The sequence below is a fragment of the Artibeus jamaicensis genome, unplaced genomic scaffold, assembly GCF_021234435.1.
Source record: "Artibeus jamaicensis isolate MK-2021 breed Jamaican fruit bat unplaced genomic scaffold, CSHL_Jam_final scaffold_2172, whole genome shotgun sequence".
NCBI lineage: Eukaryota > Metazoa > Chordata > Mammalia > Chiroptera > Phyllostomidae > Artibeus > Artibeus jamaicensis.
Genome location: NW_026522031.1, coordinates 755 through 117,587, shown reverse-complemented (window position 1 = coordinate 117,587; position 116,833 = coordinate 755). Strand labels below are relative to the sequence as shown.

At 48.6% G+C, this 116,833-nt stretch overlaps 1 protein-coding gene across 1 annotated transcript; it reads left to right on the top strand.

Moving 5' to 3' along the window:
- Nucleotides 1-10,144: 10,144 nt before the first annotated feature.
- CREB3L2 (cAMP responsive element binding protein 3 like 2) lies at nucleotides 10,145-112,903 on the top strand. Its single transcript, XM_053656622.1, has 12 exons — nucleotides 10,145-10,654; nucleotides 72,664-72,880; nucleotides 85,365-85,540; nucleotides 87,186-87,273; nucleotides 91,996-92,180; nucleotides 93,984-94,130; nucleotides 95,002-95,060; nucleotides 98,407-98,475; nucleotides 104,743-104,842; nucleotides 105,093-105,219; nucleotides 106,536-106,752; nucleotides 108,304-112,903. The coding sequence occupies exons 1-12, from the start codon at nucleotides 10,553-10,555 to the stop codon at nucleotides 108,377-108,379; spliced, it is 1,563 nt and encodes a 520-aa protein (XP_053512597.1). The 5' UTR covers nucleotides 10,145-10,552; the 3' UTR covers nucleotides 108,380-112,903.
- Nucleotides 112,904-116,833: the final 3,930 nt, after the last annotated feature.

The following is a 116,833-nucleotide window of genomic DNA, read 5'->3' as shown; positions in this document are numbered from 1 at the left end:
TGCATGGCCCATAGCTGTGCAGACTCCACACACAGACGCCAGGGGAGAGATCCTGAGCTCCGCAGCCGAGTGACGCACTGAAGCTGGAAACACCCGCTGAGCTAGCTGGATGCTGGGCTGGACTGGACTTTAAGATGGAGCAGAAACTCTGGGCACTGGCTTTTATCCTGGCCCTCCAGAAGACAAGATTAGAACTTTTCCATGGAAGGCAGCTAGAGATGGGACATTGGGAAATCAGGAAGGGAACCCCCTTCATTTTACATCATCAGTAAAGTTTGCTGTGGCACCCCATCCTCCCAGGTGAGTCTCGGGAAATTCTTTTCCTTGAGAGCTGGCTGGAATTCCTTCTCTACCAATAAGAACGCTGTTTCAGTTGTTCACCTGTCTCTGTGTTCCGCCCCTGCCCCACCCACCCCTGCTCCTTGGGCACCAGGTGCTCTTGGGCTGTCATATTTGACAACCTGAGCACGACGTCCCCTTATTGGGGCAAGGTCACCTGCAGGGACATTCAGAATAGAAAAGCACATTTCCCGTGTCGTGTGATTGCTCTTTCTGGAAGTAAGATCTGGAAACAGAGTAACTGCTTATCATTTTGGGTAATAAAAAGTGCTTTATCCTGTTAAAAGCAAGATGACAGGCCCAAAATGGCATCACGGGTACTCAGCCCCATGTCACCAAGCTGAGACATGATGAATTTCTGCTGCCCCAGAACTGGAGTCTTAAACCAGTCAGTCAGGAGTCACGTCATCAGTCCTGGCTCTGTCACCTGTCTACTGGACCCCGGATTCCCAAATAGAAAGTAATCTCGCACGGCCAAGTCGAGTTTGTTCTCTAGTATAACACCCACGTGCCTGCTCCCTGCTGCCCACGCAAGTCCTTCCTTGGCAGAGGTCCTCAGAGTCCCTTTCTATCTGCTCCACTGGATACTGCCAGAAGTCCATTGATTTTTGCCCAGAGAAACTGTGCTCCCATTTACATTTTGAACAATTCCCTTTTTGTCAGTCATTAACAAAAAAAAGTGTGAGATTTATATTGTGAAGGGACCGAAATTCTGCACCCCCCGAAGATGCTTTTGGGGGATACTGATTGCAGACTGTTTATTTGGAAGCAAAAGCCTCAGAAAGAACCTTTGACCCTCCTCCCTTTCGTGCTCAAGAGAAACCTGCTTCGTGAAAAAGCTCTTTGGTGTTCTCCTCAGCCAACCTTGAACTCAGCACGGCCACAAGGGGGCTTCGGGCAGCGCCTGCTGGCCTGATCTCCCCACTGTTTCAGAATCTCCCCGGTGGGTCCAGCTTGTCCTAAACCACCTGTAAACCGCCTGTTCTCACTTCTGAAATCTAATACCCCACACCCCCCCCTTTTCCTCCTTTTTCCAAAATGTCTATATCACCAATGCTGCTTCCCTGTCTTGGTAATTTTTGTGGATTTAGCATGTTTAGGTGAATTGTCCCCATGCACGTGTATCAAATGTTGATTTTTCTCCTGTTAACCCAGTTCTGTTATAGTTTGGTTATTAGTCCAACCAGAAGAACATAGAAGGTGGGAGGAAAAGTATTAATATTTTTTAGACCTGCGTTTGGAAGACCCGGGGGAGTGTCAAGATTTTTTATTTAAGTGAGGAAAGCAAAATGCAGGAAAGTGAGCACAAGTTTTTGGTCACTCAAAAGAGTGACCAAACTTCCACAGAAGAGTGTGCGTGTCTGTATAGAATTATACGAACACAAAGAAAAGGGTGGAAGGGCACATCTCAGGCTGTTAAGTAACTTTGCTTACTGGTGTGGGGGGTAAAAATGACTCCAGTTGTTACTGGCGATTGGACCTCAGTTCAGCAACCTCTGTACTTGAGTTCTGCCTACGAGAAGAATTCAGAGCCAAGACTCAAATGATAAGACAAAGCTTATTTAGAAAGTTAGAGAGGTAGGAACAGTGGGCCAGCCAGGCAGACAAGTTTTGCAGGCGGAGGAAGTGCCCTTGAAGCTTGGAAAGAAGAAAGCAAAGTAGACTCAACAGGAAGATTCAAGCAGGCATGCGGGCTTGAGAGAGAGAGAGAGAGCCGCTGGATCCTCAGTCTCGAGGGCTTTTTTAAAAGGTGTATTTATTTTTAGAGAGAGGGGAGGGAGAGAGAGAGGGAGAGAAACATTGATGGTTGCCTCTTGCACAAGTCTCGACCAGAGACCTGGCCCACAACCCAGCCCTGGCAGGGAATGGAACCAGTGACCTTTTGTTTCAACGGACGAAGCCCAACCAACTCGGCTACATGGGTCAGGGTGTCTTGAGGGCATTTATCTGGAGGTCTCAGAAGAACATGCATCAGCTCGCAACGTGTGTCCTTGTGGTCTCTACAGATTGGTCGGTGCCAGGGGAGAGGGTCATCAGTCAGTAGAGTGGACCCTGCTTGTCTGATGTTGCTGCTTTTCTGCGCCTGCAGCTGAAACACAGCTGAGGCCTGTTTGTATTTGATGCGGGTCAGAGCCTCGTTGTCCTGGAGGGTTAATGCTTGAGGGCTACTCTCCGGCTTCCTTGTTCATTCCCCCTCTATGGGGGTCTACACCACATGACTAGCAACACGCTAAGGAGGAAAGGTCAGGGGGATATCCTAACGGTGACCAGAGATATGAAAGGTCAGCAGATCTAAACCGCATGACCAGCGATATGCACGGAGAGGAGAGGCCACTGTGACCAGGCCAGTTTTGCTAAGTACTGGGGCTTTCCATCCTGGTGACCTCTGAACTCAGCCTGGTGTCTTGTTCTGCTTGTGCTGAAGCGCCTATTCCTCCTGGGGTGAAATGGGACTCTGGTGTGTGTGTGTTGAACAATGAAAAAACAAACACTAAAAACAACTGAGGTTAACCACAGCACGTACAATATTTTAATTCTGCTGGGGGCTAAACAATTTAATGGTTTTCCTCCTACCTTCTCAGTTCCTCTAGCTGGGCTAATAATACATTTCAGGGACAGATTAACAGGAGCAAATAACATTTTAATGCATGTGCATAGGAATTCTCATAAGCATAAACAACCCAAAGACAGTGAGACACCATTGGGTACATAAGGCATTATAGACAAAGGAGAAAGCGAGCAGGAGACTGGGCACCGCGTTTCAGAGGTGGGAGTGGGCAATTCGCAGGTAGCTGAGGAAGAGCAGAACACTCTTATCAGGGACAGTCTTGCTGGGCGACCCCAACACTGTGGGACACCGGGGTTATTTAAGGGGCTTGGAGTCTTCCTGACTAATTTTACAGCAACGATTGTTAAGGGGATTAAGCTAAGGCTCCTCTCTTAAAGCCCCCAAAAATTTTGGGGTCTTTTTTCTAAATAAATCTCTTGGGCAGGATAAGGGGGAAGGGTCAAAGTTTCTCTTTGAAACTGCCTACCTTCCTGCCTTCCTGCCTTCCTTCCTCACCTGAGGATATATTTATTGATTTTTTTCAGAGAGAGAGAAAGGAACATCGATGTGAGAGAGACACACAGATTGGTTGCCTCCTGCATGCACCTTGAGCTGACCCCACAACCCAGGTATGTGCCCTGACCGGGACTGAACCCACAACCTTTTGGTGCATGGGACGGGGCTCAGCCACCCAAACCACCTGGCCAAGGCAGTCTTCTTTCTTAAAAAAAAAAAAAAAACAGCTTGAAATCAATATCTCAAGAAGCATTTATATAAGTCCCATTTATATAAGCTACATTATCTAAGTTACATATTCTGTCCCATTTATATAAGTTACATATTCTGTGTGCATGCATATGTGTGTGTGTGCGTGGATGCATAGTGGCCAAAAAGGGGGCCACTCAAAGACCAGGGTCACACAGGGCGGTCTGAACATGAAAAGTCCTAACTGAGAGCAAATCCTGATGGGCAGTCAACAGCTAGGCCCGTAGTCCTTGACAAAGGGCAACCTTTTAGAGAATCCCTCAGAGGTACCTTGTCGCCCACCTGCCATCTCCCTGGGCTGCAGAGTGATGGGTGGCCCTGCGCCCACTGGTGTAGAAGACCTGCGTGTCTCCCTGTTTCAGTCTTTATCCGACCCCAGGGACCTCCCCGTCTTGCTTTCTCCCACCCCCTTAATCTACCACCAGTGGGTTTCATATCACCCCCTCTTTGTCTCCTGTTTTTGATTCCAATGTATAAAATAAACCATGAAATGCATTTTCTCTGTCGAGATCTTGCTTCCTGGCAGCCATCATCTGTGTGGCTCAGGTAAACTCAGGGAGGTTCTCTCCAGGTTTGGACATTTCTTCTGTAACACACGTGCGCATGCATGTGTCTACGTGTGTGTAAACCTAGCTTTTCCTATATGTTGTCTGCCTTTTGTAGCCCACCTAGACCATGCTCACGTGAAAAATGATGAATGCATTTTATCTCTAGTTTCTCTGGAGGGCTTTATTTCATTTCACCCTCATACCCTTAGTCCATCTGAAAGTTATTTCCATAGAATTTGTAAGGCTGGCGTTCAATCAAATGTAATTTTGAAGCATCGGCCAGCTGGCTGGGAAAATGAAATGCCCTCTCAGGTGGTAGAAGGGGCTGCAGCATATCAGCAGGGGGCAGCGTCAGTGGCGCATTCGCCCCAGGAAGGACGGACTGTGACTGAGGAGCACTGAGGCACTCGAAGGGTGCGGTTGAAGACCCCCTGCAGGCGGCCACCGTGGAGGGGGCCCAGGGACAAGTGGGTGCAGCTGCTGAGACCTGGGGCCGTTCCTGTTCTTCACAGTGGCTCTGCTATCTCTGAATTTGCCAAGATGGGGAGTTTACAGACTTTTAAGTTAGATTTTTCAAAGAGTAGCCTGCTCTCTGGGCTTTCACAATCCCCCCTCAGAAACCTAGAGACAGAGAGACTCGCTCCCTCAGGACCTGTATCGGGGGCTGTCCTCCTCCAACAAGCCATCTTTTCTGAGGCCAAGGCGCTTGTGCCTTCCAGCACTTTCCAGCTCACTGTCTCCCCAGAGCGGACTCCTCGGAGACTGGCAGCAGTGCTCCTCACCCCAACTTCTGTTTAATTCTTTATCTCAGTGCTCTGAGTTCTTCTTACCATTTATTGCCAGATCCCTTGGGGCTAACAGGACACTTGAGCTATCCTCTCATCCTGGATTTGCCAGGAAGAGACTAGATTCTCCCAGATATCCTCTCTCCATGCTGTTCTACAGGCAAGAAAGAATAATGTAAAGTCTAAAGACACTATTTCAGGTTAAGTAATGATAATTGAAAGAAAGTCCTCAAAGTTGGAAAATTCCTTTATTGCCTGGAGGTCAGTGAGAACAGGATGAATGAAATGAGTAGTACAAGTCAGCTTCCATTCCCAACTGGAATTAAAGGGGCAGGATATGCTAAAACAGAAAGAAAGCTTCTCCAAGGATGGTAGAAAGCCAAGTTATAGACCAAAACAGATCGCTTTTCAGAATCCGGTAAAACCAATGTTCAGAGAGGAGATGGTGAGGCTGCGTGCGTGGTTTGACAGAATAAGAGGAAAAACTGTTCAAGAGGAATGAGAAGTTCCCCCCAATACAGACCCGATTATATAATCACAGAAGAGAAGGGACGGCTGTTCTTGGAGAACTCCGTGTTTGTTGGAGGAGTACAGGGGTGAGCTCTTGAATGGATATATGATAAGGTCTGTCCAGAAAGTATCTAGCCATATACTATGAAAAATAGAGACATTTACTGAAGAATATACAAGACACAAGAAACAATGTACATAGGACAATGATGCCTCAGCCATCTTCAGAGTAGGCACCTTGGGACCTCACACAGTTCTCCCAGTCACCATCAGCTGCCCCATTGTATTTTCCTGAATCTCATCCATGGTCTGGGTCTGAAATCTCTTCCCTTTCAAAGGTGATTTTAGTTTTGGGAAAAGCCAGAATTCACAGGGCACCAAATCTGGGCTGTTGGGGCGCTGAGTCACCTGGGCGATTTGATGTTTTGCCAAAAACACTCTGTATGAGACGTGATGCATGAGCAGGTGCATTGTCGTGATGAAGCTGCCAATCACCAGGTGCCCACAGCCGTGGCCTTCTGAATCATCTGAATAGTTTTCGCAGAGGAATGTTCAAGCTTAACACAAAAGTTGATGTAGATTCATTGTTCCACTTGCCCAGATATTTTGAATGTGATAATTACACAGTACATATGCTCACTCAGCAGTGTCCACCACCTCCACTGACTGGTACAGTGAAGTCATCACTGTCACGCATGCGCATTCCAGTCCACTCTCCTTGGCTGCCAGGTCACATCAATGTCATGCAAACCCTTCTCATTATATTAACAATGGCTGGACTTTTTCTGGACAGACCTTGTATACACGAGGGGTAGATGGGCATGGCATACACCTTGAGAAGTAATGACAGGGACGCTAAATCCGGTGGGGTGGCTGTTTGCAGGCTGCCTGTCCCTTTCTGCTGGGGCTGCTGTGGGGACGAGGACGCGGTGCTGTCTGTGATAGCTGCAGTTCACGATGCACAGCAAAAGCTTAAACATGGCCCGCAGGGGGATGCGGTTCAGAGTTAGGCAGAATTTCGGGAGAGGATGGGCAGCAGTCTCAATGAAGCACAGCCCTGGCTCGCAACCCGACGCTATTGCAGGACAATGCCTGGTGCAGCGCTATGAGCAATTCCACTTGTGGATATTTGTCTGAAGGGACTGAATATACTAACTTGAAAAGATATTTTCTACCCCCTTGTTCCATGAAGTATTATTTATCATAGACATGGAAGCCATGCAGATGTCCATGGATAGATGAATGGATATAGAAAATGTGGTATATATACACACAATGGAATATTATTCAGTCATCAAAAAGAAAATCCTGCCATTTGCAACAACATTGATGGATTCTGAGTGCATTGTGCTAAGTGAAATAGGTCAGAAGGAGAGAAGACAAATCCTGTAAGATCTCACCCTTATGTGGGATAGAAAAACAAAACAAAAGCAAAAAACCCCAAAATCTGCACTGAGATACAGAGAATAGATTGATAGCTGCCAGAGAGAGGCAGCAAGGGAGGGGTGGGCCCAATGGGTGAAGGGGGTCTCAAGGCAGAAACTTAGTTATAAAATTAGCAAATCCTGGGGGTGCGATCTACAGCATGGTGACTATGATGGACATTGTGATCATGTCACAATATATACAAATATCAAATCCTTCTGTTGTGCACCTGCCACTAACACATGATAGGTCAATTTTATCTCAAAAAAGGAAAGAGCAGACAGGGGAGCAAGTGCTGCTACTTTTTTTTTTAAAGGATGCTGGAGAAGCTGGAACAAGGGTTCATGAAATTGCCAAGTCCTCAAACATGAGAGGGAGCGGGACAAGCTCTCGATTCAGGGTATGGAAGGAAAGCTGGGCTAGTGAGAGAAGCCTCGTACACACTGAATGGCAGAAGCATATACAAAACCAGGGAGGCTGAAAAAAACGCACTGTGAGGGATTGTGACATTAGCAGGGTGCAGAAAAGTTTAATTAATCATTCAGGGTACCAATGATCATATTACTTATTTTATGAAGGAAAGACCCTGTGGCTCAAAATAACATCCATTTGTCCCCTTTCGTTCTCCTGGGTCAGGAATCTGGGTGGGGTCTCTCCCAAGGCTGCAGGGACCCTAAGGCTCCACTGGGGAGGACCTGCTCACATATTCACTCCTGTTTATTAGCAGGAAGCAGGTGCTCCTGGGTTGTTGGACTGGGGACTTCAGTTTCTTGCTGGCTGTTGGCTGGACATCTTTCTCAGTTCCTTGCTATATGGGCCTCCCCACCGGGCGGCTCCCTGCATGGCAGCCTGCTACTCCGGAAGCAAGCCAGCAAGCAATCGAGGAAGACAGAGCAAACAATTTAAGAGTGTAACTGCGCAGAAACCTTATTTTCTTTAATCTGCCCTGTTATTTTGATTTTTTTCCTTTGACTCAAATTGGCCTCCTCTAGTGCCTGACTCAGCACCCTGGCTCTCCCTCACTTAAGCATTAAGCCCTCAGGACAATGAGGCTCTGGTCAGCATCCAGGAGTCATAGGAACAAGCCTCAGGTCTGTTGACCACAGAGAGTTTTAGTCAAATTAGGGGTAACACTTAGGCCTCAGTCCTGTGTCAGCTCCAGAATGACCCCACCAACTGCATCCTTGAGAAAGCCGGGGAAGCCACACCATGGCTGACCTCAGGACCCGAGGCCGTGATCGACCACCTAACTCCTACCCTGGTGCTCACCAATCAGAAGAGACCCCGCCCCCGACCATGACCCTAACTCCTATAGCTGCTCTGACAATGATTTTCCTACTGTATACACCACCCCCTGGAAGCCACCTGGGAGCCAAGCCTTTGAACATGAGCTACCTGTGACTCTGGGCATGGTGCCACCTCCTTAATAAATCCTTATTTTCTTGGCTGTGAGCTCTTGTTTGTGTCTTATTGAGCTTTAATGCGTGCAAGCAAACAGACCCCTTCAGGCCAGTAATGGAGGCAGAATGGTTTTTGACAGCCCATCATTTGTGCTGTTAGGAGGGAGTCACAGGCCCAGCCCACACGCGAGGTGTCACACGGGGCAGGGACACCAGGAGGCAGGCTCTTTGGTGCCGACTCAGAAGCTGCCTGTCACATGTGGCAGATAACGAGGGCTGACTCTCCAAAGCCAAAGTGTTTGGCAGATACGTGTTTGTATGCCAGTACTCAGGAGGGTGTACATGTTTCTTACCTCACTAGCTTGCGTTAAGTGTTATGCTACAAAGACAAAGAGAAAAATAGGGTACAAGGAAAATGCATGAGGATAAAGTAGAATTTCCACTTAGGCATGAAAGACCCAGGAGACGGGACCAGACAAATGAGATAGCTACTATAATACACTATTGCTTAAAAACAACAGGGCTTTTATAGACTTGACTGACCCCAACTACCAAAATATATAAATACTTGCCAAGGTGACAAAGTAATTCCTAATACCTGAATGTGCCATTGTAAGGAACTTCGAGAGGCAATTGGCAAAGGCTCCTTTATATTTCAAATGACTTTGTTTTCTTAAAAGGAGTGTAAAAGGAGGAAGAAAAAAAATCACAGCGTTGGAGGAAAGACTTTAGAATAGGCTCTTTCCTAATCTTGGCAGGACTGGTGGTGGGGCTCCAGCCTGTCTCTCAAACCTCCTCTCCCAACACTCACTGCCCAGCACATCACGCTGCAGGCACACTGGCCCCCCTGTTCGTTCACAGAACACCAGCTCAAGCTCCTCCCCAAACCTCATTTCATTCAGTGCCCCGTTCAAACGGAACTTCTCTGACTGCTATCTAAAATAGCATAAGGCTGCCCCTTGCTCTTACCTTGCTTTTATTTTTCTTCATAGAAGTTACCACTTTCTTAAATTATATTATGCCTTTATTGAAAAATCTGTTTATTATCTGACTCCTCCACTGAATTCGAGGTCTTGAGCTCACTAGAACCTGGAAAAGCAAGACATTGGCTCTTGTCAATAGTATCTTTTGAGTGAGTGAAAGTAAAAATAAGTAAAAGTAAAGTGAAGCCCATAAAATACAGATCAGCAGCAAATGCTGCATAACAAAAAGGGCGAAAATTGTGAAGAAGAGGCAATTAGCACTGTTGCTAGAACTGTGCTAATACGAATTCAAGCGTAATGGAGAATTTTTATATTTTTGTATAATACGTAATTCATATTTTAAAAATCCTGAAAGACTCCAGTGAGCTAATGTGCTGGAAAATAGTTACAATAACATATAAATCTGGTCGCAGAGCGACTCCCTCCTCCTCCAGATGCGCCTGCTAATTTCTGGGGAGTCTCCGAGAGGACACTGAGCTCACCCTCCTCCTTTATAAAAATGTATTCTTGTCGTTATTCGATTGGCTGTCCTTCCGAGGCACCCCATTTTCATTGGCTTCCACGCCAGGCTATCGCTCCAGAGCTCAAGCACTCTATTGGTCCGCTACTGCAGACGGCGGCGGCCGGAGGTCGGGCTGGAGGAGTTCCCCTATGACGTCAAAGGCACCTCCCGCCCACATTCCAAAGCCTGGGCCCAGACATCCCGTGGCCCCTGACTTTGGGGGCGGGACAGGAGGAGAAAAAGACTTGTGATTGGGTGGAGCGGGCGAAGTGAGTATCCGATTGGTCATTTCCCTGGAGGGAGGTGGAGTCATAGGTGGGTCTTGGAGTCGTAGGTGGGTCCTGAAACCAAGCTGAGAGGCTCTCTGGGGAGTCTCAAAGTTTGTGTCTGCAGCAGTAGTGGAAAGTGGGCTTAACGAAAAGGCGTTTTCTTGGGATGAGAGCTGTTCTCTTATCTTCTTTTTGGATACACACTCTGCTTTAACCCTTTCAGCCTTAGCCCGATTCCTCGACAGCTTGTCTCGTCAGGGGATTTTCAGATCTCCGAGGATACCGGACGGGGAGCCTTTGGCAGTTCTCTCTCTGGCAGGGGAGCGAACTTTTTCCTTCCTAAGTGCATAAGCCACACGCACACACGAGCGCGCGCGCGCACACACACACGCGAGGAGCCGGATCTCGCCCTCCGAGGCGGTTCTGCACGCTCCTCTCCTGCGCTCAGCATCCTCGGCCCGTCGCGCCTCGGACCACCATGGAGGTGCCCGAGAGCGGGGAGCAGAGCGTCCTGCAGTGGGACCGCAAGCTGAGCGAGCTGTCAGAGCCCGGGGACACCGAGGCTCTCATGTATCACACGGTGAGGACACGGGCGGTGGGGCGGACAGGGCGGCTTGATAGGGGGATTGCTGTCAGCAGAGGAACAGCTGGGGAAAGGGAACTGGGATGGAAGTGTTTGGGAAGCAGTATGCCCAGAATGAAAAGGTCTGGGAAGAGGCGTGGTTCTTCCGTCTGATTAAAGGTGGGCAGCTGGCCCCTTTTAACTCTCAATACTAGTTATGACAATGTTTTTGCTTTAGACATTTTTACTTTTCCCCCCAAGCTTTTTCACCTCTGCATTATCATTTCCTATTGCTATCAATATGTTAAAATGGGAGAAGGGTAAGGTATTTTGAGAATAATATGCCTCTGTTTTTAGTTAGATTTTTGTGGGAAGGTTTTTAAATCCTTAACAAAATTAAGTGGCATTTTCTTTCCTTCCCTGTCATATTCTTTCTTTTCCTTTACTTCCTTATTAATATTTCAACAAGAACACCCGTGTGTGTGTGTGTGTGTGTGTGTGTGTGTATAAGGCCCCATCGAATGAGGAGGAAAATTGCTTTATTTGGCTCCTTTGACTGTATGGCGGAGAAATCTGCTTCCTCCCTCTTCTGAGGGAAGATCAGCAGAGGAGTCTGGAAAATCTGAGGCAGCTGCATATTTCAGAAAGTCCGTGGAGAAGGTGGGACAGCTCACCAGTTCCTTGTTCAGTCTAATGTCTGAGATCCCTTTGGGGATTAAGCTGGCACAGAGCAAAGACATTTCTTTGAGAGTTTTCAATTCCAATTTTTTTTACATATGCAAAATGAAATTTTATTTTCAGCAGCCAGTACTGTTTAATGACTGTGAAATCTTTGTTTCTTTTTAAAATAAATGCATAGGGGTGTGTGTGTGAGAGAGAGAGAGGTGGGAGGGGGAGAGCGAGAGAGAGGGAGGGAGGGAGAGAAGACAACACTAATGAGAAAACGAGAGGCTTGGCTGTTTCCCCTTCATGATTCTTTTAATGGGGTCAGTGCCAGGATATTTGAAACTTTTGCAAAATGGCCTGCAGGCTCCACCTCTTTGGCCTTTGCCTCTGCCCGACGTTATTTTGGGAAAAGGGATGAGGGCCTCCCTGTGATTCCCACCAAAGCATTTGTGGTGGCTGAGAATGGTTTGTTTAAAAAATGCAGAGTGCAGGGCTGAGAGGGAATGGTAGTTCATGCTGGGGCACAAGCCAGATGTGTAGTGTGAGCTGCCAGGCGTTGCTCCATGGGTCCAGCCCGCAGACCGCGTGGGCCCAATTTGGATGGAGGGCCCAGACGTGCTTCCTGTCGTCAGTGCGGAACTCAGAGCACGCTGGCCCTCAGAGATCTTCTGATAATTGGATGCACCAGATGTTTCTCCTGACATGGACTGCACTTGAACCATTTGGGGAGGACAGCTCTTCTCTTTTGTTCTTAAGGACACTGAGGGTTGTCTCATCTAGCAGCTCCGATGTCACAGTTTGGGGGTTGTCTCTGAACCAGTGGGATGAAGTGTGCACAGGCGTCCACATTTCCTTTCTTGGGCTCTGGGGCTTGTGCGGGTGAGATCACAGGCCAGAGTTTGAGATAGTGCCTGTGACTGTGACATTCATTCCGGGCAGAACAGCTCGGACTGGCTCTCACACCTTCCCACACTGTTGCAGGAACAGGGCTCTAACCTTCCTTTTGGTATGAAGGGCTGGGATTTTCTGTGTCATTGTAGTAAAGCAGTGATGTGTGATTATTTTTCTCCTGATTTTTCTTTAAATGACTTTATGTTCATCACTTAGGGACACATTTCTCTTCTGCAGATTTCACTCGTAGAAAATACCACTCACAATTGTCTCAAGTCATTGCCAGTAAATTGCGTATATGAATTAGTGTTGAAAGAGGTATTGGGTTTAGTAGCATAGACGCTTGGATTATATTCCTTCTAAACTAAAAGGGGTTTGGCAGAGATTTGAAAGTAGATAACTTCCCCATCTGTTTCTTAAACTCTGTCGGGTATCCAGTTGCGGAGCTGGTTATTATTGCCATTTGTCCATAATGTGGAAGGGACTGACCTCCAGGTAGAAAAAAGATAGCCCGATTAGGCATTCACTCAAAGATTTGTTTGTTCTTTTGATTAATAGTTATTGAATGCCCGCTGTGTGCCAACCACTGTTCTACACAATTGTGATACACGAGTGAATGAAAGCAGGCAAAAATTCTTGGCCTTAAGAAGCTTACATTCTAGTGTATGTGTGTGTGTGTGTGTGTGTGTGTGTGTGTGTGTGTGTGTGTGCAGGGGAAGATAAACAAGTGACCCACCTAAAATAGTATGTTGGACAATGCAAGTGCTATTGAAAAATAAAAGTAAAACAAGGTGAGGGAGATGGAGGAAGGGCAAAATAGGCTATTGAGTTGAGTAATCAGAATAAGCCCCAGAGAGGAAGTGGATGTGAACAAAGGCTTGAAGGAGGGGAGGATGTTGGCCGAGCAGGATGAAAAGCCAGAGTGAAGGCCCTACGGTGGGAATGGGTCTGTGACGGTATTTTCTGTTTTAGACTCCCCTCATTTCAATCAGTTATTTTCTTCATAAGTATGGCTAACTTCTGGGGCACAGTGCCTGTGTTCGGAATGACCTGGTAAAACGTTCCCAGTTCAGTGCGTTGGGCATTGTGTAAAGACAGAAGAGTCTGCAGGGAGGGTAAGGCACAGCGGTCAATTAGGAAAGTGGTAAGATACGATAACAGCTACCGTCTATTGAGTACGTATGGTATGAAAGGGAGGGCTGGCCTCATGAGCTGCCCCCTGTGCAGCCCACGGGCCTTGGTCTGATGCTCTCCTGTCGCCATCTTGCCATCCATAAAGGCTTCGGGACAGGGGGCTCCAACTTTCCATTTTGCACGGAGTCCCATGGATCATGTCGTTGGTCCTCCTGAAAGGCATTGTATGTAGTGCTTCTCAAAAGTTATACCATCGAACCCTCTTAATGACCCAATGAAAGAGTCATTTTTATTATTTTTATTCTACAATTAAGAAAATTGAGGCTTCACGAGCTTAAGCGACTTGGTGAAAGGTCCCACAGCTAATTACTGATGGAATTTAAATGCAAGGCTGCCTGCCTTCAAAGCCCAGGCTTTTGCTCATTGAATGAAGCATCCAGAGTTAAACAGCAAGAACAGAGTCTGAGGATGGGAGACGATGACTGGGCCATCCAAACCTGCAGAGCCCCAAGGCAGCTAATGTTTAACTGAGAGTGACAGTCACCAAGCCTTCCTAGCGTGATCACTCTATTTGCTCAACTGGGGACTTAGTTACCGCAGGCAGGATTGCTAATGCCCTTGTCACCTACGTGATTTTAAAAGCGTAGAAGGTTTAAGTAGCCTGAGGCAGGGATTTTAAGGTCTCTCAGGGGCTGTCTGGGGGCCATCAGGAGCAATGATTTTCTCATTTCTTTAGTTTCGAAGAAGACTTCTCGGTCCAGAAGGACATAGGCTCAAAGTATATGAAATAATGAAACACAGAAGAGTATGAGTATGGACTTGCCTGTTAGATCCTGAATTATTAGAGCTTTGGGCTTCCTCTGGAAGCTTAAAAATAGTTTCTATAGAGATGATCAAATACAATTTTAAGTCAGAATTTCTGTTATGAAGTCAGGAGAGGGAGGGAGGAATTATTTACACGTTATCCCTTAGTAGTATTTGGGTTTTAACCTCCTGGATGTATTTAGAAAATGAAAAATGACAATTTACAGACACTGCATAAAACTGGACTAGAGGTAACTTTAGCTTGAGTTTCCTTGAGGGGAGAAGGGAATCCGCTGTGCTATTAACGATCGACACCCCCCTCCAGTGGGTAGAGACCCTGGGTGACCATCAGAGTAGCTGGCATGGTTGGTGGGGCGGGGCCTTCCTGGTGGAGGATTAACGCTGGGTCTGTGTATGATAAACTCTGCAATTTTGGTAATTTTCTTATTTATTTTATTTTACTTTCAGTAACTTCCTTATGTCTCTGTTTAGCAATCTGGAAAATGGGAATTTTGTCCATTATGGCAGTGATTTTATTTCATTTTTTTAAAGCATGCTATAGGAACACCCAAACCCAAGTCTTTGCAAAGATAACAACAATCCTGCTTGTTTTAAGTACAAAATTCCTATCAATCCAGTTCTTTCTAAAATGATTTAGTGGTTCTGCTACTCAACTTTTGCATCCAGTTGGGCCTACAAGCGAAATGACTGATCCCTGATGGTCATAGGTGGGGCGTCGCGGGGATGTCCAACCTGCCCGGTGTCCGGATGTGAAGGCCATCTGGCTTCCGTGTCCGGCACTGATCGCCAGAATGGAGGTGGCCGATCTCCCAGGCTGGCGGTTTCCCGTTCCTCTCACCTGGCCCAGAGACCGACAGGGCTCCGGTGGGCTTCTGGGGGGAAACCTGGGTCCCTGTGGCTTGAGAACACCACTACCTCTGGTCACCTGAGCTCCACAAACTGAGTACAAGGAATGATTTCCAGGAGGAGGCAAAGCTGTGAAGTAAGTGTTGTTTGTCTTCAAGGCCCTCGCTTCGTCTCGTTTCCCCTTCGCCCCTTTCCTGTTTCCCTTGTTTCTTGGGACCACCCCCCTCCTCCCCCAGTGCTCGCTGTAACAATGTTCTCTCCCCAGCTTTTCCTCTGAAATTTTGCTCTCAGGAAAGAGTTGATAAGTTTACACTCTTTGACAATAGTTACTTCAGGTCAAAAGGATGAATCTCCAAAGGGACAGACAGTTGAAGGCACTAGTTGGGTAAAAGGGGAGCCCTTACTGCCCCTCTACCATCCCATGCGTGTGGCCGTTATTCCTAAAGTAACCTTGCACACGTGTTGCTTATTAATCTATGATCTAAAGGATTTTTATGGGCTTGGTAAAAAATCTTTGACCTGTTATACTGTTGTGTCTGAAATTGTTCTCATGGTGTTCACTTGAGTTGGGGGGCAAGGGGGACTTGGGCACAGCCCTGAAAGGTGAGAGTGTTGTGCTTGCCCTCTTTCTTGGAAGATCCCTGAGTGATAATACTCTGTGTGAAGTTGCTCTTGCAGGAGAACCAAGGCAGTGCACCTAGATTAATAATTGAAGTATATTACAATGCTTGCAGCTGCAAGTAACTGAAAACCGATCCAGATTGCCTATTTAATAAATAAATGATTATGCCATGTTGCAAGGGGCCTAGGAGTATAGCTACTTGTTTGGCTGATTCAGCAACTCCTCGGTGTTATCATCATGCACCCAGATTCCAATCTATATGCAGATTTCATCTTTAGGTTGGTGCAACCCGACGGCTACTCATAGGCATATGAGTGACTGGTGTTGAATTCAAAATGACGATACCCAGAGGAAGAGAGAGAGGTTGCATCTTCCTCATGTTCCGTCCTAAAATGGAAGAGACTTTTCAGAAGCCCACCAGCCAATTTCTCATTGAGCTTCATTGGCGAGGATTGGATCACATGACCATTTGTAAATCAATGGCTGGAATGGGATTTACATGATTGGCTTAGATTAGTCACCTGGGGAGGGAGGAGCTATTGGAGGCTCAGAGTGACTGTCCGTCATGACTATTAGTAAAATAGTCTGGGTGGGTAGGCCTTTCCCTAACTAAAAGATGTGTTTGTTCAACCAATGGCTGTTTTCATCACAAAGATGGACCAGCAAATAGAAAATGTTTTAAAATCCACGATCAGCCTTGGGAGCAAAAGATTAAACCAAATACTGTGCCATTTGCAGAGCTCCGAGAATATTACTGTGCTAACAGTGCCCAGTGAAGGAAGGTGGTAGAGATGGCAACAGTCTCTGAAACGCATGCAAGGGTTACCACGGAGAGAGTGCTGCTGTGTCCCAACTCACTAACTAGGAAATCAGGAATTAACGATAGCATCTGAATGCTCAGCATCAGGGTCCACTGTCAGGGCTGAAGGTAACTGACTAGCTGAGCCCACGGTCATGCTCACCGTGCAGGACAAGGATGCCTTGTTCTGTTCGAGCTTCACATGAGCTCACATCAGCACAATGCCATTTTTCAAAGAAGCTGTTTTTCCAGTTGCGTGTAGCTATTCCAATATTGATACGGGTGTGCCTCTTTGCAGCTCGAACCGCCTGCCTCAGGCATGGCTTTGACCTATCTGCTGACCGTCTTGGGAAGCCGGTCTGGGCCTTGGCTGGGCAGTTGGTGGGGCACAGGGCCTATGACTGCAGGGTGCCCGTGAATGGTTTTATGAAGGAAGGAGCAGGGCCCACATTCCCTACCTCTGTAGTTAGAACTGAAAAGAATGGATGAGACCCATGGTCTTTGTGTTGACCTTGAGCCCATTGCTCCATCTCCCTGCTCATCATATGCCCTCAGGCTCTTTCAAGCGAAGTTCCAAGTGACCTCAGGTTTTCCCTGAATGGCATTGTCAGGGTTATCCATGAGGTACATAGAAGGATTATCTGTGGAGGATCTGAAACCCAGAGCAGTAAACAGTTTGCTCAGCAGGAACACAAGCTCTTCAAGGACAGGAGATGTGACTTTGTCTTTTCCGTACCCCACGGTGCTGGACCAAGCGCAGAGATTCGTGGTAACTGCCTGGTGCACTTTAATTAGAGTGAGGCCGTCTTGGAGAATGGCCTTGGATAAGCTCACTGGCCTTTTTTATTAATACAGTTTTTACACTCTGCATTCTTTTTTTTTCAAGATTTAATTCATTTATTTTTAGAGAGAGGGGAAGGGAAGGATAGAGAGAGGGAGAGAGAGAGAGAGAAACATCGATTGGTTGTCTCTCATATGCTCTCTGACTGGGACCGAACCCTCAACCCAGGCGTGTGCCCTGACTGGGTATTGAACCGGCAGCCTTTCACTTTGCGAGACTTTGCCCAACTGAGCCACACCAGACAGGGCTACACTCTGCATTCTTGTGAATGCTTCTTGCAAATCTGAAATCTTAGTATAAAGTGATTTGGGTAATTCCATGTCAGTCTCTTTCCTGGTTTGGTTGGGAGAACAAGATGGGGAAGGAGGCCTGTAGAACAGCCCCAGTTCTCCACCAGAGCAGAGGTGAAGGCAGCATTGTGGAAAGGGTGGGCTTTCGAGCCATGTAGACTTGGTATGCAGGGCCCTGGTTCTCCGGTGGCCTTGCATGAATTACCTCACCTCTTTGGGTCTCAGTATCTTGGCATGTCACTGGTTGGATCATAGCAGACACACTTTTCTACCCTGTCTGCCAAGTCCAATGTCTTCTCTCTGGGTCCACAGGAGCCTGACATCATCAGGAACACAGGGGCTTATAATTATTCTCTCTCGTGTATCCTCATTTCCTTTCCGCCCCAGCTCCTTACCTTCTGCACTAAACACGGGTCTCTGCCTTGAACACGTGTTTGCCTGATGCTATTACTCATCCTTGCTCATTTTTTCTCTCTCGTTGACCGCCAGCTTTGCTCCAACCAGTGGTCAGTAGCTCCCGCCTTCATTTCCTCACTTCCTACCGACTCCTGTGTTTTCTGGTTCCTTCTTCTGCTACAGGTCTTCCAGCTTCTCCCTATCTGCTAAATCCAGTCTTTCCTCTGCCCTTACTTGCTGGGCCTCATGGGAATGTTTGGCGATGCTGACCACCGGGTTCTCTTGCAACTCGTTCTTGTAACTCGCTCTGGTGGGTTTAGTTTCTCCTCCTTACTACCTGTTAAAATGTGAGCATTTGGTACGTGGCCTTACGTCCTCCCTGAACGCTCCCCTGGGCTCCTCTACCAACTTCAGTACAGATGGTTTCAGATCTTTTATATGTGTTACTTGTCACTTGACAGACAGTGGGAGATCTTTGGAGTATGACCCAGGATTCTTCCGGGCCCTCATTAGCTGCAGACCGGCTCCAGCAGGGTAACTCTTGGAACGTCACAATGCGTTTCACAGTCGAGGAAGAGCTATGGTGCACTTCGATCCCCCCAATCACCGCACCCCATTTATCTCAGGGGATGTTTAATGACTCAGCTGTCCTGCAGTGGAGACCTGTGAGAAGCTCCCGGGTCGTGACTGGGACACAGCGGTTTCCAGAATCAATAGCATTCACCAGACACAGGCTGTGTTTTTTTGTCTGGGCTTGTGCTTCTTCTTTGGCTGGGGAAACCCATTGAGCCGTTCTCCAGTGGCACGTCCGATGTTTTTCTAGGATTCTGGAAGGTCACTGCAAAAGTCAGACGTAACTTCTTAGCTCATGTACCATATGTTCTTCTCGTGTGTTTAACTGCTGCCGGCCTCAGTTACAATCACCTCACGTTGAATTGTTTGCCTTTGAATCGCTCTGTTCTGGAGTAATTTATTTATCTAAAGTTTGCTGACATGACTTTTCATTTTTGTTTTTAAGAATTGAGGTGGGTTGCTCTGAGCCACCCACATGTCTGTGCCTGCTTCTTCTTAGTGGCTCCTGGCAGAGAGGTGTTTTTTTTGGAGCCTGAAGCGTCGGGATGGGTGAGCTCTTTCTAGTCCAAGTTAGTTCCCGTCCTTGGTCTCAGAGTGTGCACCTGTAAAATGCCGTGTTTGTTTGTGCTCCACAGTCCCAAAGGTCCCCTTCCACGAGCATCCTGCTGCCACCCTGGAAAGTCGCTTTAAGAAAAAAAAAATAGGTGACTTAAAACAAAATTCAGTGCTTTGCCTCTTTCACTGGGGCAACTCAGTTCATCTGCAGGTGTAGTTTTGCATTTTTTGTAGCTTCTGTTTTCCGACTTGAAACCTTGCTTCAGTAAAACCCAGACAAAATAAAGAATGGAAAAACAGAGAGGTAGGAAACATATTTTTAACATCAGAAAAAAAAAATCTCTCTTCAGACTTCTTGGCACATAAGAGAAGTCTGGGGGGGAAGAAAGGTCCACAAACAGTTTCCTAGTTGTCTGAGTGGAAAATCCTGGTTTTTAACGTTTCATAGCTTGGAAATGTCTGAATAGTTTTTGTTTAAAGGGAAATTCCTTTTGGCTGAGAAAGAGCCGGCAGGATTCAAACTGATAAGGCGATGTTTTCAGAAAACTTGGAGGAAACCGGGCTTTGTGAGGAAGGTGCTTTTCACTGGCCGATTGTGTGCAGCAGAAATTTCAGTCCATGTTTACGGATCACAGAGTTTGAAAGCTTCAGTCTTTAGTGACTCCTTCCTTCTTCTCGCTTCCTCTCGGGGCATCCACAGCTGGTCTTTCCTCCCAATTCGAGACACTCCATGAGCTGCTTTTCTAAACCTGCACATGTTCAAGGCGGGAGGATGTGCGATCTTGACCTTGTGGCTCTCCCAGTGGAGGGGGCAGGAACGTGCGTAAACAGGTCATTCAATGCCAGTCATTAAATACCTGGTGTACATTTTGCATTAGAGCTGTATTCCAAGTATTTCTGGAGCACAGAGAGTGGAGTAACGATTCTGAAGGAGACCGGGGGTTGGGGAATACTTCCCAGAGGAAAGGATATTTGCAGTGGGTTCTGAAGTATCCATAGGAGCTCTCCAGCAGGTGGGAACGGCAGATGCTGAGTAGGAATGTATAAAACATCTTGGTTGATTCTGGAAATCCCAAGGAATTTTATGTAGTTAGAGAGCAGGGTGCTCTGCAGGGAGTGTTGGAAGATAGGACAAGATCGTAAAGGTTTGCTTGTTTTGTTAACCATGTGGACGTCCTTTGGTGGGTAGTAAGGCGGAAGGCTTTTAACCAGAAAGGGGTAGCAAAAGAAATGCATTTTATTTTATTAAGATTTTATTTATTCATTTTTAGAGGGGAAGAGAAGGAGAAAGGCAGAGAAATATCAGTGTGTGGTTGCCTCTCATGTGCCCCCCACTGGGAACCTGGCCCACAACCCAGGCATGTGCCCTGACTGGGAATCCACCGGAGACCCTTTGGTTCGCAGCCTGCACTCAATCCCCTGAGCTATACCAGCCAGGGCTCAGAAATGCCTTTTAGAAAGGAAGCCCCAGTGCTTATAAAGGATGGATTGGAGGGGAGAATTAAGGCGACAAGATAATCTGCTGGCCCTTTCATCTGTGAAGTAGAAGATGAACCACGAAGACCTGAACCAGACAGTGGGGGGCACAAAGCACAAGATAGGGTTACAAGCTAGACTTGGGGACTTGGTGACCCAGCAGGATGTCAGAGGGACATAGGAGACTTCCTGTTCTCTGACTTGGTATCAGCTGATTTGCAGGAGAAATGAGTGTGGTGGGGGAGATCGTGAGTTCTGTTCTGGACGTGGCAATTCTGATGTGTTCATCAGAACCCAGTGGATGTGCAAGCGTGGGTCTGGAGTTCTGGAGGAAGGTCTGGACTGGGGATGTGGATTTGAGCCTAGTGGAGGGTAAGTGAAGCTAACGTCTCACGTCAGAGGGTCCTGAGAGGTCAGGCTGAGAGTGAGCAACGTGACTGAAAGGCTAAGGTTGGAGCCCTGGGGACACTTGAAGGGTTAGCAGGGGAAGAAGAATCTGCGTATGGAACTCCGAAAGGAACGGCAGGGAGATGTGGAGAAAATGCAGGGCAGCCCTACCACAGGATCCAAAAGCCAGAGGTACAGCTGCAGAGCGGTCAAGATCAAGGGCTGGGTGTGCTCTCCGGCTGACCACTAAGCACGCCAAGTCCTGTGTGTGCGCACTGTGCAGTTCGGTACCTGCGTCTCGGCCACAGAGGCCTCCCTGTGGTCAGCGCCCGTGGGCGTGCTATGCGCACTGTGCCTGGGCCGCGGAGACCTCGCTTCCCGACGAGAGTAGGAACTGCAGAAGGGCGGGGGCTAGGAAACAGGCCCGGTGGGTACGCACGCCACGCTGCCTCTCCCGCTCCAGATTAACGTCAGCCCTCCAAATGGCCCGTGGAATGCTGGCGCCTGCCGTTTCAGGAGGGCCCTTTCTTCGTCCTTCTCTCCAGGCTGAGTCCATGTGTCTCTGCTGCCCTTCTGATCTGCAAGGAGGACTTTGTGTGCGTGTCCCTTTGTGCACATGCCCTTTACGGTTCGCAGGCTTCAGGGTGTGCAAAAGAACGGTCTCTGGACTCACACCTGTCAAAGAGTGGTGGGATAGTCCAAATGGCTCTACGGTTTGAGCCTTGTCCTCTCTGTGTGTTCTCACGGCTCTGTCCACTGGGAGAGCATCAGTCACCAAACATGACTTCAGTCACAGAGACATCAACAATATTCAAATGGCAGAAAAACAGGGGAAAAAACTCCCTAATTCCCCCTGTTTTTCTAAGGCATAAGAAGGGCAGGTGAGGACACATAGTTTTGTAATAAGGACGTGAGTCGGAGGGCGTTCCAGTGGAGGGAAGGTTCAAAGGAATGGTGCAGCTTCCAAGAAAGCAGGGCCTGGCTCTGAGGACCTACAAAGGGGCCTCTGTCCAGACGCGGGCAGCCCTCCCTGTGGCGTGCTGGGGGCTGGCTTCACCTTTGCTCTCTGCTGCCTTGGATCTGGGGTGTTGCTTTTATCTCAGGTTTGCTGTCACCCAGGGAGGTCAGGGTCAGGCACAGGAAGAGCAGCTCTGCCACCAGGACCGATGGACACAAGGGTCTAGGAAAGGGGGGCGGGTGGAGAGTAACGGGGATTCTGCTTCCTGATGCCCAGAGGGAAGCAGCTTCGCCCGCCCCCAGTTCGGCTGTCCTGTTGGTTTTATGGATCGCTTGGCTGGCGGGGAATCAGCTTGTATTTTTTATCACATTGTTCGAGTAACAAAATGTCGTGAGGTTGAAGCACCTGTGTTACAAAGTTTTAAAAAACACAGACTTAGTTATTTAGAACAGTGTTAGGTTCGCGGGAGATTGAGCAGCCCGTCAGAGCGTTCCCAGGCACCCCTTGTTCTCTGCCCACCAGGCACAGCCTGCTCCGCCAGCAGTGCCGCCCTCAGGGGCTTTGGGGCTGTGGATCGGGTTTACCTGTGGCAGCTTTTGATTTTAACTTTGCTTTTTAAAATTAGGCACAGGCAAGCTTCCTTTTGGAGTGGACCAGGCAGCCAAATTGGCCCACAAGAGCCTTAAACATACATGTATGTGAGTGTGTGTATGTGTAGGGTGCTTTTGTGTTCTTTTAACGAAAACTTACTTAAAACAGTTTAGGACCTATAGATTTCAGAATACAATGAAAAAGTTGAAATCTGGTGCAAACTACCCTCCCTTCTTCCTCCCCGTTTATAAATGGCTTGGGCACCGGACACCATCCTTTGGAAAGGAGTGGGGTCGAGTGGGGGAAATACCATGTTTGCTGTAAAGCCCAGCTTTGTACTTTGTAGCTAGGAGTTTTCTCTTCCTACCCTCAGATGGTATTTGTGTCCGCGGCACAGCCAGGAGTTGTTTTTCTGGTTCTGCTCTGGATTTGCAAGTTTTCTTCCCAGGGCCCTCCCACCGCCTTGACCTACATTTGGGAACAGCTGGAAAGCCTCGGGGCCGGGGGCTGAGGAGCTCGAGGAGGCCACAACCAAACCCAGATGAGGACACACCTGCCAGCCTGGGGCTCCAGGACATCCTGTTCTAACTGAAGCCCCCCCTCCCACCCGCCCCCCTTGACCCTAGCAACCTATGCATTTTCATGTGTGATGGGGAAGAGAAACAGAAAAGTAGCAGCGAGAAAACCACTTGTTTTCCAGCTGTGTTGACACAACAGAATCACGAGGTGGGTTGAAACCATGTTTGCTTCTCACTGAGATACAGACAGATGTATAGGAGGAAACTGGAATTAAGCCTGGCCCAGCTGAGAGGTCGGTTGGTTGAACGGATTGCACAGGAGTTGTTTTTAGCTTTCTTATTCCGACCCTTCCTATTTCTGGGGTGGGGTTCTGAATGTCCCCCACCGGGGCGGGGAGAGCGTTGCTCAGAAAGGCAGGCGTTGTCCAATCAGCGCGAACTCTGTAGCGCTCATGACCGCTGACAGTGATTTGTTCCCTGCGTCCCCAACCCTGTGGGCCGGCACTCTTAGGCAGTGGGGACGTCTGCCCGTGGCACTGAAGTCACGGAGGAGACTGAGTACAGCCCAGCGCTCTGTCGGCTCCAGCCCCCAGTGGGAGCCCGCCAGAGGCTCCCTCGTTGGGAAGCTTCCAGACCAGAGCCAAGCACACCATACGTATGCAGTAAGATATTTGCTGCATGAGTGAGTGAATGAATGACTCTGGGCTGACAGTAGTGTTCTGGCCCTCGCTGCTCTGGGTACGTTTCTGAGACTATTTCACAAGGCTGAGAGAGGACAAGTGACATGAGGTAAGTAAAGTGTCTACCTCCATGCTGGGCCCGTGACCACCACTTAGCAGATGTTAGGTCATTATCCTCCATGTTTCTACTCTGGCAATTTCAGGGCAGCATAGGAAGAAAACCCTTGCTGAATTCTAAACTGCAAGAAAAAAAAAATCGATGAGCCCTGGCTGGAGTGGCTCCGTGGTTTGGGCATTGTCTTGCAAACCTAACACTCTCTGGTTTGATTCCCACTTCCGTGCACGTGCCTGTGCTGTGGGTTCGGTCCCCAGCTGGGGCTTGTGTGGGAGACAACCAGTCAGCGTCTCTCTCTCACATTGATGTTTCTCTCCCTCTCTTTCTCCCTCCCTTCCCTTCTCTCGAGAAGCCATAAAAGGGGGGAAAAAGGGTAGAATAAAGGCTGTGCCATGTGACCTCATTGTTTTTTTAATTAATTATTCCTGGTTTTATTGGGTTGTAATTGACGTATAACACAGATGTACAAGGGAATGATTCAATATTTGTGTATATTGCAAACTGATTACCACCATAAGTCAAGTTAATATCCATGGCCTCACAGTTACATTTTTTCCCCTAACGATGAAAAGTTTTAAGACTTACCGTCTTAGAAACTTCCATATACGCAGCATAGAATTGTTAACCGTGGTCCCCACGTCGTACATTTCATCTCCAGGACTGATTTATCTTGCAGTGGGAAGTTTGCACCTCCTGACCCCGCCAATGTGGCCTAATTGTGGCCAGACATTTGGGGGGGGGGAAGCCCTAAAAGTTTCCTTAGTTCATATATGAATCTTCTCAGGTTTGAGGCCTGGGACTGATTTGCATGACTGAATTCGCACTTCAGTGTTTCAGCCACCTGCTTCTGCAGAACCGATATTCTTTGTAGGTTTTGAGGGGGTGGGTTGGTGGCAGGTGTTAGCATTCTTCAAGTCACAGGAGGGTGGGCAAGAAAGGGGCCAGCCCGTTCCCTGACACCGTTGTCTCCAGAAATAGCCCTGTATGGCTGGATGCTGAGATCATTTACAGTGTTTTCCTAATATATAAACAGCATTTCTGGAGCCGATTGGGATAGGAATCCATCAACACAAGGGGTGTGGGGAAGGAACTGTGAGTGTGGCCTGGACCAGCCTCTGTGGGGTCCTATGCACAGCATGGGGGTCAGGCCTGAAGGGCTCTCATCTGCTGTGACTCTGCCTGTCCCCTGGGCTTTCCCAGCAGGGCAGCTTTGAGTGCTATTGATAAGCTGCACCAAAAGGCATTTAACCCACAGCACCCTTTCCTTCTGACCCATGGCCTGAACTACCTTCCGCCTTTGACCTTCCAGGATGGCTGATGTAAGCGGCATTCAGGAACTGCACCTCCCCAGTCTGCTTTCTTGGGAAGCAGGGTTCTAAGTTGTTCTTCTCTGCCTTCCTTCTACCCGGACCAACCAGCCTTCTATCTATGGAAGCTCCATGGAGATTCTGGTGTGAGAACGGAACCCCTTGCATATTGCCTTGTTATTGTTTTGGTCATTTCAGCAGGGGTTTGAGAGGGCGCTGTGTTCAAATCTCCATTCCACCTGCCATCCACCCCCCCCCCAAAGTTGTGCTTTTTAAAAAATTTATGATTTTATTTATTTATTTTTAGGTAGAGGGGAAAGGAAGCGGAGAGAAAGGAGAGAGAGGAGGGGAGAAACATCAATGCGTGGTTGCCTCTTGTACGCCCCCTACTGGGGACCTGGCCTGCAACCCAGGCATGTATCCTGACAGAGAATCGAACCAGCAGCTCGCGCTCAATCCACTGTGCTACACCAGCTAGGGCTGCGTTTTTACTTTAAACAATGAAAATACCATTGCTGACAATGGGGTTGAGTGCCAGAGAGAGCCTTAGCCACAGAGGCGAATGAGTTTGAATGTGATCTGGAGCAGCCACCCTGCTGCAAGACAGCTGGCAGCTGGGGGGACTGGTTAGCCCTTCATTGGTTTTTCATGAAACGCAGATGACTTTTCATGAAGTTTGTTCTATGGTAGTTGCCAACCAAAACAAAAATATCCTGGTAGGTAGACTTTTTTTCATCGCCCTTTTGAGAAACTATTACCTGAGCCAAATATGCTTTTAGAGAAAAAGAAAATCAAAACAAAACCAGGAACAAAAGTTTCAAGCTTGCAAGTGTCTATGGCACTTGACCTCAGAATACAGCAATGGAAACACGGGAGGGTCACCTTGTCTTGTGAACCAGGAGGTCCTGAGCTTGGCCTCCTAGGCTGGCATAGGGGTCAAACAGTGCCAGCGGGGCCCCAGGTTGTCCCACCTTTTCATTCTGTCATCTTCAGAGGGAGACCTTTGTCCTCACGGACTTTACTGCGTGATTGCAAGATGACTGCTTCACCTCTGTGTGATGTCAGACTTCTTAGTACCCAGACAGTGGGAGGGCAAAGCAGAGGGGGTGGTACCTCTATTAGAAAAGCCAGCCCTGGCTGGTGTGGCTCAGTGGAGTGAGTACTGGCCTGTGAATCAAAGGGTCACCAGTTCGATTCCCAGTCAGGGCACATGCCTGGGTTGCAGGCCAGGTCCCCAGTAGGGGGCACGCGAGAGGCAGCCACACATTGATGTTTCTCTCTCTCCCTTTTCCCTCTCTAAAAAATAAAATAGAAAAGCCGAGGCTTGCTCTGAGGTCCCCATCTCTGGTTTCAGGGGTCACCCCTCACCACAAGAGAGGCAAGGGAGGCAGGTGTTGCAGCTGGACAGATACCTGGCCTCCCTGAACAAGACTGGAATATGGGAGAGAGAGGAAGGGGGGTGAAGGGCGGAGTGGTCAGGCAGCAGTTTCTGCCCTGTTACAAAATAACATTTTCCCCAATTTACGGGATCATAGGTCAGGTAGGGACCTTTGAGATGGCCGAGCACAACCCTGTTGAGACACAGATAAGGGGACTGTTTATTCCCTTCTACGTCTGCACAGTGTGCCAAGACCCCACTTTTCAGCACTCCTGGGCTGGGCCGATCACCATCCCTTGGAGTGTAAACTGTGCCCGGAATGCGAGCGGGCTCAGAAGAAGCCCCTTTCACCGGAGGGGGCCGTGGCAGGGACACAGGTGCTGTGTATGTGGGAATCAAAAGGTCTGATTATGCTTTCTCAGGAAAAGCAGCCGGCCAACAATAATTACTGGGCCGCCTCGCTGCTCAGAACCTGGAATCCAGCCTCCTGGAATGATCACAAAAGCCATACAAGGAAGACGGCCCTGCCCTGGAGGGGCCCAGCCTCACAGGGCTGCCAGAACAACCGCATGTGTGAGACAAAGCCGAGGCACATGCTCTCAGTGAAGAAAGTCCATGGCAGACCTGGGAGCCGGGCGTGGAGAGATGGGCTCTGAGCAGGGATTTGTGAAGGTGTATTATCTGGTGGAGAGCAACGCTGTTTAAAAACACAGGTTTGGGAGCAAGCCACTTGCCCGGTCGGAGCCGTTTAATAACACTGTGCCGAAACCTGCTGTGTGTTCTTTAGAAGAGCAGCCTTGAGTCAGCCGTGTTTGCGGACTCCTGGCTAGGTGCAGCGGGGGGATTAAGTGAGCTGGAATTACTGGAACATGCCCGGAAGCCCACGAGCTCTGCACCAGCTCTCCCCTCGAACTTTCCATCTCAGCCCTGTTTGTCCCAGGGCTGCCTGTGGCCCTGGCATTCTGTGTCCGCCCTCGCTTCTCGATCCATGTGAGATTCTCCTTGGTACTGAGCCTGTGTGCCCGCTAGCACTCTGGAGGGCATTCTCTGTCCCTGTCTCTGGGCCGTGGGGTGGAAGAGGAGTGTCTCAGAGGCCCTATGCCTGTCGGTGGACCAGGTTGGGGGGTTTGGCATCGATAGTCTCTATGTGTCTTAGCCTGCTTGGGTTACACCCACAGCGTATTGTAAACTCGGTCACTTAAACCCAGAAGTCCAAGATCAAGGTGTGGCAAATTCTGTTCCTGGTCAGAGCTCCCTTCTGGCTTTTTTCTGGCTGTGTCCTCACCTGGTAGAGAGAGAGAGACTGTCGAGAGTGTGAGTGAGCTCTGGTCTCTCCTCCTCTTCCATTAAAGGCACTGATCCCGTCAGGAAGGCCCCACCTTCCTCCTGACCTCAGCTCATCCTAGTTACCTCCCAAAGCTCCGCCGTTTACAGACCATCCCAGTGGGGGTCAGGGTATTAGCATATGAGTTTTGGGTTGTACAACTCAGTCCATGTCGCTGGGTGTTCCCTAGAGGTTCATGAGTCTGTCGTGGGACAAGTGGTGGTGACCAGGGCAGTGTGCCTTCTGCTGGGACAGACCTCTGGGACTGGAAAGCCCGTAGAGTGGTGGCTCTGAGACTGGGCCCACAGATGCATGGGTCCGAGAACCCCCCCAAATGCTCACCAGGATATTAACGGGTGGGCACATGTGCATTGTCATGACATTTTCAAAAGGTTTTCACGGCCCCCAAGTTGCTAAGTGGAGACTGAGAGGGAGCAGGCCTGTGCACAGAGGTGACTGTAACAGACGGGAACCCCCACTGGGGGGGCGTTCCAGGGAAGCCCTGCACCTCCCCGCTGCTGGGCACTAATGAGACCCTGACCACCCCCGGCAGGTGAGCTTACCACCCCCGAGCTGACGGAAGCGCTTCCGCTGGTGGCTGCACTGTTTGTCCCTTAAACCTAGCCCTTTGTCTTTGTTTTTTTGGGGGGAACAAACCCTTTTTTGAAGAATGCATAAAAAATGAGTGGCTTCCATCCCAAGCCAAAAAAGAAAAAAATGGGGGCTTCTTAAAGACATTTCACAGTGTTGTTAAGATTTAGAGTCAAAGTAGACCAAAGGTGAGGCTGTCCTTTCTGGTCATTAATGCAGGTTTCTGGCCCACGAGTTCTCTCACAGCAGCCAGGGCTCACGGGAAGCTCTGGCCTGATTATTTCTGGTCCTCCGTGTGGAACATCCTGCCCTCCATTGTGAATTTTATTTGACCCTATAGGTTTTCTTAAGCCCTTTAGAACAGTTTTGAAACCTAGTAAACATAAATTTTAAAAACATCTACTCCTAGAATCTGGTCTTGACCCAGAGCTGGGCCGCTCCTGACCTGGCCACAGTCCCTGAAGGACCCTACAGGCATGCGCCTGGGTTCTGTGTCCCCTTTCCCACCTGGCTTCCTTCTTCTTGTCTCCTTCCCTTCCCTCCTTTTCTCTCTGTCCTCTCGCTCTCCTTCCTTCTTCTGTCACCTGGACCTTTCCCCTCTTCTCTGACTGCGCTCCAACGCCTCCGCTGTTCACAGGGCTCACTCGGCCCCGACAGTGTGCTGACCGGAACTCAGGGTTTGGAATCTGTTCTGAGGTTCTCCTGCCTCGTCGCAAGGACCTGTGGTCCCCAGCCGATGACGGCATCCTGGAGGATGTCTCATGGGTGGTGTGCTTTGCTAAGGGTGTTTGTGGGGACTGGAAACTGCAGAAGTTACTTTTCAAAGGCAGAGAGTAGCTGGGCACCGCGGGGCATTTACACCGGGCCAGCACGAGAGACTGAGGACTTGTAGCCCATTGTTCTGCCGTGCCAGAGTCTGCCCCAGCGAACCCAACATGCCCTTGAGGGACCTGGCCCGCTGGTTGGGGAAATCTGGATCTCGGTTTGCTGCTTACAGGTGGCAGTCATGCTTGGGGTAAGCCCTGGGCACCAGCAGCCCTTCACGTTCTCTTTCTCTAGCTGTGTTGTTTAGGCTTAGGGGTGGGGCTCACCAGTCTGAGACCTATTTAAAAAATATTTTTTTTAATTGATTGATTTTAGAGATAGAGAGGGGGAAGGAGGAGAGAGCAAGAGAAACAATGACTTACTGTTCCACTTATTTATGTATTCACTGGTTGCTTCTTGCATTTGCCTGGACCCGGATCGAACCTGCAACTTTGGCATATACGGATGACACTCTAACCAACCAAGTTACCTGGCCAGAGCTAGTCTGAGACCTTCTTACCTGGGCATCTGGTCACCTCCTTGGCTGACCCTACCTTTGATTTGCTTTGGGCCTGATGACCCCCCTTGGAATTTGGAGGCATCTGCCGTGACCATCCCCAATGCCCAGAGCAATGGGTCTCTCTATCTTGGCTGCCCATTATAATTACCTGGGAGCACAAGAAATTTTGCTGCCTGGGTCCCAGCCCAAGAGGTTCTGATCTGATTGGTTCTGGGATGAGGGCTGGACAGCAGGAATTTTTAAAAGCTTCCCTAGTGATGCTAAAATGAAAGCATCCCTGGATTGGAGCTTTGCTGCTCGGAGTGTGGTCCACGGGCTGGCAGTAGGAACATCGCCTGCTCCAGACTATCTGAGTAATAATCTGAAGATCGACAGCTCCCCTGCCAATTCCATGCGCATTTGAGAAGCACTGGCTGGTTGTCCTGGTGCCCGTCCTGTGGGGCTGATTGTACCCATCCGTGCCGCACCTCACCAGCTAGTGATACCAGGTTCAGCTAGAAGGAGCCCAGGAATCTGACTTAGCCTGTGAACCTTTCTTGAGGGTCAGGTCTATATCTGATTAGCTTTCCTGCTCCCCTCACTCCTGACTAATCACTTCAATACCTGTCCACTCAGAAATCCCAGCACGTTTTGGTGCCAGGGAAGCAAGGACCTGGGCGACAATCCCCTTCTGGAAGCAGCGGCGCAGCTTACGACCTGTGCTTTGGGTATCTTGGCCCGATGGCCTGACCTCGTGGTGCTTTGCCTAGTCAGTCTGGCAGTTTGCCCTGCCCTGACCCTGGGTCATGGAAGTAGGAAAATCAGACTGAAAACAGAAGTGTCATGAAAGAGAATGACTAAAACACGCTAGAGTTGGGATGACCGGACCAGAGACGACAGAGGCAGAGCATGGTGGTGTCCGTCCCTCCCTTCATCTGCAGCAGACACCTTGAACCCAACCCTTGTGCCTTCTGAGTGCACACGGGACCCCACTTCTCCCCATGGGGACCTCCAGGCAGACTTTGCCCATTGCTCAGGTTTTGCACTTACAGCTATTTTGAATTTTCTTTTTTCCAGAGAGGCCCCCATTACTACTCATATTGTGATTCTAGAGTTTCGTTGCAGAATTTTGAGTTCCTGAACCACCTCTGAGAGGTCATCAGAGACTCTGGCCTCATGTTGCTATTGTCGTATGTCCAGCCTTTCACAGTGTCACCGGTGAAACGGGTGCACGTGTCTCTGAGGTTGTCATGCGTGTCTCCATTCCACAGAGAGTTCTCAAGCAGCTCTCTGTGTCCAGCGCTGCAATGGGCTGGGACCTGAGGAGTCACAACCCGAGTGGGGACCCAGCCCCCTGCCTCAGCTGCCTCACCCCTGCTGCACTAACTCCAAAGGGGCCTCATTTCCTTTCACTCCTTATCGTTTGGTGGGAATAACAATGGATGGGGTCAGTCCGCTTCCTGATCCCCAGTGCCACTGCTCAGCCAGTCCTCTGTGCTCTTTTCCTACTTGTCATTATTTGAAAACAGTGTGACCTGATTTACTAGTCTGCAGGGAGATTCATGGCTGACCCTCGCCACCTTCCTGGACCATCTGCATCACGCTGATTTGAGCTCAGGAGTCAGGCATGTAAACCATAGAGAGCAGGAGGAACTGGAGAGACTGGGAGAGGTCAGGACCTGTTCAGAGAAGCAGCAGCCACTCACCTCCAACAGACTTAACCAGGTGGGGATTTGGGCCCAGTGTTGGCAGATGATCTGGCTTTAAAAGAAGCAAGAAATACAGCCCTGGTCAGTGTGGCTCAGTTGTTGGAGCGACGTCCTGTGCACTGAAAGTTTATGTGTTGGATTGCCGGTTGGGGCACACACCTAGGTTGCAGGTTTAATCCCCCGTCAGGAACCCTGCAACCAATCAACGTTTCTCTTTCTCCCTCTCTCCCTCTCTTCCCCCCTCCTTCCTCTCTCTCTCTGAAAGCCATGAAAAAAATGTCCTCGGGTGATGATTAAAAAAATTAATAAAATTAAAAGAAGCAAGAAATACAGATTCGTGTGTGTGTAAATCTCTTGCTTCTAAAAGTTGCCCCCTTAGGCCTCACCAACAAATCAAAGAAAGGAAATTAAAGAAAGAAAGGAGGTATCTTCATAGGCCATTCAGAGATAAATTGTGGACTCTCCCCAAATTCACAGAATTTGCTCCAAATTTGCTAACCTGCTCCAACCCACATAAACTGTGCTGAGATCACTGGAACTGAAGCCTGGCTTTTCCGGGCTGTGGTTTATCCTCGTTCCCTGAACAGGGTGCTGTTTCCCGACCCGTCTGAAATGCTTCTGGAATAAGAACCAGAAACGCCATTGGGACACTTGTAATTTATTTATTTTTGCTTCGCTCTGTCTTTCAAGCTCATCTTTTCCATTGTTAAGTCTGTTTGAAGAGAGATTCTTCTCCCTGGCCTTGGTATCGGTTTTTCTGTAAAGTGCTTTCAGATGACGAAAATGAGGCCAGAAGTCAGGTCATTTACATTTCGGGGTTTGTGGAGCTCAGTGGTCTCTGGTGTAATTTTTTTCTACCCTGGCCTCATTTGTTTCATTGGTAACATGGAATGATAATGCTTGTCGATTTCAAAGTTGGCATGAGGATTAAATGAGGTTACTTACATGGACTCACTTCAGACAAAGTCAAGGGTGCTCACTAGTTGTAGGGTGTTGAGTTCAAATTAAAAGGCGCTGCTGGTTGCCGCTTCCGCATTTCCTAAAGCAAACAAAACAAGGACTATTGGTTTGTTTTCTTTCTGTCTTTTTTCTTCCTTTCTCTATTGTCTTCAACATGAAATTAATATCCGGGCTTTTCTGATACTGCTACTAATTATTTGGCTAGATGCCTGGTGAGTTGTTCCAAGATTCTGCTGGCAGTCCCTATCCGTCATTCCTTTTTCTGAACTCCCGGAGGTGTTGTCTGTCCTCACGGTTTTATTTGCAGGGGTTGCACTGTTGCCTAACCATTTCCTGTGTGTGCTCTGGGTCTGGGGGGGAACAGAAAGGGTCCTGCTGCTGTTTCAGCAGCTGCCGCCACTGACATTTCTGGGTTGTCTGTGCTGAAAACCCCAGGCAGGGTTGGTTGCTAATCCTCCTTTAGCTCGAGTTGGAGAAGACCTGCAAGCCCATTTCCGCGCAGCTTCCCGCTGGAGATTGGAGACAGTGCAACGGGGGGAAGGGAACTTGCGTGGGTCACGGGGTGCAGCTGGGCCGGGCGAGGCGCTGGCCAGGGCTGATGGACCAGGGTGTGAGCTCAGGCAGTGTCTTTAGAGCAGACTTCCCCTGCTGCAGCCTCCGTTCTAAAGGAATAAAGACAAGTCTTTCCAAGCCCGGCCTCCCCCGCCCCACCCCAGTCCTTTGCCCTTTCTGTTTGTGGATGACCGGTTGCGCGTTGGTATGCCCGCTGCATAGCTGTGGCATTCTTTCGTCTCCGCCCTCTGACCACTCCCCCTCCCATTGGTCAGGGCTCATGGGAAGCAAGGGCATTCTCACCTATCCCTTTGCCTACACATTTGAATTACCTGGAGTGGCTTTTAAAAATACTGATGCCTGGCTCTGACCAGTATGGCTCAGTTGGTTGGGCATCATCCGTCATGGCAAAAGATCGCTGGTTCGAATCCCGGTCAGGGCACATGCCTGGGTTGCAGGTTCAGTCCCCTGTCGGGGCGTGTAGGAGGGGCAGCCAATTGAAGTATCTGTCTCACACGGATGTGTTCTCCCTCCCTTCCCCCTTCTCTAAAAATAAATAAATAAAATCTTTTAAAAAGAAAAAAGTAAAAAAATACATTACTGATTCCTGAGCCCCAGTCAAGACTGACCAAATCAAGATATCTGGAGGTGGGGCCTAAGACTTTTTAAAATAGCCCCCAGGTCAGATTTGCATATTGCTAAATCTGGAATTTACTATATAACAACTAAAAAATAATGTGGAAGGGTGGACGAGTAGATGGATGGATAGATTTACGATAACGCAAGAACAGTAACATGTTAAGGGTAGAATTGAGGTGGTTGGCATATATATACGATTCTTTCGTCTTTGCTCTGATTTACGTTTTTCAAATTAGAGTGTTGGCCCAAAAAAGAAACCCTCCCACACTTCTCCGTATGATGCCATCCATGGCTTGATGGTGGCGTTAGACAGACAGAGATGGTGTCTGAGTGGAGAAAGGGTGCCGGGTCAGCAGGTCTTAGCACGCGCCCGGCGGCTGGGTGGCCACTGTATTTTTAGGAAAAGGGACCCCGAGAAGGCCCCGAGAAAACTCCTGGCTGATTAAATGTCCACATGGAAACCAAAACAAGATTGATAGGAATTCCAAGTGCTATTGGTTCACGTATTAGCATAGAGGAAGTGGATGTTTTTGAGAGGCCGATTCTTTGATAGGAACATCTGGTTATTACACGTGGGAGCAGAATCTTGGAGCCGGAGGACCCACAGAGGGTCCTCAAGTCCAGCCTCCCATTCATTGCCCTCCCCAGTGGCCTGAGCTGAACCGCATTTGATGTGTGCAGCTGGACACAATGATTCTAAGGTCACTGATTTGAGGGTGAAGTCACTTTTAATCCCAGCACATGAACAGAGATTCAATGAGTTTTCCTGAGAGCATAAGAAAAGCTGTTTTGTGCAAGGGCTGGATTGCCGCTGTCTTCCCTGCTATTTTAGAACTGGGGGCCGAGGCCATGGGAGGAGGCTGCCTCAAGGAGAAGTGGGTTGTGTGGTGCTTGTGTTTGTACTTTGCACTGAGTCACGGGTCCTGGTCCTGCCTGAAATGTGCAGAATGAAGTCTCTTTCTAACTTCCCTGCTCTCCAAACTTTGTCCCTCTTTTTAAGGAGTACAGAAGCAAAGGCCCTTCTGTCCTGCCTGTGGGCCTGGGGAACAAACGACAAAGGCCCTTTAAGGGAGGGGGCGGGGTCAAGAGTCCTGGAGATGTGAGGTTACAGTGTGTCGGCCAGGCCCCCGGGAGCTGCAGTCAGCTTGCAGGGGAGATCCCAGTACAGGGCCCATTTGTGGCTTCTCTAAAAGGAATGCCCTGCTTCTGAGGAACTCTGACCCTGCTTCCCCAGAGCCTCTTGGACTCCCGGAGAACTTGGACAGTCAGTTCTCTTGGACTTTTCGGAGCTTTGGTACAGATGAAACTTCTGCCCAATTCCTTTCTCTTACAACTAATGCCCGTGTCGACCTTGATATGTATCTTCTCTTTCAATGTCTGTGTCTATAAAATACAGATGGAGAAAGATCTCCAAGCCCTTTCAGTTTTTATAGCAACTGATTTTTGTAGTGCTGTGCAGTTTACAAATTCCACTCATATATATCACCTCCTTTGAGTTGTATAACCTTCGAAAAGGGTTTGAGTTTCTCAGGGCTCCATGCTGAAATGCCGTGTCTTTTCACTGTGTAACCTTTCCTTGGGCGGCTTCCTATAACTTCAGTTACTCTCTGTGTTTTGCTAGGTCTGTAATTTACATACAGTAATGTGTGCATTGTAGATCTATCCTGCGCCTGCATCTCTCTCCGAAGCCCGATCATCCAGGTGCCGCCTTGTTCTCTCAAAGGCCCCTCCACAAAACATGTCCGAGACTGAACCTGCCATGCTGCTGCCCCTCAGGCTCCACCCAAACCTGTTCCCTGTGTCAGCCTGTGGTGCAGTCATCCATCCGCTCGGGCAGGTCAGGGCGCCTAGGGGCCATCCTCGACGTCATATCCTGTCAGTCGTGCGGCCTTACAGACTTTCCTGCCTAAATATCTTGACCCCATCCACTTCTTTCTGCCTTCTCAGCTGCCTTTTTTGGACAAAGCTACCCTCATCTACTACCAGGCGAACTGCAGTCATCTATGAACTACTCTCCTCCGTCTCGCTTGTCTTCCCTTTCTTTACCATCATCCCCAAATTGGGGAGAAATCTTTTCAAAGTGCAGATTGGATTCGGTGACTGCCCTCCCTTAAACAGCTCGATGGCTTCCTGTTGCTGTTATGAGCAAAACACCGTCCCTGACAAGACCGGTACCTTCCACTGTGCTTTGACCTCTGCATCTGCTCCAGTCGTGAGAACGCCTTTCCTCTTTTTAAAGTTCTTTAAATAAGTTTCTTCCTGCCACAGGGCCTTTGCACATGCTATTCCCCCTGCCTGGAACTCTGTTCTTCCCGTCTGCCCTTTGCCAACTGTTGGCATATCTTTTAGGTCAACTCAATCCTTAAGGAAACTCTCCTTGCTCTTTGAGAGTGGGGTACCTTTGTTTCAAAGGGGTTATAATGTCTTATATTTTATGTTCACTATGTATACTCAGAAAGGTCCGTTCCATGAGTGAATCCAAGTGGGGTTTGGAGGACAAGTCTTTTACTTTTTTTTTTTTTAAGGCAGATGTTTGGCATGACTGATGTGTAATTTGACACTACAGATATTCCTGCTTCTAATTAGTTCCTTCTCACATCATTTCTCAGCCCCAGCTGATTCCAGCCTGGCCCTGCAGTCAATGTTTTGGAAGTGCTCTGGGGAACATATGGTGCCAATTCTTACAATGGGTGCAGGTTGCTAGAAACCTTGCGGAAACTTGCCTGAGGAACGGCCGGAGAGTTTAACTGTGCCGGTGGAGGGGGGGTCATTAATTGGGAGCTCTGTGTGAACAGTTGGTGAACAATGAGAGTAGCCATTGAAGGGGAGGGTCTCAAGTCTGCATGTGAAGCCATGGCTGACTGGGACCCCTCTTGCCCTTCTCCCTGCGTGTCTGCATGGCGTTAGGAGGAAGGCCCAGGCCTTCCGGTATCTTAGGTGCATCATATGGCGTCTCAGGGCGTGGCAGCGCATCCAGTGCCAGATGGGCCCCGTGCTCTCACTTTCTTGACTACGGGGCATCTCTCAGCTGTTGCTGCTTACCTGCTCTGGGGGCCGCAGTTAACTGGCTCACTCTGGCTGTGCTTCCTCCTGGCTCCCAGGGCCGTGTGCCTCTCCACTGCGTTCAAAGAGTACAGGCCCCTGAGGGTGGTTGTGTGGGAAGTGGTGGTGTGTGTCCCTGGCTGTAGTTCTGCCTGACTCAGTCAAAGCGGATTGACTTAGAGCCCGTACCCACCGCGAGCCTGTGGATTCAGCCAACAGCCCAGGTCTCTGCCCCTAAGGATCCTCGGCACATACATGGGAATAGGGATCGCTATGACTAAGTCCCTCGTTACCTGAGGGATATTGAACTATCTCAGTCTTTCATGCTAGCTTATTTCTTCAATATTCTGGTGTGCGTTTTGTGAATGTGTGTGTGTGTGCGTGTGTATTTTCTGCCGTATAAATAGTTTTTGTAGGGGCCCTGGAGTCTTGGTCCTCGTGTTGGTATTTGGGGTCATTCCCCAATTCAAACATTGGGCCCTGTTTTCAGGGTACCCACCTGGGTACCCTCGCTGGCGTGACAGTTCTCCCTGGGTTGGTTTATCTGCAATATATTTGTTGATGAATGCTAGCATACCTGGTGCCGAGTGCCCTTAGATGCCTACGGAGTTCAAAATAAACAATCTGCTCTTAGTCTAGATTCATTGTTCTGTATTTCTTACCGAGAAAAACTGTTACTACAGTATTGTTCGTTACGAGAAGAATACCACTCCGTTGCAGAAACTGGAAAATAAACAAACAAAAAAATCTCTCACAAACTTACTGTGCCCTCATAGTAATTGTTGTGCACTGTTGTGAATTTCTGTTGTGTTAGCGTACAGTTTTCCGTGAATATTTTTATGTAACCACAATTCATAATTTTCATATAACTTTTGTGTCATTTTCTTATATTCAGTGATAGACATGCTCCTTACTTTAATTCTTACCTGTTCCTTTTTAATGCCTGTACATCTATTCATTTGGTGTATGTTTTGTATTTCTTAAGTAATGTCCAAGTGTTAGAATTTTAGCTTATATTCCTTTCCTTTCTCTTTTGAATGGATTGGCCTAATTTTTAATGAGTAGTTTGAGGAAGGTAAAAGAGAGCCGAAGAGCCAGAGCAGGCGTAGTGAACATCCTGCGGCTTTTGGTGGCTGCGGGGAGAAGTCCGCGGTGCCCGGCGGAACCCAGGATGCGGTCGCAGTGGAGGGAAGGAGACGCCTGGCAGGGGGTTCTGACGGTCCCGCAGTGTCGGGGCCTGAGTTCCGCAGACACCCGGTCGCTACAGCGTCGCCTCAGAGCGCGAGTCCTGTGTTTCTGCAGCCCCCCTCGGTGTCCCGTGTCACGACTTCAGTGCCTTCCATTCATTTTTTTGTAATAAGCAACTCACTTTCTGGGAATAAGTGGGCGACTTTAGGCCGTGTAGAGTTATTTTCATTTTGTGTGCGGCAGTATTCCTGCTAATAACCTCAGTCAGGGGCTCTGATGGAGCTGGTGTTAGAAGCATGCCGTACTGGAGACTTTTTAGAAAGCATGACTATTTTTTATATCCCGAGTCTTCCCCACCGAGTACGGGCGGTAGAGGTGGACATGGGCTGCCCAGCCGGTCTCCTGGAAGCTGGGGAAATAGCCAGAGGAGAAAGCTGTTCTTAGAACAAGGCACATGCTGTTGGTGCCAGACATTCTTTCTTGCTGGAGGATACAAAAGTGGTGTTTAACGGCCTCTGGCTGCGCGCCTACTCTCCGGCCCTGCGGAATGCGCCCTGTCTGGGCCACACTCGCAGCCCTCAAGGCTGTTACTGTGGGGAGGGGAGAAGCCAGCCCCCGAGGTCCTCGGCTGGACTGTCGTTGCCAGGAGGAGTCACTTCTGACGTTGGGCTTCCCACCCAGCCCTGCCCTGCTCCCCGGGACAGTCCTGCTCACAGAAGCAGGCTTCTTTTTCTTTCCTACAGTCGCTGGTTCTTTGTGGCGAGGGCCTCAGCCAGCCTGAGAAGTTAAAGAGTGGAGTTTATAAGAAGCTGTGTTTGGTGGAGGGCGGCACCCTGTTCTGTTGGAGACGTGATGTGCGGCCGCGCGCCAGCTTTCGTGGTTTCTGGCCCATGCTGGCTGAGGCTGCTTCTCTGTGCTTTACATGGAAGGAGAGAGAGAAAAATTTTAAACAAAATAGCCTATGCTCTGGGATCCTATTTGGGCAGTTAAAATGGGGATGGTGTTATTCTGCCCTCTCTCATCTCAATAAATAATAGTAATAATAATAATTATTATTATCATAATTCTGTGAATTATTTCATTTAACTCTCACAATCAACCCCTTGAGTTAGGTACTACTTTTGGCCCCGTTTTAGAGGTGAGGAAATGGAGGCTTGAAGATGTTGAGTAACTTGTTCTGTTCATCAGTGATAGATGGTATCCCAGCACAGGTGGCCTGAATCCAGAACTAGGATGAGCCTTTAATCCTCACAAAATAGTGCCTTCAGGGTCAGTAGGAGGAACTTACTGGGTAAACGAGGATGTCCTAAGGCTTGTGGAAATTTTGCTTCTTGGGTTGGGGCTAGTTTGTCATTTTTTCCCCTCACCTTTTTCTTTCAGAAAATTCCAGACCCAAGAGAAGTTGTAAAAATAGTACGGTGGAGACATAGCCTTCATCTAAATTCACTGAGTGTGAATATTTTGCATTAGCTTATTCCTCTCTGTGCCTGCTTTGTTTTGCTGACCCTTGGAAAGTTAGTTGAGACATTATAGCTCTAAATACTTCAGCAAGTCTTTGAAGAACAAAGACATATTCCTAAACAACCTCAGTAAAAATCATACTGCTCAAAAAACAATTTAACATTGATGCACTGCTATTTTCGATGTCCCTGTTCAAATGACTCCAATGATTCCTAAGAAGTTCTTTGTAGCTGTGTTTTTTAAAATCCAGTGTTCGACGAAAGAGCAAACCTTGTTTTTATAATTTGCAATCTTGATATCATGCACAGTCTCTCTCAGACTGAGAACAGTTTGCTTTGGCTTCCCAAGGCAGACCAGGCACCTCGCTGTGGTTCCAGATTTTCCCGTCTCCCCTGACTAAGCAGCCCCACAAATGTCCTTATGTGACTCGCTGTTTTCCTCCACACTGTATCTTCTTCCTTCCTTTTTGCTCGTCTGCTCTACTCTTTTCTTGATTCTTTCTTGTCCCATTTTCTTTCCTCATTCCATTTTCCCCTTCCTCTCTTTCCTCCCTACTTTTCCCAGACCCCCTGTGATACGTACACAGACATGTTCTCATGCATTTGTAATTGTTTTGTGCTTTCATTAGGAAACTGGTAGCGCGGCAGGTGGCAGCTGCCAAATTGGATGCATTTATGGGTCGGATGAGACCAGGTGATGAGGTTGGGGGTCTCTGCTGAGGGGCTGACCTAAGGTAGACCCTGCTGGAGGAAGCTGGAGGAGGCTCGGAGAAATGGATCAGTTTCTATTGTTTATAAGCCATCCATTCTCTGGTATTTTGTTAATAGCTGCCCAAGTCGACTAAGAACTCCTGCCCTAGGCTCAGAGGTCAGGTTCAGTGGATTGATCTCCCAGTTGTCAGTTTTGGCATAAATATCAGCACTTTCTTCTGCTCTTCCTCAAATGTCGAATCAGACCTTGGTCGGCTCACGTAACCTTGGAGGAGCACAGACTTGCGCCGAGGCTTTGCGAGTAGCTGCACCTTTCACCTGGGAGACCCCAGCTTCCTGTTCTGGCTCTGTCCTCCCGACGTGGGCCATGTCTCCAAGGCGGTTTAATCAGTGCTTTCTGGGGCCAGGTTCTTTGTAAGGGACCTAAAGATATATTATAGAAGAACCACTAACATGGGCCTAATCACCTGTGGGTTTGTTGCAGGTACAAGATTCTTGTACCGGATGCTTCAAAAGAAAGGCTGATACTCAATGTACCAGAGTTTGGAGCAAGGAAAGATTTCTTGATCCAGAAGGCCCAAGTGGAGAAGATGGGAGAACTAATCCTCAAATCTTATCTTAAGACAGTCTGGAATTCAGGCGTTTATTGCCCAGGGAAGAGAGAAAGGGCGGGCAAGGAGTGGCTGCGAGCTGTAGACTGGTAGGTGTCAGAAAGGGATTCAAGGAAGAGTTGACATTTCTAAATCCCTGATGATCTGAGTTCAGTTCTGGAGACTCCTGTCAATCTTTGAAAATCAGTTATGACTTTGTACAAATTTCCCTACCTCTTTGCTGACAAGGGCTGCTCAAACCTCAAGCCAAATGTCCCCAGGTACTTAGCATATATATATAGCAGGAGCTACCTATCTGCAGGGCGTCAGAGAGAGGGAGCATTTGTCTCTGTGACAGGTTCTGTTAACATTTTAATAATAATATTCGAATATTTCAGAAGTAGATTCCATGGTTCAGAAGTAGAAACCTCAAAATTAAGTGGCTCTGGTCATCAATTTTATGTAATTATTCTAGAGGAGAAAAATCAAATGCTTAAATGGGCAGAATTCAATTCTGTCTTTTTTTGGCTTTTGTTTCTCGTAATAAGTGTAAATATACTTGTGTGCTTGTGTGTGTGTGATGTGTGTTCGAGGGACCGAGGGAGGAGACTGGCGTTACTGTTTATGGGACACTTGTTAGTTACCTGCAGGAGGGGTGGTTACTGCAGTTGGCAACACTTGAACCGTTGCGGGTGCTGCGCAGCACGGCGCCCCTTGATCTAACGCTGGTTTTGGAGCTTTCTACATTTTGAGTGTTTTCACATAGGCAGTTTCCTCATCTATCTCGTTCCCCCTGTTGGATGGATAGTCTCTGTAGTAGAAATAGATGGTTAGTGGGGCTAAAACCACTAGTGGTTTGTGATTGATCTATACCTTGAAGGATAGGGTATCATTGCAAGAATCCGGAAGCAGTGTATCCAGATAACTCAGGGTCTGGCCACCTTGGACACCACAGCTGTCCCCTTCATCCCCTCCTGGGGTGCAGGGAGCTCGGAGAAAACCTTTGCAAGAGAGACCTGGTTTTTCTGGGCAGCTTAAAATTCTTGTATGTGTCAGATTCACAGCCTCAGGTGCTTCAGTACCTGTATTGGATGGGGAAGGATAAATGTCTGGGGGAAATGTCCCCTGTCATTGACTTGGGTATGTGACGGACGTGGTAGCAACAGGCGTTTTGGAAGCCAGGGTACAGACTTGTTGGTAGATTGAGTGAGCGTTTCTTTAAATGGTAATTGTAAAGGGGATATGGGCGGGTATTTAGACTTTCCAGAGACTTATTTCTGCTGGAAATAGATTGTGGTAAATTCTTATTTTGGTGTTGTCATTTTTCTTTTCTGTTTTCAACAGATATTCCAAACACTGAATAAAATAGGCTTAAAAAAGCACAACACAAAACACAAACTAATGGGGGGATGATCATATCTATTTTAGGGTTATAAAAACAAATCCAGTAACCCTGAAACACAATTCTTCCTGTATCATAAGTTTAGGGAGGAGGATTTCAAATGACCTAGGGAAAAAATTAGGTAAGCTCTATAGTCAAAGACTCTAATATAAATAGAGTTCACAAAGGATGTAGTTAGAAGAACATTTAAATCCAATCTATAAAGAACAGGAAAAATAACACAAAGGCAGGGGAAAATGACACCAGAGAGTGACTGGAAAATTTGCAGGTGTGCTCAGATACCAAAAGTACATACCAGGAAGATAGAAGGATTGGTATTGATCCTGAGACAAATCGGAAAAGTCATATGGGTTGTCAAAAACTGGTCTGAGGAATACCAAGGTCATGTGTGGGTCACTGAAAAGTGGAGCGAGGTGAGTACAGTATGGATATTTGGAAAGTGAAAAGTTTGACATAAACACCTGTAAAAAATCTAGAGATGATTATTAAACATGTCCCTTGGGGGTGGGAAGCAAGCAGCGCTGGCTAACTGGTAGCGTGGATTTGCTACGAGCTGGTCGGGATGCAAGTCTGGCGTAGAGCCACGGGAGATGGCAGTCTGCAGGAGAGCTGTGTCTGTCGTCGTGCTCGTCGGCAGGTTGGAAGAGGCATAGACCATTTACTTACCAAGACTTTCGTTGCGGTGGAAGTGGAGTTCTTGCGGTGTCGCAGAGAAAAGAATTTCCTGAGACCCGCATGGCAGGGTGGGGTTCCGTGGGAAACTTCATTGATGATGTAAAATTAAGGGGGCTCCCCTCCTGACTTCCCAGTGTCCCATCTCCATCTGTTTCACTGTGGGAAAGGTCCAGTCCTGTCTTCAGCGGGGCCAGGAGGAAGGCCAGTGCCCAGAGTCTCTGCTCCATGTTCAAGTCTGGTCCAGTTCCCAGCTAGCTGAGCGCATGTCCATGTGCAGTCCATGGCCTGGAGCCCGTGGCTGCGAAGACCACGTGGCTGTGGAGAGAGGACGCACGGATGCGTGGGGCAAGTGTGCATCACGAGCAAGGGAGGGAGCTTCTTTGTTCCCCTGTGGTGATAACCAGGGGCATTTGCAAAACGACCCATCAACTTCCCAAGTTTTTGTGGGCATTGATAGCGCCCCAGCCCAGTTAGCCTGACAGGGCTCTGTGGTCCAGTACTGCTCCTGCGCCCTGCAGTGATCCGGGACTGGAAGAGGGGGGGAGAAGTGCTAATCCCCTTGGAGGGTCCATGCTGCAATCCCCTGGAATGTGAGGCTGCAGCTCCCTGGTGAAGCAAACAGGCTCACGCCTCCCAGTTTATTAAGTTTATCCCTGTCCACCTCCCTTTGCTCTCCTTTCCTAAGTACTGACAGTAACAGAAAGTTCTGGATTAGGAAAGGGAGTAAAGGAGGGGGCTAGTGTGAGGGGGGGGGGAAAGGAAGGAGAAATGAAGGCACTGAGACCCAAAAGACTCAAGGCTAAGGGGTGGGGGCTGCTCACATATCAGAATCAGCCTTCAAATCCCCTTGCTGGCTAGGAATGCAAGGGCAGAGCTTGTAAGTATGTGAGTGACTGGGGAATGTTGAGAGTGGAAAGGGTGGGAGTTCACTGATTGAATAAATATTTATGCAGCACCTACATTGTGCCAGGCACTGTATTCTGGTTGCTGGGATGCGGCCGTGAATGTAGCAAAGGCCCAGCCCCCAGGGAGCTGACAGGCTAGTGAGGGGACAGAAAACAGACACACAGGTGTACTTTCTCAGGCGGTGACCGTGTTATGGAGAGCAGTAAAGCAGGCGGATGGCCTAAGGCATAGGATGCTCAGGGCGTCCTCTCTGCTCTTGTAGCATTTGTACCTGAGGGCAATGCTGGGGGAGGAGTGCTCACCCAGACAAGCAGGGAAAGTGGTTCTGGAAGGTGCGGCTGGTGCGTGAGCAGCACTGAGGAGGCCAGGCGTGCTCCACTCTGTGGAGCAGAGAGACCGGCACAAAGGCGGAGCGTGGAGGTGGAGAAGGTGGAGAAGGTGGAGGGGAGAAAGGAGGATCTCACGTGATCCAGGATTGGGGGTGGGGGGAAGCAACGCAGCCTGAGAACACTCGGGGCCCTTCTTGACGGTGGTCCCCAAGGAGTTCCAGAGTCAGAGCCACGCCCGTCCAGTGAACGTAATAAGGGGGCAGCTTTCAGTTCCACACACAACAGCCTAACAGTGAAAGGGGCCCGGCGGTCTAAGCTTTGTGAGTCTTCATCTTCACAAGTGCTACATGTCCTGTCCCTCTGTCGAGCCTGGTTTTGAGTTTAGAAACCTCCAGGGGCCCTTTCAGTGTGAACATTCTCTGGCTCTTTGCCCTGGGAGGACAAGAGTTTCCGGACTGTTTGGCCCTGACTTTCAGTGGGATGGCAGATGGAGAAGCAGACCAGGGTGTGGAGGTGAGGGTGGGGGAGGGCTGGACGCAGGTCCCCAGAGACGTGGGGAGCGGTTTGAGTTCCCGGGGAAGGGCTTCTGTGGCTCAGAAAAGTTAGGAAGTCAGGCGTAGAGGGAAGGGCTGGCTGAGCAGTGGGGGTATGAGGAGGGTGGCATCCTAAGACACTGACAGAGTCCTGGACAGTGTACTGGGCAAGTGGGGATTTGGCGGGGCGGGGGGGGGGGGTCCTTTAGCAAAGGTTGTGCTGAGAATTCCCAGGGACAGAGAGTGGGAACAGCGGTCAAGGTGATAATTCACAGGCCTGTGAGGTGTGCCTCTGGGCACGAGAAGGAAAAGCTTTGTTTCTCCAGGGACCAGCACACCGAAGAGCCTGGTGCAGAGTCGACACTGGGGGCCGAGAAGGAGAGCCCTGAGTGTGCTTTTATGGCGAAGGTGGGAGGAAATGACTTCCCTCCGGAGCAGACGAGGAAGGGAAGGGCTGAGATCCCCGGTGTTGGGGCCTGTGGGTGTGGGGATGCCGTTTGACTCAACCAGAGAGAATGAGACTCAGCTAGCTCAGGCCGGGAAGGGCGAGGGGCCCATGGCCCTGTTTCCCCGGTTACAATTAAGAGGCTTCCCCTCCTGACTTCTCAATGCCCCAGAGACTTCTGCCTTTCCCCACAAACTGCTGTTTTGTAGGACGCTGGCCTGTTCTCAGGGACACCAGATTCATTCATTTAAATTGTGAAAATTGGAGTCAGTCAACAATTTAAAAAATGTTTTATCTCTCTTCTCCAGTTTACACATAATTTGGAAGAAGGAAATGAATGCAGAACATAAAGATTTAATTTAAAAAGTGTAAGTTCTTTACTAAAACAGATTTTAAGGCCACGTTTCTTTTTGAGTAAAAGAAACAATGGACTTTTAGGTTTAACATAGTTAATAAAAATAATAAAATAATTGATAAATAAGATTTTATTTATTTGTTCATTTAAATTAAATGCACCTTTACCCTGGCCATGTGGCTCAGTTGGTTGGAGGGCCATCCCATGCACCAAAAGTTTGAGGGTTCGATTCCTGGTCGGGGCGCAAGTGGAGGCAGCCAGTCAGTGTGTCTCTCTCCCTTTCTCTGTCTCATTCTCTCTCCCTCCTTCTCTCTCTAGAATGAGTGAACATGTTTTCAGGTGAGGATTTAAAAACTAAATAAATGAAACATGTTGACTTTGGTAGAGGTTGTGGTATGATACAACTCTTTACAAATACACGCCATTAGCCACTGGTGTCCTTGTGTCATTCCCAGTGGTTCCCCTCCCGTGTCTTCACGTGTGTGCTTCAGGTTCAGGGATGCTCGGTCCACTTTAATTGGATCAGGCCAGGCTAACACAGCACTAACCCTAACCATCGCATATTCCTGCTCCTTTCTTTCTCTCTAAGTCATGGGAAGGTGTTGGCCAAGAAAATTCTAGTTTTGGGGGCAGAATGGCGGTTGGCACAACTATCCTTCTTTCTTTTATTCTTTTCCACACACCGTCTCCTCCCACACATACACGTATTTTATTTTGCATTTTATTTGTAGTTGCTGCAGTTTAAGCTTGCGTTCTCAGGAGAAGTCTGTCGTGAGCTCAGCATGCATGAGTCTGTAGAGACGGTGTTGGGAAATGGAAAACTCGTGAGCTCGTGGGGTCCCTCTGATGGCGGTTTAAATTCTAGCTCCAGCACCTTCCCACCATGTGACCTTGGCATGTTACTTAACCTCCCTGAGCCTTGGTTTACTGCTCTGGAAAGTGGGTCTAATCATACTCCCTTAGTGGAGTGGTGGTGAGAATTTACAATATAATGAGTATAAAGCACCTGGTGAAGTGTCTTTATAAGTGGAGGTTCGTGGTGTTCCTGTTGCTTTTTGTTTGGGGAACCACAATGGGGATATGAAGGAGTGGGGATTTTAAAAACTAGGGAAGGGGAACTTGGAAGAAAAGTGAAGAGAAGGGAATGAAAGTGAAAAGTTATTGAGCTGAGTGAGTATTTTGTCATTCCATTTTCTGCTGTACTGGTGATCTCAGTAATAAAATTTCTTTAAATTTTCTAAATAGTATACCCTCTTCCTTCATGGGATGGTAAAGGATGCAGCACACCTAAAATAATTTAATTTGTTCTTTCGACTTTGATTTTTATCATGATTTCATTGACCTGAGTTTGTAGAATATTTGAGAAATCATTGATCTGCTTTACTGTGTTTAAGGAATTGAATGTCACTCTGACATATGGCTATCCCTTCTCTTCCAAAAAGTTTTTGAAAATGGCATATAAATTTTTGCTGCATAACAAATTAGTGGCTTAAATTTCTATGGACCAGCAACTTGAAAGCAGCTCCGATGGATAATACTTCTGCTGATGTCAGCTGGGCTCAGTCATGAGTCTGTGGCCAGTGGTTGGCCGTCTAGAGAGCTCTACTTCTGGAGGATGGCTGGCAATCAGCCGAAGTGAGAGAGGAAGTGAGTGGTCGGGGTGTGCATGGACCTCAGGTCTCATCATCTGACAGGCTAGCTCTGGCTTGTCCACAAAGTGGCTCAGCTTTCTAAGGCGGGGCAACCTTTGGGCATCTCTGGGATACACATTGAATACACGAACACTAACAAAAACTGATGGGAAAAAAAAAAAAAGGTTTTCAGTAAATGTATGATTTTGTTTTGGGCTGCGTTCATAGCCATCCTGGGCCACATGCAGCCCACGGGGTCACAGGTTGGGCACTCAAGTTGTATCCAGTTTCAGAACTTGGACGGTGTCATTTTCCCCACATTGTCTTGGCCAAAGCAACTCAAAAGGCCATTCCAGACTCAGTGAGCAGAGAAATGGAGACAGCCTCTTAATGGGAGGAGCTTCGTAGTACTGGACGGTACAGTCCTCATTCATAAGTCACTTCTAGTTTCTTGGAATCAACAGATTCTTTTTCAAGTCCATCATAGTGTCTTCTGCTTTAATTTTGAACCCCCTGCCCTGTGAATCGGTGTTCTGAAGACTGAAAAGAGATGTTTAAGTTATTATTTCCCTTAAATTTCAGCCAGAGCTCAAGTTTGTAAAGTGCTGGCACTGAAAGTTGACCGTGACCCTGCTGGACCTTCCTTGGATTTCATCCCTGACCAGATCCGCTCACCCATATCTAAGCAGTGGCCGGGCAGAGTTGGGGGAGTGTCAGCTGGATGACCTCGCTGGAGGCCACTCCGGTGGCCCTGGCTCGAGGACACTTTTTAATTGTCCTCTGGTGCAGAAGATGTGTGGGAAAATGACCACTCCCCCTGATGAACTGGATCACTTGGAACGTTTAGCCATTGCATTGCAGTACATGCTAAGCAGATAAGTTAGTTCTGTAAATAAAATAATTTTTGAACTCTTTTTAACCCATCAGATGATCTCAAGCTGCTGGGTTTGTTTATGTAGCTAAGGATTTGTTTTCCCCTGATCATTTTGAGGGAGTGGAAATTCCAATCATTTCCCCAGATTCCAGATTTGAGATCTCAGTGGTTTGCCCATAAGTCCAAAATTCAATGGGGTTCTTTTTTTTGTTTGTTTGTTTTGACACGAATGCTAATCTAACTGTGTTAGTCTGTTAGCCATACCCTTGGCCTTGTGTGCCTGGGGTAACACAAACGCCCAGAATTGTCTTCTGTCCTATATATTATGAATTCAACTATAATCCCAGGCAAGTAACTGAACAAAGGAGAGAGAGGAGGGGTCGGGGAGCTACCTACTTCCTTCATGCACCATAGGTTAGATGCAGAGATGGCCTGGACTTAGGAGAAAACCAGCAAGTGGTTGGTTCAGTTTGACAGCTCCTCAAGACCTTGGTGGGTCAGGCCTAGTATACAAGATGCCAGACATAATGGCTCCACCTTTGGGAAGGAGAGGCTGCATTGTGATTATTATTTCACCCTCCATGACAGCAAAAGTTAGTAAGGGCCTATCTGAAGTATTTTTGCTTGTTGATCTGTTCATACCGTAGCAGAGTAAAGGGATAAGTGTCCCTGCATTTAGAAGTCTTTTCCCCTCCATCCCCTGCCCCGGAGCATCTACAGGTGTGTCCTTTGGAGAAAACTTGCAAAGCAGGTAAGTTGAGTGGAAGAAGTACAAATTATTTGGATTAGCAACATATTCTTCACTTTAGAAGAATGAAGGGTAATTATCTATCTTCTTTTGAGTTTAAGGGTTGTTTATCAGTTGAGGGAATGGTGGGGACGTGTAGGTGGCAGGTGCGTATTTTTTTTTTCTGGTGGGAGGTAGTCAGGGCTGGGTTGACATTTCAGTGTGACGTTCCCTGTGGTGGACAGGACGCGGTGTGGAGGGCAGGGAAAGTGACGGGGTACCTCTCATGGAATCACCGAGCGTGCATTTGGCTTTTGATGTGTCTAGACACTGCGTTAAATCCTGTGGTCACATCCTCGAAGAGCAGGAAATAGGTAAAAATGCACAAAGTCAGTGATAAAGGCAGTCACAGAAATAACGTCAGGGGCTCTGGGTGCACTTGGGGCACATAGTGAAGTGACGTAGTAGGTGAGTGGGCAACGGCGCATTGTGAAATTTTCTGGGGGAGATGGGAGACAAATGGAATTCTGGGCTGCAAGCCTCCTGGGTCCAAAGGTGGAAGGGTGTCACGAGCCCTGGGTGTTTGGGGGAAGCCGTGTCCCTGTGTCGGGCCGGACAGCAGTGGGGCCGTGTGAGTGGAGAGGCAGGAAGAAAGGAAGACGAAACATTTTGAGGATTTCAGTGTACACGGGGGCGGTGGTATTGTCTTAAATTCACACACACCGTGTGGAGAAAGGCCTCTGTTTTAACAAAACGAAGCGCTGGTCTTCTCGAAGAGCTGCTCTTCCATAGCTGGCTTAGTTGAGTTTCACCACTTGCCTGGGACCTGCAGATTCCTTTTCCTAGAAAAAGGTGAGCGGATCCCCCCAGATGCCCCGGGAGATGTTGTTTCACCCGTTTGAATGGCCTGACGTTTCAGGTGGAGTATGTGCTGTATGAACTGATCGTGACATTGGGCCTGGATTGTGACAAGCAGATTTACAATAACTATCATTGTCGCTGGGTCTGTTCCAATAGGGCGTTTCTGAGCTTTGGCTTCTCAAAAAATATTTGGCCCAAAATATTCTCAGGACTCAAAAGACGGAAAATGTAGAGTGGATGGCAGCAGGAGAGGGGCTGAGGTGGGCTTGAGAGAGCTCAGTTTTGATTTGGGGGGAACATGAAGGATGTTTCTCAATGAAAAATGTTCAGTTATATTGAAATTTTACTCTACTAGTTATACCTTGTGCACTTCACACACTCACTGCTTTTTGTTTTGTTTTTTTTTAAATCTTTACCTGAGGATAGGTTATTGATTTTAGAGAGAGAGGAAAGGAGAGAGAGACAGAAACATTGATCGGTTGCCTCCCATATAATATATACCCTGACTGGGGATCGAACCCACAGCTGTGGTATATGCCCTGACCCAGGGAACGAGCAACCTTTTGGTACACGGGACAGTGCTCCCACCCACTGAACCACCCAGCCAGGGCCAATCACGGCTTCTTAATCTCATTTCCACTGACTTAGAGGCAGGAAACAATTGTTTATAAAACAATTATAAGGCCTTTTGGGTGTTTTCTGATTTGAAGTCACATTCCTGAGGTGATTACCACCAAACAGGTGGCATCTGGTAGCACTTGGTGGCAGCGAAATCTGAGTCCTGGAATCGAGGGCTTTGGTCAGTGTTCTAAGCATCAGATCTGGAATGATTTCAGGTAGATTCTCAGGGAGGCGGCGAGAGAAGGGAAATTTCACTTGCAATGAGGAAGACTATGAGATACTCTGTGTGTGGCCTCGGGGATGTTATTTAATGTGTTTTTTTAAGACTTTATTTATTGATCTTTAGAGGGGAAGGGAAGGAGAGAGGGAGAGAAACATCAGTGTATTGTTGCCTCTTGTGCGTCCCCTGCTGGGAACCGCCCTGTAACCCAGGCATGTGCCCTGACTGGGAATCGAACCGCGGTTGTTTGGTTTACAGGCCTGCGCTCAATCCACTGAGCTACACCAGCCGAGGCTATTTAATCTTTTGGACATTTGGTTTCTACCGGTTTCCACCTTCCTATGGTACCTGCCTCTCAGTGGGGTTCTAGTTTTATCTGTAACATTTTAGTTCTTTTTTGAAAATCTGAGGCCGACATAGCTGATTTACATTTTAAGACTTTGGGTACTGGGCTTCAGGGCTATCTGTAATTTTCTGAGTGACTCTTTATTTCAGAAAATTTTCCAATTAGAACAACGTATTAATCACAGATTGTAACGAAGTGCCGGGGGCCCTTACCCAGATTTCTGGGCTCAGTGACTAGTATTGAACCCGACGTTTATGTTGGCTCCAGGGACTGAGGGGGGAGTTGAATGGTAGGGCAGCGTTCCTGAAGAAGGAATCGTAAAGTGAAAATGGCCATTGTCACTTATCCTGTGGCTCCTAGCAAACACAGATTCAACTTGCTTCTGCCCAGCAGGCCTCTGTGGCTTGCTCCGGAAAGGAAACGTCTGTGAACGCAAGCTTTTCTCCATGCCTATTTGATGGCTTCTCATTCTATGAAGGTGGAAAACGGGCCAGAATTTCTAATGATGGGGGGGTAGCGTGAGTGCCCACGGCTTCCACAAGGCTCTCCTGGCGGGAATCAGAGGTCAGGAAAGTACATGCTTTATCCTCTAAATGTAGGTTAAAATGCGCAAGGAATAGTGTCTCTCCCTGTCTGGCCACAGGAGAGAGGAATGCTGCCTTCTGGAGTTTTCTTTGATGTGCAGCAAGAACCCAGGTCCCAGGGGAGGGAGCAGGGTGGAGAGGCGCCAGCAGTGTGGGCCCTGGCTTGTTGCAGTTTTGCAGCAGGGACACCTAGGAGCAGGCTTTCCTGAGTCTGGGTTCTCCGTGACCTCTGCTTAGGCAATGTCTGTACTTTTCTTCCTCCTCTCGTAGGTTGAGCAACTGTCCTGGTTTGTTGGGACTGAGGAATTTTTCTAGATGCAGAACTTTAAGTGCTAATAATTCCGAGGCAAACCGGGGCAGCTGGTCACCCTCCTTTCCAGCTCCCTCTGCCTGTCTCTTGTCTCTCACCTCCTCCCACTGCCCCAAACACAGTGCATACCCCAACTTTTTTCGTCACAGCTCCAGATAAACTCTGCACATGGTGGAGCTGGGAGCTTGGCAAAACAAAACCATCATGGTTTAAAAATAGGGGTGCTCCGCCCTGGCTGGTGTAGCTCAGTGGATTGAGCATGGGCCTGCAAACTACAGGGCCATTGGTTTGATTCCCAGGCAGGGCACATGCCTAGGCTGTGGGCCAGGTCCGTGCAAGAGGCAACCACACATTGATATTTCTCTCTCTTTCTCCCTCCCTTCCCTTCTCCCTAAAAATAAATGAATATATCTAAAAAGGGTGTTCTTTAAGTAGCTCAGGCCTCAAGCATCGCTGTCCTTGTGGGGGGTGACGCCACCCCGCAGTGCCCCTGATTATTGCTTTTGCTGGATGTTTGTGACCATGGAAAGCTGGGGCCGCTGCAGTTAGAACGGGGTGCAAGGAGGCAGCTCAGGGGTGGCTGGGAAGCCACAGCCTCTCCTTCCTCTCCTGGGCAGCTGCTGCTGTTCCCACCCGGAGGAGCGGGCATCTTGTAACCTGTGGGTTATGTTCCTTGACTGATTATCGGCCTTTTCTTTTCAGGAAAACTAATAAGCAGTTGGAGTCAAATGAAATGAACACTTAAGATCCTCGCCCCCCCCCACCCCCCCCCCCCCCCGCCCCAGCCCAAAGGCTGTGGGTCATTTCACAGTTTTAGTTGTCCTTGACTACACAAGAAAGGTCCAAACCTGTAGAGAACTGTTAAAAGAGTTTATCTGAGCCAAACCGGGGACATTGCCAAAGGCATGATCTCAGTTGCTTCACAGAATGACAGTTTTGCCGTTTCTTTTCTTCATTTAAAATGAAGAGGGAATGAGGGAAGATGACTCGAAGGTGTGAGGAAGCAAGGCGGGGATTGGGTTGCGGGAGAGTGAACAAGATCATGTGTTGTTTTGAGGGTGGTTACACTTTGGAGGGGTATTGCTTATGGCAGTTTAAAGGTGTGTTAACCTAGATGTACAGCTGGCTTCAAAACCGTTCACTAAAGAAGTGATCGGCCTGGGGCTTGACTGCACGCCATGATCTGTGCAGAGAGGAATTTACGATCGGTTCACCCTATGAGGTTACTTTCCCTAGAAACCCGTTTTTGTCCCCATCATTTTAGTTATCCCTCATCCACGGGTAAAATACATCCAACGTGTATCTCTAGATCAAAGGGCACAATTTTAGGTGTGCTTGCGGAACTTCAAAATTGGAGACAGACACCTGTGCGGGGCACCTCTCCAGGTTCTGATCTTCTCTCTATTATGAGTGACTGAATGTTTTTTTCCTGATGATTCATCAAGAAAGTTCCATTTATTCTTCCATGTTTGCTGCTCAGAAGCCCCTTGCTTCTCTTTCTTCCCGGCAAAGTTACATGGCTGTGTGATATTACTGGGCTGTGTGAAAACCTGTGATCATATCAAGCATCACACAGTTGCCTGGAAACCGTCATGAAAACAGGATTAGGTAAAGCATTTTTCTTTATTACAGCTGCTTTCTAATGAAGGTGTAAAGTTAGGAATGTGGGGTTGGCCAAAAGTTCGTTTGTTTTTTTCGTAAGATGGTTCTAGTAGCGCTTAGGTGTCTTTAACTTCATTCGAAACAATTTTGTTAGGTTACCTTGTGACAGCTGTCATAACAGTGTGTGTTTAAAAAAAACTTATCAAAATTGGTGAATTTTTGTGTAGCTATTTAATATTAAAGATGGAAGAAAACACATGACATTTTTGGCATATTATGCTTTATTATTTCAAGAAAGCGAAAAACACAACTAAAATGCAAAAAAAGATTGTGCTGTGTATGGAGAAGGTGCTGTGACTGATCAAAACTGTCAAAAGTGGTTTGTGAAGTATTGTGCTGGCGATTCCTCGCTGGACCATGAGGCTCCACGGTCAGGTAGACCAGTTGAATAGCGCTCAAATAGAGATATTAATTGAGAATAATCAAGTTATACCATGCAGGAGATAGCCAACATACTCAAAATATCCAAATCTATAAAATTATTGGTAAAAATAAAAAATGTGTCTTTTATGGAAAGAAACTAAACGACAGAGATAATACGATTTCTCCATAGTCACTTTTGGAGATGGTCATGTGTTGGGGAATCTCTGGCCCTTTTAAACCAACACAAACCAACAGCAAACTTCAGACGCTGTCACTCACCGATCAGCCCTTTGGACTTCAGCCAGACTGCAGTGGGCGGAGAGAGGTTAGGAGACTATCGCAGTAATCGGGTCGTGAAAAAGGAATGTGCGGTTGCAGTGAGTCAGCTAAATGATAAGCCAGCTTCCAGCGCAGCACCACGAGGGCTCATCTCGTCATCACTCAATTGCAGTGAGTTCCAGAGAACTGAATCTCTCATTCTGAACCCCATCATCTCCCAGAACTAAATCGGGATGGAGTCTCCAGAGGTGTAAATTGAGAGGACTTATTTTGACATGATTGTTGTATTTCTAAACTCCTCCTGGAATAGGACAGAAAGATAAATGAATGATTATGGCTGGTTTGGGGCCAAAGGAGAAAGAGAGATCAAGGAGACCTACGAGTCAGTAAGTCAGCAAATATTTATCGACTATTTTGGCCTTCTAGGCGTGGTGGTAGACGGGCGGGTAGGGGGAGGCAACTGTGAGCGGGCAAGAGGATACTCTCTGCACAGTCTGGTGAGGGGCAGAGGTCAAAGGTAGAACGGATCATTTCAGATAGTGGTAAATGCCGTGAAGATTATAAAACAAGGTCCATGACTGTAGTTGGAGTCATGGGCACTGTCTGTCTGGGGTGGCATTTGAGATGAGGGGCTGGGACTCTGAGGGCCTTGGAAGTTGTCACGTCGGCAGTGAGGACATAGGAAAGGGGGCTGAGAATATGGTAGTGGTAGTAGAACTCAAAACAGGAGGAGAAACTTCAGTGTGACTGGAGGGTAAATCAGATCCATATCAGGAAGATCATTTTCAAGTTCCTCAGAAAAGCGAATTGAACCTCATTAGTCCTCCCAATGGTTTTAATTACCTTTAACCTGGTTGCCTAACATGACATTAGCTGTAAAGCCAACAATAAGGACTTAGGTATTTTTTTCACAGGTGTTAATGGTGGCAGTTATTTTTCATTTAAAATTTTATTTTTAAACCATGAAAATGCATGACCTACGTTGGAGAAATTTTAAAAAAACCTTCTGTATTTCTACTCACCTAGGGACGTTATTATCTATTTTATATATTCCCTCAGTCTTTTTCATGTATATGGTTTCAGAGAGTTAACAGGTAGCCCTTCAAATGTGTAACAGGTATTTTCCCACACTTGCTCAAATTTATATTTTGTACTTGCAAATTTGACTGAGTAAATACAATCTATTCTCTGTTTGGAGGGAGTGCTGTTCTAGCAGTTTCCTGGGAACATTGAATTAGTGAACACTGAATCATTGCCCCTTGGAGAAGGAGGTTCCTGTGGGCCTCCGGCCACATTTGCATCAGCCAATCAATACGTACCTTGTTTCTGTGTGTTTCTGCTCAAAGACACCTTGTGTAACATAGTTTGTTGATTTATTAACGTTGAACTCACGCCAACATCACTAACTGTAGCTTACCTGACGCGGGTCTCTTCCTGGTGGGCACATATTACCTTTGTCTTGTGCTTAGAAACATGAGCCCGCCCTTCAGCACTGTGCTTGGGGGTGATGTCAAACAGCAACATCACCAGCACCAAGAGCAACAATGTGGAAAATGTGGCACTAAATGGACCATGAAAAGGGCTCTCGTTTACAATCCGAGGTCCAAAACAAGAAGGCAAAGGGTCACCCTGTTTGACCTCAGCTTGCGCTTGAGAGTTTGCGCTTGAGAGCTTGCGCTTCAGGAAACTCAGATTTTTGTTGCTCTGTGCATATTTGCCAATGACTGAGAAAGTACCATGTGTACAGATATTGAGGTTACAAACAGCAAGCAGGTGAATTTGCCATAGGGAATCTATTATTTGCTGTTGTATTAACTGGCTGTACTGTGATTGATTGAGCCTGGAGAATGAGTCTTGGTCCTTTCTGTGATGAGCACCCGCTTAGTGAGAACGGATGTTCATCAGAAAACACAGTGCCTCTCCTATGCCCGCATACACAACAGCCACCCACATTTTAACCACGAACGTTCACGAGGCGTATGGGGTAGTAGAGAGAGAGTGGCTTTCACAGCCAGAGAACTCGTATTGATTCCTGGCTCTGCCCCATCCTCAGGTGTGTAACTTTGGCCAAGTTATAGAGCTTCTCTGAGCTTGCATTTTCTCGTGGTAAAATGGGGATAATGCCATGGCTGGTGTGGCTCAGTGCACTGAGAGCCAGCCCAAGAACCGAAAGATTGCTTGCTGGTTTGATTCCCGGTCAGGACGCATGCCTGGGTTGCGGGCAGGTTCCGCACTGGGGGTGTGCAAGAGGCAACCCATCGATGTTTCTCTCCCTCTATTTCTCCCTCCCTTCCATGCTCTCTAGAAACAAACGAATATGATCTTTAAAAAAACAAAGTATAGAAAAAATAATTTTAAAGAAGGGGACAATAATAGGACTTAATTTATATATTTGTTGTGAAGATGTCACAAAGTAATATACTTAGGCCTCTTTCCTCATCATCCCTTTGATAATAAGAACTCTGTTAATAAGGAGCGTATCAGTAGCTTCTTAGAGAAAATCAATGAATAATGTTGTCGGTGACTTTTGCTTTCCAGCCTTTCTGCCTGGTGATTACCACCCCTCAATGGCACCACTACTGAATAAACAGTGTGCATTGCATTCTTCGTTAGTGAGTGTGCAAGCTAATGTTGATAAGCTGTAGGTACACATTACCTGTTGAATAAAGCAATGGAAGGGACTTGCTGTGGTGTGGGAGGGGCCAGTGTAACACCAGTGCCCATTTTATTGATGGGAAAAATGAAATATCAGGAAGCAACTTGTACAAGGAGCTCCCCAAACTAGATAAAGCCCAGGCAGCCAACTTTGGAATTACTAGGGTTGGAGGGCAGTGTAAAAGGATCCCTTTTCTTTCGAGATTTGTTCAATTAAATGAGACTCTGTCGCTCCTTTATAAAATGTTTTGAGATTTAGTTTATACCTATACAACAGCACGTTCTTCTTTAAACATCTGTGTGACATCAACGATGACACCCAACTGCCCGAGTGTTCTTAAAAGGCCACTGTAAACCTCACAGTGGCGGGCATGATGGAGTCAGAAATCTGAATGCTTAACTCCAGGCCCAAGTGACTGTTCCTTTCTGAACTTTGAGAGCCGGTATCTGCTTGAGAGAAAACAACATCTGTTTTGCTGGCTTGGCCTCTGAGATTACCCTGAGAACAGTGACCTCTGGACCCTGGTGTGAGCCGTAGGGCCAGTTCTCAACTAGAAAGAGGGATGCCTTCATGCAGAACTCGTTTGAGATTGTTCCCATGCTTGCGTGCATGTCCCCTTATATTTCCAGTGACTCGTACGCAGCCATCCTTAAGAAAACCGATGTGGGAAATTCCCAGGGATCATTGCTGGCTACTAGGACTCATTTGAGTGGCCAGTTGCTCATGACATTGTGCAGGTCAGAACAAAGACAGCAAAAGGCATCTGAAGTGTCTTCTAGGAGTATGGCTGGGGATGGCGAACTTATTTTCATGAGGCTGTTTTTCAGTAAAACACGAATATTCACACTTGTGGATTTGGTAGGAGAATTCAAACTAGGGGATTCTTGTGTTGAGCCCAGCACACATTTGAGTAGCCACGAGGACCTCTTCGTGGTAAATATTTACCTCTCCTGAGTCCCAGCTGGCCAAGGCAAATCTGTATTCTCTTTCCTCCTGCTCCTTGCAGTGGGTACCTGCAAGTATACAGTCTGAGAGTGAGAAGTCAGTAGGGAGATGGCACTTAGACACTGAAATTCTGTTACATTTGTCTCCGTCCAACTTCACAGAGTATACTAATAGGAAATACAAAAGGAGCTCAGCTGAGAAAAATAGGTGGACCATGCATTGAGTTTTGGAATAATATACCAAAAGTATATAACACTAATATTACTAAGATGTATAGCATTAATCAAATATTAATAACAAGGATTAGATTTACATAGTATAATACTAATACTGGTAGAATGATTTAGTACCAGCCTCAGTAATGGACCGGGAAGCACATTTCAGGCAGTCATAGTAGGGCTCGAATTCAGGACAGCCTCTCCGTGTCTCTGGAACGCAGCAGAGTTGTCTGATACAGAGTGAATTCTTAATATTTCATGTGCATCACAACCCAAAAGATCAGACAGCAAGAGTAAGGTACAGGAGCACAGAGGTCTCGGGACAAAAGCATTGTCCTGTATGGGCCCCAGTGCCAAGCCTAGGAGAAGACTTATTGAGGTCAGATGGGGAAGTACCTCATTCATCCATCTGGAAACCAGAGTGGGAGGGGCTTGGGAGGGAGGTTCCGGAGCTAGGAAGGTGCCAACTCAAACGTAAGTTGTGCCAGCGGGAGACTGGCACGGTGTGAACCTCCTGCAAAGGGAGGGCTGGGGAAGGAAGCGGATGCGGACATCAGTATTCCAGGAGCTCCGCCAGCCAAGGTGTCTTGTGACTACTCTTCAGTGAAGTTAGCAATGTGTCCTATATGAATGTACCTGCTTTCATTCCAAAGAATCCTCCTTTTTTCCCCCCTTAGTTTTCTTGTAAATGTTTCTTTAAAAAAAAAAATCTCCTTGGTCTTGGCCAGGCCATCAGGAAAAAGATTTATCCAAACATTGACCTGTGTGCTCTGGGAAGCCAGGTATAAAGTCTCGGCTGCCATCTTAGCTCTGCTTCCCAGAAGTGGACAGTGGGTGGTGGGGTGGGGGTAAGGGCAAGCACCAGGTTTCAAAACTGGGTGGGGTGGCAGGGGGAAGGGGGTGGTCGGGGCCACACTCCCCAGTCTGGGGCTGACAGAAAGGCTCCCAGAGTCTGCAGCCCAGCATTTAGCTTCAGGATTTAGCTTTCCTCCACATGCACGTTCACAGAGCGTGGACAAGAAGAGGGTGGGCAAGAGAATGGGCAGACACCTGGCCAGTTGGTGGGTATGTTAGTTTTCTGGGGCTGCATCATTACCACAACTTCGTGGCTTCGCATAACTCCAGGCATCATCTTCATGTCACTCTGGGCGCAGGTGACGCGGATCCTCTGCTCAGAGTCTCACTCTCTAACCTGCTCCTCCGCCCATGAAGCTTGGGGTCCTCTTTCAGGCTCGCGGGGCTGGTGGCAGGTGTCTGTAAGGACTCTTGGTGGCCTGCTGCTTCCAGGCCGGAAGGAGACTCTCTCTGACTTCCAGATCATCTTTTCTTTTTTAAAAAAATTAATTTAATTGTTGTTCAAGTACAGTTTTCTGTCTTTTACTCCCATCCAAGCCCCTCCACAGGGCTCCCCACCTCCCTCCCATTCCCCACCCCCCGCCTTAATTTTTGTCCATGTGTCCTTTATACTTGTTCCTGTGAATCCTTCTCCTTTTCCCCTGAAATTCTCTCCCCTCTGGTCCCTGTTAGCCTGTTCTGTATTTCAGTGTCTTTGGTCATATTTTGCTTGTTTGTTTTGTTGTTCAGCTTCCTGTTAAAGGTGAGATCATATGGTATTTGTCTTTTACTGCCTGGCTTATTTCACTCAGCATAATGCTCTCCAGTTCCATCCATGCTTTTGCAAAGGGTAGGAGCTCCTTCTTTCTGCTGCATAGAATTCCATTGTGTAAATGTACCATAGTTTCAGATCTTCTTTGAAAGGGCTCGCCTGATGAGGTCAGACCCACTCCTAGTAATCTGCCTTTTGATGGCCTCAAAGTCAACTGAATTGGGACCTTAACTACATCCACGTCATCACCTTCATCATCGTGTAACCTGGCACTCACGAGAACACCAGCCATCATCCTAGGTTGCACAGGTCACAGCCAAGGGGATCTTAGGGGCATCTTAGAATGCAGCCTCCACAGTGGGTAGGAGAGAGTGAGGGGCCGGTGCTCGTCTAGTCTCTCTGTTCAGCAGACTGTAACTTGGGAAGGGAGCAGGGGAGCTGGAGCGCAGGATCAAAGATGATTATTTAGGTACGTGTGTCTGGCAGCCCCCAGTTGCAGGAGACCAGAAACCACCCCTGAATTCAGTGGAAGGATAAGGCTTCGTTGTAGTGGTCAGGGGTGGAGATTCTCGCTGATCAGGGAAAGAGTGTTACGGGTAGCTCAGTTGTTGGGAGAGGTGCCAGCTCCCATCCTGGTGAAGAGAGGATGAAAAAAGGGGAGCTTATTTTTTAGTGTTTTTTATCCTTTTGCATCTGGAGTTCCTGACTGAAGCTGTTTTTGAAGACAAACCCTACACGTTCCCTGGGGGGAACTTTGCATGTTGGGGATGGCCCCGATGATCTGGGTCCTAATTGCTGTCGACGTGCAGGACGAAATGAAAGAGGTACTTTCTGTCCATTTAACATTGAAAGCTTCAGGCGAGAAATGGGGTATAATTGCCCTGCGAAGTGGTCTGTGTTTTGGGCCTGCACCTGCCCGTGGATGATGGTGATGATGGTGATGATGATGATGATGATGATTATCAGGAATGAAATATAGAGTAGCTATCTGCTGGGCAGAAAATGTCTCTATTCAGAGATCCTCGCTGTTCTTTGTTCCCCAGGGGCTGTGTAAACCATGTCTCACTTAATTTGATTAAATGGAATCTGTTTAAAAAAAAAACAACAAATGCTTTCCCCCCTATTATAAACCTGTAGGTTTCCATTGCAGCAAATACAGATAAGAAGAAAAAAAAATCCCACATCTGTTACACTCTGCAGAAGTACTGTCAACTTTTTACCAGATACCTGCCTATAAATTTCTCCATGACAGCATTTGTAGACAATTCTTGACTTTATAATCGAAAATATAGGGAATGTAGTTTTTGTCACAGATTTCAACTTTAAGATATAATGTGAACATTTTATTGTGATAGGTATTGTGAACACTAATTAACAAATAGCTTTCTACAGTAACATTTTAAGTAGCTACTTGCTTAGGTATACTGCAGTTTATTGAGGTAGTCTTCATATGGGCTCTTTTACGTTTCAGATGGACAGATAGACAATAGCTGTCAAGTCAGGGTTCTCCACCTTCCATCAGCAAATGTTCCTAAGTGGCTGTGAGCCTGTGGTTTGCGCCCGCTGCTCACTTCGTCTGCTAGGTGCCCTCATGTCCCGGGGACAGTGCTCGCTGCTTGCACAGGCAAAACTCGTGCCTTCTGTTTACTTTTCCCCTGGTCTGTTTCCAAGGCTACCATGTAGAGTTTTTAAATACCTCTTTTGTGAGCAAGAAGCCCTCACAAACAAACCACTTTGTTGAGACTGGAGTATTAGCTCTGGCACGATTTACCAATTTTACTGCACGTTGCAGACACCCCGAGTCAGCGAGGTGGTCCAGCTGCCCCTTCGTTCCCCACACAGACTCTGTGTACGGCTTTGTGAGTGGCTGTTTTTCTTTCCCTTTCCCTTCGAAATGGGCTGCTGGTGGCAAAAATCTGTTCAAGCAAAGGTGAGGAAAGGATACATTTATTGCAAGCCCAGATCTTTAAAAGTTAGTTAGAGGTTTAACCTATGAGAAACCTGAGCTTTGCAAATGTTGAGAGTGTCGGGAGATGGGGAAAGGGACCCTCAGGCATTGGTGGGTCGTAGGCCGTGGAGGAGATACAGTTCAATGACCCAGAGGGTCACGAAGAGCATCGTTTGACAATAGTGACGTATTTCACGTGAATGATGAAAGCAGACCCGTAGAGTTCACATACAGATTTCTCATGATCCAGGGGAGTCTACATACTGAATGTCAGTTGTTCCCTCTTTCAGAAACACATGGTAGCATTTTGGGTCGTCAGCGTGAAGGGGAGGGGAAGCTGCAGGCATTTAGGGTACTGTAATCAGCAGGACAATCCCAATTGATGAAGAATCTTTTTACCTACAATAGTAATTTTTTCATCTCAACCAACTAGATCTGGTTGAGACCTTCTGACCATGTCAGAAGCTTGGGTTTTTTCTAAGGAATGAAACAGAAAACGTGGAATTTTTCCGGGCCTTCCAAGAATTATCTAGTCTGTTCTCTCGCCCCCACTTCTCAGGGAGGTTCTATGTAGCCAAAGCTGGAAGGATGTCAGTCCATATAAGGGGGTGTGGGTCAGGGACAAGCAGTACGACGCTTTTTAAGTCTGATATTTCTGTCCATCTATACTTGGCCTGCAAAAGTTGAGTCTTTCCCCCCACCCCCATGAAAGCCTGTCTGGTTGTTTGTCTCACAGACCAGCTGTTCAAAGGCAGAACCAGCCAGTACTATCCAGCTGTTAGCTCAGCTATCCTCCGGCGAATTAATTCTTTGCCAAAAGAGTCTCGGGGAAGGCCTGAGAGGGAGTTTCCCGGGAACACTGACTCAGGCTGAAGGCTTGTTTTCAGGCTATTTTATTCCCTCAGGCTGCCTACATAATAACTGGTCTCGGAATGTCAGAACTGCAGGGGCCTTGGGAGACCAGCTGGGCTTAGTCCTTACTTCATACTCTAAGGAAAGAGACTCGGGTTCTGTGACTTGCCCAAGGTCACAGAGTCACGTGTGACAGAGTTAGGTCTACACCCAAGTCTTGTCAATCCGGGTACAGCAGTCTTTCTACTATGATAGCAGCTGCCCTTTGGACTCCTTCTATCATTTACTAATGAAGTTTTGCTGACTTTTCCCCCCAAACATTCCCCCACCCACACCATCACATTCAAACCCCGTGGAATTCCCGAGACCATTGGCTTCATGGAGAACCGAAAAGAAGCGGTTATGACCAGGAGGCCAATGCTCCCCTCCTGACGATGCAATAAGCAGTTACCCACCACTTCCCAGGCATGAAAAGAAAGGTGTAAAGGCAGTACTCTAGGTTGTTTTGGGGGGAGAAAAATGCTCACCTAAGCTGGTTGGTACCAAGCTTTCACAGGTGGTGTTTGTCCATGGTTCTTGGAGGGACTGCAAATTCCTTCCGTTTGCTTTTCCTGGTAACAGCTCGGAGATCACTAGGTTCTATACAGGGTCCTGTAGAAAGAGAAGATGATGGCCTCTTTTTTCACCTGCTCTCTAGCTCTCCCAAGTTCAAATGAAGGGGAAGGGCAGGGCTGTAGCCAGGTGATAGAGACTACCCTGGTGGCGAAGAGGCTCAGAGGCATACCTTTCGGAGCACCTAGACTCCACTTCCAGAGTGAGACTTGAGAACCTGAAAGTGCCCGTCGGTTGGGGGAGATTTGGCTGGCGGGCGCTCAGTCAGGGTCAGGGATCCTCCAGCTTGTCCAGGACTTCCGCTCGCAGCGAGGTTGCTCAGGGTCTCCCCCCTTCTGCTGCTGCTCTCTCGTGGGCACCATCGCAGTTGCCCACTGGGTAATGATCTCATTCCTTTGACCTGCTTACTTTGGGTTTTGTGTGCCACCCTTTTTTGTCAGGGGTGCCACCGAAGTGGGAAATTGATAATACAGTTCAGCTATGACCAGTTCTCTTATAAAAGTTTGAGTGACAGGATTTGCATAAAAAATTCTTCTCGCTGGTCGAGAGGAAGGCACCCCGAGAAACGTGTGGATGTGGTGGGGGTGGGGTGACCTGGGGGGGGACCCGCAGGGAAGCGGAGAGGCATCCAAGACCAGAGATACGGGTCTGGTTTTCAAAAGGCAAAACGGGAGATTTTTCAACTATGAGTTGAGGACCTGAACGTTGAGCCCCTTGGTAAGCAAATGGGCAAACTAGAACTAGCGTGAGATCACTAAGAATAAGTGGTATTTTATGAGCCTCATAATTTTGTATAGTGTTAATGGGCTGATAGATAATAAGAGAAATGCTTAATAATTTGTCCCAGTTTCCTCTAGGCACAGAGCAATAAGGACGATAAAACAGCAAACATTTACTGAGCTCTTAGTGAAAGGAATTGTTCTAAGTGAATAGAGGAACATCACATTTTGCTTCTTTTTTTGTGTGTGTGGGGGGCAGTTAACATCTCTTAACTTTATCTTCCTTATTTAAAAATAAGGAAGCTTGCCTTCCCAATCTGTCTTGTTTCGAGCGATGGGACTAGAGTTCATGGCTCAGCTTGAACTTGGGGCAGGCAGGTTGGGCTGCCAGAAAGCCAGCTGGTGGTTTTCCTCTCCCCACCGTCTCCCCATGTCCTGTCCTGACCAGGCTGCTGAGCCTCCTGGACTCCAGTAGCATTTGAAGATACGAAAGGGTTTTACTACCTCGCTGGTTGGGTTGTGTAAGAGGAAGGAACACGCAGGAGCAGACAGCCGATGGGTGCCATGCTCCCAGGGTTTGCCATCGCTACCTGGCTAGTCAGGATGGGGGGCAGAACTACCTCTGTGGGGAACCGTGAAGTAGCTTTCACGTTCTCAGCTGCTTTCACTTCCCATAGCACCATGGTCTGTGTGGATCAGACTTTGCAGGCATTCTTTCTACCGTTGCCACAGCTCTGAAAGGCAGATCGTTCCAGCGGAGTAGGCTGGAGTGTGAACCCAAGGTTACTGCTGGTAGTTAAGGAGCTGGTCCAGAACCTGTGCCTCCTGACTCCTGAGTGCTGAGAATCAAACCTCCTTCAGATGTTTCGGACCCTCTGGTGTGGGTGAGCGGGTCAGCCCCCCACGAGCAGGCACGCTCGTGAGATCCCACGGAGCCGAAGTCCAGCTGGCTTAATGCCAGAGCCTTCCCGGGCGGACGGTTGCGAAACATGTGGGATCCGTGTTGCTCTGATCTCGGGGTGACAGGGTGCTCCCTGGGAGTGAGTCAGTCCCTGTGAACTTACACAACAAGGCAGACGGTGCCTGGCCCTTGGGGAGCTCTCTCCCTTTTCCCCAGTGCGACACCCCAATTCTGATGGCAGATCTGGCTCATCAGTAAAGGAAGGGTTTTGGAGGAGTGTGCGTTTTTTTGTTCCTGAAAACTTTATGGCTCCTTGAGTTTTCTTTTTATACATGACATCTGGGGCCACTGGGCCTTCACTCAGGGGCAGGATTGTCTTACTGCGAAGCACATGTCCTATTCAGAGAGTTCCATGGAGGAAGTCATCCGCTTGGTGATCCTTACCTGTGTGCAGTCGGCCTGTGTCTCGATACAGAATCGACAGTGTGAGGAGGTTAATCTTCAGCTCTTTTGATTTCATGTCCTGCCCTGGATCTTGGTTTTCCCAAATTAGAACGACCAGGTGAACCCAGATGATTTTCCATGTTTCTTCAAGCTTCATCAGTCTGTATGATTGGGTGTCTGTTATTATAATCAGAAGTTTTTCCGGAATGGCAAAATACCAGATTTTAGTTATTTTAGGGTAGAGCCCAAGAGGGTACAAACAATGACTGTCCTAGCTTATGTCTTCTTTTAAGGATGTGAGAGAATGAGTATTTCCTTACTCCTGTTACTGATTTGTTTGTGTAAAACAAAGGAAGGATTTTTTTTTTCCCACATCACATGTTAAGCTAAGCAGAGCAGCTTAGACCATTTAGGATTGAACTGCATTTGGAAAAAGTGCCTCGTTACTTGTTTTAATGATGACAAATTGGGTAATTTAAAATGAATTAGTGTTGGCGCATCTCCCTTGAAGCAAATATCATGTAAAAAGTTATATTTATATAAATAAGGAAGGGGTGACTCTTTTTACAACAAATGTACCCTATCAGTGGATTTATGACCGGGGTGGGGGTGCTCTTTAAATTAGCATCCCCCAGTGCCATTATAACTTGATTGATCTATTTCCCATGTTTGTTTGTTTTTTTAATACCAAAGAAAGGTACATCTGGGTACCACAAACCAAAGTATGTATTTTTTGGAATAGGGCTCTTTAAAAAATAATTCTGCCACTGCTTGTGAAATTTCAGTAAAGCAAATATCACTTTAAAAAAAAAAACCAAAACAAAACCCCAAACACTCCAAACTTCTTGTATGAAAGAGTTCCAAGCCTCAGTCCCAAATTTCTTTATTTAGAGAAATATATAATGTACCTAAACTTCAGTACTAGAAAAAAAATGGGTCTCCTTGAAATTTTACTGTAATAGGGTTTGACTCATGAGCCATTTTCTTCCTTGTGGTTTTGACGAAGCCTGTTTTTTCCCTCCTGGTGGGCGTCTGCCGCTTTCTGCGTGCTACCCGTGCAGGGTCCATGCGCAGGGCGCAGAGGCGGAAGAACCCCTTGGGTGTAAGGTGCGCTGTTACTGAAGGCGCACCTCCGTCCTCAGCCCTCTGCCCTTCTGTACCATATAAATAAGCTGTGTCTTGCTGGAGAGAAGCCTTGGTTTCTAAAGTAAATTTGGGGCCTGCCCTCTAAATTTTTCTTCTGCGTGTCTTTGAGGCTTTGGGAGTGGTCAGCTTGACCCAACCTTCTCCTCTCTGTCCGTGGAGCCCTCCGTGCTCTCGCGGGAGCCTCCGAGGTGCGAGTTTTCACTAAAAACCCTTCTTCCCCTGCCTGAGAGGGAAGCACCAGCCCGTTTGCAGACAGCAGGCCTGGAGAACGGGATCCTTGCGGGGCGCAGCCTGGGGAGCTGCCTGGCTCTGCCTTCTGAACCCCTCGCCTCCGGCGCTCAGCCGGCTCCACTGCTGGGCAGGGTAACGGGGGCAAAGCTAAGAACCCCAAAAAGCAGAAAGAGGGCTTTTCTCCTTCATTTCCTAAATTGAAAAGCTTTTCCATTTTATATTGCTTGCAACATTTTAGAAAATTATAGGGTATTAGTGCTGAATTGGTTGTTATCCATGACCTAGAAACATTTGTGTGTTGTGACTGTTACCTCTCCTGGGACTTTTTAAAAATTATTTTTTAAAAAAAATTATTTATTTATTTTTAGAGAGAGGGGAAGGGAGGGAAAGAAATATCAATGTGCGGTTGCCTCTCAAGTGCCCCCTACTGGGGACCTGGCCCACAACCCAGGCATGTGCCCTGACTGGGAATCGAACTGGTGACCCTTTGGCTTGCAGTCCACGCTCAATCCACTGAGCCACACCAGGTGGGACCTCTCCTGGGAGTATTTAATGGAGAATCTGTGGAATCCTCTCCTGAGCCTGGGCAGGCTTCAGGGAGCAGGTGAGTCACCCGGAATCCTGCCCATGTTTGTGTGTAGTGTCTGAGGGCATTTTCTTGTGGGGGCGGCGAGATGCCTTTATTAGATTCTCAGAAGGGTCCACGCTTCCAGAAAAGGTGAGAAACTAGTGATGGAGTCCAAAGTATACACCATCACTGCCTCCTCTTTCCAGAGAGGGAGAGAGAGAGAGAGAGAGAGAGAGAGAGTGAGTGAGTTAGTTTTACAGACAGGGAAACTGACTCCAGAAGAGGTAGAGTGACGGTCGGTGTAAGTGCAGGTCGGTGTAAGAGCAGAGCTGGAGTCTGGTCTCCCGTCTCCCGTCCTTGCTCTGGTCCAGCACCTTCAGGTAGCTCCAGCCCCGAAGATGCCTGTCTGGCCCACCTTGGGAGGGCAGCACTGCTCTGAACCTGCTCTGTGAGCACGCTGGTCAGTAGGGTGCGTGCACAGTGCCCTGCTCGGAGTAGCTGCCCCAACTTTTGTTGGATGAGTGAACCTCAGGAGCGGACGGACAAGGACAAGAGCTTTGTAACTTTATGCAGCCACTTGTTCCAGCTCAAGAATTCTGCATCCCTTTTCCTTCTCCTTTATTTGCCCTGCCTCACATCCACGACCTGTGTTCTCGGGGCAGCTGTTATGACCTGCAAACACAGGCATAAATGCTTCCGAGCCATGGTGACTTTCTTATGAAGTAAGGAATTTCTGTAACAATTTTCCCTACTAGTGTATCTGATTTGTAGGTTGGGGTGTGCATTTAAACGTTTGCTAGCATTCGTTTATCCTTGTTGGGAGGGCGAGGCTCCAGTTCGAGTTTGTGTACAGTTGGGCTGGGATCTTGTAGAATGATGGCTGGTGCGTACGCACGCCCTCTGACCTGTGCTAGGCTCAGAGGACGTGGGTGAAAATGTTTACATCCAGGTTGTAGTTTAAGAGGCCTAACAACAAGTGGTTTAAGTTGGCAATGAAAGGAACATCAAAGAACAGTAAAAATGTCAAAATAAGTGATACCTCTTTGGAGGGCTGGAGTTGGTGAGGAGAATAAAAGATCAGCTCAAACCCTTTTCTGCCCGGGATGACTGGGAAAGAAATAGATTTATTTTGTCTTCGTTTCCTGATGGACAGAGAAGAAAATGGAGGGGTGCTCTAGGAAAAACTGTGAGAAGCCAGTGTATAATTAGACAAAGCCAACATCGTATTGTTTTCATTGTGATAGGGGTTTTTTTCCAAGGCTTTTTTAAAAAAATCAGTAAGCCAGTGAAGTGCTAGGTGCATTGCCGCTTTATTTAATTTAATCCTCAAAACAGGAAGCTGGAGCTATTATTATCCTCACTTTACAGGGAAAGCAAACAGAAGTTGCGAGACCTGGAGGCTGTTGCTCAGGTTTGCACAGCTAAGAGCTGGGATTCAACTCCACCGCTGCCTGGCTCCAAAGCCATATTGCTACAGTGTCATAGGAATTCCATTAGTGCTGGAACGAAAGTATTAGAATAGAGTTGAGACAACACTTTAACAACACTTTACCGGACCCCCGGGGGCCAGGTGGGAGGCGATTCAGTGTTACAAGGCCTTGACACAGGTTCTTAAAGGAGGTGCCAAGCGTCTTCACTCAGGTGGCTGAGGGGGTTCCTCCGATCTGCAGATTCTGGGATGCTACTTTGAACCCTTTGGCAGAGAACCATACACAAGGGGCAAGTAAATCGTTTCATCCTTATTGCTGGTGTCCCACGGCAGGGACACTAGGAGCCTCTCCATCTCACACTCCCTGGCACGTTTCTCCACCTGGAAGGTGGGAGGCTGTGCGTTCGTGGTGGGCAAATGAGAGTAGGAGGGCTGTCAGTAAGTCTTTTTTTTTTTTTTTTAAATTCCAGTCTCCACTATGTGTCAGCTTTAGAGGTTGACTTAAATGAGGCAGCATGCTATGGTAGACAGTGTTGTGTGGGCTTTGGAACTGGCTAGATTTGGGGACAGAATCTCAATTCTACCCTGGGCAATGAACCTACCTACTCTGAGCCCCAGTTTTCCCTGTATATAAATGGGGACATGTCTGCCTCACAGGAAAGCACCCAGCTCATTTTCTGAAAGCCTGACATGTTCAAACACTTAGTCCTCTAGCCCCCTATCCTGTCAACATCAGCGTCAGTGACCAGCATCAGCATCATGTTTTGTACTTGTTAGGACTTCTCCACGTAGTTGGATTGTGAAGCTCAGCTACTTCTTTCTTAGTGAAACAGTGTGGAGAAGTTCAGTCAATCTGAAATAAGTGGACCCTAGTTCAAGGTCTGTCTCTTCATAGTAGGTGACTGAGATCTTGGACTGTGGCATTGTTGTGAGCGTTGATGGACAAGAAAGCTATGGAAGTACCTTATAGACCCATCAAGTGTGGCTGAACTATTAGGCAGAGTGGTAAAATGCGGTCGTGTGCTTAGAAGAATTCAACTCACATTGCATAACCCTGGGATTCACATGAGTAGTCCTTTGCTGAAGTGTGTGCAGGATCGAGAAGGCCCCCTCTCGGATGCTCACTGTGCTCCTTTCTCTGGTTTTGGGCCTCCAAGACCATCTGCCCCTCTCTCACGGCTGGCATCAGGGATGGGCCGATGCAGGCCCGGTCCCAGTGCCAGCAGGGCCACGCTGACCTGTCTGCTGAGCCCTGCAGCCCACAGCTGGGGCTTGTTTACTGCGCTGAGTCACAGCATCTGGTCAGGACACGCTGGGCATATCTTTCCAATGACAAGCGTCTCCCTGGGAACTGTGCAGTGCTCACCACTCTGCTAAGTTCCTAGGTGTGCGGGGTGGTTAGGGACAGTCTGTCCCTTCTTCCGAGGAGGTTCATTTTCCAGAGGAGAGGCTATCATAATGCATTTAGCAACAACTATGAGTTCTCAGGACTCATCATCATTTATGGCTACGTCGTATGGTAACATGATAATTACCACAAAATCCGACGTAGGGGGAGTTTGGAGATGGATGGCAGAGTTTGGGAAGGTTTATTATTGGTTATCCTGGGGATGTTCATGGAAACATTCATTAGTGCTGCACAGGAGAAAAAAACAGCGTCAGCAAAGTCCCACCCAGCCTGGCAACCTCCATGGGAAAGCTCGGGCCATGGAAGAGAGAGCCTCTCCTGGGGACAGGACGGCATTCTGGGGGTTGGGCGGGGCCAACACAGCTGCCCAGAGTTGACACTGTAGCTCAAGGGGCAGAATTCTCGCGTGGAAATGCGGGGGCTGTGAGTTCAACTCTTGGTTTTGCATTTTACACTCTGTGTTATCTATTTCTCTTTGTGTTACCTTAATTTTGGTCTTGAAAGGAACTCTGTCAGACGCTTGCAGAGTATTTGCTGTCAGCCAACCAGTAAACTGGTCTTTGGGCAGCTGCTTGGGGAATCAGACCCTGATTTCAGGTTATCGTGGGATACCGTCTTAACTTTGAAGCTGTCCTGCTCCTCGCTAGGGGCTAGCAGCGTCCCTGAGAGCTGGTTAGACATGCAGAATCGCAGACCCCCCAGACTTGGGAGCCATCCCAGGTGATTCATAGCACATAATATCTGGAGAAGCACCCGCCGCATGGTGAGCTCAAGGAAGGGATTGGCTTCTTCTGTCTTATTGATCATTTTGTATCCTCAATCTTTGTAAACATCCGGGGGACTTAATCCTGAAGTGGTGCAGGAGGAGGGGTGGTGAGTGAAGGGGTGGAGCCTCAGTGGCTGGAAAATTGAAGTGAGCTTTAGAATCACAGGGTGGCGGCAGTTTTAATATGGATGCTTTTCACTGACTGGGTCAGGATCTCTGAAGGTGAATTACTGGATCTGGCCTTTAAAATAAGTTCCCTTCATGTTTGAGAAGTTTTATTACAGTATCACATATAAAAATAAACTCCTATACCACTCAAGAGGAAATGGGTAGATAGAATAGAGTACAGTTCAGAATTTCAAATGAATGAACTAGAGCTATATGTATAAACATGAATGAATCTAAAAATCTTTTGTTGGAGAGAGTGAAGTTGCAGAAGGATGTGTGAGGTATACGACTCATTCAGTTTTAAAAACCCATATGTGGGCAACGAAAACACACATACATAGTGGCAGTGTGGCTGGAATAGTAAACAGCAAGTTTGGGATGGTAGTGACTAACTTCGAGAGGAAAGAAGAAGATTGGGTGGGAGTTTTAACAGTCCCTTCCCGCGTTACTTCTTTAAAAACAAAAAAGAGTTAAGAAGAGAAGGTTGCAGCAGCAAACGTGAAGAAAATAGGACTTTCCCAAAGGAACGAATGCGTAATTATTCACGGTGCTATTTTGTTATAAAATGACTAGAACAAAACTCTCCTGGCGATTGCGTGCTGCCAGTGGCCAGCCTCTGAGATTCCGGCCTGAGCCATTCATCGCCAAGGGCCTTTCAATGTCAGCAAGTCTGCGCGCAGAGAGCTTGCTCCCAGCCGCGCTCTCCTGTTCTCAACAGTCGACTGCAGCCTGTTGGGATGCGCCCCGGTCCCGCAACTCTTCTGCCTCCTGTCTGGATGAGCTGCAGCCGTTTCTCGTGTTCGTGATGTTGGTGAAGCCCACCAGGCCCACTCCACCTTAGGGCCCTAGCCTGCAGGGGCCCCCCTCGGTGTTGTCTGCTTCTCTCCTGTATTACAGGAGGGGTTCTGCCCCGCAACTACCCCAGCTTAGAGCTCTCTCTTGCCTTAGAGTCGCCTCCTGCTTTCCTTTCCCCCATTGCATTCATTCTCACACCTTCACTCAGGCCTCAGGTCAGGATCACCCTATGCGATCAGTTCTCTGATTCCTGTATCGGCTTTCGTAACTTCGTTGTTACGAAAGCAGAAACGTCCCTGAGGTTTGATCAGGAAGAATGACACATATTAGTCTGTGACTTAGGGAACATTAGGAAGGAAGAAGTGGCTCTACCAGCTATTGTCGGGGTGTACTTTTAAATTCCATTAACTTACTATTTTTTTAAATTTACTCTGTAGCAGTGGCTCCATGCCAAGGGTGATTCCTTCCCCGTGGGGACATGGGGCAGTGTCTGAAGACATTTTTCATTGTCAAAACCAGGGGACTGCTACTGGGGTCGGGTGGCTGGAGGCCCGGGAGGCTGCTAAATACCCCATAGGAACAGACAGCCCCACTCCCATAGTAAAGAATTACCCAGTCCACACCTTGATAGTGCAAAGGTTGTGAGGCCCTGTGCTCTGCAGATCCTCACGCTGGGAGTCGCTCCCTATCAGTGAGGGGGCGTGGCTGGGCCTGGCGCCTCCTCAGCAAGAAACAGTGGGACAAAGGACACAGGAGTCTCCATGACTATGTGTAGAGATTACTCCTGAGTCATCTTCGTGGAATGCTGGGGACTAGGGAACTGGTAGTGCTGGTGATGGAGGATGAGACGAAATTAAGGATATTAAGGAGAAATGAGAGGAGCAAAGTCCAGGGGAAAATAGAGGGGAGTTGCCTCTGATGCCTTTGAACTTGGCCCCTTGGTGTAATTGAGAGGATCGCTGTTTAGAAATATTTCCCAGTGCCGATCCTGGTAGGCAGTCACAGTGAGGGCCCCTCGTGAGTCACGAGAAGCTCTGTCCACACTCTTTTGCAACATGATTTTGCCATTTCTGTCATCAAGAGGCAGAATCTGTTTTCCTACCCTCTGAATCTGGGCTGGTCCTTGTCACTCACCTTGCCCAAAAGAATGTCAGGGGAATGATGATGATGGATGACTTCTGAGGCTCTTCAGCTTTGTTCTGCACCCACGTGGAGCCTTTCTACCACCAGAGGAGGGACCTAAGCCTGAGAAAGTCGCTTTGACCAAAAGGCCCAGGCGTCCCCTGTTGGGGCCCATCCCAGCTCCCAGCTGACCTTCTCGCTCCCCATGGTTGTATGGGCGAACCCAGAAGAAAACAGCTCGCCCCCCCAGCCAACCCGCCAGGGGTAAGAAATAGTGAACTGTGGTCACTTTGAGCCACTGACCTTCAGGGTAGCGTGCTGCACAGTTAACTGGACGGTGTGTGTCAGTGACTTCATTTAAGGCTCTGGGGAAGGTATATGCTTTAGAATTTGCCTTTTACTGGCAGATCATAGTTAAGAGAAACTGAGTTCTTCTTCCTTTGTTTCTTGCAGCACTTCTCAGAACTTCTGGATGAGTTTTCCCAGAACGTCTTGGGCCAGCTCCTGAACGACCCTTTCCTCTCAGAGAAGAGCGTGTCCATGGAGGTGGAGCCGTCCCCCACGTCCCCCGCGCCTCTCATCCAGGCCGAGCACAGCTACTCCCTGTGTGAGGAGCCTCGGGCGCAGTCGCCGTTCACGCACACTACCAGCAGCGACAGCTTCAATGACGGTAAACGTGGAGCAGGGGCCTTGGCACCCGTAACTCGGAGCGCATCTCTTGCCACGTGCTTACTCTGTGTCCAGCCGTGTGCTCGGGTTTTGGGGAAGCACAGAGAGGCACAGGGCACGTTTCTCTGCCCCAGCCTGTGCGCTGTGGGACCTTGCTGTCAGCACATGGTAGTAGGTCATTGCTTTCTTTGACCCTGTGGATTGGACAGCAGAGCATCCTCTTGCAAATCAGGGTGGCCTGTCGGGTTGTTAATGCCAGGAAGTTTGTTGTGTCAAGAGATCACATCATTTTTTATGAGAAAGAATTTTTGTGACTACTGTTCTTCGTAGAAGCTTCTTGGGCACCCTCTTAGTCTCCTTCCAGTCTTCAGTTGACCCCCATGTATGAGATCTGGGTGATCATTCTTTACGTTCTTGATGGTGACCCTTCTATGTCCATCATCAGTGCCATCGGGACAGGATTTGTCGAAGCGCTCATTACCCTGGTCTTATAGATGTTCAGGTGTTTTGACCATTACTCTCTAGGCCTTTAATAGCTATATGCCTTGTCTTCCAAACTCTTTAATGTTTTTATACCTTTTAGTATTAATTTTTGGTGTTTTTTTCCTCAGCAGTATAACCAGCTGTTTTGGTACCTTGAGTAAGTTTTAAAAACTGTGTTCTCTTAATCCTAGTTCAGCATATGCCTTCTTTCTCTTCCCCTGATCCTGCTCTCCCCTTCTGCCTCCTCCCTCAACTCTTATGAAATCACTCTTGGGAGTGACCCCAGTTCCAGCTCAGGAGTGTGGTCTTTGCTACAACAGGACGCTCCTCATTTGTATCACTACTTGGAGGAGGATTACAGGAAGTCAGCCTTCTCCTGGGTTTTAGTTTAGGTAAATTCATGTGACCCCTGCCTTAGTTGGATTCTTTTGAGGAAGGATTTTAGCATTTGCTGAAAGGCTGCGCTAAATGTCCTTTAGTTCCCATCCTGAAGTTCCGTGTGGGCGTGGCTTCTGTGGGAGTTGGTGCTCCGTGTGGGCGTGGCTTCTGTGGGAGGCGTGGCTTCTGTGGGACTCATGCCTGCCTTGGCTCATGGGCTCCCCCCATGCTCGATTTTCTGTTTTGCAGGTGTACCGAGTTACGTGTATTGGATTAAATGGTGTTTCTTGGCTGGTAGCAGTTGTCTTATGTGGGATCAGTGCCAAATAGAAGTTGGTGCTTTAGAAATGCTTTATGATTCATTTAAAAAATTTGTTCCAAAGCTTTTTATTGAGTATTTACCTTAAGCTTCCAGGGACTTTTCTAAGCATTAAGCACGTGAAGGAGTAAATACAATTTATAAAGATCTCTGCTTCATCGAATTTGCACTCTGGGATATGAGGTGGGAAGTAGAAGATACGAAAAAATTAAAATAACGTATACAGGATAATAGATGATGATCAGAGACACACAGAGAAATAATTTGGAAAAAGGGACAGGGAGTTCCCGGGTATGGCCGGGGGTGGGGTGGGGCGTGGTTTGTCCTAGTCCATTCAAGCCTCTGTAACAAAATGCCACACACTGGGTGCTTTAGAAACCATAGAAATTTATTTCTTACTGTTCTGGAGGCTGGAAGTCTGAAATCAGGGTGTCAGGATGGTTGTGGATTTCAAATTCTATCCTCACACGGCAGAAGGAGCTGGGGAGCTCTGTGGGGTCTCTTTATGAGGCACAAGTCCCATGTACGATCCTCATAACCCTCATTATACCCTTGTGACCTAAGCAGCCCCCACAGGCCCCACTTCCTAATGCCGTCTAAACCGTAGCAGGCAGACAGGGAAGACTCCTATGTGAAGGTACCATTCGAACAAAGATCAGCAGGAGATGCAGGAAAGAACCAAATGTCTATCTCAAGAAGAGGCTTTTGGGCAGAGGAGACAGCAGGTGCCCAGGCCCTGTGGTGGGAGTGCGGTAACAGCAGGACACTTAGACCCAATTCAGGTGATTCGCATCTGGGCAATTAGCCGTTCTGCAGCCTGGCCGTTCTAGAGGGTGCCAAGTGGAGATGGCCTAAACAATCCAGCAGGCTAACTTCTCCCTTTGGTTCTCTGTTTGTTGAGCACCTACTGTGTGTCAGGCACCCACCTGGATATTCGTGGGACGCAGTAGTAAAACTTAGATCCTGTTGCCCAAGTGTAGCTCAGAGCCTTGTGAAAATGCCGTGTACCTAAATACTTCATCAGACAGAGTGGAAGCACCGCCCCAAGAGGAAATGAAGCTGTTCAAGCTGAGAGAGAAGGGGCCGTGCCCACCAGGGTATGGGCAGAGTTGCATCCATGAGGCAGAATCTAGGTGGGCCTTGAAGCATTGAGTGGAGTTGAAACAATGGTCGTGGTAAAGATCCCTGGAGAAATGAATGAAAATGAGAAGATTTCCGAAGGTCAGGGTCTCCTTCTCTTCCACGGTAGCACTGTTATTACTGTTGTTATTATTATTATTATTGTGAATTTTGTGGCTATGTCATTACGTAGTGAAGGGTTTGGAGAGTATAATATTTTTTTAAATTTATATTCCAGTTACAGTTGGCATATATTGTTTCAAGTGTACTATCTCTTTATTTTTAAGTTCTAATCAATATAAGCGCAACATAACAGAATGCATGGATGTCACCTATGGGAACAGCCTGGTGGGAGGAGAAATAATCAGTCCACCTTTTGCAGGAAGCCCTGCTCATGAGGCCGAAGTTCACACCCTTCCGTTCCACCAGGGCGCACTTGGCTCTCTTTCTAGATCCGGTGCTGCCATAGGCTGAGCTGGTAACTTGCTGAGAGAACAGCGTGTCCGATGTGTTAGCTCGAGTTTCTGACCAGTGTTTCCCTGTGTGAAACCTACCTTCCCGTGCCAGTGAAAGCACTTTCATTAGTAGGGGATCATGAACGTGAGGCAAAACCACTTGGGTGTGTGAAATTAGAGGTGGGCAGTGGGCGTGAATTGGGGGGGGGGCTTGCTTGGGAAAGCTCTGCCTATGTCTTAGCTTCACTTGTTTTTCTGAGGTTTGCGGATGGCCAGAATTTGGGGAACTGGGTGATTTTATTCGCCCGAACCCCATTCTGCATCCCTCTCAGGGGAGGGTCGGTCCAAAAGGACCCCTCTCGAGCTGCACGCTCGCTTAGCAGATCACTTACCTGTTGGAGGAGGAGCGTGGTTCTTCGGGCATCACGCACAGAGGCAGCATTGAAACGGTGTCCCCTGAGAGTTAATATTCTTTATGTCTTGCACTGGGAAGAAAAGCTTAGGCAAAACCAGGAGTTCTTGTTTCTAGTAATGGGTAGTTAGTGAGGATTTCCTTACACCTGGGGAGACCAATGAATTGGGTTGTCTTGTCCAGCTTTACTTCGACTGATGCAAGTCTTCAGCAATCGCTTCTAAGCCGGAAACAAAGTGATAAGACAAACAGGTTGAAGAGAGACTCTGTCCATGTTTATTAGGTTTTTTTTCTCCCTCTTCTTTCCTGTCTCCTCTCTCTTTCTCTCTCCCACTCCAAACCTATTTCCTTTCCCTTCTCCCTTCCCTGTTCTTTCTCTGCTAATTCTCCTTTCCCTCCCTCTCTCTTTGAACCCCAGGCCAATGTATGGGGCAAATATAGATGTTCATATCGTGCTATCCATCATGGACCTCAGATGGACTGTAGGCCCCCTAAAACTGTACCCTAGATTTTTGGCTATCAGCGTTTTTCAGCTTTTCTGCTGAAAGCTTGTACCTTTTTTTAGATTCTCGAAAGAGTCTGTGACTTCCCCCCAAAAAGGTTGGGAAACACTCACTGAATATTACATAGGAGTTATCTGTCTTCAGAGTTAAATTTGTAGACTTTTCTGAAACACTCGAGCTGAAGAAGTTCATGTGGTTCAGCAACCACAGGAACCAGTCCTAGGAATGCGGGCCCAGCCTTCAGAACTACGGGAAAGGCAGCCTGCCTTCAATTCAGCCCTGTCATTTCTCACGAGTATTAAAGTTGTCAACCAGATGCCAAGCAGGGTTTTCTGTTTGGAGCAAGAGAATGTCATAAAGAGATAAGCAGAAAGATCCAACTAAAGTGTAAAATGTCTGGGGCTATTTTTAGTGCCTCAATTGAGGAATAAAGGCTTGTGTTTGAATGACCAAGTCTCGCATCTCACCACATGGAAGGAAGGTGTCTTCAGGAGTTACTACTCTCTTGCTCATATTCCTTCATAATTAAATTGGGAGGCCCGGTATTCATTTGCTTTGTTCCTTAATGGCAGTCTTTTTTCCTAAGGGGGAAAAAAAAAGCTTAGTAGTTCTGCACTTAGGCTGTTTGGAGAGAACGAGGGTGGATCCTGTCCTCCCAGATGATACAAGAATAAAGTTAGAAAACAGGTAAAATATCAACAGACTCAGCATGAAGTATATGAATAAGAAAAGTGGTCCAGTGGAGTATTTTTACCAGGCACAAGTTAAGGTGACTTTATTTTGGGTGGAATAAGGGACTGTCCCTGTGGCTGTTTCAGGTTTAGAGAGGTGGGACCAGGAACGGAATAAATCATAGTGATGTTCCCTTCTGATCAGGCCAGTCGGGTTTGGAGCCCTGGCCAGGGCTCTGGGTGGCTGGGGAGGCCGGCTCAGTGTGGATGAACTGAGGGTGTGGCCCTGTGTTCCCAGGTGAGACTGAAAACGGTTGTCTGTGAGGAGCTGCAGCAGGGCAGATGCTGCTGAAGTGTCCTAGCTTGGGGGCAATGGAACCGCCTCCCGGAAAGCAGTGACTCATCTCTGGTTGGGCAGCGGGGCCTCTGGAAAGTGGGATGGAGGTTTCTGGAGACTAGAGAAGAAAAGGCCGTCTCATGGCTGATGCTTCCCGGGGCAGGGGGGTTGTGCACGGCTCTAGTCACGCCGGGGGAGATGGGAAGGTGTGTATCATGCAGGGCGGCAGAGAAAACAATGGATTGTGAAATGCTGAGAGGAAACTCAGAGCAGAATTAGCACACCACCGAGTGTACGGAGTAAAGGGTAGCGATGACTCATAACGATGTCGTTCCAGCTTGCACTGTGGGAGACGTTGGGTGTTGAAATGTTCCAGGGAAGTGGGACCCCTGGGACAGTCGCAGAGGGGGTGGGAATAGCTAGCCACATCTTCATCAGGCCAGTCTGAGCTACTGACCGGAGCATCCGTCTGAGCCATCTTGGGTAGAGGGGGTGGATTCTGGGGTAGAAAGAAAGCTGGGCTGGCCATCCACCTTCAGAGAGTCCCTGAGTCCTGTGACACGGGCGGGCTGAGGAAAGACCCTGATGTCGCTGGGTTCCAAGCAGAAGGACAGTTGTCCTCTCCAAGTCTGAATTCTGGGCTTCTGATGTGTGCTCTTTGGCTCTCCATCACCTCTTTTGGCGTTACTTTCTATTTTCTTTTTCTAAACAGGATAACCACGATTGTTTTTAAAGTAAAATAACGACTTCGTTGTCTGCCTGGCCATTGCAGTGCTAGAAGAGTCTATGAAAGCAGTATTTACATCTATGCAGCAATTAAAATTTCTTTGGAAATTCACGAGTGAGAACCATAACTTGCAGTGGAGAAAAAAATTCTTTACTGCTAAATAAGTCTTCTGAGACCATATCGTTTGTCCCACAGATATTTAATTGAGACCCTCGCCACTGTGTGAGACAGTGGGACCTGTCTCATTGAAAGCAGGATGCTTACTCTCTGGAGTCAGATTACCTGCCCTTAAACCTGGGCTCTGCCTCTTACGAATGGTGTGATCCGGGGCAAGTTGCCCAACTTTCGTGCCTCCCTTTCCTGGTCTTTAAAATGGGAATCATAATACAGTACTTACCTCCTGCTGATGTTGCAGAGATTAAATAAGTTAAAATGTATTAAGTAAATCTTTGGGACAGTGCCTGGCAGTTAGTAAGCCCTAACTAAGTGTTAGACATTACCATTATTGCCTTTATGCAAATTGCTACATAATTAAATACATAATTTACTAGCTGGCCACAGGATGAAGGATTAGAGTAAGGCAAAGAGGTTCTGTGCACCCAGCAGGAAAGAACAGTGAGGGGGCATCTGAGGGAAATTATAGTGATCATGGGCATTTGTCTAACAAATACATGGAAACACATAGAAGGGTGCCCGGCAGAGTGAGCACTCAGACGTTTTAGCTGTTGTTGGTTGACCTTAAACGGGAATTTTTCACCATGTGAACGTTAGATTAGGAATCTATATAAACTAAGGTAGGAAGCGTAGAAAGAACTTAATAATGCACTTTTGTCGTGGCTAATTATGGGCTCAAGGTGACATTCATTGAAGAATAATCACTCTCTTTTTTAAAGGTTTTATTTATTTATTTTTTAGAGAGAGAGGGAGGGAAGGAGAAGGAGGAGAGAATCATCACGCCTGCAACCTTTTGGTTTGCAGGGCTGCGCTCAATCCACTGAGCTACACCAGCCAGGGCTGAAGAACAATCACTCTTAGCTAGAGCTCTGTGAAATCACTGGTATCTTCTTGCAAAACAATACACGGGAGTGGCCGCGGGCACAAGCTGTGGTTTGTCAGAGTGTGGACCCCAGATCTACTGTGTACCGGCTGTAGAACTTTGGGCAAGTTATTTAATCTCCTTGCATCCTTGTCCATGAAGTGGGGGCAGTAACAGCGCCTGCCTCACACGGTTACCGGGAAGATCAAATGAGTTAATTCACGAAAGGCGCATGGAGCAATGTTGAGCACATAGTCAGTACTCACAGTGAAGTTGTTTACTATTTGCATCACCCTATCCTGCCACTCACCACTGAAGTTTTATTTCAGGGTTAAGTCACACAGGGGAGGGGCCTCGGGCAGATGGACCTCTGACGTCCATCCAGACACGTAGTGGGTCTCAGTGTCCTGTGGTTCCGACACGTTCAGCTGACTTCTGGCCCTTTCCCCGCCTCTAGGGCCCAGTATTGCCATTTTTTCTTGAAGAGATTTTTACATCAAAAAGTGGCCAAGATTTGCTGCCTCCTTTGAAAAATCTGAAAGGGCAAACAGCGATCAAATGCTGAGGGATTTAGATGAGGCATACTTATTTAATTGACCAAAGTTTCCTTTTCACTTTAGACATATTATAGAAATAGCAAGTGGATATATATAAGTGGGTCTTTCTTATAACTGGTATTTTTCCCATGCGATTTCTCTTTCTAAGAATACACACACACATTATATGTGTACACATGTGTATGTGCATTTGTATATATACACATATACACATATATACAACATGCATTTATGTAGTATAACATTTAGAAACATACCATGTACTCCTAATTGAGAGTTTAATCTTTTCTTTCCCCCTTCCCAGGAATCAGTATCTACTCGGTGCAATTATTTATGCAGAACATGTGGAACTGATTGGGGATCTGTGCTGGCTTAGAGTCACATCTTCAGCTCCTCTGTCCCCCCTGCCCTCTGAACCTTGGCCTCTAGCCCCATTGCTCACAGCTGCTCCATTTTGTCCTCAGATGTGAAGGGCTTGCTCATCACCACGAGACGGGCAGTGGCTTGTTTTTATTTCCTTGCTGATAGCAAAGAGGCGATGCCAAGAAAATGTGCCCGCTGAGGCCGGCCTTTGACAGGAAGCTGTTTAAATAAAATCAGATGACATGGCCGTGGTTCTTCCTACTCCCTGCAGCCTGCACTACTGACCTTATTGGGTGATGTTTTTCTTCTGCAATGAAAGTCAAAGGGCGTGTGAAGACAATTTAGGGGAAGACATTTTAACTCAATATCCATGCCTCAAGCTTTAGAAATTAGAAGGTGTCGAGTGTGTGCTGACACTTGCTCTTTTTTTAAAAAGATTTTATGTATTTATTTTTAGAGAGAGGGGAAGGGAGGGAGAAAGAGAAGGAGAAAAGCATCAGTGTGTGGTTGCCTCTCACGCGCCCCCTACTGGAGACCTGGCCTGCAACCCAGGCGTGTGCCCTGGCTGGGAATCAAACCTCAGACCCTTTGATTCTCAGACCCGCACTCAATCCACTGAGCCACACCAGCCACATCATACCCTATATGATACTTGCTTAGCCAAGTATAGCCAAGTTTAGCCAATAACACAAACATCTAAAGGTAATTCCCATTCTAAGCCTTGATGGTCCTACTGAATTTTTTTGCCAGTCAAATAAAAATACAAAATTAAGGTCAGGTGGAAATTATAATACATGTTCTTCTCATTCCCTTTCAGTCTAGCCTTTGTTAACCTCCTACCTCATAGGTTACATTTGTCATTTGTTTTCTCTAATTTACTATTTATTTCCACCAAGGGACAGAGTACAAGCCAACACCCAGTAGTTCAGAATGAAAGCTCTTTTCTCTCATTTCAACCAGCACTGGAATGCTGTTTCACTAAGCTGCTTACCGGCTGACTTTCTTCTCTTAAGTCATTTGTTCTGCAATGTGACTGATAGGCCCAATGTCAGGCTACAAATATGTATTGATATGGTTCACAATTGATGGTTTAGAGGAATTATTATGGAAACAAAGTATAGCTACTTTGTTGTAATAGGTTCTGATGTAATGATTTAATTTCTTGTGTGTGTATTTATTCACCTATATTGTATCAGCCAGCTCTGTGACTACATGGGAAAACAATAAAGCAAATCTCATTCACTTTCACAACGATCATTTACTGTTACAGCATGCAGGCCTGTGTCTTGGCTGGAGGCTGGTGGATTTAGGTGTGAGGGGTGGGGTGGGGGGCGGGGGGGCAGCTGAGTGGTTTTGCTGGTTTTAGCTAGATGCACTCACATGTTTAAAGCCATCTGGGAGTTGGCTGACTTTAGCCAGGCTACCCGTTCTATGAGTCTGTCATCCGTCTCCTGGGAACAATAGATTTTTCTGACACACCCTTCTTATGTAACAGCAGAAGTACAGCTGTGTAACTCCAGGTGTGAAAATGCATCATAAGACTCTGCTTGTGTTAGGGATCCAACATCCCCAAAGCAAGTGGTGTGGCTGGTCCCGGGGTGGGCGTTAGTCCACAGTAGGAGGTTACGGAATACCTGGCAAAGGACAGGTAGCTGGCGGAGGAAAGAGCTGGGGCCGGTGATGCAGTTCATTACACACACGCTGAGGTGCTCAGTGACTCTTGTTGATCTGAAGGATGCTGAGTGGGCCCCTTGAGCCACTGGGGCTTTGGCCTCGTGTTACACCTGCAACCCTAAGGCATAAAGTACTACAGGAAGAAGCAGGCCGTGCCCCTGAGTGAGAGCATCCAGGCACAACGTAGTCCCAGCACAGGCAATTCAGACCAGGCAAAGGAGTAGTGTCTAGGATATATGAAAACTCAATACTCAGCAGGAAAAATCCAATTAGAAAATGGGTAAAAGATAAGAGCAGACATTTCACTGACGAAGATATGCAGGTAGCAAATAAGAATGTAGACAGGTTTTCTCTTTTTTAAGAGATTGAATTAGTTTATTTTTAGAGAGAGGGGAAGAGAAGGAGAAAGAGGAGAGGGAGAGAAACATCAATGTGTGGTTGCCTCTCGTACGCCCCCTACTGGGGACCTGGCCCACAACCCAGGCATGCGCCCTGACTGGGAATCAAACCAGTGACCCTTTGGTTCACAGGCTGGCGCTCAATCCACTGAGCCACACCAACCAGGGTGGAAAGATGTTAATATCATTAGCCCTTAGAGAAATACAAACTAAAGCCACAAGGAGATATCACTAAAAAAAAAGTGTAAAATTTTTTAAAAAGTCATGTGTTTTGGGTTATTCTCTGGAGATACACTTTTGGCATATTTCCTCTGAGTCTTTTTTTCCCCCCTCATCACTTTCTTCATTACCAGAGTACAAATTAATATCCAGATTTTTCTTAATATTTTACTATAACTCTTTGCCTTGCTATTAAAAAAGATTAATGCAATGTAATATTACTGGATATGTAAATATTCCATGGTATGGGTGCACCCTAATTTGTTGTTTTTTGCCCTTGCTCTTTGATGTTTTGGCGATTTTCAGTGTTTTGCACTGGTAAACAACACTGTTGTCAGCATGTTTGTGCACACATCTTTATCTGCATGTGTAGTCGTTCCTTCATGGAAAGACCGCTGCCTGCGAAGACAGAGATCTGGGCCCCGCCACTGACTTGCACTGTGCTTGCCCATCAGTTTCCTCGTTTGTGAGATGACGTACTTGAGCTTGATGGCCTTGAACTTCTAATTCAGAAAAGTAGGACCTGTCAAGGTGGAGGGCTAAAGGGCTGTTTTGGGGTGGAGGCAGGAAGGCAGTCCGGTTGTCAGTCCTCAGAATAGCTCAGGGACAGAGTCACAGCTTCCTGGGGCCTCTCACCTGAAGGCCCCCTGCTGTCTTTGTGGGATAAAGGTGTTATAGTTCAAGGGTCGCGGTTTGTCTGTCCGTCTCTACCTCCGATAGAGCGATGACTTTATTGGTAGAAATCTTTTAAAATTGGGGCATAGGATACGGAACATTAAGAATATAAGCTATCTTGACACATTTGATGAATGTGTGCACTGTGAGAATGGCTTAGTTAGGGTGGAAGAACCAATTTCGTTATCTATCTTCATCGTGTTGAAATTTTGTATTTCCTTTGTGTGTTTATTTTTGCCTTTTCTTTTGTTTGCCTTGTGACTTAAGTTGTATCACTGTTACAACCTCACGGCCAGGGGACCTGGCCTTGTCTCCATTTCCTGGCAGTCACGTGGGGCCTTTTTCTCAGGGGTGTCTTCCTACTGTTAATTTAAGTGTCTACGGAGGCTGTGTATTTCATCCCATATTTCATCCCACCCTTGCGGAGCTTCTGCTGGGGATAAACACTGCCCGGTGTGGACAGCAGGGACATCCTGTTTTCATTGCTGAGTAGAGAAAGCGTGGTCTCTTCTCTCTCTCTGTCTCTTTAACCCTTCCCCACACCTGTCTGCAATGTTTCTTCTCACAGGTGACAGTCTTCTAGTCTCTAAGCTCCTTTGGAGAATGGTGATCAACTCTTCTTCATCCAGCTGCTTCTCTGAGCTGAGCTGGGTGCCCGTCCGGCTGGTAGAATTCTGTGTCTCCCTCCTCTGGCTGCCACCAAAGGGCCCTTTGTCTCCTTCCCCTGCCCCTAGGTCAGGATGTGGCTCTTTCCACCCCAGAGAGTTGGAAATTCCCTCATCACACCCCCACACTCGGCATCATTAGGCAGCATTATAGAACTAGCCCTGAAAGCAAAACACCTCCTCGCCCATCTTCATTTGACTTTAGGAAATACACTGGGCCTGGGTTAAGGAAGTTGATTATAAGTTGGATTTAGGGGGCAGATCATTTTCCTTTGTTAATGTGAATCTGACCCTTTCTTGGGTTGCAAGGAAGTTGCTTAGGAAATACCATTTAATAATTGCAAACTCTAGTTTTTAGCTGCTGTGCTCGATCTTCCCCACCCCTGGCAGCAGTGGGTCACTTTCATGAGACCACCTGGGTCCAATTCTCCGGTGTAAATCCTTTCATAACGTGAACGACTTTGCTCCCATGAACAGTAGGGATTCACCGAGCGTGTGGTGCGTGAGTGTCGAAATGCCTTCTCCTCATTTCAGTAAAACCGGGATTAGCTGAGGAAGGCTGATTTTGGAGAGTCTCTGACTTGTGGTTTTCTTGTTCTGCCCCGTTTGCAATCTTGGCTCTTCCTTTCCTGCCCTCCTCCCTCCTCTCCCAGGGTTGTGCTGAGGGGCCGGGTCTGAAACACGTGGAACCGCACTGAGTCCAGGACGAATGTGCGCTGAGTGGTAGCCGTGCTTTTGTCTGTGCTGTTGTGTGGCTTTGCCGCTAACCCCGGGGCTGGTAATGACCACGAAAGCCGGCGGCAAACCCAGACCCGGGCCCGCCCAATCCAACCCTTTTCTCTGGAGGAGTCTAGTCCATTTCAGCAAGGGCCAGATGGTGGTTACACACTCTGGTTTCCCAGAGGGCTAGGGAAAGTTCTGGAAGTCTAGGGCTGGTTTAAAGCATAAGTGGGGCTGTAGGGGAACAAAAGAAGACAAAAGACAGAGTGAGAAGGAAAAAAAAAAAGCCCAAACGCTGTCCTTTGGGAGGAGGGTAGAGATTCCTCCCCACCACAGTCTGCGGTTCTCTCTCCCGAGACCCCGGTTTGCCAGCCATTTGCTTTCTCCCATTTTTAAATGTCCTTATTTATTTATTTAGACATAGATAATGCATGCACTTGGTTTGAAAACCAAAAAGTATAAGAGATGACATGTTGAGATTCTCCCACATTCCTGGGGGAAGGAGACAGGAGGCCAAGTTTTTCCTTTTGATGGGTCCTCTCGGGGTTTCTCTGGGCGAACTCACACCCAAGCGGATACAAGGACGGTTCTCCCTCGGCCATTCATCCCTTTATCCGTGGCTCTCCTCTCTCACGCCCTCCTTTTATTCTACTCTCAATAATTCTTTGTTGGAGCTGTTTTGTTTTTTTTTGAGGAGAAAGATCAGAGGTCCTTTGTCTTACTTACGCCCGCGGCCCCGAGCCAGTCCACACCTGTGCTTGTCTCCCCCGACAGACGAAGCAGAGAGCGAGAAGTGGTTCCTGTCCGCAGACTTCCCTTCAGCCACCATCAAGACCGAGCCGATTACGGAGGACTCGCCGCTGGGACTCGTTCCCTCTGTCACTCTGACCATCACGGCCATCTCTACCCCTTTTGAAAAGGAGGAACTGGCTCTGGAAGTGAATACTGGGGTACACTCGACTGTCCCCCGTATAAACTGATTCGATCCAAAGACAGAGATTCTTACTCCCTAGCGAGGCATTTAATCTGTTTGGAGCTAGTGGCTTGATGTGGTTTTTTTAAAGATTTTATTTATTTATTTTTAGACATAGGGGAAGGGAGGGAGAAAGAGAGAGAGAGGGGAACATCAATGTGTGGTTGCCTCTCACGTGGCCCCCAGAGGGGACCTGGCCTGCAACCCCAGGCATGTGCCCTGACTGGGAATAGAACTGGTGACCCTTTGGTTCACAGCCTGCGCTCAATCCACTGAGCCATACCAGCCAGGGCTGGATATGTTTAAGGATATACAACTATGTATGTATAGGTGTATTAAGGATATGCCATCAGGTGTCAGCACTGACGATGTAATTTCCTTTAAAGGCATTGACCAGAAAAATTGGTAGCAACTATGATTTCATTTTTTTCTATGACAACCATTACAAAATAATTTTAAAAACCATATAGATAGTCATAGTAAAACAAGGGGGGTGGGATGTTGCACAGGATTGATTTTTAGCCAGTGGAGAGGGCCTGGGCGAGCGGATGCTGCAACCTACGGCTCGCAGAGCCGCCTCGGCTGTCGGGAACGCTGGCTCCTGTGAATATCTTACCTCCCCGCTGCCCCCACAATGCTGAGTTGCAACGACCCAGTTCTGGGAACTCCCACCTACCCATTCTTATCATGCCACCCATGGAAAACATAAGAAATTGTTTGGGTTTTTTTTCCTGTCTCAATTCCATGCTGACAGCAAGTAGAATTTCACCTGCTTTCTGGGTGTGCCAGTGTGCCCTGTGGACCAGAGTCTGCTGGTGCATCTCCCAACACAGGCTGCAGCCAGTCCTCGCTTCCCTGAACATGCAGTCTCCAGTGATAAACAGCCACTCCACCTTTATAAGCCAGGACCCCTCTGAGCAAGTGTCGCCATCTACCTGTTCAGGATGAGGCAGTGCAGGGCAGTAGAGCTGCCCCTGCTGGGCTGCGCACTCATTCTCAGGGCTTGTTGGTTACATTGCATTTATGAGATGATGAGCGATTGGGCAGACCATTTCTGCAACGACCCCCGGGAGCTCCTTGCTCTGTGCTCTGTGGCTGCCTGAGTCTCTTCACTGGACCGGCTCCTGGTGGCACACACTTTAGTTCAGCTGGTTTTTAGTGTGTGACTGGGAAGGTCAGGGTCATGGCCTTGCCCCCTGTGCTTGGACCAGATACCTCTCCTTCCCCCATCAAGCGTTTCCTGGGTAGGTGTCGCCCATCATCCGGATGCAGGGGGTGCGGTTCACCCAGTGTCTACTCAGCATAGACTGGCAAGGGCTCGTTAAAAATTCCTCAGAGTGTTTTATGATACAATGCATTTCTATTACCATAAAGACAGTAGAAAGTGGACTAGTGAGGGAGCCCCTGGCTTTTAATTTGGGGATCTCAAGGGTCAACCAGAGGGCGGTCACGGCTAGACCACCTCCCTGTCAAAGCCCCCTGAGCTCGGCCAGGCCCCTGCTGGTGCTGGAGAAGCAGGGCCACCCCTTTCGAGGCTGACACAGATGACAGCGAGTCCCCCTGGGTGTTTCATTGGGGATGTTACTGGTTTTTAAAAACCGTGTTTGAAATTCTTCCTCTAGGTTGATTCCTCGTGCCAGACAGTCATCCCTAAGATTAAGCTGGAGCCTCACGAAGTGGATCAGTTCCTCAATTTCTCTCCTAAAGAAGGTCTGTCTCCTCGCCCGTGTCCCTGCGGGTCACCAGGGGCCCCTGTGGGTCTGCAGAGAAAGGGGATGTGGGAGAAAGTGCTGGGGGCCTGTTGGTCCCAAAGACTTAGCTCGCTGCATGGAATAGGTCAGTTCTTAAAAGCCATGATTCTAAAGGCATATTTTTGAAATACGTATTATCTTCCCTTGTATGTTCAGACTTCTTTCCAGCGGAATCTGTTACGTTGCTTTTGCTCCTAGCCAGGGTGATTTTTCAGAACCTTTCTAGACCGCTGAGACTTGGATGGAGAATAGCCCAGCTCCCTGCACTGGAGTGACGCCCTGCAGAGGTGAAGGAGCAGACACCCTGCAGCCACCTAGTCAACAGTTCTCGCTTAAACCCTCTGGGACGTGAACTCCCAGTGTACCTGCTGGATCAATTCAGCGTCTTTAACAGTTGATTTGGGGTGACAGCAGTGGCACAGGGCCTGCTTTCGGTTTGCAATGTCCACGCACCCCATGGGCTTCTTGTCGCTTAGTTAGAACTCAGTGTCATAGTTGAAGTTGTCACAGTTTCACTTTTTTCTGCCTGTGTGTCAGTCTCTTTCTGACCGCCCCCTGTTGTTCTCGTAGGAAGCCCGCAGTTAGGAGTCCTGAGCCCTCCGTCACACAGAGTCTAGCGAAGGTCCCCTGCCTCGTTTATTGAGATCCTCCCGCGCCAGCCTGTGGCCAGGCCACGGCCTTCCCTTTTACCGGTACAAGGATAGCTCCTTAGTGTGGCGAACGACGAGGAAATCCGTACGAGCGTTTGCCGTGGGAGAGGTGCTTGTGCTGTGGTGCATGCGTGTGTACCGTGGGATGTGCTTAATGGTGCGTGAGCAGTTCTCATGGACACACGGTCTGCCTTCCTTCCACTAGAAACCGATGTAGGATTTCACTGAGACCATTTCTTTCTTTCTTTCTTTCTTTCTTTCTTTCTTTCTTTCTTTCTTTCTTTCTTTCTTTCTTTCTTTCTTTCTTTCTTTCGCTGGGTCAATTTTCAGTTAGTGTTTCATGATGTGCAAAAATTCTTTCCATAGAATAATTTTTGTTTTTTAAAATATATTTTATTGATTATGCTATTAGAGTGGTCCCATTTTCCCCCCCTTTATTCCCCTCCGCTCTGCACACCCCCTCCCATCCACATTTCCCCCCCCCCGAGTTCGTGTCCATGGGTTATACATACAAATTCTTGGCTTCTGCATTTCCTATACTATTCTTAGCCTCCTCCTGTGTATTTTGTACCTACCCTTTCTATTGAGACCATTTAATCAGGGTCGGCATTTGCCTTTATTATCAGCAAAAGAGAGAAAGGATTGCATTTAAAAAATGAATCATACTGAGTAGACGCCATATTGAGACAGTGTTTCTTTGCACTGAGTGATATGCCCTTGGGCCTCTCAGCTTCCGATACTGCTGTAAAGTAGGTTTTTTGTTGTTGTTTTTTATGACACTTGTTATTGGCATCAAATGCATGGTGTTCATTTCATTTATGTTGCAGTGCACCTCCCAAAAGTGGCGTAACTGTGTGAGTGAGTCCCACGGTGGCTCGGGCCTCTGGGGTCACGGGAGGACAGGAGTAAATAGCAGTCCTTCCTCATTGTCCTCAACAAACAGAGACCAGGAAACCTGATATCCTTGAGGGCCTCCCGCTTCTTGCTGTCCTAGCCCTTTCAGCAACCCAGGAACTCGTTTCAAACGATATTTAGAAATCTGATACTGAGGCTCCGGTGGCCAAGTCAGGCCCTCGCACCAGGTAGGAAAGTGGAGGTTCCAGTTTGCCTCGGTTTCCCTGTCATTTCTGTGGTTCTGGTGGGGAGAAACGAGGTAGAGTGATGTGGGTTAGCGGAAGGCACAGGGAAGCTCCAGGAACCCTTGGCTGGCTCTCGGGATGTCCCAGCCACAGGTGGGAGATGGCAGTGTCCCTGACAGGGTAGTTTCCTCCTGATTGTTGTCTGTCTGTCTGTCTAACCATTGGTGAAAGATAAACTGAGGCGTATTATATGTTTTGAGTTTATGTGAGCAAAGATGGATCGCAAACGGGCAGCACCCAGCCTTGAGAGGTTACGCACCTCCTCCCTCCAGCACTGGGGGGGGTCTCAGAGATGGGAGCAAAGTCAGGGCATACGGCTCTGGCCTCCAGCCAGCTTGGCTGCCTGTGATTGGTGCCCTGTGGTTTCTGTTTGGTGGCACTGGTGCGTTTGCAGGCTTAGATTTTGGTTTGTGTGTGCAGGCCGCTACGATATTCAGGGCACTTCAGTCTGAAGGCCTTCTCGTTTAATTCATTTAACACTGGGAAGTGCTGTGGGGACTCATGGTGCTGGGAAAACCTCGGTTCACTCACACACACATACACACACACACACCCCACCCCACCCCAGGTGAGCACATGTTTTCGGCACAGGCCTACCCTCCTTCACTGCCTGCAGCTGTTGGCAGGGTGCTGGCAATAGAGGAGTATAGCCTTGTTCTAGAACATTCTTGAGCTCTAAGAGTGCCCATAGACACTAAAAGGCCCAGGGAGCTCTCTGGCAAGACCTTGGCAGAGAAAAAGGGAAGCATCAAGCAAAAATTAGCACGTGAGAAAAAGAAAAAGAGGGTCAAAATGAGAGAGAAGATGAGAGAAAAAGCCGGGTGTGCTGTGAATGGAAATGGGACACCGTGGCTGGAAGGGGGCGGCTGAGAGGGGCAGGACCTATCACCACCCCCCTCAGGAGTTCAGGAATCTGAGCAGGAGAGTGACCGCCCAGCTGCTGCTGGTTACCTGCAGAGGCAGCTCTGGGCGGGGCCGTTTTCCTCAGGTGAGTAGTCCTGCCTCAGAAAGGCCTTTCCATCCAGAGGGCATCGGGCCTTCTCTGTTTGAAGATGAGCAGACGGCTGCCTTGCCATGGCCCACTGCTGATGTCACAAATGTCCAAACCTGTGAAGAATCTGTATGAGTTCATTCTGAGCCAAACTGACGACAATTGCCAGGAAGCAAAACCTCAACAGACTGAGAACACGCTCCAGAGAGGGGCAGTTTGCAGCTTTGTGCATTTGAATCAGAGGAGGAGGAGAAAGGAGGGCTCCATGAAATCCATTGGTGGCAGATTTAGGGGCAGGGAAAAGCAAAGTGGGGACATCCCTGGTGCTGGATGAAAGGCAAAATGGAGAGACATGCTTTTTTCACGGGTGGGTGCAGGGTAGCTACACAGAGACGGCATGTGGGGACAGGGGGACAATGAGGGGCTCCGTGGTCGGGTGGCCTGGTGCTCCAGTGCGGGCGGTTGTGCTTGGAGGCACAGGGAGAGGAAAGTACTGTAACACCCGAGGGTGTGCTGTCCTCGCTGCACCCGGGCAGAGGGAGGCAAAGACTGGCCTTCGCTAAGGAAGCTGTGGGCCTGGGGGGTGACGACCCCCTGTGACCTGCCCAGCGAGGACTCTGTGACCAGACCGTCCTGTGAGGTGGCTTTCGGTCAGTGGGCGTGTCATGCCTGCCTCGTGCCCCCACCGCCAGGCTTGTCAGCCTTGGTGCACAGCCCACATTTCATGCCCAGCTGACAGGCAGTTCCCTGGTCCATCAAGCCCGGGAGTGGGGGGCAGCCAGGCGCTGTGCCCAGTTCTGAGCTGCTCCAGTGCCCAGCGCTGCAGAGGCCCCCGGAGGGCTGGGAGGTGAAGGGCCTCCCAAGGTCCCGCCCTGGGCGCCGTTACACCGACAGGTTCTCACGGTGTTTCAGCAGAGTGGAAAGATCCACCACTTGGAAAAGGAGTGAGAGCCCAGAGCTTTTACTATTTTGGAAAATTATTATTATTTGTTCTATATGTTTATTTATTTATTATTAGAGAGAAGGGAAGGGAAGGAGAGAGGGAGAGAAACATCATTGTGTGGTTGCCCCTTGAGTGCCCCCTACTGGGGAGCTGGCCCACAACCCAGGCATGTTTCCTGACTGGGAGTCAAACCAGCGACCCTTTGGTTCCCAGTGAACTCAGAGTGGATTCTCTCTTGAGACCCATCCTGGCTGCCGTGGAGACACGTCGCTGAGACTCACTGAGGCTCCTGGCCTGGCCCAGAGATCGTTGTGTGCCTTCCTGAAGGCTCAGGTGGCAGGGGAGGGCTTTGCAGGAGGAAGCCCGCCCTCCCCGCTGACTTGCCGGTCCCTGCTGTCCTCCGCGGATGGATTCAGTACTCGCTGAATGGGGAGTGCCCGGCCTCTCGCCTGTGGCCCTGCCACGCACATCCCTCCAGAAACAAATGAGCTTCTCTCAAACCCTCCTGGGCTCCCAGGCTGTTTTTTTTGTTGCTGTTGTTGTTTAAGATCACAATACATTCAGAAGGTTTCCAAGTCCAACTATAGAAATGATACGGAATGAATACAGTGGGAGGTTTGCCAGCACTTTTCCTCCCTACCCTGATCTCCCCCTGCCCTGAGGTCATCATTTGATTCCTTTCTTACCGAGTTACCAGCGTTTCTTTATGCAGGTACAAGCAAACATAACTGTTTCCTCCTCTTCTCCTGTTTCATATGAAAGGAGGACTACTTTACACACTGTTCTGCACCTTGAGTTTCCCTCCCTCTTAACAATACATCTTGTATCGACTAGTGGAGGTCCCTCGTTGTTTTGTTCAGTCGTCGGCGTTCGGCGCTCTGCCCTACGGATGTGTCGTTTCTGTCCAGATTCTGCTTCGTTGCTCTCTGATGGCTGAAACCTGCCTTCTGTCCCCCAGCCTCTGTGGACCACCTGCACCTGCCGCCCACCCCTCCCAGCAGCCACAGCAGCGACTCGGAGGGCAGCCTGAGCCCCAGCCCGCGCCTGCACCCCTTCGGCCTGCCTCAGACCCACGGCCCCGCCAGGGTCGTGCCGCGGGCCCCCTCCACCCTTGCCAGCTCCCCGCTCCTCACAGCGCCTCATGTAAGTCTGGGCTGAATCCCTGGACGTGAACCCACTGCATTCTGTTGCCCGGACCTTCCCCAGGAGTGGCTGCCATTCAAGGCTACTTGGTTATTATTCTTGTAAGGAAGTTTTAGGTTTAAAGCAGGGTGATCATCTTAAGGAACATTGTTCAGAATGGCTTGTCCTCTCACCTAGTAGCACATGTCTCTTTCTGCTCACCCCTCAGTTTTATTCATATGTTTTTTTACGTGGCAGTAGTGCAAGGAATAAAAATGTCTTCTTTCCCCCTCTGAATTATATCACATACTTTTACCACCCATGTGGGCGGTCCCTGTGATCTACAATAGGAAGGAGCTTCGTTTTTAAAGAAGCAATCATTGGTGAACTTAAAAATCCCTCAGGGATTAAACGCTTTGATGTCTAAAGCTCCAAAATGTAGGTTAGCCTTTTTTTTCCCCTATGATGGGACTTTGAACCCAGCGACAGGTCAGAGGTCACAAGCCACCATTGATCCTTAACGTCTGTAACAGCACCATTCTCCAAATGAAAATAGGGCAGACCGTTAACTTCTTACTGTACCGAGAATTAATCGATGCCTATTAAATCTTAACAATTACACGCAATTCATTGAATGTGTATCATGTAGAGAAATTTGAGTTAAATCAGATATTTAAAATTCTCTGGGAGTTATCTACCAACATAATTTTGAACATTTGAAAGTTCGTGACCAAGGACAAAGGAATGAACTCTTTCCACTCTCTCTCTGCTCCACTCTTAACCCCACTTCTCCTCCGATGACGAGCCCGGCTTTCATCCAGTGTCCCTTTGTGTCCTCCCAGTTTGTCCATGTGACACTCTCACGGGGGAAGTCCCCCGATGTCACACCCTTCTCAGCGGCCTGGTTGTTCCCTGGTTACCCGTGGGGGGCAGGCCCTGGTGACTCAGGGTCAGCCAGGACCCTCTGCAGCTTCAACAACACCTCCCCCCTCGAGGCAGAGGCACATCTGCACTTTTCAAAATACTTCCTTTTGCTTGGAACGCCTCCCCTCCCTCGTATAAATCACCTCTCTTCCCTCAGGAGGCCCAGTTCCCACCCACACCAACTCACGGAAGTACTCTTTCTCCACCTTTTTTACGCACCGAGTTACTCTTCCCACTGAGCGTTTCGTTGCTCTCATCCTTTCATGGGCACCCACACAGTCTCAGTCTTGATTGGAAGCTGCGGGAGAGACGGAGTTCGTCCTGAGTCCTCCATGGCATTGAGTGCGGAGCAAACACTAGACGATGCTCGGTTTGTTGGACTCACTGTAAATACGTCCTTCTGTCGTGGGTTCCACCAGATGAGCGACAGTCCTCATCTTCCCTGGGCCCCTTGGCAGCGAGTGGAGGACAAGGAGCAGCCCCCAGTGAGCAGAGAGCGTCGTACACAACTGCATTTTCAGGAGGCAGCAAAACTCTGTCCCACGCACATCAGCTGCACCCTCATCACGCCGAGGCCAGGAAGTCTCCAGGGCTGTGAGCAGTGAATTCTGCCCTTCACTCTGACATCCCAGCCCGTGGGGCACGTTCTGGGAAGTGATGGGAGGTTCCTTTCCCTTCCCCTTGAATTATGATCTGTGGGTTGTAACACTCACATGACAGACAGTGTCTTCTCCCTTTCTGCCTCAAAATGCCCATTTCTCACCAAGAGCAGATGGGGCAGCCTTTCCCACTAGCTGTTGTGTAGGACGGTGTGACAGAGTCTCCTGCCCCTCAGGAGGGGTAGCCTCAGGGGGCCCAGCTGTCCTTCTCTGACCCCCTTCTGCTCCTCGGTTTGTGCAGAAACTGCAGGGCTCGGGCCCACTGGTCCTGACGGAGGAGGAGAAGAGGACCCTGATCGCGGAGGGCTACCCCATCCCCACCAAACTGCCCCTGACGAAATCAGAGGAGAAGGCGCTGAAGAAAATCCGGAGGAAAATCAAGAATAAGGTGAGCCCTTCAAAGCCAGCTGCTTCTGTGAGCAGACCATGAGCAGAAGTGAGCCTGTGCGCCTCATCTCCCGTCCTGCTGGCAAACACCCGCCCCTCTGAGTCCCAGCCCTTCCCTTGCCCTGGGCCAGGAGTGGGGGAGGGGACATAGTGACCCCTGGCCTGACCTCCTCCAGCCCCTGCATCCACCCCCTGGGTCAGTGAGCTCCCAGGGTGGGTGAGCCCATCCTTGGTGCTTGCGATGAGTCATTCAGGGTGGGAGGAAAACAGAACTTTCACTGATATCACTGAAAAAAATCTCAGCCTGTGAAATTTGTTTGATGATGTACATGGTATTTCCCTTCAGTGGGGCATGTCCGTAATTTATTTCTTTTTATTTAAATTTTTTTTCAATGACAGTTGACATTCAGTATTATTTTGTTTTAGTTTCAGGCTTTCAGCATAGTAGTTAGACAATCATGTAGTTCACAAAGTGCCCCCCCCCGCCCCCCCCGGTTTTCCCGGTACCCGCCTGGCAGCGTACATAGTCGTCACAGTACGACTGAGTGTGTTTCCCAGGCTATACCTGAGGTCTCGGGACGGTTCCTAACTGCCAGTCTTCCTCTTTCCCCCACCCCCAGTCTGTCTGTAATTTATAAACAAATAAATAGAAATGCTCGTGGGTGCTTGCTTAATCTGTATTTTTTTGGATTGGGTTTTTTATATAAAGTTTCTGCAGACCACTGTCCTTCTTTAAACAGGGTGCTGGTCTCAGAAGGGAGCTCCCAGGGCCTCCGTGATCGTGGTGCCCAGGGCTCCTCTCTGCCCTGGGCACAGGGCTGGCTTTCTGGTGTAACTGGGACCTGACCCTTTTCCCTTTCCGCATGTCTCAGATTTCTGCCCAGGAAAGTAGGAGAAAGAAGAAAGAGTACATGGACAGCTTGGAGAAAAAGTAAGCCTCTTGCAGAACGGGTTGCGCTTGTTGGGCAATGCACGCGGCAAAGTTGGGGTGGGCGGGGCTCCGAAGGGAAGTCCCCGCCCAGCTGCAGGGAGAGCCCGCCCGCTAGTCAGCCGTGGGTCGCCTGCCACCTAGTGGTCGTTAGAGGGGGAGCGTATATAATGGCAAGGAGTAAAAGTACAATCTTTTTGTTCAAAATTAAACTTATGGGGGTGGCACTGGTTCATAAGATTATATAAGTTTCAAATGTGCAATTCTATAGTACATCATCTGTATGTTTATTGTATGGTGTGCCCGCCACCCAAACTCAAATCCTTGCCCATTACCATCCATTTGATCCCTTTACCCGCTACCATCCCCTCCCCGCCTTTCCCTCTGGTGTCTGCCAGACTGTTGTCTGCGTCTATGAGTTTGGGTTTGTTTGTTTGTCTTGTGTGCTCATGTGTTGCTTTCAGCTTTATATCCTGCATCTGAGTGGAATCCTATGGTTCTTCCCTTTTCCTGTCTGACTTACTTCACTTAGCATAATGTTGCCAGCCAGGCACTCAATCTTTGTAGGCATTTGGACCACAAATGCTTCCAACCAATGATCCCCAAGTCCTTGAAGGCTTCCTTTCAAACAGGTGCGAATATTAACATTCATGCCCCTGGAACTCCGCAGGGGACAGGCAACCCCCCCTTCCCCTGAAAGGAGCAGAGCGGGCCTGTTTCTCTGGGCCACACCCCTCTCCCCTAGAGAAGGCAGAGTGGGACTGGTTATATTCTGTCCGCTGTAATTCATGCCACAGGCAAGAGACTTTTCGCAAAAATGCTTGAAGGTACCCTTTGCTCTTCTGAAAAGCCTGAAATGAATGTCAGAAGGGCTGTTGGAAAAATGTGAATGAAATATAATTTTGCACTGGCCGTGGAAAATAGTTCTCTAGCCAACAAAATAATACCATTTTTAGGTGGGAAGGAGGCCCCGCATCAGAAATGAGAATCTTCCTCTGTATCTGGAGAAAGGAGTGGTCCGAGGATCCTGCTGGTTCTTGAAGTTTCTATTGGAAGTTAGCTTTTCTTTTTTTTTTTAATTTTTTTAATTGATTATGCCCTTACAGTTGTTCTATTCCCCCCTTCATTCCCCTCTACCCTGCACCCCCCACCCCCACCATTCCCCCCTTTAGTTTATGACCATGTGTCTCAACTTCTTTAGAGTCTGTATTTCCGATACTATTCTTGCCCTCCCCTACCTATTTTCTACCTACCGTCTATACTACTTATTTTCTGTACCTTCTCCCCCCTTCTCCTCCTCCCACTCCCCTGTTGCTAACCCTCCTTGAGATCTTCATTTCTATGTTTCCGCTCTTGATCTAGCTGTCCTTTTAGTTTGCTTTTGTTTTAGGTGTGGTTGTTAATAACTGTGAGTTTGCTGTCCTTTCACTGTTCATGTTTTTTATCTTCTTTTTCTTAGATAAGTCCCTTTATCATTTTGTATAGTAAGGGCTTGGTGATGATGAACTCCTTGAATTTGATCTTATCTGAGAAGCACTTTATCTGCCCTTCCATTCAAAATGAAAGCTTTGCTGGATAGAGCAATCTTGGCTGTAGGTCTTTGGATTTCATGACTTGGAATACTTCTTTCCAGCCCCTTCTTGCCTGGAAGGTCTCTTGTGAAATCTGCTGACAGTCTGATGGGAACTCCTTTGTAGGTGACTGTCCCCTTATCTCTTGCTGCTTCTAGGATTCTCTCCTTCATTTTAATCTTGGCTAATGTAATGATGATGTGCCTTGGTGTGTTCCTTCTTGGGTCCAACTTCTTTGGGACTCTCTGAGCTTCCTGGATTTCCTGGAAGTCTATTTCCTTTGCCAGCTTGGGGAAATTCTCCTTTATTATTTGTTCAAATAAGTTTTCCACTGGTGGCTGTTCCTTTCCCCCTTCTGGTACCTCTATAATTCGGATTTTGGAACGTTTAAAGATGTCCTGGAGGTTCCTAAGCCTCTTCACATTTTTTTTGAATTCTTGTTTCTTCATCCTTTTCTGTTTGGTTATTTTTTTTCTCCTTCTGGTCCACTACATTGATTTGAGTCCCAGTTTCCTTTTCAACGCTATGGGTTTCCTGTGGAATTCCATTCATTTCCATTAGTTTAGCCTTCATATGTTCCTCTAATTTGTGACTAAAGTCAACCAGTTCTGTGAGCATCCTGATCACCAGTGTTTTGAACTGTGCATCTGAAAGTTTTGCTATTTCTTTGTTGCTTAGAGTTATGGGCTCTGGGGCTTTGAGATCTTCCTGAGCCATTTTTGGTCTGTTTGAGCCCGTTAAGTGTGAGGAGTGGAGCCTTAGGTGTTCACCAGGGCGGGGCCGCCCACGTTGCTAGGTTGTGAGGCTGTATGTGGGGGCGGGGTCAGAGTGGGGAAATGGCAGCGCCCTCTGTTGCCTCCTCCCCCTGGGGCCTGCTCGGTCCCATCTCACCGTCCACTCCCTGTCTGGCCTATCTGCACAGGAATGCGCAACCACAGTCAACCCGCCACCCTGCGCCCTCGCTGGGTCGCTGGTCGATCGCTGGGTCGCTGGTCGCTCACTGGGTCCGCCCGTTGCAACCCCACACCTGGGATCTGTGCCTGAGTTCGTTTGACTGAGTTTTCTTATGCAACCCCGCTCCACCTGCTGCTGGCTTCGCCCCTCTTACTGGTCAGGCTGAAGAATTCATTGTTGTCAGACTTCCAAAAAGTTCAATTTTCTGTGTTCTGGCTGTGTTTTCTGTTGCTAATATTTTGTTGTCTCTAAACTTGGTTGTGTGAGAAAGCACAGTGTCTCCAGCTATGCCTCCATCTTGGCAGAAGTCCATCGGAAGTTAGCTTTTCTGAAGTAGTCCCATCCTGGTCTATTATTTTCTGTAGGCATCCAGGGTGAGAAGGTTTCTATGAAAATCTCTTCTTTGCGTCTTTGGGGCATGCATTCTCCTCCTCCCTTCTTGCCTTGCCCTGAGCCCCTTGGCTTCCCATTAATCCTTCCCGTGGTGCATAGTGGGACCACCCAGACCTGATCCTCACAGGGAGGCGGGTGATGGGCCCTGAGAGCCCTAGGGACCAGGTCAGAGGAAACAAGGTTGGAACACCCTCAGGGAAGTTCACGTTCTGCACCAGCCTGTTCCTTTTCTGTCACTGAGGCCCTTGTTACCCAACTCTGTCATTTTCTCCTCCTGTCTCCTCCCACTTCCTCCCAGTTCAGGTTGGCCAGGCTTCCTGGAGTAGCTGGTTCCCTGTCTTTCTCTGATTCCCAATTCCTTCTACCCAAGCCTCTGGCTCAGCATTGCTTTACTGATAAAACAAAGTTGCTTCTTCCTCTCTCCTGGGTAGGGTGGAGTCTTGCTCCACGGAGAACCTGGAGCTTCGGAAGAAGGTGGAGGTGCTGGAGAACACCAACAGGTGAGTTTGCTGAGTCAGGGGCTGGTTGAACTGCCTAAAGAAGGGACACCAGCAGGGGGCAGACTGATCCAGGGCCAGAGCCAGAAGGAAAGTGGAGGGGATGCCTTTGAAAGTATAGTTGTGCCAGGAAGGCTGTACCCCTCTACACAGAGACATATACACACAGGACATGCATGCACACACACATGACCACACACAAACACACACCATGCACACACATGCTCTTTTCCTGAAACACGTGGCACTGATGGAGATGCTGATTCTGATGAGGGCTATGACTGGAGGGGGTTGAGGAAAGGCTCAGAGGAGAATTAAGTCAATAGGCTTGCTTCTCCTAAAAAGGACACCAGACGTCAGAGGTGGATAAGGAGGCTCTGGCCATTTCACTGTCACCCCATTTTAGTAAGAAAGGATTTTTGTTAGTGCAGAAAAGAATAGAGAACATTAAGTTTGTTTTTTAATTACTGTTTTTTAAAAATTAATTACCTAATTAGTTACACTTCAAACCCATGTTGAAGTATAACTCAAGGACAGAATGAGTGAATGAGTTTCTCCCGGACTCGCTGTGCCAGGGCACTGTTTTCAGCACTTTGTAGATGTCAACTCATTTAACCTCCCAACAGCCCCGCGCAGTCATCCTGTTACCATCACAGCGGGGAGGTAGCTGAGACTCAGAGAGGCTGGGCGGGTTGCCCGGGGTCACACAGTGATGCTGGGGCTGCATTTGAATGCAGACAGTCTGACTCTGGGGCCACCACGCAGGAGGACCACATGGAGCTTCATTCCTGGGTCATAAGCAGGAGGAAGGGGTGCGGTCTAGGGTTCAGAAACAAGCTGTCAGGAAGTTCCAGATAGAATGTGTGTGTTTGGGTGTCATGTGTGGTGCTTCCCTGTGCTGTGAGAGTAAGGGGGTTCGTCAGGGGGTCCTGTTGCCCTCAGTTGTTGTAGATCCGACAATTCAAGCAGAGCAAAGTGTCCATCACTTCAAGGCTTAGCACGAATGCTCTCTAGCCATGTTCCCAATGCTAAAAGATCAGGTGAAATCTACTTGCCTGCCATTCGATAATAACTTTATCAAATCCCCATGGTTTGTAGCTCCAACAGAAGCCGATTCTCTGTAAGTTAAAACTCCCCTGGGGGGAAATGCTGAACGTTGTGCACCTCCCGATGTCCCCTCTGCGTTTCTGGGAGCCTGCACTCACATGAGTAGGTGGGGCCATCACCTCAATGCTCTGTAGACAGACGGCAGAAGTAAGTAACCACCCCCAGCTCCATGGGGCATCGCCTTGGTCCCCTGAGACAAAGAAGAGGTTTCCAGTGCCGATTACAGATTCTGGAGTCATGGTTGCCTTTGGCCATTAGTCTCCTGAGGCGTCATCCTTTCTTATCTCCACCTTCACTCCCACCACGGCCCTTCTCTGGGTGCTGACCCCCTGCCATACCCATCTCTTTAGCGTCAGGAGCAAGATAGCAGTTCCCAGCCCATCCTAGAACTTTGTCCCCCACGCAAGCCTGGTGTTAATGAGTGGGACAAGTCCAGGCCACAAACTTGTATTAGGGGGAAGAGGAATCTATTCAGGAAAACCTTGGAGTTTGGTCCAGGTTGGGTCCTGTCTTCAGGCTGTGGGTGTCATGTCCTCCGTGAGCCACACGGGAGCAGCAGAGGCTCAGCACAGACTGTGCTGGTGGCAGCGGGTGCTGGTGATGAAGGGTCTCTCCTTCCTTCTCCAGGCTGACCTCAAAAAAAAAAAAACAAAACAAAAAAACCTTACACGCCCACAGTCATTGTAGGAAAAAAATCATAAAATACCGTTTTAAAACTGCAATCTTTTTACTCAGATATGTATTGACATTATTGAGTTTTTATACATTTTATAAGTTTAGAGTATTTTATACCTGTATACATTTCTCTTGCACATAGTCTTTTGTTAAGAAAATTTTCCATTTAGCAAAGCACACTGGCCATATTTTTATATCAATGAACATATTCCTACAGAATCCTTATTTCTCTGAAATTTGATGCATCTGATTCCACGGAACAGCTGCCCAGGTTCCGCCCATTGCTTTGATCTTCTTCGATAATGGCCATATCTGTTTGACTATGACCTTGACTATGAGGCCTGGGCACAGATGGCATATTCGTGGCCAGCATATCTCATGACCTTCTCCGAGAGGCCTCTTTCCTGTGCAGACGCTCTCCCGGGCAGTTAGCCTCCTGGGACCCCCACTGGGGAAAACCTCCCTGCTGGTGTTGGTCCCTGCTGTGTCCTGTGCTTGCCAGGGTGGCCACCGCGGTCCCCCCAGAGTCCTGTGCGTGCTCACCTCGCATTTCCTCTCCCTCTTCCAGACAGACCTCTCCTGGTAGAGGAGCTTTTTATGGTGGTAATGGCCAATAATTGGTTAATCCGTAATCGTCCCACAGATAATCTTATCAGGGAGCTCCGAGGGGTGTAATTTCCAAGTCCAGCAGCTTTCAATGTGTATTGGCTCAAGAGGTCAAGAAGTAAAAGCAGAGCCTCTGCTGACCTCCACAGGGACTGTAACGTGAACGGGGGCAGTCTCCTGCCCTAAACCAGTCACCGGAGTCTGTGTTTGGGGCGTGTGGGAAGGGGAGCCTTTTGGACCCTCCGCCAAGGTTTCAAACTGAAGTCTATTTTAAACTAAGTGTTTGCGCTTCTTAAAGAATTGGATTACAAACTGTTGGAAATCAGGGAGGGACCACCACTCACACCTTTTCACTTGCAGCGGGTTCAGAGTGTAATTACCTTGGCGTCTGGAGAGGGTGTGCGGATGAGTGCCAAGCAAAGGGCCGCACCGCCGGTGGGCACGAGGCCTTCTCTGCTGCCCAGCTGCCTGGAAGTGCTCCTTCCCGACTTGCAGCCTGAGGTGTTCAACCACTGGGGTTTAGGGGTGTCTGGCCTGTTAGAAGTCTGTTTTTAGGGGGCCGCGGAGCCTCCTGGGAAACTCCATTCTAGGGAAGGGGGTAGCAGGCCTTGCCTTCTAACCCCGCAGTTGGAGGGGAGGAGTGATTCCGAGCACCAGGTGGGTTTGGTTTTCTCGGTGGTTCCCATTTGAAAGGCTGGACAGGGGCAGGGAAGGGCCAGGGGGGAAGTCGGGGAAGGGTGTGGGTGAATAGGGACAATGGGTAAAAATGGGAAACGCTGGTTTGACTGTAAAAGCACCTTGGACTTTGGAGCAGAAGTAAACGGGCTCGGTGCCATCTGAAAAGCTGCCGTCCAGCTGAGGCCCGGGTGGAGACACCTTCCCCTCCGTGCACAGGGCGCGGCTGAACGCGGGCGCCCCGTGGGAGCTGGGGTGCCCAGCAGAGGTGGCAACTGTCATTCACAGAGGTGGCAGCCCAGGAGACAGGGTGGCCCCTGGCCATCGTTCAGCTGGTGACAAAGACCTCACTGCCTGTTACGGCGGGAGGTGTGCCCACCTGTACATCTGCCCTAAGAAAACTTCTTGGGGAACCCAGTGGGGGCTTCTGGGCTGGCACCCGCGGGGGTCAGTGGCGTGCGTGGTCCTCCAGCCCCATCGCAGCTCTGAGGAGAGAGCTTGCCCACCCGCCTGGGAAGTGGGCCTGTGGTCCTAGGCTCAGGCAGGGCTCAGGTTTGGACAGGCAGCCGTGCTGGGGTCAGAATGGAGCGCTCGCCGGAGGGTCGGGGAGAAGAGAGAAAAAGTGTGAAGAGGAAAAAAGCTCCCCGCGTCATGTGATCATTTAGTGCAAACGTGTTCCTTGTTTTCCAGCCTCATGGAGGCGTTGTTAACAGTGCAATTTAAGATGGTTAAAGTGCACAGCCTGATGATTGGATGTATGTATGGATTGGATGATGATTGGAGGATTGGATTGCGAAAGGAAAAACCCCACAGCGAGTTAATTAACACGTCTAACACCTCACGTAGTTACCCTTTTACTTTTCATTTTTTCGGTGAGAACATTCAAGCTTCGTTTTTGTAGCACATTTTAATTATATAGTACAGTGCTATCAACTGTAGACATCGCGTTATACACGAGACCCTCAGACCTTATTCATCTTACAGCTCAAAGCCTGCGGCCTTTTCTCAGCCGCCCCGCTTTCTCCGCCCGCCGGCCCCAGGTAGCCCCTTCCACTCTGTGCTCCGTGTCTCCAAGTTCGACTTTTTCTTTGATTCCATATATTCCTGATGCCACGTAATATTTGTCTTTCTCAGTCTGGCTTGCTTCACTTAGTGTAACGCCCTCCAAGGTCATCCACGTTGTTGCAAATGACAGGATTTTAAAAAAATATATATTCTATTGATTATGCCATTACAGTTGTCCCATTTCGCCCCTTCATTCCCCTCCACCCTGCACACCCCCTCCCACCCACATTCACCCCTTTAGTTCATGTCCATGTGTCTTAAGTTCTTTAGCTTCTACATTTCCCATACTATTCCTGCCCTCCCGCTGTCTATTTTCTACAGACCATCTATGCTACTTAGTCTCTGTACCTTTTCCCCCTCTCTTCTCCTCACACTCCCCTGTTGCTAACCCTCCACGTGATCTCCATTTCTGTGGTTCTTTTCCTGATCCAGTTGTTTCCTTAGTTCGTTTTTGTTTATGGTGTAGTTGTTAATAATTTCTTGAAAGTGGACTGTAGGGTAATCACGCTCTCAGTGTTTCCCAGCCTCGAGTGCCATACAGAACACATTCAAAGCCTGTGCCGTGTGAGCAGACATAAACACGAATTGGGGCTGAACTGCGTGTGATTCTGTTTCTAGATAACCATAGAGCAAAAAATTTACACCTAAGTACTAACCAGGCGGCCATCTAAAAGAATTTCAGTGAGTGATATTCATTGATGGAATGGATGATTTCGTTTTGCCTGAATTAAAAGCATGGCACAAGGTGAAAACCCAGTGTGGCTGGGAGCCACACACAGATGTTGGGATTCAGAAGCCCTCCCCAGCATGTGCTCGGGGGGGCTCCCGTTCCACCCCCACTCTCATCCACTTACCTGCTGAAAGCGGTATCGGCCTGTGGCCAACCCATCCTGGACTGACGTACACCCAGGGCACTCGCTGGGTTGGCACGAGCCTGGGAGAAGTTGCAGACCTGGGAGGACCTGCTTGAAGGCCATTCAGGAGAGAGATTGGGGAGAGGCACATTATCTGCGAAAGCCCTGAATTCTGCAAATGCGAGATGGTTTCCTGTTTGCCAGTGAAGTTGTCTGGCTTTCTAAAGTGACATCACAGCATAAGTTCTGAGAATCTTTGCGACTCAAGGAAGAGCATCTGCTTGTAAAATCTTTCCACTTTGCCTTGTGCACGGGGCTTGGGGAGAAGGGAGGCAGGAGGGAGGAGCTTCAACTCTTTACGTGGCTCCTGCACAGTTCACCTCCAAGGCGCTGATTCAGGAGGGTGTTACAAGGTCCTCGTCTTTGGCTTGCCCCATGGTCAGGATTTGCAAGGAACTTCTCCACCTGCTCTTCCCCAAACCCTTCCCTTTTAAGGGTATGCAGGGTCCAATTGTAGGGACAGGACAACTCTTTTTGCTCCTGCTCACTGTCTCTTCCGAGAGAGATCAGTCAGTATCCGAGGGTGTTTTCTGAGATCCTGGCTCTGAGGGCGTGTCCAGGAGAGCAGGCGTCTTTGCTCTTTCATGCTGTGGCCTCAGTTTTGGCTGTGGAGGTACCGTGAGCTTTCAAGGACCATGAGAGCTTGGGGTGCCATGGCTGTTTGCCTCTCTGCCCTTCTTGGCTTTGCTCTTTCTCTCTTTCTTCAAGTCGGCCGTCTGAGAGATTAGCTCAGGGGTAGCACTGTCATTTCCAACCACGGCCACCACCTCTGGCCACTCCTTCCATTGCTCTCTCCTCTCTTATGTCTTCTTCAATGTTTCTCTTCTTCGCTTCAATGTTTCTCTTCTTCGATCACTGGGAAAATGAGTCCTCCTGTACCACCATCAGTAGCCAGTCAGAAAGTTGTTTTCACTTTTTCTCTTTTTCAGTGGCTAACAGACAAGTCCCAATATGTCGGGGAAAATTTGGGGTGTTTACCTCTTACCCAGAACAACACAAGAACTGGACAAGTGGTGAACGTGGCTGATTCTGAGCCCAGAAGTGGCTGAATCTGAGCACTGGAAGGCACTGGTGTCCTCATGTTCTTCCACAGGGGACTGTCCCTTGGCACTCTCTTCAAATTCAGCCACAAAATCACGGCAGCCGTCCTGGAGCTCGGGGCCAGGTCCCCGCAAAGCACTGTGGTATCTCAGACTTCCTTCATGGTTTCTGTTCTTTCCGTTTGCAGGACTCTCCTCCAGCAACTCCAGAAGCTTCAGACTTTGGTGATGGGCAAGGTTTCTCGCACCTGCAAGTTGGCCGGCACACAGACTGGCACCTGCCTCATGGTGAGTTTCCCGAAGGGACAGTACCGTAACTGCCCAGCCCTGTCTCCTGTCCCCAGACTCTCCCCATCATGCCAAGTCCAATTTCCATGGGGTGGAGAAGCCTGCTGGTCTCTCCGAGGGACTGACCTGTGGTGCAGTCTCCTGGCCAATGGAGGGAGCCTTTCTCCTTGGCCTCTGGGTCTCATGGGTCTAAAGGTTTGCTCTGTGGACCTTGGAATGGACAGGTCCTGTGTCCTCCCTCCCCCTGCAGGTCGTTGTGTTGTGCTTTGCTGTGGCGTTTGGCAGCTTCTGTCAGGGCTACGGGCCCTATCCTTCTGCCACCAAGATGGCCCTGCCCAGCCAGCATTCCGTGCCGGAGCCGTACACAGCCTCCGTGGGTAAGGCCGTGCTCAGCCGCTTGGGAAGGGCCTTCCTTTCATCTTTCTGGAGCTTTCTGAAAGTTCAGCTTTCTGGAGGGAGTCTTAGGTGACAGTCTGATTTTTTCAAAAGTGGTCCAAGCGTAGCTTCTCCATGGGAGGGAGGGAAGAGGCGGCAGGGGCATCGTGCCCACCTGCCAGGAATTCGCCAACGCTCAGCAGGGCACACTTTGTGGACTACTGCTCATGACTGTCTCACCTGGAAAATTCTGAGGCCTCCTTCCTGAGTTCTGGGAAGGGGGAAGGATGTGGCTTCTGGCGGGGAGGGAAGCGTTAAGCTCTCATGGCCCTTTAAGGGAATTCCTGTGTTTCTGCATCCGTGCAGTAGAAATGTGCCTGCCATCAAAAGAGTTAAAGAATTAGCCTGTCGTACAAAACATCATGCCCAAGATTTGAGACTTTGGAGACTGAGGTGTTCGATGAGAGATATGTGATGTCCTCACCTAGATCAGTGATCTCTTTTGAGTATGTAGGAAATACACAGGCGTTAGGTAGGGATCGTAACCCACCCTCATGCACCCAGACAATGGAGGGTCAAGTGTGGGATTAGGGGGCATCAGAGGGGGTGAGGCACCATTTTGCAGTTATGAGCATTGGTGTCTTTGCCAGGCAGGTGGACCCAGGCAGCTGTCCCCTGCCAGGTGTATGGCAGAAACGCTGGCATTGCAACCAAAGTGTTCCAGTCGTCTGGCAGGAAATGGTTGTTTCCTAAGCAGCCAGGTCTGTGCGTTTAGGTGGAAACCTGTGAGAGCAGCTGTCATTGCACAGGGTCAGGTAGCTACGTGACTGCCCTAGGGGACAGAGGAGACTGTCCCTGCCATTCGATTTATTTGTGGCTTTGCGTCTTCACTCCAGTTTCTAAGTGAAACGCGGTTTCCTGCCCTTGTGCCCTCTCTCCACGCAGGACCCACGCAGTGGGAGTGCTCGTGTCAGCTGGGTCTGGACGGCTCCGAGCACTTTACTCCACTGTCCATGAAGTGTTTCCCGAGGTGGCTCGGGTGGGCAAGGAGGGGAGTTGTCGTTTCAGGGCAGTGGGGACAGCCGTGTGCATCTTGTGTATTTGCCTTTCTGTTGTTCTTCCAGCACGTGTAATTGGTATAATGTGTCAGGTGCACAAAACCCGGAAACATTCATGGAAGGCAGACTTCAGGTGGCACCTGGGTCTGGGGCAGTATGACCCACAAACTGCATCTGCCCCAGCCCTGGGCATGGAGGGAGGGGATGGGATGTGCCCTCATGGTCTCTCCCTAATGCCTGGCACTGTGCTCTGTCCTTAGTGAAATCCAGGAACCTGCTGATCTACGAGGAACACTCTGCCCTGGAGGAGCCGTCCAGCCCGGCCTCGGCCGGGGAGCTTGGGCGCTGGGACAGAAGCCCCGCCCTGCTCAGGGCGTCAGGGCTGGAGTCCAGGCCGGACCTGGATCTTCCGCGCTTCCTCATCTCCAACGAGACCAGTCTGGAGAAGTCGGTGCTGTTGGAGCTGCAGCAGCACCTGTGAGTCAGCTGGACACAGGTCCAGTCCTCTCACTGCCAGACGCGGGGCTAGGAGTCAGCAGCCTGGGCTGCGGGGCCGAGACACTCCCACAAGCCTCGCCCAGGCCTTTGGCTCTTTTGGGACCTGTGTCCAGGGCCCGCGACTCTGGAGGGCCTACTGTTTGCCGACGGCTGCCTTTAGCAGGGATGGGGAAAAGACCGCCCACCACCCATGTATGCAGTGTCACTGGCGAGCTGGCAGTGGTGACTCCACAAAGTGGGACAGCGGCTTGACTCCCTTCCTTACTCTCTTCATTGTCCCCTCAAAGCCACAGGAGTGGCACAGCCCAGTCACAGAAGAACGCTTGCTATGCAGAGGCAGCCTATATGTTTTGCTGTATATCAGCATATAGTTTTATGCTTCGTGTAAATAAACATGCATGAGTTATAATCACACATTTATGTTGAGGGGCACCGTTGACAAAGCCTAGTGCCTGTCTGTGTTTCCATATTGAGAAGGACGTGTTTGGCTCCAGTTCTTCGTGAGTTGCTCCCCTTAGGTGGTTATGGAGACGAGTCCTTTTGTAGACAGACAGGCCTGTGTGAGTGCCAGGTGTCGTGACTGTGTCAGGGGAGGTCCGTGGGAGCAGCAAACAGTGCGGGAAGGAGGGCCGGCAGGCGTACTCTGGGCTAGGTGTGGCCTGGCTGGTGATGGCGCTGAAGGCACTCGGCCCCTCTGCCTCCCAGAAGTGACGCTGTTCCAGGGGGAGAGATTCTGTTCCTAATTCTCTAGCTTTCCTCCCATAATGGGGTGGGGAAGGTTCTGAGTCACGTGTAATTTTGCAGGTTTACATTGTGTGCATATTCAACACATACTAGCACCATTTCAAGCACTATGCAGACATGATGTATAAGTCTCATTAAACACTTGAAGATATTACACATTGTTATTATTATCCCCATTATAGAGAAATGCTAGACCCGTGGAGACTCAGCTCCTTGTTAGTTGGTTCAGGACACAAGTCGCCTCCCCTCTTAGCTAACTACTCATTGAAACCCTGCCCATCTGGGGTGATGTCTCCCGGAGACAGAAGCCCGTGTATTCCTCCTCTGAGCGTCTGCAGAATTCCTAGACTGTTGCACAATCAATAACATATTTATTTCCTGTTGCATATTTATTATTATTTCAAGTTAGGTTTCTCTGTCTTTCTTTGTATTATTTGCTACACCAGACCAGGGATCAACCTTTATCCTTATATCCTCCTCTTCCCAGAGTCTAGCGTAGGACCGACCACCTGCAGTCAATACAGTGCTTTACGGCAATACGTGACAAATCAGTATCAAGCTGCCACATTGCTCCCCTGGGCTGGGATGTCCCTCCCTGGGCGGGAGAAAGGCAGGAAAGGGGGCAGTGGATAGGCTGCGAGTGGGAGGCTGGGCACCGAGCGTTGCCCAGGGTGGGAAGGAACAAGAATCGCCCTTGAACCAGCCCACAGAGTTGACATCGGGGGGATTTGTCTCCCTGCCAAATGTGGCTAAGACTTCTTTCTCCTTTCAATGCCTTCTTCACAGGGTCGGCGCCAAACTGGAGGGGAACGAAACACTCAAAGTCGTAGAACTCGACAGAAGAGTGAACGCCACCTTCTGAGAGGCGGTCTGGACCTCCCTCTTACTCTCCGCTCTGCTTTTACGTCCCCAAACCACCTCCGACATAAGCTTTCCCTCTTCCCCACCCGATGTGGACGAAGACATGGGTGAGCGGTTGTGGCTTTGGATGGGAGGACAGCCTGGGGGTCCCACCCACGGTGAGAGTGCCTCCCCTCCAGCCCCGGGGCCCTTTCTGCAGACGGAGCCCGGGGCTCTCCGTCCGCTCTGCTTATTGCCATAGGACATTACTCTAGGGCCGGGGTGGGACAAGCGGGCTTGTTTCTACGATAGTGCCGGAGAGACGCTGCCTGATTTTCACCTGCGGGTGTGACCCCCTCTCTGAAGAAGAGATGACTCGTTCATTGGAGACCCCAGACTTGATCTGGAAAGACACCAGGATGCCTGCTGGGACGTGGCAAAGCACTGACTGAGGTCCCAGCACCCTCAGCCTGGGCGTCTGGTGTGTCCGCTGCCACCCCTGCCCATCAGCCCTGGAGGCGCCAGGCTGGCCAGTGACTGGCCCCTGCCACTCTGCTCTGCCCGAGCCCTCCAGCCCTTGCCTGCTGTCCTCCAGCTCTGGAGCAAGGGCGCCCCCTTCACCTTCTCAGGCCGCAAGTGCAATGCCTGACGGACTCAGGCTCTTCCACCCCAGGCAAACCTGCCCCGTCTGTTGCTTGTAGGACTTCTCCGTAACCTGTGTTCCCACACGTCCATAGATCCGCCTCCCTGGCTTCTCCTCCCCATTTGTAAATAGTATTTATTAGCTTGCCGAAGCTCCCGCTAGCAACCACATCGAAGAGACTGGACGCCTCCCAAGGTCTTCTGTTGGACCTTGGCGCCAGGAGGGCCGCCCAGGCCCCGGGACCCCCAGTCCTCTACAACGTGCTTCATTTCCTTTTCTTCTTTCTACTGGAGGCCTCTCGCTGTAGTTGGAAAACCCCTGCAAGCAGCTGCCCACCTGTAGAATGGGTTCAGAGGAAAAGATGGCTTAGGCCCGTGACTCTGTGGCCAGGTGCTTCGTCTGTCCCGTGCCCGCGGCAGAGGAGGGAGGCCTTGTCCCTGACAACAGGCGTCCCGGGCAACCTTGCTAGCCTGTCTCTCCACACTGCTCCTGGCCCCGCCCCCCCACCCTGTACCCTCCTCTTCTGCCTCAGCAGGAGGTGGGCCTGAGGTCAGTTCCTGGGGTGGGAGTAGGTGACATCTGTGTATCCACAGTCTTACCTTTCCTAGTCAGGTTTGGCTACTTTGCAGCTCACCCAAAGAGACATAACCTAAACCCCCTCCCTACTTTTATTATTATTTTTTAATGATTAAAGTCACTTTTGTAGTTAAAACTATCTTTCCTTTCATACAGATAAGCAATGGAAATTGCCTTTTTATTGTACAATGTAGAAAGTTGTGCTTAAGTGTTTTCCCAGCTTGTAAACGATTTTGCATAGGACCATTTTGTATTTTATTTTTAGTAGAAGAAAAAGGGGCCTTTTAGCTTTAATTCCTTTCTCTCTCTCAATCTCTCAATCTCTCTCTTCCCCCCAGCACACACTGTTATTGGAACCTGTATTTAAGAGGGATTAAGCCCATAGCTGGGCCTTCCATCCTCTCTCAGATACAGGATTTGGGGTCATTAACATTTGCCATCCTAGCTGGTAGGCAGATCTGTTTGTCTGTTGGCCCAGGCACATCTGGGGCTCCCTGTCAGTGATTCCCGTGTCTCCCACTGTAATGGAGGGTGGTCCAGACTGGGGGAGGGCCAAGTGCGTCTTCTCAGCAGGGTGTGAGAGCAGAGTCGGGGCTGCAGTGGTCCTGGCATCCCTGGGGGTGGTCTGCACGGTTCTCACTGCCCCTGATGTTGGCCCTGACATTGGCGGGGGAGGGCTGAGACCATCTGGGCTGTGTGGGAACAGGCGTTGCTAGCCTGCCTCCTGCTCTGGCTTCTCTTCTCTCCCTTCTCTCCTTCTCTTCTGCTCTGGATTCTCCCGGCCTGGCTGGTGTCTGGGAACCATGTGCCCCTGCCGACCCCTCTCTCTTTGTAAATGTCATGTAATTATCAGGCTTAGGCAGCCCTGCAGGGCCCAAGAAGGAAACAAGAGAGAATGAACTCATGTAGTATTTGGACAACTCAAAGGAAAAGGTCTCCCCGTTCAGGGCAGAAGTGGGAGAATGGGTCAGCCCCCCACCTGCAGCACTAGAACCAGACCAGGGCCTTAATGCTTGTGAACTGGTCAGAGTGGAAAACCCACTCTTCTGAATGAGGGGGCACAGGGGAGGGGCAGCGCAGGGGCAGGCCCTGTCCTTAGTGCCGTGAGGATTGCGTTTCTGTCCCACCTTCCCGTGTTTGATGTCACTTTCTCAACGCATAGCTCACGTATCGTAAAGATGTTCACTTGAAACCTATATGACCCTACTAACCAATGTCACCCCCGTCCATTCAATAAAAAATCAGTAAATGGCTACACACTCTCTCCAGACCTCCCTGCAGCCAGGCCTGCCCCCTGGGAAACCGTTTTTCTGAACAGAATCTGCATCTATAGACATGAGGCATCAGACTGAGAGCTCATATGGCCAGTTTAAGGGGGTTCCAAGAGCCAGTATTGCCTCCACATAGAGAAAACTTGTGCCCTCCACTCCCCACTCTGGTGAGTAAGGAAAATAAACAGTTCGCCCTTCAGGAGTGTGCCATGGGGTCGAGAGACAGAGGAGAGTTGGGTAACAGTGGGTGCGTCTCAAAGAATTCACGGACGTGTGCATGTTTTCTGTCCCAGGGCTAAGCCGAGAATATCAGTGGATCTGACTCTCCCACAGGGAGGCCCCTCAGAGTAGTCAGCAGCCCCCGGTGAGCCCTGACAATCTCAAACAGTGACTGGCCCAGCTTCCGAATTTCAGTTTTGGAGAACACAAGACTGTCAGTGCAAGGGTAAACCAAAGGAAATACGTATGTTGATGATACATCTGCTAATTCTGTATCACATCATGCAAAGAGATTTTCCTCTTCCCTGTCTTTGATTACCTCCTTGGAAGGAGACTCTTACAGAAAGTCAGAGAACAAGTGCTTTTTCACTGGATGAGCCCTGAGTAACCCAGACCCCCCAGTGCGGTTCTTTTCACAGATCTCAACTTTGCACTTCGAAATGGATACTGAAAACCAAAGGCCTCGGTGCCCATTTTGGGAGAGGATCCTGTGAAGTGTGAGGACTCTGGAGCCTAGCTCGTATAGAGAGAGTGTTACATAAAAACCGGCAGCCAAACGAGGTCGCCCTTTGGGGCGGGAGCTGGGGTGAAGTTTGACACCCGTGTAGGCAAAATGAGATGACCTTTTTGTTTCTATCAGCGATTTTTATTTGGAGACCTAATTTGCGGATTGTGAAAGCAGCCTTTAGCTCAACTTATTTACAAGCCAAGTATAAATACCATGGTTTTGAATTCCTAAATCTCTGGGTTTAGCCTGAATGCCAAAAGGGGGCTGTGAATCTCATGTGCCCACAGAACAGCAGTGTTGAGCTGACTCGTTTTCATTCCCACAGTGAGTCAGTGTCCAGAGTTTCTGTCACCAGTGTTTTATGTAAAACGTTCAGAACTTCATGGCTCCTTCCTCCCATATCCCCAGACCAAGCAAAAGCACAGAAACAGAATCCGAGGCCTCTCGGGCCAGCTCCTCTGAACACACCTGTCACCTGTCCCAGGGGAGGTGGATGTCAGCACGTGCACCAGTGGAGACATCCCGCAGAGGAGTGGACCGTCCATGCTGGCCTCGCTCACGTGGAGGCTGGAGGTGGAGGAGGAGGCTTCCAGCCTCCCCTTGTCTGCCATGCGGCGCTTGCGTGGTTCTGTCGAATCCTGTCTCTGAGAACCTGTATTAAAGACACCAGCACGCCTACCTGCGGTGCTGGCCTGTGAAAGCTTGAGCAGGTAGTGGCGCAGGGAGAGTCATTTCATTTGAATGCTTTTCCATTGAGACAATTAGGAAAAATATGGCAGTGCCATTAGAGGAGCCAGAGAAAGATTTCAGGCCATTCATTCATTCATTCATTCATTCATTCATTCATTCATTCCCTTCCTCCAGAGGAGCAGTGTTGCAGGAGGCCCCGGGGAAGAAGAGGGCTAAGGAAATACCATTAATCAATAGCTACTCAAACACACAAGTGCTGGGATTCTCCCTCTCTCTCCCCTCTCTCTCTGTCTTAGACACTCATTCCTGCCTCACAGGTGCCTTACGTACGAGTCCAGGATGACGGAGGACTGCTGCTCCTGGGAGGTTTTATATATGGCCTTGTAGTGTTAGACTGAGATGGCTGTGGGAGGAATGGTTTCCTCTAATGGCTCAAAAATGAACCACTTCCCAAGAGTGAGCAGTGACCAGATGTGTCCACCAGGAGAGAAGAATCAGGGCTTTGTCCATTAGGAAAATCCCATTTTGGAGAGGTGTAATCACAGGAAAAAACAGCCAGCCAGGATGAAGGGTATTATAACTCCATATAGCAGAGCATTTTCTCGGTGCAGAGGAACGAGGCCTGTTTGGGGATTAACGTCCCACAGCCCTGTGGCCAAAGGGTCAGCACTCAGCACAGGAAAAAATCCGCATGTTGATTCTTTCAGTCATCTGGGGCAACCTAAATTTTAGGAACGGTTTCTTTTTCTCTTGGTTTCGAGAAGAAAGGGGAAAAAATATTTCATGAGCACTAATAAAGTGCTGGGTGCTCTGCTAAATAAATTTTGAGTCTTTTCATTTTGCAGGCAGAGTAAACCAGGGCAACTAGTGACTCCGAGCTGGATAAACAGCTAAATGGTGTTGGAAGTTCATCAGTCTGTGGATTAGGTTGAGCGGATTCCTTGGTTTACTTACACTGTAAACGTGTAAGTTCTGCAGGCAGCAAACACAGTGCCCGCTCCCTGTGCAGCCCCACCGTGCAAAGGCCGTGCTTTGCCTCACGCTGGTGGTGTCCTGCAGATACAATGCTCATCTCTTGTCTTTTTCATCCAATCTTCTACGAGTTCCGGCTCAAGGGCTTTGCATCCTGGAAAGGGAAACAAACGGGGTCCTATCCGTGTTTCTCTGCCCTTATCCTTTGCTCACCAGCTGGGTGAGAACATGAGCTCTTGGCACCATGGACCCAAGGCCTGTGCCGCTTAGGGAATATATCTTTCGGAAAAGACGCTTTATGAGTCTATAGAAACACCAGCATCCTGGGACACACTGTGAGTGCCCCTTTTTAAACAACGCTGAGCGGACCCTGAATTATAATCCACGGTGAGCGTTAACGTTTATGCTGACAGCTGGCCTTTCCTCTGCTTTGTAACAGGTTGTACAGACCAGCAGTGTGTCCGTCTAAGACATCGCGGGTCTATTATATGTTGTATTACACTGTTTATTTTAATGACTTTTATTCTTTATCTTATCTTAGTAAATACCAAAAAAATAAATAAATGCTTTGTAACTTGTACTTAGTCTGGGAAAAATGAATCAAAATTGTTATGCTTTTGTATTCCATTTCATGCAAATAAAAATATTTTTTTCTTAAATAGTCAAATGTTGTCCAGTCTCTGAAACCGTGGTCCTCTGGTTGTAAGAACATTTGTTTTTCTCACGAGCACGGCTTTGCGTATGAACGCCTAACCACCCTCCTCTGATGATCTTGTGGAAGTAACAGGAGTCTCCAAGCAGGATTTGGATGTGATCTGGTCTGGAACCCAAGGCTCAGGTGGAGAAATACTGAGAAATGTGATGGTTTTTTCAGCCAGTCACAGGAAGAAAAGCTGTATTCTCTAGATATTGCCGGCCTGAGTGCTGTTTTCATTGTTTCCTCTTAAGGGTTCCCAAATTTGGTTTCAGAACTCTGTGCACTGGAATATGCTTCCCCGGGTCAGGTGCTTGGGATGAGGACTTGGACTTGAGCCAGAAGAGAAGGGTCCTTCTTCCTGGGAACAGTTGCGGAGGACGCTGCACGCAGATTCCTGCTCCAGAAATTCTGATAAAGGTCAATGAACTCAAGCAAAATCATCTCGTTCTGTTGAATCTCTGTGTTCAAATTTGATTGTCTCCACTCAGAGAAAGTGGGGCTTCACTCAGCCTCAGGAAGAGAACCCAGGAGGGGAGCGACCACAGCCTTACACCCTGTTTACCAAGAAACAAATAAAAAAAGACCAAGGCTTTGTTGTTGTTTCTTAGCAGCAGGCCCAGCCCTGCTTTGAGGTAAGTGGGGGAGGGGGGGGCGTTAATTTCCCACTGCCTTTCCCTCCTGAGCACCTTGACCTTCTCTTCTTCACAGGGACCATTCCCTAGGAAGCCTTCCTCTTTCTTACACTGGGGAAATGTTAGGGAAGCCTCTTCCCCAGCTTGCTGACATCGATCCAGTGATGTGTGGAGGGGCCAATAGTCCCCAGTGTGAGAATGTTTTGTATAAAGCAGGCCTTTATGTTTTCTGTATTTCTGATGCTTTGACATCAGGCGAGACCTTGCTGATCCAGGAAGGACAGCCCCTCCCAGGGATAGGCAGGTTTTAGAGATAGTAGAGGGCTTGCCTGTGAAGATACCTTTCATATGCGAACCAACCAATTCAGGAGTTGGGGGGGGGGGTGTGTGGAACCAGCAGCCACCTCCTTGAGACTCACAGGGGCCACTGTCCCACTGCCCTCATCACCCCAGGGCCAGGTACCAGACAACTAGACACAGTCTCTAAACCCCAGAGCCTGTTGAGACCTTTCCAACCAGCCAGTCCTAAGCCTGCTCACCCCACTGGTTCCCACATAACCTGCAGAAACCTCAACAGAGGCTCCTGCCTACTTCTGCCTCTGCCTCCCCATCGACCCTGGGGCTCGCTTCTGTGGCCCTTCATGGTGTGGCCTGGTCCCTCCTCTCAGGAACTGCGGGTAACAAATGTCTTTTCAATTGCAAGTGTCTCTTGATCGGTCTGGCCTCACCATGTCTGAATAATAACACCTCCACTTTAACACACATTCCTTAGACACTGAATGTCAAATCAGAGGCTGATCCCAGACTCCTGGGCATTTGGGGTTTCGTGAATGGGCCTGCTGTGATTTAGGGGGAACACAATGCAGATTTATTGTGTCCTTAACACACTGGTCGTCACTTTCATTTCAGGGAAGAAATTGAGAACTATAGAGGGTGAAGGGGAACAGGTAAATCTGAAGGGAGACGTCTACAGTCCTTGTCCTGAACCCTATGATGTCACACATATGTGGAATCTAATGAGCAAACTGCACTGACAAGGAAGATGGGGACAGACTGATAGATGGGGAGTGGGCTGACAGCTGGGCGGGGGAGGTGGGGGCAGAGGGACTGAGCAAAAAGGAGAAAGGACTCATGGACGTGGACCACAGTGTGGTGATTGCTGGGGAAGGAGGGCATAAGGGGACTAAATGGTAATGGAAAAAATACAGTAAAGATAAAAAAAATAAAGTCCTAGTCCTGTGCTCAGGGTCCAGGATAAATCACACCCGGCATCTCTGGAAACGAGCACAGCAGGGAAACACCGAGAGACAGTGAGGAAGAGAACCGAGACAGGTTCAGGAGATAGAGGGTTATGGGTTCTCCAGTTACACCGTGAACTTGTTGGCCTTCAGAGGAAAGGAGACAGTTATTGCCAATTAATGTACCAGGTGATATTCCTGTATTATCTATGATCTTGTTTATTTTATCCAAAACCCTCATAGAGGGTATACAAGTATAATTCCCCCTTTCACAGATGAGGAAAGTGGAGTTAAGACAGAGTAGGAAACTTACCTAAGATCATACAGCAAGTTACAGGAGAGGAGAGATTGGGACCTTGGTCTTCGCCCCAAGTCCATGGTCTTTGAACTTCGCTGTGCTGTTTTTAGGACTCGGTGATCTGTACCTGTAAAAACACGGAGTCAGCTCAGATCAGAGTTTCCAAACCCTCAGCTCATGCACAAGTGTTTCTGGTTTGATTCCAAGGCATATCAAACATGTAAAAATGATTAGATAACCTTTCAACATTTCAAAGATTTTTCCTGAAATTCCAGATTTCCATCTGCCCTTGGAAGATTGGAGGACCCAGCAAGTTCAGGGGCTGAGTAATGGTGGCCCCTTGGATGGCGTAGGTCATGTTTGGGTGGCCACATTTCCCCCTGTCAAGGCTGGCTCATTCTTTTATGTCACTTACCGGGTCCTTCTGTCATCTGAAGACGGGGTGAGGGCTGACCTCTGAGTGACACAAGAAAGGAAATAAGTGAAAAATGCTGTATTAGTTGTGACACTAGGAGGTGGGAGGGTGGGTAGTCTCACCCTGAGGGGGGGAAATGGGAGGCCTGAGCAGAGAGGGAGCTGCGCTGTGTGATCAGGGCAGGTGTTGGACGCCGCATACACAGATGTACACACACACACACACACACACTCACAATGGCCATCTGGGTGCTGTTCCTTAGTCCCAAAGGCAAACCTTCACTAACCCCATAAATTATGTTAAAAAATCCTGTTAAT

What these genes read in the sequence shown, in the direction of transcription:
- CREB3L2 (XM_053656622.1), top strand. Translation starts at nt 10,553, where the DNA reads ATGGAGGTGCCCGAGAGCGGGGAGCAGAGCGTCCTGCAGTGGGACCGC. An exon ending in CAATTTCTCTCCTAAAGAAG is followed by an intron (nt 87,274 to 91,995) that starts GTCTGTCTCCTC and finishes TCTGTCCCCCAG; the next exon opens with CCTCTGTGGACCACCTGCAC. An exon ending in GTGCTGGAGAACACCAACAG is followed by an intron (nt 98,476 to 104,742) that starts GTGAGTTTGCTG and finishes TTCCGTTTGCAG; the next exon opens with GACTCTCCTCCAGCAACTCC.